This window comes from Chenopodium album, chromosome 15, assembly GCF_948465745.1.
Source record: "Chenopodium album chromosome 15, dcCheAlbu1.1, whole genome shotgun sequence".
NCBI classification, from domain to species: Eukaryota; Viridiplantae; Streptophyta; class Magnoliopsida; order Caryophyllales; family Amaranthaceae; genus Chenopodium; species Chenopodium album.
The window spans coordinates 9,199,716-9,343,894 of record NC_137848.1 but is presented as its reverse complement, the minus strand read 5'-3'; the positions used below and the strand labels follow the sequence as shown (position 1 = coordinate 9,343,894).

General features: G+C 35.3%; 5 protein-coding genes, 1 non-coding gene and 2 pseudogenes across 17 annotated transcripts; 3 read left to right on the top strand and 5 right to left on the bottom strand.

Moving 5' to 3' along the window:
• Positions 1–36,116: 36,116 nt before the first annotated feature.
• LOC145580751 (uncharacterized) lies at positions 36,117–36,620 on the bottom strand. Its single transcript, XM_081637864.1, has 2 exons — positions 36,367–36,620; positions 36,117–36,258 (listed from the first exon to the last, which is right to left on the bottom strand). The coding sequence occupies exons 1-2, from the start codon at positions 36,618–36,620 to the stop codon at positions 36,117–36,119; spliced, it is 396 nt and encodes a 131-aa protein (XP_081493990.1).
• A 12,221-nt stretch (positions 36,621–48,841) lies between these two features.
• Positions 48,842–52,589, top strand: LOC145581830 (thymidylate kinase-like). 4 transcript variants are annotated; one of them, XM_081638856.1, is made up of 5 exons: positions 48,842–49,529; positions 50,915–50,973; positions 51,146–51,247; positions 51,465–51,813; positions 52,254–52,589. In XM_081638856.1, exons 2-5 carry the CDS (start codon positions 50,961–50,963, stop codon positions 52,432–52,434), a joined length of 645 nt encoding a protein of 214 aa, XP_081494982.1. In that variant the 5' UTR covers positions 48,842–49,529; positions 50,915–50,960; the 3' UTR covers positions 52,435–52,589. The 4 variants fall into 4 exon arrangements, with proteins under 4 accessions (XP_081494982.1, XP_081494983.1, XP_081494984.1 ...); XM_081638857.1 differs by having other exon boundaries at positions 50,915–51,059; XM_081638858.1 differs by lacking the exon at positions 50,915–50,973.
• Positions 52,590–55,167: 2,578 nt separating this feature from the next.
• Positions 55,168–69,476, top strand: LOC145582898 (uncharacterized). Of its 6 annotated transcripts, none has more exons than XM_081639947.1 (12): positions 55,168–55,326; positions 55,519–55,586; positions 55,812–56,001; positions 57,952–58,074; positions 62,004–62,121; positions 62,446–62,558; positions 64,492–65,554; positions 65,637–65,824; positions 67,093–67,130; positions 67,214–67,424; positions 68,647–68,709; positions 69,184–69,476. In XM_081639947.1, exons 4-11 carry the CDS (start codon positions 58,045–58,047, stop codon positions 68,647–68,649), a joined length of 1,764 nt encoding a protein of 587 aa, XP_081496073.1. In that variant the 5' UTR covers positions 55,168–55,326; positions 55,519–55,586; positions 55,812–56,001; positions 57,952–58,044; the 3' UTR covers positions 68,650–68,709; positions 69,184–69,476. The 6 variants fall into 6 exon arrangements, with proteins under 6 accessions (XP_081496073.1, XP_081496074.1, XP_081496070.1 ...); XM_081639944.1 differs by having other exon boundaries at positions 55,169–55,326; positions 57,909–58,074; XM_081639946.1 differs by having other exon boundaries at positions 55,169–55,326; positions 55,788–56,001; positions 57,909–58,074.
• Positions 69,477–77,990: 8,514 nt separating this feature from the next.
• LOC145581829 (serine/threonine-protein kinase-like protein ACR4) lies at positions 77,991–81,850 on the top strand. The gene has a single exon (XM_081638855.1). It carries the CDS (start codon positions 78,767–78,769, stop codon positions 81,527–81,529), a length of 2,763 nt encoding a protein of 920 aa, XP_081494981.1. The 5' UTR covers positions 77,991–78,766; the 3' UTR covers positions 81,530–81,850.
• Positions 81,851–82,203: 353 nt separating this feature from the next.
• Positions 82,204–83,816, bottom strand: LOC145581828 (uncharacterized; annotated as a pseudogene). Of its 2 annotated transcripts, none has more exons than XR_014099692.1 (2): positions 83,656–83,816; positions 82,204–83,477 (listed from the first exon to the last, which is right to left on the bottom strand). The product of XR_014099692.1 is annotated as an uncharacterized LOC145581828, transcript variant X2 (transcript). The 2 variants fall into 2 exon arrangements; XR_014099691.1 differs by having other exon boundaries at positions 82,204–83,474.
• Positions 83,817–84,360: 544 nt separating this feature from the next.
• TRNAT-UGU (transfer RNA threonine (anticodon UGU)) lies at positions 84,361–84,432 on the bottom strand. Its single transcript has one exon. It is a non-coding gene; the product is annotated as a tRNA-Thr (tRNA).
• A 456-nt stretch (positions 84,433–84,888) lies between these two features.
• On the bottom strand, positions 84,889–89,485 carry LOC145581827 (FRIGIDA-like protein 5). The gene is made up of 4 exons (XM_081638854.1): positions 88,536–89,485; positions 87,370–87,957; positions 86,224–86,814; positions 84,889–85,962 (listed from the first exon to the last, which is right to left on the bottom strand). Exons 1-4 carry the CDS (start codon positions 89,410–89,412, stop codon positions 85,289–85,291), a joined length of 2,730 nt encoding a protein of 909 aa, XP_081494980.1. The 5' UTR covers positions 89,413–89,485; the 3' UTR covers positions 84,889–85,288.
• A 1,928-nt stretch (positions 89,486–91,413) lies between these two features.
• LOC145582897 (eIF-2-alpha kinase GCN2-like) lies at positions 91,414–115,497 on the bottom strand (annotated as a pseudogene). Its single transcript, XR_014099992.1, has 30 exons — positions 115,283–115,497; positions 114,925–115,057; positions 113,237–113,305; positions 113,077–113,136; positions 112,839–112,944; positions 112,074–112,178; positions 111,555–111,962; positions 104,980–105,117; positions 104,800–104,886; positions 104,614–104,700; positions 104,407–104,518; positions 103,690–103,807; positions 101,932–102,101; positions 101,259–101,443; positions 100,527–100,684; positions 100,163–100,412; positions 98,574–98,844; positions 98,395–98,488; positions 97,995–98,075; positions 97,823–97,879; positions 96,589–96,720; positions 96,416–96,499; positions 95,248–95,356; positions 95,030–95,166; positions 94,729–94,833; positions 92,953–93,038; positions 92,731–92,833; positions 92,525–92,647; positions 92,115–92,297; positions 91,414–91,844 (listed from the first exon to the last, which is right to left on the bottom strand). The product of XR_014099992.1 is annotated as an eIF-2-alpha kinase GCN2-like (transcript).
• Positions 115,498–144,179: the final 28,682 nt, after the last annotated feature.

Sequence of the window (144,179 nt, the reverse complement as noted above, 5' to 3'; positions counted from 1 at the left end):
ATTCTAGTGGATTTGTCTTTGCCTTTGACTGCGGGTTGTTATTTTCCAACACGTGAAAATCGAGTCACGTGGGTTCGTTTTAAATACGAAGGTATATTTAGATTTTGCAAAAAGTGTGGTTTTGTCGGACACGGTCATAACTCGTGTCAAAAATTTGATGCTATAATTGCGTATCATTTAGAACGCCGCTTTCGTAGGATGCACGACAACGGCGCTCGTGTGTTATATGGTCCTACCGATACTAATTTATATTCAAATGCTATTCGGGGCCTTTTTCCTTCTCCTTCGGTTTGGACTACGGAGCTGTGGTTTGGATTTCATGATGAAAATGATCCTTCTGAATTTTCAGCGAATTCACATCCTTTGGATTATGATAGTGGTGGAGGTGGTTTTCCCCGTTCTCCTTCGGATTCTCGGTCTGGTTTTTTTGCTCCTTTGCGCCGTGGTGGTGCGATCCCGGGGTTATTTCCCTCCGTCTCCTTCTTCTTACCAGAGTACCGTTAATGAAGTTTGGCAGCGTGATTTGGGTATTAATCGCGCGGTTAATGAGCAATTAGAATTACCTAATAAGTAGATAAGAAACGAGGCACGCATTGTTCATGCAGGTGCTCGTGAAAGTCAGTGGCACTACATGGGTGGATGGAGAAACTCTCCTCCATGTGGTGATAAGCATCCACGTGTCAATCATATGTTCAGAAATACCTTTTGGCAGCAATGTACGTTTGTTTGCTTCTGGTCAAGCTGGAATTCGAGATTATCCCAACTTGGGTCAAGATAATCATCTTGATCACCACTCTATTTTGGGCCCAACCCATAATCATTGGACTCTGAATTCGAGTATTGTTTCAGCCAAAATCTCTTCACCACCGCTTTTCCCCTTTAATTAATATGGCTCAATTCTGTTTCCCAATTTGGGTCGGCCCAATGATAAGTGACTTTTATGTCACTTTTAGGATGTTTATTGAGTTGTATTCCGGCTTATTTTCTAATAATTTCACCCTTTTTATCCTTTATTTTTATTATTTTATTATTCTCGTCTTTTATCTTTATTTTGTGTATTTTTGCCCTTTTTATTAGTTTTTAGTTTATTTTTGTAGTTTTAGTTAATAATTTCCCGCTTCTTATATTTTTATTTATTTTCTTTTAGTTTCTGGTTTATTTTATTTTATTTTATTTTATTTTATTATTTCTTTAGTTTTAGCATTTTATTTTATTTTACTTTATTTATCTTATTTTATTTTACTTTATTTTTCTTATTTTATTTTATTTTATTTTATCTCGTGGTTTTACCCTCGTGTTGGTTTTTGTTTGTAGGTGTGTTCGGGTTGATGCTCGATTTTCATGTTCAAAGTCATATTCGAGTTCAAGGTTCGAGGCTCAATACATGTGTCAAAAGTTTTGAGTCACAAATGGAGTCTCGAGTTCAAGCCATAGCAAGCTGCCTCAACCTACTGCTGCCAGCTTATCGTACACCGCACCCACCTTATCCTCCACCACACACACAGCCACAACACCAAACCTCACTTCCCCTGCTGCCCAGCCACGCATCTCACCCCCAAATACCACCACACAACCTGCCAAACCCCCAAACTCACCAACACACATCACAGCCACAAATTCAGCCACCCAAACCACCTGAACCACGCATCTCACCTCACCACCAGCAGCGACAACAACCATCAACAACAGCAAATTCGCAACACCAACAACACGCAGCAACACCACCTGCAACCACCACCTCTGCCACCATCTCCTCCACACAAACCAACTCCAAACCGCAACACCAATACACCAGCCACCGCCAAAACCACCATCAATCACCACCAAACCACTCACCCACACACTCTTCGCAACTCCCCTGTCTCAACCAAACAGAGCAGCCACGCATCTCACCCCACACACCACCAACACCAAAAGCAACATCAACAACAACCACGCACCCCACCATTGCTGCCCCCTTCACCACGCAAATCAGCAGCACCAGCCACCGCCGCGCACACACCCTGTTCTCACCTCGCAACAATCGCCCATCAATCGGAATTTGCAGCCTCGAAATTGGCAATTAATTACCCAAATTTATCCCCAATTCGATAGGAGCTACTCGCGGCCGCACATCACTGTCAGAAGGCGCACAAATGGAGTCCAAAATCAGAGTTGAGGCAGTAGCATTTGCGCGACCTATGCGCGATGTCTTCGCGGGCGCACATTTCTGGGTTCATATCGAACCATATCACGAGCTTCGCACATGATATTTAATGAGATCGAATGGTTGAGATTACAGATCGAAGATGATGTTCGTTGATAGCCATTGATGATGTGATGTACGGCGGTGATGCGCTTCAATGGAGAACAGAGCAGCCGAGGTTGAAGAGGAAGGAAGAATCGGGGGAGGGTCTGATAGTTTTGCATTTTTAGGATTTTTGTTTTATTTTCTTTAGCTTCCCCTTTTCTTTCATTCTTTAGTTATTTATTTATTTTCTTTTCTTATTTCTTTATTTTATTTTTATTTTCTTTCTTTATTTCCCTTTTTACTTTTTTTCCTTCTTTTTATTTTTCTATTTTTCCTAGCTTAGTATAAATACCCATTTTTTGGGGTAATGAGGGGAATTATCCATTATTCTAATTTCTTAGTTAGTTTTAGGAGAGCTTCTCTCTCTTAGGGTTAGATTAGATAATTTTTAGAGAGATAAAGTAGAATATTGCTCAATTTTCTTCCAAGTATCAATTTTGGTCAAGTTTAATTTCCAATCAAGCAATTCCTTCAAGTTTTCATCTTTCATTAATCCTCTCTCTAGTAATCTCTAATCCTTTCCTTTAGCTTTATTTATTTGCTTTATTGTTGCTTATTTTTGTTATCCTTTTAGTTTATCTATTTATTATTGTTTTCATTGTTCTTAATCATGTTTTGTTTTGTGTTTCTTGAATTTATTTTTGGTTTTGCTATTATGTTTAATCTCCCTTCTCTAGGCTAATTTCTTAGCTAGGGGAAGGGGGTGGAAAATATGTGTTGAATGTTGGATGAATGATGATGGTTGGATTGAATACATGCCTTAAATTGATGAAAGATATGATTTTTGATGGCTTGAGATTATTGTTACACTTTATTTGATTTCCCTCTAGTTTAAATGCACGAAAGTGATTTGAACTAGATTAAGATCACCTCTATTTTAATGATTGCATGAGAATGAGTTGTTAAAATTGAGTTTTATGAATTGTGTTTCTTTATTCTCTTGATTTGCTTGTGTCTAATAGGATGCATGAGAATGATCCTAATTAGCATGGACTTCTTTCATTGATTTGCCTAGACTATTGCATGAGAATGAATTGTTTAGGTAGGATCTTGTGTTCTTTGGCATGTTCTTCTTGATAACTATCATTATTTCCCTCTTTCTAGTCATGTTTGACACCCCCGTATCCCTAGCGTTATTCTTTCTTGATTTTATTCATCTTTATCTTTGCTTATTCGTAGTTTTAGTGCTTTTTATCCAATATATCAACAAAAACATTTCCCCTTTTGACTCTTGCATTAGTGATATTGATGTTGGACGAGTGAGCTTCCTTAGTGGTTCGACCCTTTACTTGCCACTAACTAGTTTAGTGTAAGTTTAGGCATTATAAATAATTAATTTGATTAGGTTTAGTAGTATCAACGACCTATCCTAGCCCGATCACCCAACGACGATGTTTCAATTTAGATGCACTATGGAAATGGGTCCTCTTTTTTGGATCAAATTGTCCTGACTTTTTCTCCATCTGTTCCAAACTTTTCTCCTCCTGACCCTTTTGGAGCAGGTCTGAGCAATTGGGCGGCCTCAACAGATAACTCAATCTCTTTTTCTCCTTCACTCTCAGGCTCTTTTCCAACTAATCGATCGGAATATTCCGGCTATGTGGCGGATTCCTTGTTGGAGGAGGATTCCTTCTCCTGTTCAGGCTCCACAAATTCCAATCTCACCTTCTCAGGACTCAACGTCTTCAGACTCCTCTACCTAATCACTTAACGAAGCGATTCCGATGGACTGCTCCCCGCTTGCTTTTCCTCCTTCTCTGAGTATCATTGTCGGCGAGCAAATGGATATTCCCGGCGAAACTCAGAAAATCAATTCGAGTAAGGATAAAGGTTCAAGATCTGTTCGTATTTTGGATAAGGGTCAACGAATGTGGAATTGGGTTGCAAATAAGTGCGCTGCTAAGAGGCCAAGCTCGGTGATAGCACCTTCGACCCCTCCTATGCCTGAAGCTCCGGTGTAGGGCACTTCTCTATCAGGTTGCCTTCCATGTCTCCTGCCATACAAGAAGCATAGGGGTAGTTTTGAGTCTGGATCGGGTTTGCAAGCAGCTTCGTCTGAAGGATTGGTGGTTTCCCCTAAAGGACCACCAAGTTCGAGATGAAGTTGGAATTGTAGGGGTTTGGGCAAGCGAACACCCCTAAAATTCCTTACATCAGATCGTTATCCCACTCTTTTGGTTTAGATGTGATGTTTCTCATGGAAACTCTTCTCCATGTAGATAGTGTGGCTAGAAAGTTAGCATCTTTTTCCTTTTTGGGTTCTTGTGGAATAGATGCAGTAGGACTTAGTGGTGGCTTGTTTATCTTTTGGTTTGCACCTTTAGACTTGGTGCCTGTTTATATTTCTCCAAATGTTATCCTTTGTAAATTGGTGATGGGTAATGAAATAAAATATATCATGTTTGCCTATGGTGCTCCCCATTTAGATGATAGGTTGGATGTTAAGAATACTATAACCAATCTAGTTGCTTCCTTTCCAAATATGATATTATTTAGAGATTTTAACCAAGTAGAATTTCTTTCGAATAAAGTAGGAGGTAAAAGTACTATTCCTGGTAGGCTTGATTTTATTCAATGGAAAATTAATTCGAGTCTGATTGATGTTCCTTTATTGGGACCTCGCTTCACTTGGACTAATAATAGACTTGATACGGACCCGATCTTTGAACGATTAGATAAAGCTTATGCAACCTCTACTTGGTTACAGGATCATCCTAATTCTTATGTTCTTCACGAACTAGTTATATTATTCTCCGATCATACAGCTATTATCGTTTCGGACTCCAAAAATCAAGGTTATATGGTTCGTCCTTATAGGATAGAAATTAAAACTAGTACTTATCGGCAGAGGAGGTGCTTTTGATTGTTCAATCGATTAGTGCCTCCTTTAAAGCTAGTTTCCCTATGTTTTCTTTGTCTCGAAAGCTTGATCTTATTCGAGACAAATTATTGGTCTGGTGTATTTCTCATAGGAAATCTTGGGGTATTAATTGGAGGGCTTTGGTTTCTTTGGTTGGTCAAGCGGCCTCCTCCCTTTAGTCCCAATTTGGCCGGTGTCTTTTCTCAACTCTTGTCGGGAACAAGTGGCTGAAGATCAAGCTTCCTTCATGTATTAGCGACAACGAGAAAAAATAAAATGGGATATTCTAGGTGATTCTCACTCAACCTGCTTTTCTCCGCGGTTTAGTCTCGTTGCCGACGCAATGTGATTTATTGTCTCAAAAAATCTGCTGGGACCTGGGTTTCATACCCATCTCATATCCGGTGAATGATCATTTCTTTTTACCAAGATTTGTATCAACCTGTGGTGTCTCCCCACCAATGGATTCCACTTGGTGGGAGGATTTGCATTTACCTTGCCTGTTAGCTACTCAGCAATAGGACATGCTTCTACCCTTTTCATCTCAGGAGATTCAGTCGGCCATGTTTAGTATTCATGACAATAAAACTCCTGGACCTGACGGTTTCTTTGCAGCCTTTTTCAAGACCCATTAGGATATCATAGGTCCTTTTGTTGTTAGTGCGGTTCATTACTTCTTCGTTCATGGCTATCTTTTAAAGGAATGGAATTAAACCTTTTTGGTGTCACTCTAAGGTGGATAGGCCTGAACTAGTTTCACATTTTTACCCGATCGATCTCTATAATGTCCTGTACAAGTGCATTTCAAAATGTCTCACCGCCAAACTTCGCTGGGTTTTGCCGACCTTGGTTTCAGATTATCAAAATTCCTTTGTTCCTGGTCGTCTTATGTTAGAAAATAGTTTGATTGTTCATGAGATTCTTTCCTGTATGACTGTCTTAGATGCCAGGAAACGATTTTTTGCGGCTTTGAAGTTGGATATGAATAATGCCTATGGCCGGGTTAATTGGGATTTCCTTTTTCAGGTGCTTCGAGTGTTTGGGTTTCCCCCGTACTGGATTCATTTGATTCATCAATGCGTTTCCACCGTTTCTTACCAAGTTCTGGTCAATAAGAATCCAACCTCAGCCTTTCGCCCCAGTTGTGGTCTTCGTAGTTTCAACCATTTCAATCAAGTTCCCGATCACTTGTTAGCTTGCTTTTGGTGGAACTCTTCCCCTTCAACCCGAGGTTCAGCTTTTCAATCAGCCCCATTGCAGTACCTCCCTAAAGGTTTGAGTGGTTTAGGTCTTCGTAGTTTCGACCATTTCAATCAAGCCTTGCTTGCTCGCCAATGTTGGAGGCTTCGTCGTAACCCTCAGTTGTTGGCGTCTAGGGTCTTGTTCACAAAATACCCCACTTTTAATTCTTTGAGTTTAGGCAGAATTTTGCGCTCTTCTTAGGGATGTCGTAGTTTATCGACAGGTTTGACTACTCTAGCTTCCGGTTTGGCCTGGAAGGTAGGGATTGGTTCTCATGTTCATCTCATTGAGGATATTTGGGCTCCCGGGGGGCCGGTGCAGTTTAAGAGTAGTTTAGTTGAGTCGGATTTACTGACTCATGTCTCTCTTATTATTAATTCGCGTACTTACGCGTGGGATCCTATGTAGGTCCACCGGTTCTTTAATAATACTACATCTCTCCGTATTCTCTCTACAGAGCGACCTTTTCGTCCGATGGATGACTTTGTCTACTGGAATTATACTTGGGATGGTATTTTTTTCCACAAAATCGGCTTATGCTATTCTCGTTCGTAATTCGGCTGTCTCTGTAGTCCGCGAACCAGTCCCGGTTATCTGGTGGAAGCGAATTTGGAGCTTGCCGATTCTCCCTAAATTGAAAATGTTTATCTGGAAGCTGCTCCACAATGCTTTACCTTTGTTTGTCATTCTTTTCCAACGTGGAATTCCTGTTAATCCTTTATGTGTGCTTTGTCATCAGCATCCGGAAAATTTGACGCATTTGTTTAGGGAGTGTTCCTTTATTAGTCGATTTTTGGAGGATGCTCCCCAGGGTTTGGGTTCACTTCACCCTTTGTTCAATCCTTTGAGCGTTGGTTTACATATTTGATTTCTGGTTTTGATAAGATAAGGAATTGGAATGTCTTGTTCTCCTTCATTTCGTTACTTTGGGCGGTTTGGCTGACTCGTAACCACTATGTCTTCCAGAACGCTATTTATTCTCCTGTCTCCACTTCTTTTCTGGCCCAGGATTGGTTCCTCCATCTTAAAAAGGCTCCTTACTTTTCTGATTGTTAATTGCCCCGTCAGCGGAGTTCCTTCGTTTGTCCTCCTATTCATTCGTCGCATTGGCTTAAGGGCCTTGGCCATGAATCTTTGGACGTCTGCCTGATATTTGACGGTGCTTGGGATAGTCAGAGCAATAATGCTGGAGCTGGTTGGATTTTTCGAGAGATGTCTTCAGACTTGGTGTTGGGTGGGATCACTCGGGCTTGTCGCACGTCGTCTGCTCTTCATGTAGAGTTATAGGCCTGTTTGTGAGCTCTTCAGTCAGCCTTAAGAAGGGGTTTTAGACAGGTCTTCCTTTACTCTAATTGTGCCACCTTGGTCTCCCTACTGAGTGGCTCTCGTTCAATGGACATTCACTGCCTGTGGTTGCTCTAAGAGAGCCGCCTACAAGATTAGTAAGGTTCCTAAATCATGGATGGCCCCTACTCAATGGCTCGCAGTGAAGGCTCGTCAACGACGTGTTCTTTTTTATTCCTTTTAGTTTTCTTTGTTCTATTTTTATTAGTTCTTTTTGTCAAAAAAAAAATGATGCATCTATATGGTTGTCCTTGTCATTATTATTATCACTAGGGAGTTTGACGTGCGCGTACTAGTTGAAACGTTTAGGGTGTAATTGTATTCTCGGGATGTCGTAATGTGGTTTTTTTTTAAGGCGGTAATGATTTTGAAAATAAATACTTGTTGGGGTTTTGGTTAAATATATGATCGAGGATATGATACCAAATTAATTGATAAATGAGCTTATTTAAAGTAACTAAAATTAATTTTTTTCTAGCTAGGAATAATATAGTTTGATCAAACAATTAAGAGTACTCCATAGCATAGAAAGGATCATAGGCCCAAGGATCTAATATCGGTGTTTAGTATAGGCCATGTTAATCAAATTATATGGGCTTCAAAATGTGGCCTCTCCATACGATTGGGCCTAAAAAGGTTTGTTTTTGTGTTATTGGTCTTTATTATTGTTACTATTAGTTGTATTATTGTTCAAATTATTATTAACACTCTGTAGTAGGATTGCTCTCCGTTTTTTAGGTTTGCTCTCTCTCTAGTATATTAATATGTCGCTTCCTAAGCTAATTGCCCTAATTTTCTTAAGTGGTCTCTCTCTCTCTCTCTCTCTCTCTCTAGTTTATTAATAGGTCGCTTCCTAAGCTAACTACCTTGATTTTCTTAAATGGTTTTTCCTTAGCGGTCTCTCTCTCTCTCCCCTGCCCCTCTTTCTCTCTCTCTCTCTCTTTTTCTTTATCGTTATCTTTCATTTAAAGCATTTTTCTAAGCTAATTATGTTTTCCTAAGCTAATTGCCCTAATTTTTTTTAAGTATTCTTTCTTAAGTGCCCCATATATCTCTCTCTTTCTTCTAAGTAATTGCCTAGATTTTTATATGTGATCTTTTTTAATTGGTCTCTCATCTCTCTAAAGCCAATCGTCATAAATAACTTTTCTAAGGTGGATGCTTTTTTTTTCCTTTCTTAAGATAATTGACTTGATTTTCTTAAGTGATCTTTTTTGTGTGGTCTCTTTTTCTCTTGCATTTTATGAAGCCTTTTTTCCTAAGCTAATTTCGTTTTCATAAGCTAATTGCCCTAACTTTCTAAGGTGATGGATCTTTCTTAATTAAGTGGTCTCTCTCACTAATAGTTTCTTTCTTTCCCTCTCCTAAGCTAATTGCCCTGATTTTCTAAAATATCTTTCTTTCTTTAGTGATCGATCTTTCTTCTTGAGTGATTTTTCTTGTTAAGTGATATTTTTTAAGTGGTCTCTCTTTCTTTTTAGCATTTTAGTAACTCTTTTTCCTAAGATAATTTTTCTTATTTTCATAACTAATCTTTCAAGTGGTTTCCCTATTTTTGTTAAGTGATCTTTCTAAAGTGGTCTCTTTCTCTCTCTCCCTCTCAAGTGGTCTCTCTCTCTCAGGTGATCTTTTGTAATTGATCTTTCTTCCTTTTTCCAGTAGGTCACTTCCTAAGCTAATTGCCCTGATTTTCTTAAGTGGTCTCTCTCGCTAGCTCTCTCCTTCTCTTTAATTTAAGTAACCCTTTTTCTAAGCTAATTGTGTTTTCATTCCTAAGATAATTGCCTCAATTTTCTTAAGTGATCTTTCTTAAGTGGTCCTTCTCTTTCTCTCTTTTTAGCTAATTGATTTGTATGTGATCTTTCTTAATTGGTCTCTCACCCCTCCAAAGCCAATAATTGACCTTATTATCATATATGATTTTTCTTAATTATCTTCTTTCACTTTTCTCTTCGTGTGGCCTCTTTTTCTCTCGCATTTTAATAAGCCTTTTTTCTAAGCTAAATGCGTTTTCATAAGCTAATCGTCCTAAATTTTTTAGGTGATGGATTTTTCTTAAGTTGTCTCTCTCACTCATTGTTTCTTTCCCTCCCTCTCCTAAGCTAATTTCCCTAATTTAAGGTTTGCTCTTAAACTAATTGTCCTTAATTAATTGCTCGAAGTTTCTCTCCTAAACTAATTGCCCTAATTTCTGAAGGTATCATTCTTTTTCTTTAGTGATCTTTCTTTTTCTTGATTGAGTGTTTCTTCTTCTTAAGTGATATTTCTTAAGTGATCTCACTTTCTTTTTAGCTTTTAAGTAACCTTTTTTTTCTAAGCTAATTTTTCTTATTTTCATAAGTGATTTTTCTTAAGCGGTCTCTCTCTTTTTGTTAAGTGATCTTACTTAATTAGTTTTACTCAAATAAGCTTTCTTAAATGTTCTCTCTCTCTCTCTCTCTCTCTCTCTCTCTCTCTCTCTCTCTCTCTCTCTCTCTTCTCTCTCTCTCTCTCCCCCTCTCTCTCTCTCAAGTGTTATTTCGTAATTGTTCTCTCTCTCTCCAGTGATCTTTTTTGAAAATTTTACTTAAGAAAATGTCATCAGCTTAAATTGGTCCAATGAGCCTTTTCCTAAGCTAATTACTCTTATTTTTATAGATCAAATGGTTTAATTTTGTTACTTCTAAACTGACGACAACAAAGATACAGTTTTCTAATTCAGATTAAGAAAGATCTAATATTATAATTAAACAAAAAAGTTTATCGGGGAAGCTTGAACAGAAGAGTACCTTAACAGCCTATTATTTTAAAAAGTACTAAATGCAGTGTAAAATATCCTAGATGCAAGATTTATAAAATAACAATTAAACTTGCTAAAGACTATACTACCCTTCTTATAACCCAATCTACTTTACTACGTAATTTTCATTATTAAAAAAATTAAAGTCCTTTCGGCTTCCCCATTGCTGAATTCTCATCAAATACTTATGAGTTTGATCATTCTGATCAGAAGATCAAAGAGGTAGAATAAAAGCAACGAGAAATAAGAAAATATATTCTTTGGGTTTTGGATTTTTGATTTTTGATGATATTTGATCGAGGTTGGAGTTTTAAAACAATGAATTGACTTTATCAATGCAATATTATAAAGCTGGATATCTGAAAAATCATCAACCATGATATGTTCTTGGCATTGTAATCTGAAAGTTTATTAGCACGCACGAAAGGGTCTTGGGAATTCATGCTGGTAGGCAATGAAGAGGCCTGGAAATCACAGCCGATAGTAAGGAGAAGGTCCTTGAGATATTTTACGATAGTTTTTGAGTATTTAATTAAAACTCATGCATGTATATGTAATAGTACATGTAAATCGATCTTAATAGTGTTATTGTATGTCCATGGCTCTCGGATTGTAAATGGTAAACAATGTGTTGCGAAGGAGCTATTGGAAGAAGTAGACGAGGTGAACAAGTTAGCAAGGTACAAAGTCATAGAAGGAGATATTCTAAATGAGTTCAAGAGCTTGACTATTGTAGTTCAGGCGTGCTAAACTGAATAAACTCAATTGCTTAATCTTCATTGATCACAGCCATGGCTAATATATAATACAAGGTTTCTCTAATCCGATAGAATTAGGAAATATCAAAAGATACTAAAAAGATAATATTCTAGGCATAAAATATAGCAACTAAATATATCATATAATTTCCTAAATATATCCTCAATACCCCATCCCCCCCCCCCCTCTCAAGTTGGAGCATGGGGATAAAAAATGCCCAACTTGGAAATAAGAGTATCAAAATGAGTTTTCCCAAGCGCCTTAGTAAAAACATCCGCCAATTGCTCCTTAGTGGAAACATAGGATATAGCAATTAAGCCTTCTGTAATGGCATCACGAACAATATGATAGTCAATCTCAATATGCTTCATCCGTTCATGAAAAACTGGATTTCTGGCTATATGTAAGGCAAATTGACTATCACAAAACAATTTGATTGCCTTAGGGTGTTGAACCCCCAAACTCAATAGTAGGGCTTTTAACCATTTCAACTCATTTGTGATTGATGTCATGGATCGATACTAGGCCTCAGTAGAAGATGTAGAAACTGTAGGTTGTTTCTTGGTTTTCCAAGAAATAGGAGAATGACCAAGAAACACAAGCCAACCTATCAACGAACGACGAGTAAGAGGACACGCCGCCCATTCTAAATCACACCAACCCTGCAAAGTCAGGTCCCTATCTGCAGTCAACAAAATACCTTATCCCAGGGTGCCCTTTAAATAACGAACTACCCTCAGAGCTGCCTCCCAATGCTCAGTGCGAGGCTCATGCATAAATTGCGAAAGTATAGGAACAGAATACGCCAAATCCGGTCTAGTAACCGAGAGATAAATTAATCGGCCTACCAATCTGCGATAAGGCTCAAGATTCACAAGTAACTCACCTCTAGCAGACTGAGCTTGTGATTTTGCTCAATTGGAAAACCACTTGGCTTTCCCCCTAATAACCCTGCTTCGGAAATAATATCCAAGGTGTATTTTCATTGACACAAAAACAAACCAGATTTACTACGAGCCACCTCTATGCCCAAAAAATACTTCAAACGAGCAAGATCCTTCATCTTGAAACAATCACAAAGATAAGCCTTAAATACAGTCAATGCAGCGGAATCATTCCCAAAAATAATAAGATCATCAACATAGACTAAGACATTAATCTGAACATCGCCTTTGGTGTATGTGAAAAAAGAATAATCAGAGTAAGATTGGAGAAATCCTTTTCAGAGCCGTAGTGAGTTTTGCAAACCAACACCTTGGAGCCTGTTTCAACCCATACAAAGACTTTCTCAAACGACACACTAAGCTCGGATCCAAGCTCTCAAAACCTGGAGGTAATTTCATGTACACCTCCTCTTCCAGATCACCATGTAGAAAAGCATTATGAACATACATTTGTTGAAGCTCCCAATTTTTAGAAATTGAATAGCAAGAAAAGCGCAAACGATAGTCATTTTTGCGACCAGATCAAAGGTCTCACCATAATAGATGCCTTCTTGTTGATGATTACCAAAGACAACCAAACGAGACTTGAGACGTTCAATATCATCATTAGAAAAAATCTGGTTTTGTACACCCATTGACTACCTAGAGCTTTCTTGCTAGGAGGAAGTCGCTCTTATGTCCAAGTCCCATTATCTTCCAATGCTCTGATTTCTTCTTTTATAGAATGTCGCCATCCTTCAGATTTCATGGCTTCTCTAAAGGATTTTGGATCCTTTCCTAGAACAATAGCTGCAAGAAATTTGTGATAATTCATAGAAAACATTCACAATTTATATAGTGTGCCAAAGGATAAGGCGTACCTGAAGGAGTTTTGGATGATGGAGAGGACGAAGACGGACTATTAGCAAAAACGGAATGCGTCACGAAGCTTGACCGACGGAAACTTTTCACAAAACCCCCTTCCTAAGGGCGCGTCAGGTGTGTGGTGCTCGTTGGTCAGCTGTGGAGGAGATTTTTTGGTGGGGCTGCACTCAGCCTCCTCGCTGCTGTGGTGCTGCGAGCAGAAGCAGGCTCGAAGACCTGCTGTTCCGGCACTGATCCCGCGCCCGAGGGATTACCTGCGGGTGAGACAGCAGCTGGGTGTGCACACTGCCCAACCGCAGGTAGGGATGGCAATGGGTCGGATTCGGATCAGATTATGCAAAATCTGACTCCGACCTTACAAGCTGTCAGATTTTTTATCTGCCTCCACCTCCGACTTCGACATCCGACTCTGAGAATCCGACTCCGATCCGACTTAAATTTCCATCTTCCGAATCCGCCCCGATCCGACTCCGACTCCGACTTTAAAAGTAATTTTGACCCAATTATCAATAGCAACCAATATATAATCAACTTTAAAGACCAATAAATTCATAAATTGAATGATAAAAAATATATAAGTACATGAAAAAGTTGGAGTCGGATCGGATAAGTCGGATTCTAAGTAGACTCCAACTCCGACCCTCCTTTGACTCCGAGTCGGATTCGGATAATTATTTCTCGGATTCGGTTCAGATTTTTTCTTCGGATCGGATCGGACTAGGGGCGGATTCGGACTAGATTGCCATCCCTAGCCGCAGGTACACTCGCGCCCACATGTGACTGCTCTCCATTACTCTTGGCAGCCTGCTCATTACCCGTGGCAGCCTACTCTTCATTAGTCAACACCATATAGGGATGGTTACGAGTCGGACTCTGAGCGGATTATGCTAAATCCGACTCTGACCCGACAGGAAGTCGGAGGCTAAATCCGAATCCGACTCCGACATCCAACTCTAAGACTCCGACTCCGACTTCGACTCCATTATCCGACCTCCGACTCCGACTCCGACTCAGATCCGACCCGACTCCGAGTTTTTTTCTTTATTCAATATACTTTGAGAAATTAGGCTATTTGGGCATTTACAACCCACACCTAATGCCACCATGACCCACACAAAAATCCACTATCTATTGGAGTCAGAGTCGGATAATCTGTCAGAGTCGGACATTTGTCGGAGTCGGATTTTTTGTAGGATCCGACTCCGACCCTCCTCCGACTCGAAGTAGGATTTTGTTAACGGAGTCGAACTCAGATTAATTTTTTCTCGGACTCGGAGCGGATTTTTTTACCTCGGATCGGGGCGGAGTATGGTCAGATCCGAATTGAATTGCCATCCCTAACACCGTATTTTCGTCTCCAATAATCACCTCATTACCATCAAAAACCTCATACTCCAAAAAATCCTCATCAACCACATCATTGTTATCATAAATCTTGGGTACTATGTTCACATCCTGCGGACTAGAATAGGGAAACACACCCTCCACAAACTTCACATCACGTGACATAAAAGAAACTTTCGACTTAAGATCATATAATCTCCATCCTTTCTTCCCAAAGGAATAGCCCACAAAAATACATTTCCTACTTCGACTTGCAAATTTGTCCCTGTTTGTTTTCTAGTTATGAGCAAAACAAAGACATCCAAAAGTACGAATTGCATCAAAAAAAGGTTTTTTATTAAATTAAATCTCGAAAAGGAGTTTTGTTTTGTAGCAAGGAAGTGGGTGTACGATTTATTATATGAGCAGCAGCAAGGACACACTCCCCCCAAAAATAAATAGGCAAATTGGCTTGAAACCTCAAAGCTCTCCCAACTTCAAGAATGTGTTTGTGTTTTCTCTCGACCCTCCCATTCTGTTGTGGGGTCCCCACAAAAGATGTTTGAAAAATAATACCAGTAGCACTAAAATAATCATGCAAGCAATTAAATTCGGTGCCATTATCACTTTGCACAATTTTAATGGTTTGAGAAAATTGCCTATCAATCATTCCAACAAATGCTAAAAATATTCGTAAAACCTCAATTTTATCAACCAACAACTAAATCCAAAGAGCTCAGGAATATTCATCAACAATGGTCAAAAAATAACGAGCTCCACACGACAAGACATGTCGATACGGACCCCACAAATCACAATGTATTTTCTCAAAAATCCTAGAAGCTCTACCATCACTCAAAGGAAATTTATCTCTAGGACGTTGAGCACGCATACATTACCTCACACCCTTTAGCAAGATTATGTTTATTGCCACTGACATAAGGAAGTAATTTAACTACTTTTTTGGAAGGATGACCCATTCGACGATGCCACAACTCTAAGGCTGAGGTTGCTTCACCCACATCAACATGATTCACTGAATCTGAATTGCTAAAATAGTATAGTCCGTCTCTCCTAGCTCCCGTTACAATCAGCTCCTTCGTTTGATCCTGTACAACACACATATAAGGGTTAAATTGGACAATACAATTAAGCTCATCAGTAATTTGTGACACAAAAAGCAAATTGCAACTCAAATTAGGAACATAAAGAACCTTGGTTAGGATTAGTTTGTCAGACACACAAAACTCTGCGTATCAAACAACCAAGATTTTTCTCCGGTTACATGATGAGTTGCCCCTGTGTCAATAATCCAAGACGTAACATCAAAATTTCCATTCGAACGAATTTCGGGAACATTGACATTACCGAACAATCCCGTAATTGCCTTCCATTGTTTACTTGAGAACTCTTAGCCATTAGAAAGAAAACCGTCAATTGGAGCACTCGAAACGATATTAGCTCGCACTATACGCTGGCCATGGCTAGCTGAATACTGCCCCCTAGCTAGCATAACCCTCACGACCACAATCGAGGCACGCACAACCCCTTCTAGCCCTGTACGGACGACAGACCCGAGAGTCTCTCCGTCCAACTTTGTGTGGTCTTATCTTTTCTTAGTCGTGGTTATGACAATGATAGGTGTTTGCGGTGGAGGTGTAATATCATCTCCGACCATTTTTATGGATTTTCTAAAAAAAAAAACGAGAAATTTAACTTGCTCTTGATACCATGCTAAACTGAATAAACTCAATTGCTTAATCTTCATTGATCACGGCCATGGCCTATATATAATACAAGGTTCCCTAATCCGATAGAATTAGGAAATATCAAAAGATACCAAAAAGATAATATTCTAGGTACAAAATATAGCAACTAAATATATCATATAATTTCCTAAATATATCCTCAATAAGGTGATTCCAGAGGATGAAAAAACTGGGGTGAAATGGACTATTGAATTTGAGAAGTTACATGATGATGAAGGGCATTACCCTACCAAGTTTGTTGATTTTTTATTGATTGGAATAACCAAAAGTATTGAGGTGCATCATCTTAAATAAAGTTTTAGTTTTAAGTTGATTGATCGATAGAGGAGAATTGATCTTCTTAATATTTGAATTATGAATGGATGTATTTGTTTAATTATGTCTGTTGATTATTTTGTGTTGTTTTGCATTGTAAAACATGGTGTGTTTAATTTTGTATTGTCTTGTTTAATTATGAATTGAGTATTACAGAGTATCTTCTTAATATTTTTTAGTTGACACGTATTCCTTTTTAGGAAAATTATTTTTAGTAGGCACGTTTCTTTTTTAGAAAATTTATTTTAAATTGACATGTTTTCTTTTGGGGTAAATTTTATACCTTGCATTTATTAGTGTACCTCACTTGCTTTATCATTCTCTCTCCTCCTCCTTAATATGTGTGCCTAAATTGAACGTGTCAACTAAATAAAAACGAAGGAAGAATTTAATTTTTTGGTGAAGGAAGAAATAAAATTTCTCAATCAAAACTACAAGATTCCACTATTTTACCCACAGATTATAACGACTGCCTACAATTCATGCATCGCATAACAGTCCTGGTATAATTTTTTAAAAAAAAAAACTGTTTTAAAAAAAAAACAATATTTCTCCGTCCGTTTTTTAAGTGTTACACTTACAAAATGTGCCCCTTTTTTGGGGAGATGTTAAATACCACCAACAATTTTTATTAAAAAACCCTCCAACATTTAAGGTGAATAGACACCAACGCCCTTACTATTCCCCCCACCCATCTTCTTCTTTCTCTTTTATTTTTTCTCTATCATTACCCATAAGGGCCACAACCACCACTTCCCAACCACCATCAACCACAACAGCGGTTGTACGTCGGAGGTGATGGGAAGCAGTGGTCGTACGTCGGATGTGGAAGGGAAGCGACGACAACGACCGGAGGTGATGAACTGGCATCACAGTGGTCGACACGCAAAACAGTTCGTCCCCGATCCTTTTTTTAATAATCTCCGACGACGCTCATGCAAAACTGATTAAACACTATAGTCGTTTTGGACGTCGGTTATCATGATCAACCGACGTGCAAAACCGGTCACCTGAGACGATATTAGATTTTGGACACTAGTTACTGTGGTCAACCACGCTGGAAATTGATTACTGTCCCGGTCAACCGATTTTGCGTGCGATTGTGCTGGTTGTCGAAATATAGAAAAACCACCACCCTCCTACCGACGAGGGAAGGTGGTGGATCGTCATTTTTTTATGATTGTTGAATGTTGTTGGTGGTTCGACGACATAAACAAAAATCTGGTGGTTGTGGGTGGTGGTGGTCATGATGGCGTGGGTGATAACGTTGTAAAATGTGCATAAGCAATCGTGAAAATCCCACCATTTTTATAATTATTAAAAATAATTTGAGGAGGTGTGAATTTGCTAGATTGCTACTTTTGTAGTAGAGAATGAAAAATAACTATATAGTCCAAGTAAGATATTTTATTCTTTTATTTTTTTATCGATCTAAGTACAATAAGAAATTATCCTGTAACTATCTTAATCCTAAATGAATATAATATGGAGTAGTAATGTGTTAGACAAAAAAAGATTTCCAATCCTACATCAATCAATAATTGTACTATATATTAAAAGACACACCAACAATCACACATGTCATCTTCTGGTGTGTCCTTAGTTTTTTTTTTTTTTTTTTTTTTTTTTTTTTTTTTTTTAGAATAATTTAATTATAGTATAAAATCTTATACAAAAATAATTTCTTATATCAGTTAACAAAGATAATTACTTTAAATAAAAAAAAAAAAAGATTTGATATATCTTTCCACACAAACATCATGAGTATAGTAGAAAACTAAAGTAAGGCCCGTGCTAAGCACGGTAAGTCTTATTTTTTTAAGAAAATTAATTATATCCAACAAATAAAATTTAATAAAACATACAAATCAAATATGTAGAAATTATAATGTCCTAATCTATATTAATAGGCAAAGAAACAAATTATCTAAAAAATGGATTTTTTAGTCTGCCTGGACTCAAGAATTTTTCAAGCAGGGTTTGATCAAATCAAGTCTAGTAGCCATATTAGCGAATACTTATTTATAAATGCATTTATAATAAACATCAAAAATCAATCGAACAACAAACTATAATCTCCACTAAAATAATTAGCAAAAGTGAAAACATACACAAAATTACAAATAATATATTACCTTTATATCTAAAAAATCATATGTTAAACACAACATTTATTTTATAGCTATATTATTCTCTATAAATCAATTTGTGATAATATGTACCTATAGTTGTAAAATTTCATAAACAAAATTGTAATTAACTTGAATATATAGTTATATTGAATTGAAATTGAAATAAAATATTAGCTAGAGGTATTTGAAAAAAAAATAAGTAAGAAGTAATTTCTTTAACACCTATTACGTGAATCAATTTATTATAACTTTTTTGGCAAAATCTAATACTACTCCATTCAAAAGATAGTTAAAAAGGAGTTGAAATAATTAATTTTATTTTTTAAAGAAGTTGAAATAATTATTTAGGTAAATGTATATACTACCTCTGTTAATTATTATCTGCGACTTTGGAATATTTTATATCTCACAAATAATACCCCAAAGTTGCAAATAATAATTAATGGAGGTAGTAGAATAATTATGAACACAAAATTAAAAGGAATATATATATGATCGCGGGATTAAGTAGTGTCGTTAGGTCTACTAACCCTAATCAAATTAGAAATTTATAATCCTAAACTACCCTAATATGAGTATAGGGGTAAGTAAAGGGTCGAACCCAAAAGGACTAAGTGTATCAATCTATGCTAATTAGACTACTAGGAAAGCTTGTGAGATAGAAAGAGGTTAAACTAAACACAACAAAGAGCGAATAACTAAAACTAGGGAAAGTGGAATCCAATTACATCAATGCATTCAACAATATCAAACAATTAGATGAAAATTACCTTGATTAGGAACAATCAACACATTTAACTCACTCTCGCGCAATTAAGCATGTTAATTATCCTACTAAACTAATTCACTCTCGTGCAACTAGCCTAGCAAAGGTATGGAGGAATTTAGGGCTCTCAAACAACTCACTTTCGCACAATTGATTGAAAACACAATTAAAAACATAGAATCAATTAGCTAGAAAGATTCTAATCCATTTAAGCATCATCCATACACAATAATCAAGAAACAATTTCATACTAATCACAATCAATCATTAAATTAATTAACATAACCTTCATCCATTTCCCTAGAACAAAACCTAAACTAACATGATGAACAAAAACAAGGAAAACAAGGTAAAATAATAATAAAGGCAAGAATCAAATAACTAAACTAATTAATCTACTCAAAACAACAAATAAATAAGCAAAAACAATAATAAATGAAAGCAATAAAGGTGAGAGAAAGTTAGGGAGACTCATTGAATTTATGAGAGGAAAAATCCACAAATTTGCTTCTTCAAAATCCCAAAAACTCCATGAAAAATCCAAACTTTCTCTCTCTAAACTAATCTAACCCTAAGAGAGAGAAAATAAAAGAGCTAAATTACTCTAATCCAATCTAGGGTGGAATTAAAAATGTTAAGTGAAAGTTGAAAGTTAAGAGAAAATAACCCCAAAGGGGGTATTTATATACAAGCTATGATAAAATAAAAGAAAAGAGAAAATAAAATAGAAAATAAAACTAAACTAAAACAATTAAAATAACTAAACTAAAAACCAAAAAAAACAAAACTAAAAATAAAATAAAATAAAAGGAAAATAAAAAGGAAAAATGCAAAACCCAAAATCCCCAAAATTATATCAGACCCCGATTCCACTTCCTCCTCCAAACTTGGCTGCTCTCGTCTCCATTGAAGCGCATCATCAACGGCTCAAATCAAAACACCATCATCACCGACATCTTCATCAACCAGCAATCAATCAAGGCCGTTCAATTTTCATTAAAACTCGCGTGAGAAGCTCGTGATTGAACCCACAATTGCGCGCCCGCACAGACATCGCACAGAAGTCGCGCAAGTGCTACTGTATCATTCTGTTTTGGACTCCAATTTGTGCGCCTTCTGACAGAGCTGCGCGGCCGCGGAAGTCAGGGTTGCTGCAATTTCAAATTCGGGGCAATTAATTGCGGTTTGGTGATGCTTTGAGTTGCGGTGGCTGGAGCAGAGGAATTGCGAAGGGCGTTGGTGGCTGCTGTAGATTGGTGCGGTGGTTGATGGAGAAGAATTGGAGGTGGTTTGGTTGGAGTTGTTGTTATTGCGGTGGTGGGTTGATGGTGTTGTTGATGTTGTGTTCGCTGCTGGTGTGTGGGATTGCGAGGCTGGTGGTGTGTGTGGTGTGTTGTTGGGGTTTGCAGGTGGTGAGGGAGTGAGTGGTGGTTGGAGATGCTGGGGGTTTCCTGTTGTTGGTGGTTGTTACGGGGGTGATTGGTGTATTGGAGGTGAGTGGTGGCTGCTGTTTTGTGTGGTGAAGGGGGCAGCGTGGGTGTTGGTGTTATTGGCGTTGGCTGATGGTGTTGTGGTTGTGTGAAGAGCTGGGAGCAGGAGAATTGGTGAACTGAGGGAGCAGGGGAATTGAGGAGAGTTGTGCTGCGTGTTGTGGTGTAGGGTAAGGTGAGGTGTGGTGATGGTTAATGCTGGCAGTAAGGGAAGAGCAGCAGCTTATGCCTCGGACCTCGGACAAGAATAACTTGACACTCGAACCTCAATCCGAACGCAAACCTACACACCCAAAGAAAACCGAGGAGAGGATCGGGACATAAAATAAAAGAAATAAAATAGAAATAAATAAAATGAAAATAAATAAAGGACGAAATAAAATAAAACCAAGACAAATAAAATAAAAGAAATAAAATAGAAAATAAGGGACAAAAAACTAAACTAAAAAAATAATTAAAACTACGCAAGCAAATAAAATAAAATAAAATACGAAAATAGACTAAAACTAATAAAATAAAGAAAATAAACTAAAACGCTCCAAAAATACTCAAAATAAATATAAAAGACGAGAATAATAAAATAATAGAAATAAAGGATAAAAAGGGTGAAATTATTGGAAAATAAGCCGGAATACGACTCAATAAACACCCTAAAAGTGATATAAAAGTCACTTATCAATATATTTGTCATAAAAATAATATAAAAGTTTTGGAATGATATTATTATAGAATCAAATATTAACAAAAAAAGGTTTAAAAGGGAAAGAGAGTTTTGGAAGGAAAAAACAACACCAGGATGTGACACGTGTCACTCCCGGTGTCTGTTTTAGTATTAAGTTATTGTTATGTTATTAACATAATTTGCGACAAATTTTAATCTACTTCAAGGAAGTATTCATATTTTTTCTTTAATAAAAATAGTTGTTCATTTATTAATTAGAATTCACATCAAAGTAGTGTGTATATTTATTAATTTTTTTTTAGTTTTTTATATTTAAAAGTTGATACGGAGTATTATTTTTTAAAAATTACTGTATGTAGCATGGAACCTAAACGAGTATGATGATAGAAAACAATTGTGGTTGTATCATAGAATTAAAAATATGTATAGGCCTTTTATATATTTTTTCAATAATTTCCCCGTCAATATATATAACAAAAATATGCCAGTTGCTAATGATATTCGCAATTGCAACCCCTGCAATACCAACTCCACGCGTCGGTTGTTAAATGCCACTTTTCGCCAGTTGTTAATAGCGCTTTTCCACAATTGTATGTTAAATAAAGACATGCTCTATACTAATTTAAGATTACTAACAAGCCACAAATGATACAACTTCAATGTCAAAGACATTTTACGGTAATAAAAATCTCAACTTTGATATCCATCTTCTTTTAAAGATCCCAGATGACCGGTTACTTGAAGAGAAGGTTACCTCTTTTTTTAAAAAAAAAAAAATTACCACTTGTCAGAATTTTAGTGGTCCAAAGAATAAAATTAGTTGTTTTTTTTTTAAATCTGATTTATTCAAAAATTAAAAAAAAAAAAAAAAAAACAACAACAACCCAGCCCCCCACCCCCATCCCGGAAAACACCCCACCCCACCACGCTGGGAAATCGCCCCTACCCCCGAAAACCCCTCCCCCGCCGCCGGTAAAAGTGCCCACCCCTCCCCTCCCCCACCCTCACCCTCGAAACCCACCCTTTTCCCTCCCCCACCCTCGCGAAACCCCCCCACCATAAACCGGAAAACACCTCCTCCCCTAACCCCCATCTTCGAAAACGCCCCCCTTCCTTCCTCCACAGTGGGTTGATTTTTTTTGGGGGGGGGGGGGGAAGATAGGGGGGCGATTTTGAGGGCGGGGGTTTTGGGAGGGGTGTTTCCCGGTTTAGGGTGGGAGGGTTTTGCGAGGGTGGGGGGAGGGGAAAGGGGTGGGTTTCGAGGGTGGGGGAGGGTTGGTCGCCGGATTCCGACGATGGGGAGGGGTTATCGAGAGGGGGGGCGATAATCCGGCGGGGGTGGGGTGGGGGTAGGGTGTTTTCAGGGATGGGGTGGGGGCTGCTGTTTTTTTTTTTGAATTTTTTTAACCAATCTCGTGTTGACACGTGGATTTTAACCTGAAGTAACAAGTTTGCTGACCTATTGGGATCTTTAAAAGAAGATAGGTATCAAAGTTAGGATTTTTGAGGGATAATGCATAGTGTGTATATATATATGTGTGTGTGTGTATTGATCCAAATGAAGATGCATTACATCCAAAGAAAGGAAAAAGAAAGCAATAAGCACTCGAACAAAAGAGAAAAAAAAAAAAAAAAAAAAAAAAAAAAAGCTACCTACGGAGGGACAAGACGTGGCAACGCCACACCTCGAATATCCTCCTCTAAAATATGACTAAGCTCCAACAGAACATTATTATTGTAGAAAACTAATTAAGAGTCCTGAACGACTCCATGGTTGGCCAACCAATTCGCCGCTCTATTGCCTTCTCTGAAAATATGTGCAACTTTTACTTGCCATTGATCATCATTGCAATCTTTTAGGCCCGTAAAAATTCCTTAAGATTTTCAGTCCAACTAGGCAATTCCACTAGCCCAGTTTCTCTCCTCACGACCTCACCCATGCTTTCTTTTCTTCCCAGTTTCTCTTTCTCCCTCTTTCCAATCTTACATAGTTTTGAAATTGCAATCAGAATTCGTTTTTGATTTAAGATCGGGTATATAATACTGTATGATTTTTTTCTTCAATAATTTTCATTTCGGTTTTCAATTAGTATCAGTTTTTACTTTGATTTAGTTTTTCCCTTGATTTATTATTAAAGTACAATTTTGTACCTTAGATTTTCATTTTTTTTTCTTTACGGATACTTGATTTTTAATAATAAGTTTAATTTCATAATTTGACCTTTTTAAGTTTTTTACCTTGATTTTCTTCAATATATATATATATATATATATATATATATATATATATATATATAAACTTCGAGTTTTAATTGTATATCAATTTACCATAAAAAATAAAAAAATAAATAAAAAATAAAAAAAAAACATTTTTTGTTTGATTTTCTAAAGGGCTCCAATGTTGAATTACTTTCCTTTCAGCATTTTTTTTATTATTTAGACGATAATTCAGATTATTATTACCATAATTTCAATCATAAATTTTTTGTCAAAAATATTCATGTGATTTTGTTAATGGATGAAAATAAAAATGTGATGTGGATGTTTGTTTAGACTAAGGCTCAATAATATTGAGAAAAAATTTCATGATTTAGTGATTATGTTAGGATAACGTAAGTCCCCCTAACAAATCTACTCAAGCATTTTTGGTGTACACCAAAATTTGATAATATTGGTGTACATCGAGCAATATTAGGGACTTAGGGTAACTATTAGCAATTTGTGGTAACTTTTACCCTTTTTAGGGCATGCTTGAGGGAAATGCATTATTAGGGTAATAAAAGTCAAAATAAGCAAAATGAAAGTAAATATAAGGATAGAGGAGATGGTAACGGTGTGATTGTAAGGAATATTTTGTAGTGATGGTGTGGTATGAGGTGAAAAAAGGAGAAGTATTAGGTTTTTTTTTATGGAAAAGTATTAGTTTATTTGGGGGAGGGTGGGTAACTATTACCCTCATTACGTGGGTAATAATTCCTTTATCTCTCTCTTTTCATCATGGCAAAACTAACTTATTTTGTAAACACTTTGCCTCCTAGAACAATAGCTCTAATTACTTATGTTTCTCAAGTTTGACTTTTATTATTCCTTATTATATTACCTCAAATCCAAGCATTGCCTTAGGGTAACTTCAAACTAGATACTATTTTAACGTAAATAGGCGAAAGCATAGATAATTTTTTATTTATATTTGAGTAATTTTGATTATTTAAGGCAACATTACAACAAATGTAAAATAAATATTGTACACCTAATTTTTTAAAAAAGTTTATGGTATTAACCTCCTGACAGCTCCCTAAGTCCAAAGAAGCCCTCAATTTCTTCCATCTTGGCAATAATCATGGTAAAACGCTAAAACTATCATACTCTTCAATTTGCCTCATTTTTAAATTAAAAATAATCAAATATAAATCAGGAATTTGCCGACTGTTTCGCCAAATTCTTAAAATACCTCGTTCCAAAGGTACCCCCGACTCCCCGAGGTTCTAACTCTTTTACCCAATAATAAGCCCAAAGTAAAAATCAGTACCTCAAGAAATTAGCCTTTTTAAAAAACTTCATTCCATTTGACTTCTTTTACTTATGCCTCAGTAAAAAAAAACGCCACCCAAGAAAATCATTTCAAAGTTTTTTGTTGTTGTTTTTTACTTTGGTGTTGGATAAGCGGTGTGGAGAAATATAATTATTTCAAATGGCGTGTCATGATTATATATATACTTTTTATATTTATTTTTCGTATTTAATATTATTATTAATCCTTTGTTAAAGTTTTCTCGAATCTTTATGTATTTTTACTCCAATGTTTTAAACCACTCATTTAAAATTTTCTTGAATTTTGTCTCATTTCTCCCTTAAAACCCCCTTAATTTATCTTGGATACTCTTTATTTTGCTCACTTTAATCACCTTTTTTTTCAAACTCTTTTAAATGATTATCTAGTTATGTCTCTTTCTTTATAGTATACAGTTCCTTATGACAATTCCTATTAGTCAACTCCAAATCATTTTAATACTAAGGCTTTGTTGTTGTTGCTTTTGTTGCTTTTACTTTAGGGAGAAAGGGTGAAAAGCAAGGGAAGCGAAACAAAGTGCTGTAAGAGTAAAATGGTAAAGGAATTATTAGCTTTTAGCTTTTCCTCGCTAATTTGGATATAAAAGGTAAATAAACTATAGGGGTACCTTTAAAAAAAAACACGAGGGTATTTTCATAATTTCGCCAAATCCGAGGGATCTTTCCAAATATTTTTTAACTACCTCTTTGGGCTCTCTTCCCAGTAAAATTCAAGGTTTCACACTCTCATTCAACTAAAAATAAACCCTCATGGATTCAAGTTTTTGAATTCAAATTGAGTTTAGCCAAAAGACGATGTATAGATTAAACCCATCATTTACAATAGACCCTCATTTAGGAGTTATGGAACTTATATGGAATGAAGACTCTTTAATACGCATTATTTACATTACACCCATTGTTTACATTACACCCTCATTTAGGAGTCGATGGAACTTGCAAAGTATATGGCATAAAGGCTCTTTAATATAAGACCTCTAACAATCCTTACCCCACCTTAACTATTCCAACCCAACACCCGCCATCACACATTCCTACCTACACCATGGTAGAGTGGTAGACCAAGCCTTTGATTACCACGATACCATGCTCAAACCCCAATCCATTATCACAATGTGGTGGATATTAGTAGTGCTTGGGAAACATTTCAGACACATCAAAGAACAAAATTTTGGAGGAAAAAAAGTGAAAGAAGTGTTCAAAATTGTTCATGATTGATTAAATGAGGTTGGAGTGACCTGAAATTCAGGTGCTATCCTAAGTGAAAGTCATTTTCAATCACCTCAACTTAAATTGCTTTATGGCCTACTCAAATCAGTTTAATCTCAACTGTCTTAGTATTACCATCATTTAAATAGTAATCATTCCACTATTTAGCCTTTAAACACTTCGCAGCCAGCTTAACAAAAATTTAAAAAAGAATAAGTCAATTGCAGCAGCCCAGCAATTAAAAGGCGGTACCTTGTCAAAAAAATTATCAGCTTTATTTCAGTGATTGCTGCTAAATAGAGGTTAAATTGATGGTTTGATACTTTGATATCACATCACAACAGAAATCAATAAATTTAACAAATTTCATATGAATGAAAAGAATAAATATCTGTTTACCTAGATAGCAATATGACCATAAATTTGGCAGCAGGATTCAAAAGCAGAGGACTTGGTAGAGACTGGAGTGAGAAGCACCTTGTTGGAATCTAGTGGCCGCTGAACTTTGAATTGGACAGAAACAACAACAGTGTGGTCTTTTTCTATTGAAGGATCAAGGTTTTGAAGATTATAGAAATAAGTAGTTAAGCAGAGCAGATCATTGCCGAGATGGTGCAAGGCATCGAAAACATACTTTGAATAGTCCTCAAAGTCAGAGGACAAGACAACATTCAACCATTGTTTGGTGTCTAAATCATAAGCATGAAGCAATAGCCTGGATTTGCGGGCATAAAAGTAGATAACCCCATCAACAAAAACAATTGGACCGACCCAATCTCCGTCGAAATTCTCAACGAGGCATTCCCGGGTAGCATCAGCTGGGTAGAAGGCGTAAATCGAAGAAACAAAGGGGAGGAACAGGTCCAAGTGAACAAGGATACGAGCGTGCAAAGGATCAGGCACCAACGTAGGAGAAACTTTAAATTTTCTACCAGAAAAGGGAATTGGGTTTGGCAAGGGATCCCATGTATTAGAATTATTATTGGGATCAAAAACCTCACCGAAGCAAGACCAATTTGAACTTCTAAAAACATAAAGCTTGCCGCAAAGAGCGACGCAATTTGGAAAATTCTTATCCTCCGTGAAAAGAGGACCTTTTTTCCAACCCATCTCAGGGTTGCACAAGTCGAAATAGGACATGCCTTCATGAACTTCAACTATGTCGTTTTCTCCTTTACAATTGGAAAAATAATAAGAGTAATCTGGGCTTAGACTTCCACTTCGGGGCTTGCCAAGGGTGTAAATTACTGAACCTACCGATACAATTGTGCCGATTCCAGCATCCCCTAAAAGGGTAAAAGGAGTTTTTGACAATTCGCCGCTATCTAGATCCAATATCTGGAATTCACTATAAGAGGAACAGCAAATTAACATAATTTCGATGGAGGAGGAGAGAAAGAGCACAAGTGTTTTGAAAACTCAGATTAGGGTTACAAACAACAATTTCCCTGGAGATTGTTATATATTCCGTACATATATATAAGTAGTATTCCGTATATCCTTAAAGAATCGGGTTTTGGGTGATAAATTTTACAGTTTTTTAAAAATAAAATAAAAATAAAATAAAAAATTACCATCTTTAAAAAAAAAACATCATCTTACAATCATCCCTTAAAGAGAGCTAAAATCTCTATACAAAATATAATTACACCTAAAATAATGGCGTCGCTTCTTAACTGCTCTCGAATAATTTTTGATGTATTTGCATCGTTTTTGAAGGAGTTCCATTAATGTATAGCTACAGAAATGATAAAACTTGATTGATCATCAAAATCTGCAAATTCGCAAAACAAATCTTCTAAATCTGCACCCCTATACCAACAAACCCGCAATCATCAATATTAATCAATCAATATATATATATATATATAACTAAAACACACACCGGGAATGACATGTCACTTCTTGGTGTTGTGTCACTTCTTGGTGTTGTTTTTTCCATCCAAAATTCCCCCCTTTCCTTTAATTTTTTTTATTTCAATTTCTTAGCCTACCCAACGTAATTACTTATTATAACTTATACACAAAATATTCACCAAATTAAAAATAAAATTATTCTCTCTCCTGAAAAAAAAACGATCTCTCTTCTCTTTAAAAACAGAGAACTACTTCAAACTTTCCCCTGCCGTCGGCGGCCAGAGCGACGTTAGCTCAATTAAGGTCGTCGACGAGCATTTCCTGACAGCCTTGAGGCTAATAAGGAGCGATGCTTTGCTTAGCTAACCCAATTGCTCGAATTTTCTTTTAGAAAAGTTAGGGTTAGGGTCTGGTTTTCAGCTTTTGAGGGTTTTTATGGTCTTATAATCGTACACCATTCCTGCATCAAAGGACTAGTGAATTGGCGATATAACTACGAACACTCCAAGTGGTATAGGTGCATTGGCGGCGGCGCATCTGTTGGGGACTTCCTTCGTTCTTGTGCCAAAGTATTCTTCGTCAGATTGGTTTCTTTTGGTATGGCTTATTTATGTTATGGAGAAGCATGTTTGCTCTCTGTGAAAAAAGTTTGGTTTTTAATTTCTAGTTGCTTTTGGTGTGTTTAGTTATTATTATTCATAAATTTTGTTGATAACTTTGAAGAACTTAGGGGGATTTTGTGTATTGCTCATGTTGAAGAGGATGATATCTCTTCTCATAATTTAGAGCTGTCAGTTGGGAAGTTGGAGAATCCTTTTGGTATTCTGAACTTTGTTAGGGGTTTGAAAGATGAAGGTAACACTTTTTACAAAGAGGGTAATATGGGATTAGCGCTTGCAAAATACTCTCTTGCACTCAAGATCTTATCTTTTGTTATGGTCTGTAATGATGAAGATAAGTCAGTTTTTTCGAGCCTTGTTGTGTCTCTTAATATGAACTTAGGAGCTTGTTATGTCAAAGAGAAAAACTTTTGACAAGGTGGGTCAGTTGTGTTATGCAGTTTTGTGTTATGATACTACTAATGTGAAAGCTTACTTTAGAAGGGCGGTGACAGCTGTAGAGCTCAATAAACCCGACTTAGCTTTCATGGACCTTGCACAAGCTATGAGGATTGATCCCGATAACAAAGAGTTTCAACATAAACTCAAGGAGGTGACGTCTTTATTGGTTGATCTCCATATTTTGTTAATGAGGCACTAGCAGTTACAAGAGAGGACGAAATGTTTAGAGATTACGCTACTTTTGGGGAAGGAAGAAGAAAAGGGAAAGTTAGGGAAAAAAAAGGGAAAAGTAGGGAAGGAGGTGGTGGTGGAGATGGTTGTGTTCATAGGTGTATTGGTGTACAAGATGTCACCAAAAAAGAGAAGGGATGTTACTGGCAAATTTTGAATTCGGAGGAAGGTAAAGTCAACCCTGCCTGTCGATCAAGATCAAAGGCCCAACATTATTGATAATAATTATGATCTGAAGTCAACTTCAGAAACAAAAAACTCAAATCTTACAAGGTTAAGTTATCGATTTTGTAACTAAAAACGTATTGATTCTTATTTGCATCTTACTCCAACAATGTATGGAGCGATTTCTAAGGGACGAAGACTACAATACTATTGCTCCTCCAAGAAGGATTTCATTAGCATCCGCGTACTGGATACACCAAAGAAGATGGACTGTGTTAAAACTTCTTGAGTTTTAACACCAATGGAGATTAGTCACCCGCCTGTGAAAGGACATGATAGGTGTGAAACAACTCCAAATTTGGCATAGGAAGAGTTGACCATAAGTATGATTGATCAAGTGTCATCATGTGAAAGTTCATTAGTGCCCCTTCCGGTTGCTCCAGTATGCACCCCATTGAAGTCTACTGCCAACCTCAATGAATCCTCTTCCAAAATTTGATGATATTGGCTTCCTCCCGTCGTTCTAGAGCTAGAAGGAAGAGTCATTCGCTAAGAAGTTTACCTTCCTTTGCTTTTACTAACTCTTTGTTTTGCAGGATGAGTGGTTCAAAAAGAAAAGCTTCCTACCTCACCGAAATCATTTGGTTTTCGAATATAATGTTGTTATATGGTTCAACCCCTAATGTTTTAATGTGTAGTTTAGTTTATGTTTAATTTATTATTTTGGTGTTGTAAAAGAAATAAAAAATCACAAATTATGATATTTTTGATTCACGTGCTTTTTTTATTTGTAAAAAAATATTTTCCAAATCTACTAGTGACTCACTTATATATATTACTCCGCCATATCTTTAAATAGAACAATACATATATTTTATTCTTTATAATTATAAATATGAATTATTATTTTAAATAAGGTAATTGTGACACAATATTAAAAAAAAAAAAAAAAAAAAAAAAACCCGACGAATTTATTATTGTTGATATTATTATTGTTATTATATTAATGTTATTGTTATTGTTGTTGTTGTTGTTGTTGTTGTTGTTGTTATTATTATTATTATATTAAAAAAAACCCGACGAATTTATTATTGTTGGTATTGTTATTGTTATTATATTACTGTTATTGTTATTGTTGTTGTTGTTGTTGTTGTTGTTGTTGTTGTTATTATTATTATTATTATTATTATTATTATTTAATAATAATAATAATAATAATAGTAATAAAGACCTACAAAGTTAACAAATTAGAAAATATTATTTTATTAGAAATCTACCTACTTAATTACTAATAACTTACGAAGTTATTTATTTGCTTGGACAAAAATATAACATTGTTATATTTATTTCATGGACAAAAATAACATTATTCTAATTTTTTAATTTCAGCTATTTATTCTATATTACTTATATATGTTTTCTACTATTACAAAGTGTATTAACTGCACAATAGTTTAAGTTCCAGTGCAATTTTTATGTTCTTAATATTTTGATCAGAATCTCTTTTTTAATATAAGATGGGAATTAAAAAAAATATTTTAATTGGTTTCTCGCCTAATAATATGTACGAATAACATAATGAGATGAAGGGAGTATAACAATATAGCTTCACATTATAATTATTATAAACTATATGTATACACTTTTTAAATTTTTTTCTTAAATACTTTCATATTATTATATTTTGTTAGGGAAAAAAAATTGACCAAATATCAGTAAAACGGTATTATTATTCCTAACCATTGGGTAATACATAATTCTAATATACTCATGGTCTAATCACTCTTTTGTTATTCCATGTTTAATTTTATATTTGCAAAATAAGAAGAAACTAAACACAACCTATGTTATAGTTGTATTATGTCGATGACAGTTTTATATAAAAATTAATAAAAAATATTACTTTTTTTTAATTACCGTGCATGACATGGGTCCTAAGCTAGTTTCACAAATTTGCAAGACGAATCTTCCAAATTTGTATCCATACACACACTAAAAACAAATAAACAAACAATACTAAACCATGCATGGAGGGACTGACTAAACCCTACACAGAGGGACTGACTATAATCACCACACTGATGGAGGGACTGACTATAATCACCATACTGATGGTGATCTTTATTGGCTAAAAACATTAAATTAAAGAAGACTTTGGGGCTTACCATAAATAAAAATCGATGGCAAACCCTAGGTTTGAATATGGTGGCTAGGTTTGAAGAAAGTAAATTGGAAAATTGTAGGGTTTTTGAAGAGATAGAATGACTATTATTATTTGAAATCACCCCTCCCTATTCCATTAAAAAAAATAAAGAAATCATCTTGGTAAAAAAAAAAAGTTAACTACCATCTTTTCTATTTTAAATTTTTTTAGGAAAGTCAAATTTTATATTTAGCCTACACAACATCATTATCATATTTTTTTAATAACATATTTTTTATTATATTTAATTAACAATTTTTAAACTCACTAATATTTTTTAATTAAAATTAAGGAGATAATATTATGGAAAAAAAGGAGCTTGATATATTACTTAAATTGCACACGGACGCATTGCATGCGTCTCTTAGCTTGTCTACAATACTATATAAAGAGAAAAGACATCTTGGTTAATAAATTTATCTTTCTCCAAAATGCCATTCTCAATTTGCAAAACAATTTTTTTTTGTAAAAAAAAAATAAATAAAAATAAAATAAAATAAAAAAATCATAACTGCTCACAAATAAACAATTTCTTCTATGGTTTACATATGATTTTTTTCCCAAAAAAAAAAAATTATGTTAATCATACTATTCAGTATTCACATTAAAGTGTCCCCTAAAGAACTTAGGCGAAGCGAACAAGGCATTTAGCGCAATCAGATGGACGGACAATCCCGTCCGACCTCTGTTATAACTTCAAATGCTCAAAAAGCCTAAGTGCTTAGACGAGTGAAAAGTCAGAGGAGGCGATTTGTAGCGTACGAGTTACCCCCTCTAAGGGGCAAATGTTTAGAGTAAAAAATACCCCAAATACGTGGTCCAATTCCATATAGACACGTGGCCCAAATTAAAAGGCAACACATGTCTCTATAGGAAGACGACACGTGTAAACCCTAACAAGAGCACCTGAAAAAGAGAGTAAAGGGTCTCCTTACATTAGGAGGCTCAAATCCCGAAAAAGTCGCAAAACGGCGCCCCCAGGACACGTGTCTCTCCCTGATCGCGCAGCCATTCATAGCACGGAATTTAAGGGCACTAACCCTATGAAGCAACTACGGACTTTGGAGGAGCACGATCGTCTTTGAAGCCCAGGACCGGTTAGAGCTGGTGATTAAGGGCTCGGTATACGTGATACCGGGACATTTGGACCAAGTATTCAAGACCCAAAGAGGAAATCCGGATTGGGCCGAAGAATCAAAGCCCAATCGAAGTCCAAGCCTTGAGGTGGAATCGGGCCCGATCGGGCAAGCATACGCTCGATCGGGCGGGAGTGCAACAAGTTGCTGCTAGCAAGGCGCGCCCGTTCGGGTGAGCATTAGCTCGATCGGGCGCAGCTGCTTAAGAGAGGACGCAAAGAAAAGGCGGGCCTGATCCCGCGGCCCTTCGCCCGATCGAGCGCGTGTTTCTGAAGCACCTAATTTGCCGAATTCTTAGTTTCTAATTAGGAATGTTTTAGAGTTTGTTTAAGTAAGAGTTAGTACTTGATTTTTGTTTACTTCTTTTTCTTATACTTTCTCTCTCTACTTAGATTATTTCTCTCTCTTGATTACTCTCAAACTTTTACTCTTGTTCTTGACTCAACTTTGTAGTTCAATTGATTTTGGTAACGATTTCTTCTCTATTAATTTCAGCAATTTTATTCCTTTATTCCCTTATGACTTGTTTAATTGCTTTATTTAATTTAGATTTAATTATGTGTGAGTAGTTTTATTTCTAGGGTTTATGGGGATCCAATAAATAATATTAAGGAGTAATTTATGATTATTGATTGTCAATGCTTATTTAATTTCCTATTGATTGATTTAATGCTATGCAATTAGATTAGGCCTGGTTTAATTGTATGAGTTTAGCAATATTGATTCAAGATTCGAGAGATGAGAATTGATGTTTAGGCTTAGTTTCAATAGGTGGACTAATTTATAAATGGTTAAGTCGAGATTCGAGAGATGAGATTTAATACCGGTAGATTAACTCTGTGATTGTAATACGTAGCGAAAGCCCTTTATGATCTGTTTAATTGATGCGTTGATGATTGATTGTTATGTTTTACCCCGGAATATTGTTTATTGGCGAACCTATGCCCTAGGCTTTTATTTCATTGATTTCCTTCCTACTTTTATTCCTTCCCACTTTTACTCTTAGTAGTTTAGTTACCTTTTATAATAACAATTTGGTTACTTGATAATTTAGATTAATTAGGAATAAATTAACTCGTTTCCCTGTGGTTCGACCCTTCTTCCCTATATACATAGTTAGTGGATTTAGGTATTATTTTTGATTGGGTGATTACGACTTTAGCCTGTCAGGTCCACACGGGGGATGAATTGGTCCACATATATCCCCTTGTATACGTTCTAGAAAAGTAATTGATTTGGAATTTATTTTAGCTGGTGATGGCCGAAGTATTAACTTGCCTATTGAGTAAGCAGTACATGAAAAATTATTATGAAGAATCTGATGGCTCTTCAATGAGTGTTCACATGAATTTTCGATTATTTTTCGCATCATTATTGAACCGGGATGGACTAACCAGTCATGCCAAACTTTAAAGTCATCAATAAACTTCTGGTTTACTATAGCATGTGATTCAATTGTATTGATTTTTGTATAGTATAGACCAGTGGAGAATGTAGGTAATTTCTCCATAGTAAGTTTATTGCCTTGAGTTACACTCGTGATTTGAAGGAATTCATTATTTCCTTCACTAATTATCTCAATATGGTATCCATTTTGTCGAATATCTTTAAAACTTGGTAAATTTCTGTAAGACTTGGGGGAGTATAATGCATCAATAATTTCCAATTTTGTTCCCCTTGGCAATAAAACATTTGCTCTTCCGGAGACTTCTATAATTTTTGTACTACCTGATATAGTACTCACATTAATATCTTTCATCATCAATTGCAAAAAATATTTCTTATTCTTAAGTATGGTGTGAGTAGTAGCACTATCAACTAGACATAAATCTTCACCATTGGTTGATGATTGAGCTCCAAAGGAATTCATATTCTAATTAGGGGTGAGCGTAGCAGGGTACCCTGTAAAAATATCAGGACCCTGAACCTGTTGCAACAGGTTCCTAAAAATAGGAACCGGAACCGGAACCTGTTGCAACATGTTCCTAAGAATTGAGAACCAAAACCGGAACCTGCAGGTTCCGGTTCCTAAATAGGGTACCCTGTCTGTCAAAGTAAGTTTAATAGTTACTTGATAAATTGTGACAAATTTATTTTTTTTTAAAATAGATGATCACAATAAAAGCTTACAACTTTAGTATAGTACTTCAAATATAACAAACCAACACTAATTGTCTAGAATTTTTAATACCATATAGGTTCCGGTTTCATGTACCCTATAGGGAACCTGTACTAACAGGGTACCCTACAGATTCTAGATCCAAAATTTTATTACCCGGAACCGGAACCTGTTGCAACAGGTTCCTAATTTTATTACCCGGAATCGGAACCTAATCAACAGGTTCCGGTTCCATATCAGGGTACCCTGAATTTTCACTCACCCCTAATTCTAATAGAATTAAAGGAACTAAAATAAGATTCAAAATATCAAATAACTTAAATTAATAAATGATAATAATAAAATATCCGAAAACATAAAAAAAAATGTCCAAAAACATAAAATTGTCCAAAAACAGATGTCCCATGAAACATAAACTCATAGTACTATGATAAAATTCTATAATAAAATAAATGCAAGTTAATTAATAGAGTTTATTCGCCAGGGGATCATAATTTATTCAATTGTTTTCTTCCGGATTATGAAAGAAATCAGCCACTTCTAGGTGAGTTGTATCACCGTAATCAAAATCACATTCGCCATCCTCATACACCAAATTTGTTTCAACTTTCTTTCCTTTCTGTTTAATTGATTGTTGATAAAAGTCTACTAAATGTTTTGATGTGCGACACACACGTGACTAATGGCATTTTCCTCCACAACGGTAGCATATATTTTCATTTTTTATCCTTCTAATTTTTATTTCCATCATTATTAACCCACTTCTGGTAAGAGTATGAATTCCTAAAATGACCACCTCGACCACGACCATATCCACGTACGCGCCCGCAGCCACGACCTCGACCACGGCCTCGACCACGGCTGCTGGCATGATCTCTAGCCTTTTGCTCTTTCCCACTATGGGATGTCGCATTCGCTTCAGGGAATGGAGTAGAGCCAGTTGGGCGTGATTCATCATTTTTCATTAATAATTCATTATTTTGCTCAGCCACAAGGAGATAAGATATCAATTCGAATATTTTGTAAAACCCTTTTCACGGTATTGTGTCTGCAGGACAACATTGTTTGCATGAAAAGTAGAGTATGTTTTTTCTAACATTTCTTCATCCATGATTTTCTCTCCACATAATTTCAATTGTGATGTAATTCTAAACATGGATGAGTTGTATTCACTTACAGACTTAAAGTCTTGTAATCTTAAATGTAACCAATTATAACGAGTTTTTGGTAATATCACAGTTTTCTAGTGGTCATACCTTTTCTTTAGATTACTCCAAAGGACTTGTGGGTCTTTAACAGTCAAGTACTCAGTCTTAAGGCCTTCATGAAGGTGATGGCAAAGGAATATAATAGCTTTAGCCTTATCTTGGGTTGTTGCAGTGTTGTTTTCTTTTATAGTGTTACCAAGTCCTTTTGCATCTAAATGTATCTCAGCATCTAACACCCAAGACAGATAGTTGTTTCCAGTAATATCACGAGCAACAAATTCGAGTTTTGCAAGGTTTGACATGATTCATTGATATATAAAACAATATTATAAATTAGGAACTAAGATTGTATAATAATATGTATATATATGTATATGCTAAGTTTCAATCAAGACTAAGTTCAAGTAATTTACTATAATAGAATTTGCGTATTGAACCTTGAGGAAGGTTACTGATAATGAGACCACAATTATGTTTACTAATCAAATTTTCATAACAAAGTATGAAACCTTAACTAACAAGTATATAAATAGCTTTATCAATATCTAGATTACTTGCCTAACTTATTATAACAAAGTACGAATCTTTTAATCTGCCACCAATACCAAACTTACTCTGACATTAATACTATGTCAAACAAAATCATGATAATTTAAGGTATAACAAGTTATTCAATCATAGGTTTAATTATCATGTGCCTAACTAGTCTATAAGTATTTGTGATCCATAGAAGAAGAAGAAGAAGAAAAAAAAAAAAAAAAAAAAAAAAAAATCTAATTTTGAGTACCATAATTAAAGTTGTATGCCTTGTTTTACTCGTAGGAATTAGTACTCCGTATAAAATGGAGAAACTGCTTAATCACATACCCTTAAAGATACAATTATGGAATATTAAACTTATAACTAAGGGCTTGTTTGGCATCATTTTTGATTTTCAGTTTCCTGTTTTTTTGAAAACCAAAAACCAAAAACAGGAAACAAGAAAAAGGTGTTTTCACTTTTCTGTTGTCAGTTTTCAAAATTATCACGATTTTAATAAGTTTATATAATTTTTGATTCATGATGGGACATATATCATATACTTTTAAAAAACAAAAAACCAAAAAACAGAAAACCACAACAATGCCAAACGAACCCTAAAAAAACCATTTAATACCAGAAGAGCTAATTAATTAGTTTGCTATATCACACTAATTAATTAGCTGTATACCTAGTTAATAAATTTTAATCGTTATAATCATTAAATTCTAGACGATCTAATTAGTTTGTTATATGATACAATTATGCATAATATATAGATATTCCCATACATAGCCGCATACATAGTAGACAAGGCATAATAAAATTTAAGCAATCATATAAGTATTTCAGATTACAATGATGGAATTAGAAACAATCGCAAATAATGGTTAATTATTCTACAGAATTAGAGGATATGAAAACATGTGACTAAGAAGAATTTGGCTATTTACAGTGAACTATATCAAAAATAATCCATTAAAACATATAATATTAAAGAAATAATATTATATAAAAGTAACAAGCAATAATAATAATCATGAAGTCAATGAGAATTAATACCTCTACAATATAAGAAATACCAATTACATTCAACATATAAGGGATTATAAAAAAAATAAGGTAGTTTATCAATTCAATAAATTTAATAAAGTGTGCATTGATCAATCATTAATGGGTAAATACAAGTTAATCTCTGGGATAAACAAAATTTGTTTATCACATGGCAATTTTGTAAATAAATCAACAACTTTTTCCATAAAAGTGGGTCCTACAGTGATGATGACTGGATAAAGTTGTTGATTTATTTACCAAAATGTCATGTGATAAACAAATTTTGTTTATCCCAGAGATTAATTGGGGCTTCCTCTTAATGGTAGCGACAAATAGCACATCAACAAGCAAACCCATATATTTACTTTGCATTAATAGGATAACACACATATTTAAAAGCAAAATTTAACGGGAATAATCCAACCTTTTGTCCGTTCTCCCATATTAATCCCACCTTTTGTTTATTCCTAATTATTCCAACCTTTTACCCCCTTTTTCTCACATCAACCCTTGCAGGTCATATACCTGTTACAACATGTTAGAATGCTGACGTGGCACTTCTAGCTTTACAAAAAAGAAAAAAATCCCCTTTATTTAACCACCCCTGCTCCCTTCTTCTTCCCTGTTTCGTATTTTCCCCTAAATTCTTCCCAACCATTACTGAGTTTTTGTTCATAATTCTTCCCAACCATTCTGATTTTTCGTTCATAATTCTTTAAAGTTGCAAATAAATCAAGGAATAATTTCTACATATTATTCTTGTCAATATGGATAGAGCAAAGCATTAACCATACATACTTGACAATAATTTGGCCAAAAATGAACCTAAAACAAAGGAAATTCCTTAATCAAAATTTACTAATATTACATAGGTTAAAGTAACCAAATTGTTCACAAAAACTAACAAGTTTTATGCACATCAGAAATTGTTCACAAAATATTCCCTAACTGAAAATATAGGCTAAGATTACATGCCACCATGTTAGTTTTCTTCAAAATACTTGTTGTTGATGTGTTGAATACATCATCACACCTTGTCAAACTTGGCTGCCTTGAGTTCCAGGGACATTTTGCCTAACTTGAGAAGGTCTCTGTGTACAAATGAAAGTTATTAAGTGAACAAAAAAGAACATAAAAATATGAAACAAAATAGAGTGAAATGAGCTAACTCACTAGTTGGATAGCACTGCCATCAGCTGAAATGATAATCCCAACACCAACAGAGCCTGTGTTGCTACCAGCTACAGATGAAGTTGAAGAGGATCTTCCACCTCTTGATCCCCTCCCACCAGTTGAACCCCTACCACATCTTGAACCAGTTCCCCCTCTAATCATCCTCCTTCCTCTCCCGAGCTGGGTAGGTTGTGCAGTAGCAAGATGATGCTGTTGTTGAGTGGGACCAGCAGATTGCATCATAGTAGAGGCTTGTGTTTGATGTACAGTCGAATTTGGTCTAGGTTCTGATTGATCATTCCTTGGTCTGCCCCTTTTTCTTTTTGTTGGTGGTTCACTCACAGTAGTTATGTCCTTGTTTGGACACCTTCTTTTGTTATGACCCTTCTCTTTACACACACTACAGGTAATTTCCATTCCAACCCGAGTTAATGTCCCTGGTTTTTTAGGATTCTTGGAAGGATCTTTGATCCTATTTTTCCTAGGCCTGCCTGGTCCTATTTTAATGGGAGGGGGTTCTAGGCTAGAATTCACTCTTAGCCAATGTCTTTCCCCCTCACATGGTGGAATCGACCCTGAAATTGAGAGTATAAGCATATATTATCAACAACCAACAAACAACACAAGTCAATGGTTAACAACATAGCCTTACTTAAAAAAAAAAAAAAAAAAAAAAAAAAAAAAAAAAAAAAAACCTGCATATGCTTTCAAGTACACATCCTTTCTGTATCATTTATCAACATAGTCTTCAGCATTTTGATGCAAAAAAAAGATGCATGCAACAGCATGGCAGCATGGAATTCCAACCATGTCCTACTTCCTGCAAGTACAAGTTCTTGCCTCCAAATTCACAATTACTTGATCAAGATGGTAGCTTACATTAAACAAGGATTCAGATGAAGGCATGACATCACAATGTGTAGCTCTGTCTTTCTCTTTCTCAAGCTTCATGTGAATCTAAGGGCAAAGAACTGAAGTACAAGCATCTTTCTGGTTGGACTCATCTTTTAACATTAAATGTTTGGGTGGGGCCCTCCTTATTGGCAGCTTGTGCTGTGAATCTTGCTTTAGTAAAGGTTGAAAATTTGTTACAACAGGTGGGGGCTCACTGGGGTTTAACTGTGGGGAAACAATTCCATCAAACAAATGAATTTCAATACATCTGCTTTTCTCAATTATACTCCTCAACTCCATCACTTCATGGTCTGAGTACACCTTCCTCAAACCATTAGCTAAGGCCATACCAGGAACTAAATAAAACAGGTTGTCTATTTTTTCATAATCCCCACAATTTTTGGCAAAATCTTCCAGCCACCACCAACACAACTTGTCAATATCAATGGTAAAAGTCTTCCCTTTTCCACCTTTATATACTAACTCTCCATTTGAAATAGTTTTAAAAACACCACCATACCAATACTTTATGTGACAGCAGAGAAGGGATCATCCATCTACCAAAAAACCACAACATACACAACAATATCCAGCATTTAAAACCAATTCTAAGTTCAAAACCGCAAATTAAGAATTAATATAGCAAAACAGAGCATATAATTCGCAATTCAACAATCAATTATCAACAACAGGCACTTTTAATACACTACCCTAAACAACCAAACAATTGTCACAGGAACAAAGCGTCACCAACCAAAAAATTCGAAATTTCCACAACACACATACAATTACTCAAAAAAGGAAAGGAATTTAGGGTTCGTTGATCACATACCTCCATTTGACGCGCTTCGATTCGAGAACCCACAACAATCTTCTGTGCGAAAGTCTTCGATGATTTCACCAGGTAAATCGGGAGTGAAAGATAATAGTGACTGGAGTACGGATAGAGAGGAGTAAATGGAGGTGGTGCTCGATTTTTGATGGTGATGGTGATAGTGACAGTCGTGGTTGGAGTAGTAATGGAGTTTCATTCATTTGGGAAGAAAACCAAAAGTCAATAAGTCAATAATAATAACCCTCACTTGTGTAGCCGGTTGCCAGTTAGCAAGGGTTGATGTGAGAAAAAAGGGGTAAAAGGTTGGACTAATTAGGAATAAACAAAAGGTGGGATTAATATGGGAGAACGGACAAAAGGTTGGATTATTCCCGTTAAATTTTCCTATCTAAAATATAGTTCAATCATAGTATTATGCAGTACCAACAAAACTCAACATCATACAAATTATAATTAGCAGTAATGATTTATTGGTGAAATTCATGCTATATAATTCAGTAAATAAATAACACTAACCTTGATGACTGATTTCCTTTTTATATTAATTTTTTTCGTCTGCTCAATTGATTAAAGATGGTGCTAATAACGTGTTAAATATGGAAAAAAAATATAGAGAGATGAGAGAAAATTGTTACGTTGTATCTCTTATTCCATCTAGTATGGGATATATGTACATGTACATTACCTAGGGTTCCATCAATGGATAAGACCAAATACCCAACTCTAGAGTATTCTAGATAGTACATGGGATAATAGTCGACCATATTTAGATATCTTATAACACTAATGTATATTTTTAAAAGCATAGTAATGAAAAGGAAAAGTTGCTAATTTTTTTTTAAAAAAAATATAACTTTTTTTTATTTAAAAAAAAAATGTTTGGCCAAATTTTTTTAACATTTTTTATTTAAAAAATTAAAAAAAAACTAAAAATTTTAAAAATAAATATAAACTCCCCTACCCAGCTCCTATTTCACCGGGAACCACCCCCCCACCGACCCACCCCACCTGAAACCACCCCATCTTAGCTCCCATCATCGTTTTCGACCCCCTTTTCTTTTCCGCCAACATTGCCGGGAATAGCACGATCTTTGAGCGGTCTTCCAAAAATAGCACCACTTTTCGATTATTTCAAAATAAAACGATTTTTCACAGACGTCCGCTATATATGGTACGTGACCAATTTGTAACCTGTTTTATAGTTATCTATGACATGTGTCCTAATATCTTTGGCCAATTTTTTTAAACATTTTTTCTTTAAATTTTTTTTAAAAAAGTAAATATTTTTAAAATAAAAATAAACCCCTTACCCAACTCCCATTTCACCGGGAATCACCCAACAAACCACCACCAACTGAGGGCAAGGTCATCGGACACAAAAAAACGATTACAAATGATAAAAATTGAACCAAAGATATTGTGACATAAATGGGTTGGAAAGTAGACTTTCAAAGCTTTCCAACGATGTATTATGTGTCTTAATCCGAGTTTGGGATCAAAAGTTATGATAAAATAAAAAAACGCAAAAAAAACTGGAAAATTCTACGGGGTAAAACGCTTTTCGAATCTCCCATGGACTTTTGATTATTTTAGGTGTTTCTCCCTTAGAGTTTTGGAAAAATTGATGTTTTCTCCCTCCAAAAAACGATTTTAATTCCGACGATGTGTTCGATGACCTTGCTCTCGGTCGGTGGTGGTTTGTTGGGAAGAGAGGATGTTAGATTAACTTAGAACATGGAATACACCTGAGGGTATGTTTGTCTATTCATATTTAAATGTGGGCTTTACTTGGTAAAATAAGGGTGTTGTTTAGCTTCTCACTTTATTATTTAGGTTTTTTTAAATCAAATTTGTAAAATACTAATTGAACCAAAGATATTGTGACATGTGTCATGGGGTAACCTGTAAAACAAGTTACAAGTTTTTTGTACCATTTATAGCGAAAGTATGTGAAAGGTATTTTATTTTGAAATAATCGAAAGGTGGTGCTATTTTTGGAAGGCCACTTCAATGTCGTGTTATTCCCGGTAAATTTTCCTTTAAAAATGTACACTAGAGTGCCATATTTGGTTGGATGAATGTCCCCTATGTTTTGTGTCTTTGCTAGACAAAGCTCAATTATAATGATATGGGTTGTGTAAAAAAAAAAAGGGTTATATAATATTGAACAATGTTACTGATAGAGAAGGAGAGTGGTCTATTAAAGGAGCGAAGAAGTACATTTTAAGAAAAATAGAGGTCACTTACATCCAGAGTATCCGACGAGATATGTAATTTCAAAATATATATACTTTTTATATGTAATTACATCCATGGAAAACAATATATAATCTTAATATATATGTAATTTTAGAATATATATAAAGTTCACCATGGAAAACAATTTCAACCAGAGGGGAATTTTATTTTTTTTTGTTTTTTTTATTTGAAAACAAGCCCCTAAGTTGGGCATCTTATTCATTCGTAGTGGAATCAGCAAGAAGCATTGGTACAATAGGTAATGGGAAGTCAAACTCCCATACACGACACCCTACAGACCATGGAGGCAAATGAGCTAATTTATGAGCCACTTTATTACATTCCCTACGAGTAAACTTCCACGAAATAAACAAAAAAAAACTAGCAACGTGATAGATGTCATCCAAGATAATATGAAGAGAGCTATTCCCTCTCTCTCGTGCACGAATTGCGTTCACAATGCTCAAGCTATCACTCTCAACCTCGACCTCCTTAAAACCATGATCCAACGCCAACCGCATTCCCAGTAGTATAGTTTTAGCTTCGACAATGTTGGGCTGCCAACGATCCTCCACGCACCACGCTGCTGCAAGACAAGCATCTCCTTTCTCATTTCTCACAACCGCACCCGCTGAGGATCCCACTCCCTCGACTAAACCTGCATCAACATTCAATTTCACCCTTCCCCTAGCTGGTAGATTCCACCTCTGCCTCGCAGCGCTTCCCCCACCAACCACAACTGCATCATCTTTCTGTAACTCACTCGTGAGCACAATCGATTTCTTGGGGTTGCAAGCTTCCCCTTCAAACACCCATTTATTTCTTGCAGTTCATACTACCCAACAAATAGTCATAAATAATCCATGTTCCTTGCTAGGTAAACGCTCCAACCAAGCCAAAGCAACCTCCCCAAAGTGCTGCGCTGCTACCCCAACTCACACCACTCTCATCCCAAATAAGCCTCGCTATGACACACTCCTTTAGACAATGAAGCTCAGATTCCTCCTCTGCCCCACAGACAGAACACATTGGAGAAATACTCAACACCCTCCTATATATGTAAACCACGGGCTGTTGGAAGAGCCCCAACACAAGACCTCCAGAAAAACAATTTAACTCTAGGAAGCTAAGGGTGTTAGCGTGCCATAACTTTTTCCAGACAAGCCCTCCAGAAAAACAATTTAACACAAGACGAGACCACTGTCTCCACATTCATTTCCCCAAAAATAGCCCGATACGCCGACCTTAGAGATTAAACACCATCCCTCTCTAAGTCCCAACAGATAGTGTCACGAGGTAGACAAAATCTAATCGGTATACTCAATATCCTATCTCTTTCAAATGGAAAAAATAACTCATTCACCAAGGAGACATTCCATCAAGCTTCAACTAGATGCAGCAAATCACACACACGCAAATCATCCGGAGCCTCGCCTTTTGGAGAAATGACTTTCGGAGAAGAAGTACCTGGGATCCACGGGTCCTTCCATACCATAATATCCAAACCATCCCCAACTCTCTACCTCACACCTCGATTCACCAACCACTTTGTTCCCCAAATACCCCTCCAAGTATAACTTGGAGAAGCTCCAATATCTGAGCTCAAAAAATCACCATCGGCATAATAGCGTGCCTTGAGAACTTTCGCCACCAAACTCTCCGGATATTGAATAAGACGCCAAGCTTGCTTCCCCAAAAGAGTCGCATTAAAAGACTTAAAGTCACGAAAACCCAAACTGCCCGCTGCCTTTGGTTCACAAAGCTTTTTCCAAGCAATCTAGTGAATCTTACGCTCCCCCTTCTTTTGCCCCCACAAAAAATTAGCAACCATCGAACGCAACTCATCACAAAAAGAGGATGGGAATTTGAACACACTCATCGTGTAGGTCGGGATAGATTGGGCCACTGCCTTAATCAAGAATTTTCGACCCGCTTTTGATAACATTCCCCTCTTCCACCCTTGTAACCTCTTTCACAACTTCTCTCTAATACCTTTTGTAAGAACTCTCTTCGACCTTCCCACCATTGTAGTCAAGCCAAGGTACTTATCATGAATATCAACAATATTAACCCCAAGTAACTCAGCTAGCTCCTCCCTTCTAGTAAGTGGAGCACCCTTGCTAAAAGACACCGTTTTTTTCTCTAAATTCACCATTTGTCCCAACGCCTCCTCATAGACACTTAAGATATCGTTAACTGTCTGAACCTCCTCTGCACTAGCCTTGCAAAAAATAATACTATCATCTGCAAACAACAAATGGGAAATGGAAGGAGCCGTAGATGCCACCCGAATACCATGTAAACCACCACGTTCCACTACTCTAGTCAACAGTCCAGACAGAGCCTCTGCACACAAAATGAACAAATATGGGGATAGAGGATCACCTTGTCGTAAGCCCCTCGACGGAACAAACTCCCTAGAAGATGCCCCATTTATAAGAACCGGGAAAGAGACCGAAGAAACACAATACATAACTCTGTTCATCCAATTTTCTGCAAAAACAAGTCTCATCATCACAGCTCTCAAAAAAACCCCACTCAACCGTATCATAAGCTTTTGCCATATCAAGCTTCAGAGCCAAATACCCATTCTCACTCCCCGAGGTCTTCATATGATGAAATATCTCAAATGCCACCAAAATATTATCCGTAATCAATCTACCCGGGGTAAAAGCACTCTGATTAATCGAAGTAATATCCGACAAAAAAATTTTCAACCTATTCGCAAGCACCTTGGTGATCAACTTATACACAACATTACACAAGCTTATCGGTCAAAAATCACCCATTTTATCCGGCTCTTTCATTTTCGGAATTAAAGCAATAAAAGTATCATTAATAGACTCCGTAATAGCATCACCATTCAAAACTCCAATCACCAAATTCGCAACCGTAGGACCAACAATATGCCAATAAGTTTGAAAAAAATAAGGGACACATACCATCCGGCCCCGGAGCTTTCAAAGGGTGCATCTGTTTGAGTGCCGCAAAAACCTCCTCCGCCGTATAATTTGCATTGAGAACCGCATTCATATTATCAGAGACTCTCCGGTCGACCCCTGCCAACGTCTCCTCATAAGAGCTCGGATTCGAATATGTAAAAAGCTTCTTAAAGTACCCAACTGCCACATTATTCAAACCTTCCACATCTTCATATTTTACCCCGTCATCATCCACTAATGAAGCAATGAAATTTTTAGCCCTTTACTGCGAAGCTTTGCGATAAAAAAAAACTAGAATTTCGGTCCTCTGCTGTCAACCAAAAAGCTCTAGACCTTTGACGCCAATACATTTCTTCATAATGCAGCAGATTAGAAATTTCCTTCACAACTCGACGTCGCTCATTCACCTTCCCAGCAGCTCGACTTCCCCTATTTAAGATGCTCAAACGTTTTCTCTTCTTACGAATCTCACGAAAAATCTGACCATACTCCTTATTACTCCAGGATTTTAAAAGTTCAGCACATAATCCGAGCTTAGTCACGACAGAAGGTCCTCCCAAATGCCACCCTTCTTCTACTACCCCTTCACAATTATCACTTTCGGTCCAAATGTTCTCAAACCGAAAGACACTTTTATCTTTTTTACTCGTGTTACCCTCATCCCCAAGTAATAATTTGATCGGGGCATGATCCGACCACTCCTTCTCCAAATTAACCACTTTCGCTTTTGGGAAAATATCCCTCCACCCTTGTAACGCCAATGCCCTATCCAACCTGCATTGGACATTGTTCTCACCTATTTAACCATTATCCCAAGTGAATTCATAGCCAGTAAACGGGATATCTTGCAAATTGCACACATTAATTACCTCACGAAAATCCTCCATTTGCCACAAAGCCTTATCACACCCTCCTTTCTTCTCATTATCCGACAAAATCTCATTAAAATCCCCAATGCAAACCCACTCTCCACTTCCCTGTACAAATAAGTCACTCAAAAGCTTCCAAGATAAGTGACGATTATGCATCTCAGGCCACCCATAAAAACCAGTAAGACGCCACTCCCTCGGACCAAGGCCTTTTTTAATTAACACATCGATATGGTGTAAAGACATCGAGCACAAATCAACCTCGATACCTGTTATCCAAAAAAGAGCCACACCCCCAGACCGACCTCTACTATCCACTGCCAAACCATCATATCCTACCAATTTGTCACGCACTTACATCATCTCACCACTACTCAACTTCGTCTCCATCATGAAGATAAGAGACGGGGCCTCTCTTCGGACCAAATTTCGAAGATTATTAACAACAGAGGTGTTACCCAGCCCTCTATAGTTAACACTTAAAATACTCATTGGGCTTGGCGGGGCTGCTGAACAACAGCCTCCGCCTCACGCCATCCAGATAAAGAGTCATTTAGTAGCACCTTCTTACTTCCTTCCCTGCCCAAATCATTCTCCTCCCTACCTCTCTTTCCACTCACTTGTTCCCCCATCAACATCCATATTACAGACCTTTTTTCCTCCCCTCCTCTATTATGCCTCCTCCATGTTTTTCCACTTCCACTAGTCATCTTGTTGCTGACCAAATTCGAGCTCAGGGAAGAGGATAGTAGCCCCTCCTCCTCCCCCCTCTTATCAGTGTCTCCCAACCCAACCATTCCACCACTCAAATTGTTCTTTTCCACCACTCTATTATTTCCTTCCTTGCTCACAATAAAAGTTGACTCCCCCTCCTTTCTTCCCACTCTTCTTCACGTGCATACTTCCCCTCCCCCTACTTGCATCTGACACTCCAACAACAAAACTCAAAGGGGGCATTACGCCCTCTTCATTTCCCCCATGCTCCACCGTACTCCCTATTACAACCGTTGACTCATTCAACTACAGTTCACGAGTAACATGACTTTCTTTGATATTTTCGATCATCGCAGGCTTCTTCACAGCGTTCACATCAAACACACTAGCAAAATCAGCTGACTCTTCTTCGCTCGCATCATCAAGTTGACCCCCTAGCCCCTCTTCATTGTCTCTCGTAATAAATAATTGCTTCCTCGAAGCCACAATCGCTTCGAGTTCCTCTACCTCCTTCATTCTACCCTTTCTAGGTGAGGCTCTCAACCATCTTCCCCACCCTAATTTATTTTTCTTGCTTTCCTTCAAAATCATAACACAATCCCTCTCCGCATGACCAATTCTACCACACGCAAAACAAAAGAATGTCAATCTCTCATAGGCAAATTCCACAACAATATAATTTCCTTTCCAGCCTTGTCTCGAATTTTCTGGCACCTACGCAACGGCTTGTTCACATTACTCATCACCTTAACCCTTCGAAATCTATCTTGCCGCAACTTGTCTTCTTCAATCTCCAACACCTCCCCAAGGTTCCACGCAATCTCCTTCACATCCGTATTTGATCTGCAATTGAACGGGAGATATTTAATCCTGACCCAAAAAGCACTAGTAGAAAAATGTACATTTGCGTCGCCATATTTGCGTCACTCATTCTAAGGAGCGAAGCAAATGTTTTATTTTACCTTCCTTTTAAATTATTTGCGTCGCATATTATTTAAGAAGCGACGCAAAACTCAAGTGCATTTCAGCTTTCTATCATTTGCGTCGCTCCTATTTATTAAAGCGACGCAATTAATAAACTTATTTGCGTCACTCATTAGTTAGCAAGCGACGCAAATAAGTGATTAAGTAAATTGCGTCACTCTTTTACTAATGAGCGACGCATATGTACATTGTACAACATTATAAACAAGGTTATTTGCGTCGCTTTTTTATAATAAAGTGACGCAAATAACTCTTTTGGCTTTAGGTTTTTCATCAGGTACCTACATTCACTATACAAAAAGAAAAAAAAAACAAGAGTTCTTAAATTCCAGCGAATTTCTACAGCAAAACACCCACAAATTTGTCTCTGAAATCCAACAAATTCGGCCAAAAACTTGCGTTTCCCCAGCAAATTTAACATCTGAAATCGCATTGAAGTCGAAGACCCATAATCGGCTGCAAATTCGAGCAATTTCGAGCAAAAATTTAGACCAAAAACCCTAAGAAATTCGAAGCCTTAAACCCAGAAAAATTGATTGTTTCCGACCAAAAATCCCCCATTTCGAGCAAAAAATCAACTCAAAAGCATACAAATTCGAACCCTAAAAGCCCCAAAAAATTCAAGTTCGATTGGGGGATTTCGTGGGGGGATTTCTAGGGTTTTTGGCAGCGACGCAATATACCCTAAGAAATTCGTCCCATTTCAGTCATAAATAATTTTTGTTCGAATTTCAGTCAAGAAATTACAGCAACAATAGGTTAAGTCAAGAAATTATAGCAACAATAATTGTTTGAATTACGTCTTTTTCTGGGTTCAAGTCAAGAAATTACAGCAACAAAAATTCGAGCAATAACTGAAATTTTCGAGTGGAAAAATCGCTTAATTTCGCCCCAAAAAACCCGAGGAAGTTCAAGCAAATTACAGCAACAACAATTGAAGTTCGATTTCGGCTCGACATTGTTGAATTTTTGAAGTCAATTCCACCTATGGTAAGATTGCTTCTATTTATGTTCAATCTTTTCTTGGTTTAAGGCTTCGAATTCGGGGAAGATTAATGAGTGTGCTGAGTAAGCTTAATTTGCAAACTTTGGCTATTCTTACATGATTCATAATTATTGTGTCTCTGCTTGGTAATTTTGCAAACTTTGATTTAAGTTATTACTGCCTTAATCTATTCTAGTCTAGTACAAATGTACATTACTTGATGATTTAAGTTATTACTGCCTTAATTGCAATTAAAAAGTCCATTATGATCTCGGGTTTAGTCATTGAAGCATGCTGAACGAGCACTTCAGTCGAGTGATACATTGTTATGTCTATCTTAGTTGTAATTAGCCTAACAGATGATTAAGGTTTACGTGCTCGCATTTGTAAGCATCGAAAAGTCGATATCCATCATACATACTGTCATGCAGCTTGATTATTGCTGGCATGCTGTTCAACATACCTTAAGAGCATGGTTCAACCCCTGGCCTAAGATCTGCCTTTTGGTCCAAACTTAACTTTTCCGGCAGTTGGAAATTGAACCTTTTCTGAACTTGGACCACAACAAGCAATTCAAGAATTAACATGAAAATATAAATATAAATATAAATATAAATAGAAGTATAAAATGTCAGTGTAATCATTGAAGTGTAGCAAACTTAAAATTTACTGTAATGAAGCTTTAGGTGTCGGCTCCTGTAATGGTCTTCACATAGGCAATGTCAGTATTTCTTACTCAACTAATGTTATGACTATTTGTCTAATAATGAAAAATAGTGTAAATGTACTTTTTTAACTAGTGGTTTTTAGTGATGATGGTTTTTAACTTGTTTTTAAACCTAGTATCAAGTTTTCTTATCTGTTAAGCTACTTTTGAAGGCCTAAATCTGGAGGAAAAAACCCAGAATTATTATTATTATTATTTTCAATTTTTTTTTTTTGTAAGTCTCAAGCATGAACAACTGTCATCTCCGATTCATTAAAATGGAGAATCCGTATGTTCCCTTGTAAATGGTTGAATAAAAGGAAGTTATTGTGAATCAAATGATCATTGATAAAACAATTAATACATATGAAATTATATAAGGGAATGGTGTTGTATGCATTGCTTTTTATCTTAGTCTAGGGCTACCGGGGTAGATTCTAAAACATTGCTAATTGCAGATCATTTGATCCTTACGCTTAAGTAAAAATTGATATGTACTGTAATACACTTTGGTTATGCATGACATATTCATCCTTTGTTACATTAATTCACTTATGATTCTAGTCTATTAGCCGCTTCATCTATATATACTGCTTGGTTAGTTCTCATCTGGAAATATTTTTTTCTTATTGATTTCTAAATTTTGGTTGGTTTAAATCTTGGCATTACTTGGATGAAAACAAGTCTTTGATTCTGAAGATTGTGGAAAGCCAGAATTCGGGGAAGATTAATGAGTGTGCTGAGTAAGCTTTATTTGCAAACTTTGGCTATTCTTACATGATTCATAATTGTGTCTCTGCTTGGTAATTTTGCAAACTAGTGCGAAATGGTTAGTACTCTAGTTTTTAAGGCAATTGGGTCAGATTAATTATCAATTTTATCATACTGATCCGTTCTTTCATTGTATGGTTAAAGGTGGTATGCAAAACGATTTCTACATCCTGACATTGTGGCACCATATGATTACATATTTATCTGGGACGAAGATTTGGGAGTGGATAATTTTGATTCTGAAAAGTTAGCACTCTTTCTGCATCATATCCTCTAATGTCTTGAGCTATTCAGTACAGAACTTTTGTCATTTTTTTTTATTGAATTTTCAAATACGTTGATTTGGTTAAGAAACATGGTTTGGATAATTTATGCCCAGTTATCTTCCTTTGCAACAGAAGCAGGATTTCGATATTAATTACCAAAATATTGATCTGAGTTGTTTCTTGGGTGCACTTTGCAGGAGCACAGAGGAGAAACCAGGATGTTAAATTTCAGTTAAATTGTTCAATTTTTGCTACAAAAATGGAGAATGAATCTTCCAAGAAAATTGAAGTTTCTGCCCTAAACCCCAATTTACAATCAAGAGGTGCTTTGGTTGTATTAGAAGGGTTAGATCGAAGTGGAAAGAGCTCTCAGTGTATTCAGCTTCTCTCTCACTTGCAAAGTATTGGGTGTTCTGCTGAGTTATGGCGGTTTCCGGATCGAAATACTGCTGTTGGGCAGATGATCTCTGCTTATCTTTCCAATCAATCTAATTTGGATGATCATACTATTCATCTTTTGTTCAGTGCTAATCGTTGGGAGAAAAGGTTGTTTCTTTTTTCTTTTTATGATTAATTTTTTATACATAATTTGTGAGTTGCATACCATGTGTTTGATGTTATGTTTAGCTGAATCTAATTCCTTTCTATGTTGTTATTTATTGGTTAATTTGGGTAATTCGTTCTCGGTTATATTACATTCTGGAGATTGTAGTTGGAATTATGATAGATTACTTTTAAAAAACTGTCTTTATTCCCCTGAGATTTTGAAATATATACAAGTATATTGGGACAGGAGTTCAGAATGTGATTTAAAGTTGTAAACTTTACTTCTTCATGAATCTGTTTTTTTGGTGATATGCTTCTTGCAATGTTCTTTTTATTTTTGTAAATTATGTTTTTTAACTAGATTCTGTGAGATAGTTGCTATTTCATCAAATTCCATAATAATGCCATCTAGATTTTCATACGATGCTGAATGATAACAGATGGTTGATGCCTGCTTGCCAATGGAAGAAGTCCAGAAGAAGCTCAGAGAATATGTGCTTGAGTGTGTTGCGGCCTGCAAAAATGGAAGGGCTCTGTCTCACTTCTGGTCACAATAGGCAAGCTGCCATATGCCTCTTGCTCGCTTGGGCGAAATCGTATACTATAGTCAGTAATCAGTAGTTACCACGTTTTGAACTCTAGGTTGAGCTGTTGAGGTACTTCTACCTTTAAGTTTAAGTCTAGAAGTTGGAGTTGTATTATACGTTGATTTGGTTAAGAAACATGGTTTGGAAATTTTATGGGTAGGCCAAATTACAAAGGAGACTCTGCCGAAATTTACATTTGCATTATTCAATAATATTGCATTTTAATTTCAATTATATTAGCATTAGCATATTACTTTATACCTAGGAAAACAGGTACTACAAACATATACAAGGCAATTATTATATTATAATTAAAAAAAAAAATTCACCTCATTTGCGTCACTCATTAAACAAACAAGTGACGCAAATACAGCAGTTTTGTATTGTCTACTCAGTCATTTGCGTCACTTTTATATAAACAAGTGACGCAAATAACAAAAAATAAGTTTATTGGAAGAGTCATTTGCGTCGCTTGTTTATAAAGGAGCGACGCAAATAACAAAAAAAGTTTATCTGAAGAGTCATTTGCGTCGCTTGTTTATAAAGGGGCGACGCAAATGACTAAAAATAAGTTTATCAGAAAAGTCATTTGCGTCGCTCTTTTATAAAGGAGTGACGCAAATAACAAAAAATAAGTTTGTCAGAAGAGTCATTTGCGTCGCTTATTTATAAAGGAGCGACGCAAATGACAAAAAATAAGTTTATCAAAAAAGTCATTTGCGTCGCTCCTTTATAAAGGAGCGACGCAAATGACTATTATTTGCGTCGCGCCTAGGAGCGACGCAAATGACTTAAAAGTCATTTGCGTCGCGAGCAGTTGCGTCGCTCATAGAAGCGACGCAAATACACTATAAATGAGCGACGCAAATGAGCCTTTTTCTACTAGTGAAGGTGAGTGGCATAGGGCTATACGCTCAGGTTGTTCGTCCCCCTCCACCTCTTTGATCACAATCAGCATATTATCAAAGCACCACGGCCTACCCGACAACACTTTCTCCTTATCACGGCAATGAAATAATTGGAATGCATATAAATTAGGGCCAAGAACCCTAATTACAATCTCATTAGTCAACACCCATACTTTCGTCATCGTAGCCTTGAAAGCATCAACGTTATATGGTCTATCAATCATAACCTTCCCAATTAGCAGAAGATTAAATTTATCGTTCATAGGCGGAGCATCAGTTGCTCCTAAGTCCACAACTCCATTTTCCTCATCTTCCAAATTAAGATTTGCATATCTCGAAACCAGATCATCCGCCATATCCCCTAATCGGAGAGAACGAATGCAAAATTTCAGTCGTCGAACACAGCAGAAAATCCCTTGCCCTAGCAGAGAGAAAGACCCTTTCTTTCGAGGGAGAATTATATAATTAGAATATAAAAAATGGAATTTGTTATTTCTGGAAGACAAGAGAATAGTATTTTTTTTAAAAAAAAAAAAATTAAATTCAGAAATTAAGTATGAGTATTGAAAATGACAAATAATTTGAATTTTAATATTATCATGGTAACAAAAATTTCATTTTAAATTCAATTGAAATTTCAATTTGAGTGGAATTTGGAGCCTATTTCAACAACTTATAAATTAAAAAAAAAAAAACCTTGTCAAATTGTATGTAGGCCTCACATAGAAGGATCGTATGTGTAGCCTATCCCTACAACATTCCCCTACTTTGTTTAATTTATTTTGCTTATCTATAACTATAAAGTCTATTACTGAATGCTTGATTTATTACTAACTAAACAAGTTTAGTGCAACTTTAATAATTGTAGATATGAACTTGCTTGCAATATTAAATAATCATTTGCTACTAGCTTGACCATTGGAGCTAGAAAATGCAATTAGCTTGGACAATCAAATATGCTTAGAAAAAAACTTGCCAAAAACAAAAAAATAAAAATAAAATGAAATACAAGTATGAAAAATGTTAATTAAGGAGGTGTGGTTTAATTAAATATTAAGCTAATAGTAAGTCATTAGAGCTCAAAGTAGTCAAAAAGACAATTAATTTATTGACTTACAAAGTACTTCGTATATGACACGGTAAAATAATTTGACAATTAGTTTGCTATTGAAAATGCTTACAAATCTAAAATCTAAAATTGAAATTAAAAAGTATAAAATCTTCTTCCCACTATACAATCATCATTTCCCTTTAATAAATTAACATTATAATCCTTAAATTAAAAAAAAGAAAAATTTGCAAATTGCAGCCATTTATAATTTTTTTTGCAAATTGCAGCCCAAAAGTTCGTATAAATTGTAAATTGCAGCCCGATGCAATTTTTTCATCAGTTTACATGTTGAAAAATCTTCGGTTAAGGTTTTAGGGGTCATTTTCTTCCTTAGGATTCCGAATTGAGCTCGAAATTAGCAAAAAAATAACGCAAGTATCTCGTTTTGCGTAACAAAAATGTATCGATTTGTGGGAAACTGTAAATGTGAGACACTTACGTTATTTTTTTGCTAATTCCAAGCTCAATTCGGGCCCCTAAGGACTAAAATGACCCCTAAAACCTTAACCGAAGATTTTTCAACATGTAAACCGATGAAAAAATTGAATTGGGCTGCAATTTACAAAAAAAAAATTAAGTGGCTGCAATTGGTAAAATACGAACTTTAAATGGCTGCAATTTGCAAATTTTCCTTAAAAAAAAATCAACAATATAATTTGTTCTTACACATTCTATAAATAAAAATAACAGTTGTTTAAATCGGTTAAAAATAATTTACTCTTTTTTTTTTTTTTTTTTTTTTTTTTTTTTTAAAAAAAAAAAGCCTCCTCAAACTTGAGCTGATACATCACCTGAGCTAGTCAAGCTCTCCTTTGAATTCCTTTTGACACTCACTTTCTCTCTCCTCTCAGTTCTTGTACTTTTATTCCAATTTCTCGACCAATTTCTCGCAATTTTATTCAATCAGGTACCTCTAATTTCTTTATATTTTTCATTTTTTTTTCTTCTTTTTGTTGAATTTCACCTTAGGTTGTGATGAATTTTTCCAGAAATATGAAATATGTTGTTTTGAATTTAATGTTAGTTTCAATTTGGGAAGTGATTGATTTTGGCGGGTTAGTACTTATTTTGTATTTGGGTGTTTGATTTTGTTGTTCAGTTTCAAGCTAAAGTTGCTAAAAAAGGGGATTTATAGCATCAATCAACGAATTTGACAGGGGAATTCAGGTATTTGTTGCCTTTTGATTAAAATCCCTAATTTTATTTATACTTTAATCATATTTTATTTATTAGGGTTTGTTATTTGTATGTTTGTTTGTCTGTTAGCGAGTTAAAGCTTGATGTGATTATGCTTAATTTTTGGTATTTATTCTTGAAGAATTGTTTTTTGTTTGTACTTTCTGTTTTTGTGTTGTATTTGTAGCTCAGTGGGGATTATGATAATGCTTATAGATGTGTTGCATCGTTTCGAGTTCGATGTTTCGGTTCTTAGTTTTCTTCATCTCGAACAAATGATAAAGGGAGGTATACAAAAGATTCAGTTTACATTCAATTGCGCGCACCTCTCAAAGATGTAAAGAGGCATATTAGGAATCACTTAATGACAATGCTTCACGAGTAAGCAAATAAGAAGAATGGCGAGGTTAGTTGGTTTGTGAAGGACATTTTTTGATATTATCTAAAGATTGCTTGCTCTAGTAGATCACAATATTCGTTATATGCTGGGTTGAAAGATAGAAAATGCAAATGATTTGTATTTTAATCCCGACAAAGGGTATAACATTCGTCTCCACCTTTGGTATTGCTAAGATTTAAAATGATTTTTGTGTTGTGAATTTGGATTATGTCAAAGAAATGAGAATGGTAAAGTACCCTACATGTAGTTCATCAAACAAGGGTAGGACCTTATGAGGAGATGCAATACCAAGTGTTGAATATTTAGGTTCCAATAGACGTCTACATTTCTGCTTTGATTCTTCACATAATTGTGTTTGTGTATGTGTGCAAACTCTACACCTCTTGTTTGCTTCATTGGAGGCCACTAGTTTCCATGGTCACTTATGTCCCGCTAGACATTGCACTTCATGGTACCATTATCAATTTATCAATAAGATCAATCAATCAATCAAAGCCTTAATCCCAAAAGTGGGGTCGGCTAACATGAACCAAATTTGATTATTCCGTGTAGTCATCAACATAAATCTTTCTCCTCCATCCCTTACGATCCAAAACTTCATCCTCACGTAAATCCATGCACTTCATATCCTTCCTCACTCCTTCCAACCAAGTCATCTTTGGTCTCCCTCTTCCTCGTTTAATCCCTCCATGGTCCCACTCTTCCACTCTTCGCACCGGTGCACCCTCGGGTCTCCGTCTTACATGTCCAAACCAACGCAGACGATTTTCCCTTAATTTATCTACAATGCCCGCCACACCTACTTTCTTGCGAATAACCTCATTTCTGATTCTATCTCTTAAAGTGTTTCCACACATCCACCTTAACATGCGCATTTCCGTAACCTCCATCTTTTTAATATGCTCTTTCTTAGAAGCCCAACATTGATGTATTATGTAAATATCAGCTAGATTCCTTTTGGTCAATCTATTTCTTATCTATATTTGGTTGTATATTGAAGTTTGTAATATGATTTTCTAGGCGATCAGCCAATTATTTGGCTTTGCTTATTCAAATGTTTGTCCTAACTAAGCTATCCTCTCACTGATGCTGAATGATTATTATGATTGTGAAAAGTGCTCTCAAAAATTTGCTAAATCTAATAGTGTACTTTTACCACTAATGCTGTTTTCGTGTTTTTTTCATGCTGTTAAATAAAAAGTTACATTGTGCAGCCTTTGAAGGATACGTAAATGATAAATGTAATTTGAGGTTTGTGACTGGAAAGATGTAAATTAACTCAATTGTCCCTTTGTTAACTTACTACATGTTTGGTTGGCAGTAATAAAGTTATGTGATGATAATAAGTTCATATTTAACTTCGTTAGGAGGGTCTTATGACTCTTGACTCCATGTTAATTTTTCTTCACCTCTAATAATGTGTTGATCTTCTAAAATTTCCATTGCCATTCAATACCACCACCATGATTTTGAGTGGTGATGGAAATTTATGAAGACTCCACACAATTGGGAATGGAGTTGCATAATTTTGGACGCTGACATGGGACTTTCCTTGCAAAATTGCATTCATGGTTACTATTATTACTGCCATCAATCATCATCTAGTGCTGACCAACCGGGCCGTTACTTCTTATATATGCCACATCATTTTCTGACATGTATGAATGAGAGTAGCATAGACTTTTATGTTTTATGATTATGCTCTTTTTATTTCTTAGCGTCATAACTCATAAATCAAATGTCCTTGAAATCGAAAGAAAAGTTAGATTTTTATATTGGCTGGCCTTCCTTTAACACAGCTAGAAGTTTGGTTGTTTGAGATTCCTTTCTATGATTATTGATTAAAGCTAATTACCATTTGGTAAGTGGCCATCATTGTTTTACTTGAACATTACTGCTAATTTTGGCCTCAGGCTTACAATTTGATGCCTTCGTTTGAAACATATGGGAGACCAGAAAGAGGAGGATTTGTATCGTAACTTCTCAAGAAAGGATCTCCAAGGCTTGTGCAAGAAATATGGTCTACCTGCTAATAAGTCAAACTCTGAAATGGCAACATCCTTGATTCTTTACTTGGAGGTATTTTACTGATGTCGCTATCTGTCAGATGAATGAGGAAAAAGCTAGTATCCATTTTTTTATGGAGATGTCTTATAGTCAACTTTATATTCGGTTCTACACTTTACATTTTTTCAATTTTCATGTTTTTTTTTTTTTTTTTAATTTATTTGCCTTTACGGTGCCTGCTCAATTCCAATTGGCTCTGTGAATTATCTGCCATTATATTTTTCAGTTGATTGGACTTCTGTTAGATTGCAGCGCTACTTTTTATGACTTTCTTGTCTTTGGTGCTCATATAATTGCAATGGTTTTATTGTGTTAATAGTAATTGCATGAGAGAATTGAGTGTTTTTTTGGTGTTAAATGTGCACTTTTATTAGTATGAGCGAAGCAAGTCATATTTAATTTTAGTGACTTCCTCTAAATGCATTTTCCTGGTGTGATAATTTGAGGCTGATGTGGTAACTTTAAGAGAAGTCATGGAGCTAGTTGTATTTTACTATTGTCGGGAAACTTATTTTCAAAACCCTACTTGTGTTACATTGATTATTGAGGAGTTAGTAGTCATGGACATAGTAGAAATCAGGGTAAATAAAGGAGATATTACATAACATACTTCACTGTATTTAAATTCTCAAACAGCATTGTATTTTTGAGACCCAAGTGGGTTTTTAAATAATCTGAATCGGGCTATAGAAAACTCTCTAGTACTATGACAATGACTGGATCAACTTTCTTAATAACATCGTAAGGGAAACATAGCCTGAAATTGTCCATTCTTTGACCAGCTTTCCAGTAATGATCCTGAGTTTTAATATTTGTCAGAAATATCATCCTCGTAAGATATTAATGATTTATTTACAAATGTAAATAGTATTTTGGTTGTAACTGAGACAACTGTGGAAAGTTAAGAAGCAGGTCCTGTTAGAAAGGGGAAGGAATTTTGTTGTTTTCAGTTAACTTATCTAGTTTTCAAAATGGAACATTAATGTTTTAAAATTTCCATTAGGAGATTTGATACCCTCATGCCATCATGGTTCAGGCAATACTCAAAGACCATTCCCAAACTCTGGATTATATGAACTAAAGCATCATAGGGGTTTTGTCAGCCAATTTTTTTTGGAGGATGGATTCTTTAATTTTCCTACTTTTTTTTTTTTTTTTCCTTTTAAAATCTATTCTGTATTTCTGATCCTATTGTGTGAGCAATCTTACATTTGTGATGTACTAAGAAAATAATAATAAAAAAATATTGAACTACTTGCTAAAGTTCATGTTTCTCAGTCAAGTAGTGACACAGTTATTGAGATTAAACCTAATGTAGTATATGCATATATGGCCAAGAATATAGAAATTAGGTTAGTGATCCAAGTGCATGAAAATGTTTGAACGTATTTATTCTATGGAACATATTCCTCACAGTTACATGTTTTGAATTGAAATTGAGCTGCCTTGTTTCTTTAGGAAAGGACACTAGGTTTACTGGTAAAAAGTAACAACTCCTACTGTTGTGTAAAGATGCATGAATGGAAAAAATAACGAAACGGAAAGCTTTAATTGATCTCATGAAATGATGGCTAGTGAGTGATGGAAATTGGTGTGGCGGGATTTCTCGTGGAACTCATTTTTAAAGTCTTTCCAAAAGGTATCCTTTATTCATGTGAGAGCCTTAGCCTTACATTCAAGGGGTGCTTCATTCAGAAACTAATTTTTTTTTGCTGATAAACTTCAATTTGTAGAACTGTTGCATATGAACTTTTGTTTTATGAAGTGTGAAACCTTTCTTTTTTCTACCACCTTTTCTCTCATCTATAACTAAAGTAGTATTGGTAGTGAATATTGCATTAATTTGAAGGAAAATAATATCACATTTAGTCGTGTAATGGTACGAATTGTAATCTATAATGTAAATCCAAGTTGATAAGTATATCTAATTGAGATATGGAAGGTTTTTTTGGGCATAAGGTTTTATGCTACTAGGAAGGATACATTGTCTCTTAAAGATGAAGAAATGTGAAAGTTAGGTTTTCCAACATATAGTTAATGTTGTCTTGTATTTATGCATAAATGATAAATTTATGTGAATATTGAACACAGTTCTATAACCAAAATTAATGTAATTAATGATATTCCAAATTCCAATCACAAAAACTTGCCAACTTTTTGGATGGAAGTTGTGTTAAGAAGAAATTGGTTGATAAGGTGGAAGTAAGTGTTATCTCCATGAAGGTGAGATGCAAGAGGGCAAGGTCTAGATGGTTTAGTCACTTGATGATAAGTCAGTTAGAAAACCAATACTTAGGATTTCAAGAGAGAGGGGCAAAGCATAAGACTAATGAGAGGTTTGGGGGGGGGAGGGGGGAGGGAGGGGGTGGCCATACAGGGCTTTAGTTCTGGTATTCAATAAGGAAATGTGGAGCTCTAGGGTTGTTATAGTAGACGTTAATTCGTCAGCCTAACTAGATTTTGTGCTTTCTCATTGCTTGAGACCTTGCCAATAGGATGTTTGTGTGCTTGCATGTGGCTTTCGTTTAGCTACAAATACTTAATATATCATTTTGCTACAATTACTTTTTACTTTGTCCTAAACGTGACAAAAATTTCTTATATTTTACTTTCTTAAAACATAATAAATTCATTAATTTATTTATGTTTACTGGTTGAGATTGTACAGGAATGATTCTTTGATTTTCCATTCTACTTGCATGTTTTCCATTGTCCCATAGTAGCTTGCAAACTGTGAAAAAGGTAACACATTAAGGCCTGCTGATGTTGGGGTCTATGCTGGCTTTTGTCTGTAGATTTGTCTCAAGGAGTAGCACCAAGTAAGGTGTCTATATACGGTAGCACCAATTGTAATGTTTGGAGAACTCAATGATTCAGTGATACACCACATACTGTCCTAGAATTCTTCCGTATTCCAGTGAAACTTTCTAAATTAGTGGAATTGGGTGGGAGGGTTGGGGATGAAGAAAGGGAGTGAAGGATTCTGAAGGTGACTTGAAGGGATGGATCTGGGTTAATCGATTTTGATGTGACATTAGGCATTCATACTATTATAGTTGGTGTGTTCATGTACAGCCAATTTAGTTGTTGGAGCCTAGCATCAAAGCTGTTACGGTTATATAAACCAATTTTCCCAATATTTAAACAATATTTTTGACGATGATGTGGAAAGAGTTTTATTTCAAAGAATTCAAACGTACACAATATCTATAAATTTCCCAATACTACCCAGGTAAATAAAGGACTGGGTATCAATGTTTTGACCAAGTTGAGAAGGGTTTGGTTGTACCACATACTCCCTCTGTTTTTTTTAAAGTGACATTTTCCTTAAACCTACGGGTTTTTTCAAGTGACACTTTTCTTGACCATTCATTTTTATAAGCGACATAATTTCCTGTATTGGATATATTCCACTTTTTTAATTATATTTGTCTTTCTTTTAGTCCCCACTACTGCATTTTAAATTATTTCTAGCTCTTCATGGTACCCACTCCTACAATTTTATTATTTTTCTCATCTCACATCCTTATACTTCCTCCGTTTTTTTAGTTGCATCATTTTTCAAATTGCGGACCCATGTGATAGGAGAGAGATAGAGAGAGTTTATTTACTAAAAGAAAGGATGCAACTAATTTGAAACTTTTTTTTTAAGAAAGTGATGCAACTAAAAAGAAACAGAGGAAGTATTTGATTTCCTAACAAACCACCTTACCTATACACCCTATATATCTTTCTACTAAACTCCATGCGGAAGCTAGTGTCACTATATATAAAATAAAAAAATAAAAAAAACAAAAAAAAACTGAGGGACTAGAATTTACGACGGTCGTATCAGAACGTTTTGATATCTTGATTCACATGCCTCTGAAGGTTATATTTTGATTTATTGTGATTTGTTTCCTAATATTCACAATAATTGACAATTATCACTTTAAATGCAGAAGAAGAACCTAAGCACGAGAGCCATATGGGAGGGTACTAGAAGTGATCTCTTTGCTTCAGGAACAACAGAGTTGCAAACTGTTGCAAGGATGAATTCAACAGATAAACAGAGAAAAGGTATCTAATTATCTCTTCATCCCCCCCTCCCCCTCTCCCAAAAAAAAAAAAATGATTAACTCGTTTTCTTACAGTTTGTTTGTGGTAATCATGAAATTTTTTAGGAACGGATACCGCTGTATTGTGTATCTTTTGTTATTTGAGTATGGTGCTTTATAAAGATGATATGAATTACAAGAAAATAGGCTAGATCATTGACATTGAATGTATATCTAAATCGTTATTCTTGAATCCTCATTCCCCTGTTTAATTTCTTATCAGATCTGGTATTATTTAGTTTCGTAATTCCCTAAATTTTGTTCTTTTTTAATCTCTGATATCCAGATCGTGGACGCATCGCATCCGATAATAGCTTTCGCAACAACCAGTACCTTAATCAGCGAGATGCAGATCCAGATAATTTGCAGAATTCCAAAGAGTCTGCTACTTCTGATAAGGTGCAGATCTCATTGTTAGGTTATCTTTGCCTGTTTGGCTATAACTTGAGATGATTTGTGTGTTCACACAATTTTGTAAAGTAATCGTCATGCCTAGACTTTTAACCTGTTATAATCAAGCTGAGTCCATTTAGTTTTGTCATTGATTGTGAAATAGCCTCTAAAGACGTCCAATGTTTTGAATTCATCTGTTAAGTCTTTTCCCTTCATCTCCAAATATTAATTCCATGGCATTGAAAAGAGATAGAAGCAATGAGGGATCCAGGTCACTTTTGGTGTCCTGAAACTCAATTCTAAAAAATATGCAAAATTTGATCAGTTTTTGGAATATAGTGTACCTTTAGTGCTTTGCATTCTTTTGTTTCTGACATTCTCAAGGTAATCCTATGTATGTGGCAATTATTTCACCATATCCTTGGTTATTGCTGGAAAAGTATATTTGATCTCATAAGCATGTTAAGCCCTCCAATCGGGTACCTTTCATAAGAAATATTGTACAATGTATGGAAGATGTGGCCTTGATTTTGTCAAGGAATATATTTCATTGTAATGCAGAAACAGAGAATGCACTATTAGTAGATTCATCATATATTTCATCATGGTAAACATTGTTAAATGTTCAAAGCATTTTTCTGGTAAAAAACTTTTGGTCAAATTTTGTTCTTAGAGATTATAAAACAGTTAATTTGTAAGCTTAATATGGGACTAAGGAAGTCTGCATCTTTCTTACTATAGTTACTAAGTAAGAGGCTAATTTGAAATCCAGAAAATGCAGTTGGGTAATTACATATACCAGAGTATAATTTTTCTTAAACAAACTTCCTAGTTTGATTATATGTTCAGAAATAAACTCCTTGTGCTATTTCATTTGTCTTATAGACAGATTTTTGTGATATTATTTTGTCTCAGTAAGATATCAAGAAGACAAGGATAGAGGGAGTATATAATAACTAAGTGGACCTAATCACACTCCTAACATGGGTGGAGGGGTTTGACTGGGCAGAATTTCCAATTTCCCACGCTTCCTTTACCTTTTTCACCATTGACCACATTTACTATTTAACTGTTCAATGACTTGACCTCTTACTTCTTCCTCCCCTTAAAATGTACTTCTCCTGTATCTGTTGGGGTTTATGGGGTTGGTAGGTTAAGCCAGAGGCTGTATGTGTGAGGCTTGAACGGTTAAGGAACTGGAGTTTGGCAGTGGGTGGGGGAAAGTAGGAATTTGGCTTTTCTGGTGGGTTACGTATCCCTGGTTGCAAGGAAGAAGTGAGTTGGGTAGGACTATAGGAGAGGGGAAGGGGTGGGGGGGGGGGGGAGAGGAGACAGTAGAATGAGGGAAGCAGTGGGGGCCACCGGAAGCTAGGGTTCAGAGAATAGGTTTGGGAAAGGGGAGGGGGGGGGGGTGGGAGGAGGAGGAGGGGCGGGAGAATTGTGAAAGAAACCTATCAAAAGAGAAGTATGTGAGACTATGCATGTATTTAAATTATTGGGTTTGTGATTGAATGAGGCTAAATATGAAGTTAATGATGTACTCCCTTCGTTCTCTCATGAACACATATGCCAATGCAAAATTTTGACCAATAACATCTTTAATTATCAATAAGTAAAAATTTATAACAATTAAATATTAATAAACTATTCATTCAAACGATTCCAACAAGTACGCACAAGATTGTATTTATCCTTATGTATCAATCACTAACGTTGGTAAGAGTGGATTAGGTGAATAGTGCAAAAAGGTAAAACGTGTCGCTTAAAAAAAATGGAGGGAGTGCTTTTGTAGGAAAAGTGACCTGGTAAGTACAGTCTTACATTTGACAGTATTCTGACAGGGCTATCATATGAAAATCTTCAAAATCTAACAGGGCTATCATATGACTCTGCTTGTCTTTTAAGATGCACGGCTCATTTTGCCTCTTGTGCTTTGCAGGCATCTGTTGATGTGGGTAATTTAACGCAACTCCATAGAGAAAGTAACAATGGGGCAGGTGTTGCAGAGAATACCTTCTCCTCTGTTGTTAGTTCCTCTGCAGTAGCACCTTCCCCTGAATTTACATTTGAAGTCCGTTGTGAGGATGGGATTCAACTTTATGTTGATCTGAATTCAAGCCCATCAGACTGGATTGAGAGTCTAACATCTGGAGTTCATATAAATCCTGATGTGTACAAGCCCAAGTCCCAAAGTTTTCATGAAGATATAGGAATGTTACATTGTCCTAAGCAAAAAAATGGATCTGATGCTATAGATCCATGTAAGGAGACTGATAATAGCCAACTACAAGATCGGTCTTATCCAACCACAATATTGACTGATAATCTGACACAAACTGTTGAGCCTGATGATGGAGAAGGGTCTATGTCTTCACCTGGATTGAAATGCTTAAGCAATGCTGCTCATAACTTGGGGAATTTACAAGAAGAACAAGCACATTTATCATCCAGACTTGAACCTGGTACTGAGTGGCAACTTCCTGGTGCAAAATATTGCAGAAGAGAGGAAATATTGACTAATAAGTCAGACATTAATGCAGCTGTCCGAACTAGAACGCGCTTTAATTTTACTGGAAATTCTGTGCCATCTGATCCTAAGTTTTCAGAGATGCCACACCAGGTTGCAGATACTGGTAATGGTGCTCATAAAAAGCAATCCTTGCAGCAAATTAATAATTGTTCTCTGGACCCTGTTCAGAAATCTACTCGTTCTACTATGTGTCAAGATATTGAATATTCTCCTTCTGAAATTGGTAGACATGTAAACACAGTTGACCAGATAAAGAATACTGAACAGACTGAATTAGTTAAAACTATTCAGACTCCCAGCAGGGATGGGCTGCAGACGTGTCCTGCTCAAGAAGTTGGTCAAAGAACAAATGTGTCTCCTATGTTTAAGTTTCCATTTAATCTTGCTGATAGGAGTAAAGCGGAGCAAATCAACAGAACCTTATTTGAGAAACTTGATAGGCAAATAAGAGAAGCTCAATTACATTTAGCAGGTAGTCACTCAGTAAGCAGATATTTTTCTCCTTGTAAAAGGGCTCGAATATGTTATTAATCTCTGTAATGGTATTGAAACAGGAAATGCTGGATCTCTTAGGACAGCGGAGGCTAGTAATGAAGCTAATAAGCTTCAGAAAAAAGATGATGGGTCCTTTGAGGTGGCTGTTCCAAATAAAAAGGAGTTAGATCTTCGCATATCAACTAAATCTAATGAGCTTCAAGAGGACATTTGCAGAAGCCCATCAACAGCCAATGTGGGAAATCTGGTATTTAAATTTGCTTTAAACCTTTGCCTCCCCCCCCCCCCCCCCCCTCTCCCCTTCTCTCTTTTTCTTGTTATAAAAGGTAGGTGAAGCCTTAATAATATGTTTCCACCTGATTCTTACAGATATTTAAGGCAAGTTGATGATTAATTGTAGTATAATAAGTCATGCCCAAAGTAGACCCTAAAATGATTAAAATCAGCCTCCTTGCCCTGAAATTGCAGTAATGACAGTCCTCAATGCTGTTGTTAATCTGCGAGGGAATTATCCAAATCCTTTTGAGATGCTCTCTATGTTCCTTAAGATCTTCCTTGTTACTGTAGCATCAGAAACCAAGGGAAGTAGAAAAGTGGGTTTTTCCCCCCTATTGTGATGGGAAAAGAACATAGTTTAGACTCTTTAAAGATAAGAGGGTCCAACAAAGTGGGGTGAGGGAAGATGAAGGGTAACAAATTTAACCAAAATAGGGATAAAGAAAAAGTAGGAAGAACTTCATAAAACTCAGGAAATATAACAATCACCCTGCATTATTTTCTAACAAACATAGTCATTTCTCAACTATCTAAAGTCTCTGTAATTACAAGTTTCTGAAATCTGGATTGCTGACTTTGCATTAGCCATCATGATTTCCTTTATCATCCTATAATACAAACCCAGTTTCTGCTTTGTCTTTTAACCACCTTGTTCTCTCGTCTTCTCTAAACTCTAAGAGGTTGATTCTCTGTTGCATTTAAATATATATATATATATATATATATATATATATTTTCGAGCTGGAAGGATTGAATTTTCTAATAATACTGAAAAATATATATAAAAACCTGCGCCTTTCTTACAATACTCCCTTATCGTTCTGGATTTTAGCTAATTGAATGACCAAGGAACAACTCTTGAATAATATCTTTTGTTAGCTGGCTGCTGGGAATCCTCTAGTTCCACAGCAGCATATTTGAATTTTGGTTAAATTTTTGGCTTTCCTTATTTCTCTCTCTTCTCCATGCCCTCAACTTTAATAAGAATAGTGCACAAAGTCCTGAGGGCTGATTCTGTCAGCTTGAATTTCTCTTCTTGTAGAGAAGATAGGGGTTCCTATGGATCATCATGATACTCATATGAATAACTTTTTTCCAGTAACATATATGAATAACATTTTTTTAAAATAAAGATCATCATGATACTCACATTGGTCAGAAGTGCATTTTCTTTTTCATCCTGGCTTCCATCATTCACAAAATCACTGTATTAGGTTCTAAGTAATACTTACATTGCAGGGTAAGAGCAACGCTGGAAATGGAAGGGAGGGATCAAAGTAAGCTCACTACCTCAAAAAAGAAGATTTTTATTCAGGATTTACCTTGTTTTACCTAATAACTTAATTTGCTTATTATTCAGATGCTTGAATTCTAATAACCTAATGGAGAAGCCCCGGAAAAAGTCTTCGGATTCAGAATCTACTGGGGAGCACAAGAAGAGAAGACATTTAAACAGCGTTGAGCATCCGAGTAAACTTGCGAATGCTGAGGCAAAGAATTTGAGGTCTTCAAAGCAGCTTGATGGAAATGTTAATTCAAAGCATAGAAGATCATCACGGCTTTTTGCTAAGGTTTACTTTCATTCCATGTCATTCTTTTCCTACCTCCACTCCATTTAGTTTCTCTCTTTCTTTCACCCACCCATCCACCATTGCACACACCCTGTACTCTCACCAAAAAGTTGATTGGTACTTGCAGTATTATATTTGTTTTACAAATCAGTTGAATTCCATTTTGCTTGTTTAGCAGGAGTTGCTACGCTTACTGTAATGTGATTGGATCCTCTTTCTGATGATTGATTATGTAGTTTGGTTAATTCAGTTTTGTCCGAGCTTTGCATCCATAATTTTTCTGTATGCTTTGAAAACCATTTACTTTTGAACACACAATATTGATTTTATCTGGTGATGTAGAAAGCATATGCTGTCTAAGCATCCTAGGTAATACTGTAATTAGATTGTTCTATACATAATAATCCTTGACAATTCCACTTGATGCATATGGCTGGATCCACTCTGAACGTTGCTGCTGTATACTCGTATTAGCCTTAGCAACTCTTGATTGACTTTTTTTTTAAAAAATGCGAGGCATGGTTTAATCCATAAAAGGTATAACTTTGCTGTGAAAGAAGAGGTTTGAACTTGATTAATGTGTAGTTATTAGATCGAACCTATAATGCTCAAGTATGAATTAGTTGTGTTTTGACATGTAAAAGTAGATTTTTTATATATTGTTGACCCCCCCCCCCCCACCTGCGGGGATCTTCTATGAATTTGTTCATTTTTTTTGTTTAATAATTATGTTCTGAAATTTAAAGTTTTAAGTGTAATACCAAATTAGGCATTCCGTGATTGAGAATAATGCAATGGTATGCAGGGGAGAAAATGATGAGTCATGTAAATGGTCTATGTTTAATATAGCCTTTATGGGTACGGTGAGATTAGGAACCAATTTGGGAGTTACCTGTGTTTTTGAGTAACTAAATCTGTATATTTCAGTTTTTGGAATTAGGTAGCTGGAGCTGTGTTCAGATTTATTTGCCAAACAATCAAACAAGATTGTTTTGATAGATTGTCAAATGTTTTTGAGTACAGATTTCTCGACTCTAAACTTGTTTACCAGATTATGTAATATAATTGTGGATGATGCCTTGGAGTCTTTATGAGACAAGTGCCAGATTATAGCTCAATGAACATTCACATTGATGCTCGGTGTATAGGCTTACGCTCGTGCTGATATATTCAGTTGTATTTGTGTTCCTGAAATGACAGTTTTTTTTCCCTGCTGTGACAGTGAGCTGCTGAGACACAATTGAAGTTGTCATGGTACTTGTTGAAAGCTGAGAAGGAATTTATGGTTAGTACCTATTGTCTATGGCCTCTGCCTATACAAATTCTGAAATTCGTTAACATATTTACTTTCTGGAACTCCCCAAGATTTGTAAATTTTCATGTGAATTTTGTTCATTTCATCAATTTCATTGGCTTTGATATTATAGTATAAGCTTATGGTTCTGAGATGTCAGAGGTGAAGGAGTTAAATTTATATATTTTAATTTTTTCTTCTTTGTATTACACTTGTACCTGTTCAGCTGTCCCTCTATAATCAACTGTGCCTATTGCTGCTTTCGCTTGTCTTTTACACTCCTGACCAATAATTTAAATGCACTATGGTCCTGACTTCCTGGTTATAAAATTGTAGGTCTTTAATATAAACACTAAACAAAATGATAGATATTGTGCTAGATACTCGTTCAAATGCGACACTTTTGCTGAGTTTTGAATATTAGTGATGTCTGTTATTGATTATATTTATTGTGGTATTATGCAGGTTTGCTTATATGTTGGAGATGTTGGAGAACATACAGATACAAAGAAAGAATAATGGTGCTATACCCTATACAATTTTTAATTATTTCTATGACATTTGTTATAATTAATCTTGCCTTTGGTGTCTACATGACATGAGGCCATTGTTCTTTTACTTTTTTTTTTTTTTAAAATACATTTATAATTTTGGTCTCTGTTTTGAGGCTTGTATATTAGGCTATATTATTACTCAGGACACATCTATGTTATACTTTACTTGTTATATTTGTTTATCTACTAGTTATCTTTGTTCAATCTTTTATTTTATGACAGATCCATCTAAAAGTAGCTCCAATTCAACTGATCTTGAGCTGAACTGTTCAAGCCCGAGTTGAACTCGAGTTGAGTTGATCTAAGCTAAACTCGTGATCAGTTCACTCGATTAGGGGGCATAAAGACTGATGAATACGGTCATACAGAAGATATTCTTAGTTCATGATTCAAAAACTGTAAACAGACCTCTGTCTCGAAGATGGGTGTAACATAACCCGTGTTCGAGGACGACCTCGGAAATGGGGTAGCATAATACATATACTTGTGCAATGGTGTTATTCACCATTTTGGTAGGCTGATGGCTCATCTTTTTTTGTGGCAACCTCAGTAACAGAGCTTCTAAGATTGTTCGTCAACGCGTTGAAGAAAGAATAGCGTCGTAATTCAACTGACCCAAGTAGCCGACCAAGGTCTATAAACACACAACCAAGCTTTTTGGTCTTTACAATTAACTAGTCTCAAACAACTAGATTATTATAAACCCAAAAAATATGAAAAAGAAAAATAAAAAATTGATTATCAACTTCTACATAATCGAGGAGATCTTATTAAATAAAAAACTGACATACATTATAATAAGTTTATTAATATTTGTGCTTAGTTGCAAATTCTAGAAACTAGGATGTTTAGTTAGGCTCTTTGTTTAGTTGAGCTCTATATTTCTAATCAGTCACTTATGTACTCCTTTGTTTTAGCATGTTTGCAGTCAAATGCCAATTTTGTTTCCTTTTGTTTAATTCAAAAGGTTATAAGATAATATCATTTTTTTTACAATACTCTAATTCTTAAAGAATGATCGTTAATTGGTTAAACACTCTAAAAATTTACTTCGGTTGAGGTTCTTAGAGATATTCTCTTCTTTACAATGGCTATGCAAGAGTTCTGTAAAAATTAGACTATTGTAAAAAATGATATTAGAAAACCTAATTCTAACACTAATTTGTCAATATAATAGTCTAATTCTTTAAGGCTATTGTTTAATACTTTGATGTCAGAATTAGTCTAATTTAAAAGGTTATAAGAATTTTGTTTAATATGACTATTAGAGTATTAGAAAAACCTCACTACTTTAAGCTCAAAAGATTCAAGTGAAATAATCATATTTCACAAATTGAAAATATATGCAAGACAATATTCATAGTAATAATTCGACCTCTGACCTCACTCCTGAAAGTCGGAGAACTAGCCAACTAATCTAGCATTCTATCTCATATTCATAGTACAATTAGCTGTATCATGTATTCATATACATGGAACCACGATATAATCAATATTTTATTTTCTTATTGTTATACTAATTGGTCATAGAATAGTTTATTCTATAAACTCATTTGGTAAATTGATGCAAGTAGTATAACGGAAATTTGTAGTCTTTGAAATTTGGAATGAAGTTTGGCTTAAATATACGTGTATTTGCCGCGGAATGGGCTCCGATGTTTGGGCTTCAATGTCTAGTTGGGGCATATCCATTACACTCTCATACCTACCTCATTGGCTGATTCCTAAAAAGTACCAACACAATTTTACACTTTCTTAACGACTAAAGTAAAAAGATTTGGGACTCAAGGAAACAAGAGCTAAAGCCTAAAGGATTGAAATTTTTCATCAACAAGATGGTTGTCCTTCTATGATCTGATAGTGATTTATATTTTGAAGGATGGTGTGACTTTGATTAGGCTAGTTGTTCACTTAGTATATACAAGGAGATTGTTGATTGGTTTGTTTGTATACCGTATTTGCTTGGTTTTTCCTCCCGTGTCTTAGAAATCAAGAAATAACTCGTGATATTTAGATCACCGGTTGAAGCGAAGTACATCGTTTAATGGTCTATAAGATGTGAGTTTCAAATTAAAAAGTTGTCAAAGCATCTACTTGGAATTAAAGGGTGAGTTAGCGTTATATTGCTCAAAATTCAATATTTCGCGAGAGAACGAAATATATTGAATCAAATTGTCATTTTGTGAGGGACACAATTAAAGATGAAACAAATAATTTATTATTTGTACACAATGACGAAGAAGCAATGCTCAATTTGAGTTTATCCTCTCTCTCTCTCTATATATATATATATATATATATATATATATATATATATATATAAGATTTCGACACTAATTTGTCAACACCGTGACAATAAATAACTTTCTTGTTCTAATTGCAATGATGATCTACTACAAACAAGCATTTGTATCTTACCAGATATAATCAAGCCCATTTTTTGCCGAGATGCATGTGTTATGAGCTTTTATTATTAGTCATATCAAAGTATTAATCACATTTTTTTTAAAGTCTCGATCTATTTCCCTCCATCCCTTACATTAGAAATGCTAAACTAAAAAAAAGAAATGCTTTATTGCTATAATTTAATTTGTTCATATACATAGATTTATGCAAATAATGTAGCTCACACAATAAATTAAATAGGACATAATGAATGTTCAAAAGCGAGGGTGAGGGCTGGAGTCCAAATACTACCTCCGATTTTTTTAAATTACAACTTTGGGATATCATTTTTGAGATATAAAATATTACAAAGTTGCAACTAAAAAAAATAGGAGGTATCACTTCAGCATCGTAAAACATATGTGGTTCAATAAATAAACACATGCACAATATTCCTATATATTATTGCACTCCAAATTTTACAATACCCAAAGCCCTGATATGTTAGATTTGTCACTTTGATAATTGTTGCGCTAGTATATGGTGGAGAGAAGTATAAAATTACTTTTTGTATTTAGCTTTCAGTTTATGGTGGAGAGAAGCATTATTTTTTGTTTTCAGCTTTCAGTTTTTTTTTTTAAAACAAAAAATTAAAAATAGAAAACAAGAAAAAAAGTGTTTCCACTTTTCTGTTGTCAGTTTTCAAAATTATCATGATTTTAATAAGTTTGACTAACTTTTGATTCATTATATGACATATATCATATGATTTTAAAAAAACAAAAAACCACAGTGATGCCAAACGAACCCTTGGTGAATCGTGTAGAAAATAGAAATTATTAGTTTATACAGAACATGTCAAAAAATTACTCCGTATTCGAAATTGTAGTTCCATAATCCACACAAAATATTTCATTATTATGTTGTTATCTAAAAAACCACCTCTTTAAATTCTTGATTGGAAAAGATAATCAAGTTGATGAACATTTAACATGGAAATAAATGTAATTGGCCTTTTAAAGTCATTAGCTCAACTCCAATGATATAAATCATTAACCTACCTTGGTCATAATCATTATTAAGCACTATTGCGGTGATTTTGACCTGGCTTGATTGATTAACATGCAAATACATGCACTTTACAAATTACAAATCTTTGTTGATTTTGCGGAAGTAATTAATTAGTAGAATTGCACTCATTACCTAAATCATGTCATTTGCTAGCATTGGATGCAGATAGTAGATCGGATTTTATTTCCGTTCTACCCAATTTAATTTTTACCGTCTATTTTCTTCTATTTTTGGCTTTGAAAAACTTTTAGGAAATTTTGTGAAAAATTACCTATTATAGTCCAGAATTTGCGAGAAACTACCTATTAAAAAAAATGTTGTAATTGACTACCTAATTTTCGAAAAATGTTGTAATTTACTACCTTACGCCGGATTATGAAAGAGTTTGACCAAAGTTCTCCGGTGTTGACTTGGTCACATGACCATCACGTGACACTTAATGACCCTTTTCTTTCACCAAGTGTCACGTGACCAAGTCAATGCCGGAGAATTTTGGTCAAACTCCTTCATAATCCGGCGTAAAGGTAGTAAATTACAACATTTTTAAAAAATTAGATAGTCAATTATAACATTTTTTTAATAGGTAGTTTCTCGCAAATTCTGGATTATAATAGGTAGTTTTTCACAAAATTTCCAAACTTTTATCTTAGCCATGCTCTCCAACATGGGGTTCCCTTAAGTTTCATTTGGGGGGTTTTTAGTTTGGTATAGTAATGGTTTTATTCTTATAGAAGAGGCCAAAGGTATCCAAAGTTAAGGTTACCGAGTCACCTTCAAAAGTGACTTTGAGTGTGTTGCCAACGTCTGTTGTTCCTACCCCTGTTGCCTATGCTAAGGACTAGTGGTGTCTTTTTGAGCTCGTGTTATTGTTAACAACCAACAGTTGTGTGTTCTTTGCTCTTCTTGTTCTATGCTTTTCCTTCCATTCTCCAAGATCAAAGGTATATGAGATGTAAAGATAACAATGGTAACATTGGGTATCTCCTGAAGCATGTTCGAAGGCAAATTCTTGTTTCAAGCCGACTGTTTCTTACAAGCTAAGGATGATGTTATGTAGTTTTATACGAAGTATGTAATAGTTGTACCATTGGAGCTACTAAAGCTCTTTTTTTTTTTTTTTGAAAAAGTACTAAAGCTCTTTTACGATTTCATCCTAAAATATATTACATTTTTCACATTTACTTTCTTACTAAATTTTTATTTTATTTTATTTTATTTTTTACACAAAGTCATCTAATTATTACATACAATTTCTCTTACTTTATTATTGGTAGTACCAGCATCATCATATTTGTGCGTTGCATGTTGATAATTTATCAATTTTCAACGTACACCCATCATCATTATTCCCATAGTTTTCACGATTATCTCGATTTAAGTTGGGGCCAAATGTACATATATAGCTATCTTTAATTTAAATTCCATGCAAAATTGTTTTAGACTTTTAGTTGACCCTTAGTTTGATTCACATTATTAACTAAAAAGTGTAATTAGTACTCTAATATATTGGGATAGTCTTATACTTTTTTTTTTTTTTTTGACAGAAGGATAGTCTTATACTCTTATGTCGTTATATTGAAGTGTATCCTATATTAATTTATGTTAGGCGTAGTGCTCAGCCTATATCAACTCTAGTGAGTAGTGATTGAACATTATTATTGTATTGTATTACCTATTAAATTAATAAATTATTGATTTAAAGCTAAAAGAAAAAACGATATATATATATATATATATATATATATATATATATATATATAATATTAGGAAAAATAAAAGGATGAGATAGAAAACAAAAACTGAGAAAATTTAAAGTCAACTTTGACAACTATTTTGACTACCTAATATCTTTCGTATTCGTAATTGATGGGGTAATTGGTTAAACACCTAGTGATTTAATTTTGTAATTTGTTAAGTCCATAAAATTTACTATTCTACATTCCTTATATATGTATTGAATGGTTTGAAATAAAAATACACTTTATTAATATTCAATATGTCGATCTCTAAATAAAACCTCATTTTTCTCAAAATTTATTGTCCATGTCATAACGAAAAGCCTTATTTCTTACGAGTATATGTATATAAAATCAACTAATTTTTTGTTTCACTTTTAATCAACAAGACTCATCTACCTCCATTAATTTATTTTTCTTACATCACCGATAAGCAATAGGCTATTATCACTATTATTTATCCACAATACCGTATTCTAATTCATTTTCTACTATATATGTGGTACGAAATAAATCTTTTAAAAAAAAGAAAATAAAACGTTTATTTAGGAACAAAGAGAGTAATGAGTTTTACTCCATACCCTTATAACTAAAGAATTGTTAGGGCATGTTCTGATTTATTGAAGTGAACTGAATTATTTATGAGAGAAGGAAATTAAGAGCTTGTTTGGTTGCCTTTAATTTCCATGGGCACTCAAAATTCCCATGAATTTTCTTTGGGTATGTTGTTTGGTTGACATTAAAAAGTAAAAATGGGGGAAGTCATAATTCATGGGAATTTTCACTTCCTACAAAACATGGGAAGTTACTTACCCACCCCTCCCTTGGTCATTCACAATTCCCATGATTTATAAATTCCCACATGACAACCAAACATATTTATGTAATTCCTAGGAATTTTAATAAAGGAAGTAATTTCCCATGAATTAGAATTTCCCATGGGAATTTACTTCCTACATCAACCAAACAAGCCCTAAAAGTTGAAATGAATTGTTTATGAGAAAAGAAAATTAGGAATTGAGCTGAACTGAACTGAAGTGAAGTGAAGTGAAATGAACTGAACTAATTGGAACTGAACTGGACTAAACTAAAAATTAAGCTGAAGTGAACAAACCTTTAACAACTTGTAACAATGAAAATTAAGATTTTTGTGGTACACTCATATTCTCATATACACTAGAATTATTGTATGAAAAAATGTTTTCCCTCCCTTTTATACATTATTCGAATTTTATGATAATTCATTGCTCCTCATGTAGATATTAAATGAATGTCGTAAATACTACTCAGTAATAGATCTCGGGGAGTCCTTATTGTTGTTGTATCCAAATCTAATTCATAATATTTGATGTGGCCAAAAAACAAGGGTACACAGAATCTAGCTACCAAAAAATGTAATCCCATTGTCGTGGATGCCCTAACGTTATTTTCAAAGTATTTATTAGTATTGCATTTATGTGTAAAATAAATGATTTACGCATTATACATCTCTTTTGGTTTCTTAAAGTTAATATAAATTGAAAATATTAAGTCTAATCAAACAACACCAATTAATGTAGTATTAATTTAGAAAATGCATTAAAACATTTACGTGCAACACTAAAGGTTGTATATTTGTTTACTCTATTTTTTTTTTCTTTTAAATGTAACACAATACCACCTAATCTGATCTATACCATTTTGATTAGGTTAATGTGTGCACATTAATTAAAAAGTATAATCCTTCTGCTTTATATTGATCTTCTTGCTTAGAGTATTATTATTTTGTGACAAAATTCATTAATAAATTTATATTATTCAAATTATTCTATAAAACTCACCTTTTACTCTATAATATAATTAAGTACTTATGTTATTTTAACTAAGAATTTGAGACTAGCAACATATATGCATAGTATCAATTCGATTATTATATTACTCCCTCCATTCATAAATGTATATATTCAGATATCTAATTTTATGATTTTATTAGACATGTCATTTCTTCAAATATATATACTCCATGGATAATAATAAATTTTCCTTTCACCGCATTATACTTTACTCATTTTGATTTACATTTTATATATGTTTCAGTTATAATTCTCTTGCTGTAATATTTTGCACAACGAATAAGAGTTCAATTTTTAGGGTTAGTTTCTCTATCTATTTATTACTCCGTAACAATATATTCTAATAAATCCAATTATTTTTCAATCCACTATATGTTATTCCCTCCGTTCCTAAATTACATTCTTCTTTCTAGCATTTATTCCTCACATAATAGAGAGAAAGAGAAATGTAATTTAGGGACGGAGGGAGCACATGTTTTTCATAATTTTATTGGATGGGATGCTAGATAATTAATGTCATATGACTCATATCACACCATTACGGGGACACAAACAATAATAAAGAGAACAAATCAAAGGCTTACAATTACGGATTTAGAAATACAATAAACTTCTTTCCATTTCGTAAATTGGGTAAAGGCTACACATACAATTTGTAGAAAACTTTAGTAATCCGTATTAAACAATCTTATAATAACTCAATTAATTATTTATTAGGAGTAACAATTTGTAATGATATGTATTTTTCATTTGAATAGATATTTTCTTAATTCTAAGAGGACGTTTTGACATTTGTCATTCCATCATAATGTGAAACAACTATAGCTTGGTCTTAATTAAGACTTGTTCATTGCAAATACCTATAGTATTTAATAGAGTACGAAATATGAGAATAGTTAGCATTCCATCTCTCCTAATACTGTAGAAGAAATTGCTAGCTAACTTTTTTTTATGGAAATTTGCTAGCTAACTTAGCAATTAAGTTTTTGAGAGTTATATCATACCTACATTTTCTGATACACATCAATACTCCCTCCATCCTTTGGTGTATGTTACGTTTAATTTCAAAATTCAAAGTTAAGTTTAAGATATATAATCACATATTAACAATTAATCTACAATAAGGAAAAAAAAATAGTTAGTAAATCTTTTTAGATTCACTGTGTTTTTATAATATCTGATCCACTAGTATTTTTTTTTTCTTTTCAAAATTTTACAAATTTACAAACACATAATTAAAGAGATTACCGATCAAACTTGTGGTAAATATTAAGGAATAAAGAGAGTATACATAACACTCTCCTTAATAAAACATTGCATAATCCTCACCAAAAGAAATAAAAAAAAAATAAAAAAAAATAAAAAGCCCATGTGTGCAGGAATCTAGGCAAAAATCAATCAAAAAATTCCCAAAAAAAAAGAGATTAAATTAATTAAAAAATACAAAAAAATAAATAAATTTCTTACTCATTGCATTAAAAAATAAAAAGAAAATCCTAAATTACAAATTCTAATTTTATACAATACTATTAGTAGAGTGGATACTCTTGATTAATATATAGCTCTATCTCTTTCTCTCAAAAAATTAGTAGAGTGGATACTTTGGTGCTTACTCATTGCACTATCACAGCAGAAAAACACAGAATTTATGAAAGATTGAGAAGGTTTTTCTTTCTCCAAAATTTCAAACTAAATAAATTTTTTTAAAAATTCAAATTAAAAAATTCAAAGAGCCCATGTGTGCAGGAATCTAGGCAAAAATCAATCAAAAAATTCCCAAAAAAAAAAGATTAAATTAATTAAAAAATTAAATAAAAATAAATTTCCTTTTGCATTAACTTCCTCATTTAATGTCTTCACCTACACCCCCTGCCCGTTTTGAGAACCTGCATTGCTCTCTTCTCATTTATTACTCAACTTTCTCTCTCTACTTTCTCTCTCTTCCTTCTTCTCTCTCACTTCTTCTGTGGCAGCAAATTCATTCCTCTCTTTCATTCTTGTGAATTCTTTCCCAGCAACCCCTGTTAGTAGTACACAAGTTAGGTGCAAAATTTACCCCTTTCTTGGTAAATTTATGGTGCATTGATCATCATGAATTGCTCAACTTATCAAGACTCCATTAAAGTTCTGGTTTTTACACTTTTTGATCCAAAAAGGTGAAAACTTTCTTCAATCCACTTTGCAAAATCCAATCTTTCTGAGTTGCACTGTCATATTTTACCCATTTGTGTGTTAAATAGGGTAGAAATGAGGTTTTGAATCTGGGTTTTGCCAACTTTTTACCATTTGAGCTTCAGAAATGTGGAAGAAAGGAAGAATTTTTACTGGGGTTTTTCTGCACCTGAGGTAAAAATACTTCTCTGCTGCTAAATTTAGGAAATGGGTTTGTTGTTTATGTTGCTTAGGAGACAAGAATGATAATGGGGTTTTTGGCTTCCGAATGCATAATTTTGTGACCTAGTTTTGTTGTATGATGGAACCCACCAGGTGTTTGATAATAAGTTTGAGTTCATGGGTATTGAAATTTGTAGCAAAGTTTTTGGTGTTTGCTATAGTTTATTCAGATTTCTGGTGTTTGGTTTCTGGTTTAGGTTCAATGTCTTCTATAGCTGTTTCATATGGTGAGAATGGTCCTGTTTTTTGTGGGTTGAAATCAGATGGGTCCAATTCTGCAACCTGTTATGGTGCAAATAATGCTATAATTTATGGAACTCCAACACATCTCAGTTTCCTTGGTTTAACTGGGGGTGATGGGTTTGTTTGTGGACTTCTGATGGACTCATATCAGCCTTATTGTTGGGGGAACAGTGGGTTTGTTAGAATTGGTGTTCCTCAACCCATGAAACCGGGTGCTCGATATGTCGAAATTAGTGCAGGTGATAACCATTTGTGTGGTTTAAGGACACCCTTGACAGGAGATCTTAGGAACACTTCTTTGGTTGATTGTTGGGGTTATAACATGACTAAGAATTATGTTTTTGGTGGGCAAATTAAGTCCATTTCTTCTGGTTCTGAATTCAATTGTGGTTTGTTTGCTGAAAATAGAACTGTATTCTGTTGGGGTGATGAGACTAGCAGTCGAGTGATTAGCCTGCTTCCTAAGAATTTGAGGTTTCAGATGATTGCAGCTGGTGGATATCATGTTTGTGGCATTCTGGAAGGAGTGGATTCTAGGGCTTCTTGTTGGGGAAGTAGTGGTAGCATTGAAGAAGAGATCGCGGCTGGTTATACAGGAAATGGCAATGTGAATATTCCTCCAAAAGATTCAATGCTTTCCATTATTGGGGGAAAATTCCAAGCCTGTGGAATTAGGGGGTTTGATCGTGGGGTGGTTTGTTGGGGTTTTATGATGCAGCAAGCTACTAAACCTCCCAAGAAGGCCAAGGTTTACACCATTGCTGCTGGAGACTATTTTGCTTGCGGAATACTAATTGAAAAGTCTTTATCGCCTATGTGTTGGGGATTCGGGTTTCCTGCCACTGTTCCATTCGCGGCCACTCCTGGAAGATGCCAGTCTGAGCCATGCAATGATGGTTATTATGAATTTAAACAAGGCCAAGCAACCTGCAGAAACCCGAATACTCATATATGTCTGCCTTGTTTGAATAATTGTCCCAAGGATATGTATCTCAAAGGTGGATGTTCTCAACAATTTGACATGAAGTCATGTGCATATAACTGTTCAAGTTGTGTGTCGTCTGATTGCATTTCAAATTGTTCCGCCAGTGCTAGTTCAGGTAGTTTTGGTGGGAAGAAAAATGTGAAGTTTTGGGCAATTCAGATTCCAATCATAGTTGCAGAGGTGGTTTTTGCTCTCTTCTTGGCTATAGTAGTGTCTTTATTGGCAATTCTATATGTTCGATACAAGCTTCGAAACTGTCAATGCTCAGCAAGCAGGGTTTGGAATTCGAAGAAAAATGGAGGAAACAATGGATCTTCTAGAGATAACCCGAAGATAAGGCCTGACGTGGAGGAGCTAAAGATCAGAAGAGCTAAAGTTTTCTCCTATGAAGAGCTTGAAAAGGCCACCAGTGGATTCAAAGAGGAGTCGATAGTGGGTAGAGGAAGTTTCTCATGCGTGTTCAAAGGAGTCTTGAAGGATGGAACAGTAGTAGCTGTTAAGAGGGCTATAATGACTTCTGACCAAAAGAAGAACTCAAAAGAGTTTCACACGGAACTTGATTTGTTGTCTAGATTAAACCATGCTCATCTTCTCAATCTGCTAGGATACTGCGAAGAAGGAGGAGAAAGGCTCTTGGTTTATGAGTACATGGCTCATGGGTCATTACACCAACACCTCCATGGGAAAGACAAGTCACTGAAGGAGCAATTAGATTGGGTTCGCAGAGTCACCATAGCTGTTCAAGCATCACGAGGAATCGAATACTTGCATGGTTATGCTTGTCCTCCTGTGATACACCGGGACATAAAATCTTCAAACATTCTCATCGATGAAGAGCACAATGCACGAGTGGCTGATTTTGGACTCTCTCTCCTCGGCCCTGTAGACAGCAGTTCCCCCTTAGCTGAGCTACCAGCTGGAACTCTGGGGTACCTTGACCCCGAGTACTACAGACTTCACTACCTAACAACTAAATCTGATGTGTATAGCTTTGGTGTTCTGCTCTTGGAAATACTCAGTGGTAGAAAGGCCATAGATATGCAGTTTGAAGAAGGAAATATAGTTGAATGGGCAGTTCCTTTGATTAAAGCAGGAGATATATCAGCTCTTTTAGATCCCATTTTGAAACCTCCCTCAGAAATTGAAGCACTCAGAAGAATAGCGAATGTAGCTTGTAAATGTGTGAGAATGAGAGGGAAAGATAGACCGTCAATGGACAAAGTCACGACAGCTTTAGAACGAGCCCTTGCTCTTCTTATGGGCACCCCTTGTAGCGAGCAGCCTATTCTACCAACAGAGGTAGTTTTAGGAAGCAGCAGAATGCATAAGAAAACATCTCAAAGATCTTCAAACCCTTCAGAAACCGATATAGGGTCAGCTGAGGATCAAAGGTTTGAGTTTAGAGCTCCTTCATGGATTACATTTCCCAGTGTCACTTCCTCTCAGAGAAGAAAATCTTCTGTTTCTGAAGCTGATGTTGAAAATGCAAAGAATCCCGAGGCCAAAACAATAGGCAGCGGAAGAAATGGTGCTGAGGGATTAAATAGTTTGGAAGAAGAAATTGGTCCTGCTTCTCCACAAGAAAGTTTGTTCCTGAAACATAATTTCTAGGATTGATGATTATATATGCAAAACACCAGATTTAGGGGAGAGTTTGGTTAATTGTTTTCGCATAACTATCATGATTTAATCCAATTTTTTAAAAAAATGTAAAGAAGAGTGGGGAAGCCTAATGTAATTTTTTTAGAGAAAAAAAAAATGTTACCTTTAGATTTCATAAATGCATGCCCTACTAGCAGATTCAACTGTAGTATTGAGCATTTGAGCCCACCAGCTATCACCTGCATTATTCACTTCCCAAACTGATAGGAAGCTTAGTTTAAATTACTCCTATCTCACCTTAATTTTTTTTTCCCTTTATAGGATATATCTACTGACATTAATTTATGGATTTAATGTAGGGCACTATGATGTTTTTGATTAGTTAAGCAGCTCAATACACCGATATGAGCTGCATTTTATGCATCTGTTGCAAGTTAATCTGATTCAGGTTTGTGTACAGAAATAATAATAAAAATTCTTAATGATCAAATAGCAACTTTATATATTTATAATCTTTAATGCAATTACTTCTCTATTATCTGCCAGATAAAAGTTCATACTTAGTATTAAACTTGCTAGTGAAAAAGAGTAAGATGTTCAGAGAAAATTAGTAAATTAAACTAGCCCTTAAGATATACGAGTATTTGATTTAGAGGGGAGATCAAAGAAAATGCAAGTAAAAATAGCATGAAAATTCTACTGGCCTATGTTTCATAAACAGCCTTTATGATGCAACAACTTTGCAAAGAAAGCAACCAATAAAGAATTCTGGATTCCCCAGCATTCCCAATCTCTCATACAAGCAAAACTCTCTTCTGACTTGTACAAACTCGCAAAGTAGTTCAGAGTGTACATTACAAGCATGTTAATTAGCAGCTGCCTATGATGCTGCAAGTCCATAGTTATGCCGGATTGCTGGTTGATGTTGTAATTTTCTGCAACTCAACTCACCCATACAACTTTTTCCCTCCGCAACAAACATGGTCTTTGCAGTGATTATTGCTTATCACTGAACCAACCCAAACAGTTTGTCATTGAACTCAGTCGAAAGTTTCAGTCTTCCTTGATCTTTTCTCAGATATAAGAAATCTGTGCCAATGACATTATCAATTGAGGCAAACAGTCATGATATCATCCATATGGTAGTTGTAGGTTCTGCTACCCAGCCATTGATTACTTAGAATTAGCATTCCCATGCCCTGAGAACGACAAGCGTGACAATCTGGAAAAAATTGATGTTGGACTTCCTCTGTTAGCCATTGTCTTCTTAATCTGAACTTCACTATCAGGATCACGCCAGAACTTAATAACATGAAGACTCTCTTCCTCTGTCGACCTTTGAACTATAATCTTCGACGCATACCCTTTCTTCCTCATCAGCCCACACAACTCCGAAGGCTTATTAGCAGCAAGAGTAAGCATATACAACCAACCCTTCTCAGACAAAAGTTTATCAGCAACAGGCAATATCCTATCAATCACACTCCTCCCATCCTCTCCCCCCGCCCACGCAGCAACAATCCCACCAGCCCCGACTTCATCCTCAGGGGTTGGAACATAAGGGGGGTTCACAACCACCACATCCACCAACCCCGAAAGGCGATCCTCCAATGCTGAGGCAATATCCATGTTCATAACCTCGGCGTGAACCCCATGAGCCTTTAATGTCGCCGAGGTTACCTCAACCGCATCCGGGTTAATATCAGTTGCAAAACAATGTACACTACTATTAGTATCTTGCTCCAACATTAAGGCTAAAGATGTGATCACATAACCACTACCACATCCTATTTCTAAACACAATGTTGGTTCAAGTTGTAGCAAATTCATTCGATCAGCTAAAAGTGCATCTACAAGAGCAAATGAATCATCACATGGTTCATAAACTTCTGGGTGAGAAGCAACAAGGCGAATATCGGCGATTTTCGGGGTCATGATCAAAAATTAATTTCACCTGCTAATGAACAAAATACAGAATTTTTCGGATCATAATCACAAATTAACAGAGGTTCATAGCTTCATTCTAAATTAAATCAACAACAAAACGATTCAACAAAAAATCGGCAATGTTTAATAACTTCCGAAATCAGCATATAAATCAAAAATTAAAATGCAATTCAAGAGCAATTAATTACCTTCAGAAGTGAATTGGATGATGAAAATGTTGCAGATGGTAGTTGAATTCAGCGAAAATCAAAAGGCCCAAATTAAATTAGGGTTGCAAGTTGAGAAAAATTATAGGAAATTGAAAGTTATTTAAACCCTAATTTTTTTTCCAGTTACATATGCTGTATTGTCGAGCCAGGATAGACTGATTGCAAAAAGAGGGTGTGATGGTTACTGGCTAGGTCTAAAAGTCTTTTAACCACTTAGGTTGTGAAGTCAGCAAAAAAAAAAAATAATGCCACGGATCGAACTTTTTAGTCAAACTTTTACTAGTCGAACTTTTATGAGTAGATCTTATTTTCGAGAATATGATACACGACAACAAGTTTAATTAACTACGTTCTTTTTATTTTTCGTACGTGATCTTAGTTCCAAACTTTGGCCAATCGAAAATAATACTTACTCAACAATTATAAAATGAATATATTATACGGAGTACACGACAACACGATTTAATCAAATACGTGCTATCTATATTACTTGCACGTGCTCTTATTCATGTTTTTACTCGGGGGTGATCTTATTCCCGAACTTTGGCCAATCGGAAATAATCTTTACTCAACAATTATTTTCAATTTAAAATTCAATGATTTCTAGATAGGGAGTACTAATCATCATCAAAATTTTAAGATTAAGAAGGAAAAAAAAAGGGCCAAAAAACAAAAATGTAAATTTGCCCTCACGCAGGATCGAACTACGGACCTTCAGTTTACAAGACTGACGCTCTACCACTGAGCTATAAGGGCTTTAATGTTAAAGTAGAGGTTTTGGATGAATTATACATAAACCAAAATCTGTTCAATGCATTTCTTTGGTTTTTTCTCTTTCTATGTTTCTATACAGCAGTATTAGGTCTTCTTTGATATGCATTATTGATTTATTGGTCTAGAAACTATGATAATAATCATAAGAATATATTCAAAAAATGCCCCTAGTTTATGCAACCAATGTATTCAAATTAGCGCGACTTAATAAGAATTAGTAAAATGGAACTATATTACGAATATACCATTGAAGGAACTATTTTTAATAAGAGATGGAGAAAATTCTTGATACAAATAACTATGCTTACTGTTGCTGAAAGTAAGGAGTAGGAATCAGACTAGCGAAAATAATGAAACCATGCAGATAGTAACTGTTGGTTTAAGGCATGTCAGACATTATCTCTTTCAGAATCAAAAGTGATTTGGCAAGAACTTGATGAGAAATATATTTCTATCTGGGATTATAAACAGCCCTGTACCAAAATGAACACCAAGGTGGGTGTTACCCTTTACAAATGTACAGCTTGAGCAAAAACTATCTAATTACTTCAAAAAGATACCAACTTCAGCAAAATATCCTAAAATACCCAAAAGGATAATATTTACAAATTGGAGGACTTGAGATAATTTAAGCAAAAAGCTTCAACTATCCTACAATAAACAGAAAATATCCTAAAATACCCAAAAGGATAATATTTACAAATTGGAGGACTTGAGATAATTTAAGCAAAAAGCTTCAACTATCCTACAATAAACAGAATCAGGGAATGGTTTTAGGATGGAGGGTGAATAATACTTTTGTACTGTACTCGGCAGAAGATGGAGTACCAAAATGTGGCTAATCAGAGACATGACCTGAGAAATTAGTGTCCAAACCAGTACGATTTACAGTAGGCCTAATACTGCTGTAGGGCATTTTTGAAGTATTAGTGTCATGCAAGCCAAATTGTGAGAATTTTGGCGAAGGTGGATGCAATGTGTTCATGCTGGAAGCCATAGGAATAGATACATTCGAAAAGATGGAATTCTGAAGAATGTCTGTACGAAGACGCTTTTCTAGGCTGCATCTTTGTAGCAACTGAGTTTGGGCAGTTGTGGGGCAAGCTGCCCGTTTCTTCATGCTGTTGGAATCTACATGAGGAGTTGTTGCAGTAAACTTTTTTTTCTCAACCTTATCTTTTTCCAGGTTTAAGGATTTTCTGTCTTCCTTCTGTAGCTCAAGTTGCCGAATGCGCTGTTGAAGGTCAATGGGTGAGTACTCAGAATCCAACTTGAAATCGAAAATGCATCTGATTACACTTTGTAGTGCACGTATTTGTTTGTTTGCACACTTGTTCTGTGCCTTAACCGAATTATTGGAGTTCTGGCAGGTCTTCAATGCAGCTTCATATGTGTAATCCAAGTATGCTTTCAGTAGAGGGTCTGGAGGGAATTTATCAGCCAGATTAAATGCACATATAAAGCGAACAGCCTCAAGCCACTTATTCTCCTTAATAAGAGATCTGATAAAATCTGTACAACAACAATTACAACCCACAAAATTGATTAAACAGGTTGCTGAAAAATATCATCATGCAGATAGAATTTTGACAGTTATATGGAATGCTAGCTAGGTACAGGTACAGGAAAAAAATCAATTCTCATTATAACATGCAAGTCCCAGCACTGGTTGGCAATAAAAAAGAAGATAACTATAGCTATGGCAATTGTAAACATCAAAGTATAAAGGAGTTAGTATTGTTTAAGATCAATAAAGAGTGAGGGTCAAATTACCTGGAATCTTTGCTTCCAAACTCAAAGCACGACATAAACTAGGAATTTGTTCAAATTCATAAATATCATCTTTATCATAGAATGTAGTAAATAGTGCAAGGATTTCATCTGCTTGAAAGGAACTCGACAATTTGTAGGCAGCTAAGAACTTTAAAAAGCCAAAAACAAAGAAGGGCTTGGTACTCTCCTTTGCTAATCTAGCCTTCCAACGAGCTGCAAAGTTAATAATATCTTCTTTAAGCACAAAATTAATACGTGGTGAGAGTTGCATCAGCTGCTCTAACAAAACATTGCAACATGAAATGTTGGTGTTGCCCTGAAATTCATTCATTTCTAGATAGAAATCTTGCACTACATTAAAAACAAGCTTTGCAGGATCTGAAGCCCATCGAAGACAATCCATAACCTTCTCGGGGAATAACTTTAGATCCTTTACATGCTTGACTAAATATGACTTCAACCCATTTGCATCCATCCCCTTGCACAAAGTGCAAAGCTCAATGGAAGGGTCCGTGGATGGTGAAACAAACGCATTCTTCATAGGGGGAGTATATAGCTCATTTTTCTGAGCTTGTGATGCTACATTGCTCACTGGCAAGTGAAACATAAGTATTAGATAAACAATGATGCTCTAAAAAAGTAATAATATGTAAGAAAATCTAGCAATTATATCTCTAGCCAATTGATGAGATAGAACAAACAATGAAGAGATGAGTTAAGTAAACGGCACTTTCAGTTTTCAATATTGAATAACCAATAAGTATATTAGTCTAAGCTGATAAATAGGAGCACAACACCCAAAGAGATGATAACCTTATCTAATTTAAGCTGAAAATTTTGGGTATAGTTAATATGAAAAGAAAAATTATATTCTTCCATACTTAAGTTGAGAGAATAAAGATTGGAAAGGAAGCTGCAGTTCTCAAATACTTAACAAAAAACCCTAATAATCAAATTCAATGTATATAGTCTATAAATCCAACAAATTCCAAATTCTAACCATGTCAATATAAGATAATGAGCAAAATACACCAAGAAATTCATGCAATGCACCTAAATTATACTAGTAGTACAAAAAATATAATGTAATAAACACATACAAGTAGGAGTTCAAAGAGGAAAAAAATTCAATGGTTGGGAATTCACCTTCATACTTTTGCTGAAAACCAAGTTTAGAATGCAGTTTATTCACTACTCTGTGCTGGCCAACAACCTCACAAAGATTCCTGAGATCCTCCTTGTCGAAGTCCCACCACAGCCAATATGCAGCTACCAAAAGCAAGAATCCCATTACCACCATGCAATTCCCACTCTCTGCTCTCAATTTCTCCCTCCATACACAGGCCAACACCCTTGCCTCCTCTCTCACCGCCGTCTTGATTTCAGGCATCAGTTCCATTAACTGTTCCAACAAGAGTACACAACTACTCCTAACAACAATATCTTCATACTCCATACCATCCTTCTTCAAATGTGGCCGGAAAAACCCTTCCATGGCATCTAGTACCAATTTTGCAGGATCACTTGATAACTGAAGCGCACTCTGAACCTCTGCACTCATACAATTTTGCTCATTAATCCTATCGTTCAAGAACATTTGTAGAATTTTTCCATCCATCTCCTTGCACAAAGCGGAAAGATCAACAGAAGAGTCCATGGAAGGTGAAACAAATGCATTCTTTACAGGTGGAGTACACGTCTCTTTTTTCTGAGCTTGTGATGCCCTGTTGCTCACTAGCAAGTGAAACATAAGAATTAGAAAGGCACTAATGCTCTAAATTGATTTTGTACTATCAATTTAGAAAATCTAGCATCTATATCACCAGCCAAACGATGAGAAGGAAACAATACAGAGGCTAGTTTACTTAAAGGCAATGTCAGTATTTATTTGCTAAATCGGCTATCCAACATATATTTCTTACTTTCTTAGTCTAAGCTAAAACATGGGAGTACATCATCCAAGTAGATGATAAGCTCGATTTACATGAATTGAGACGATATTTTGCAAATACTTAATTATCTTGAATATATTAACTTTAAGCTAGAAAACAGGTGTGACAGACAAAAAGTTAATCTGTCCCAATATCTAAAGAATCGCATATACTTTTCAATATCCTGATCCCTAACTTCAATGCCACTAGACTAACTACATTCAAATTATCTATAATGTCAGCAAACTTCCAACCATACTAAAATATGATTAGAGCAAAACACACCAAGAAAACCATGCATTTCACCAATTTGCACAAACTATTATGCAATAAATCAACAAGAGTTACAAAAACGATAGCTTTCAATGATCAAGAGCTCACCATGACACTTTTGAAGGATACAAAGTCTCGAATCTAATTCATCCACAACCCTGTGCGGCCGAACAACCTCACACAGACTCCCGAGATCATCCTTGTCGAAATCCCACCACAACCAATAAACCTCAACCAAAAGCAAAAACCCCAAAACCACCTTAAAATTCCCACTCTCCGCCCTCATTTTCTCCCTCCACACGCGTGCCAACGCCCTCGCCTCCTCTCTCACCGCCTTTTTAATTTCAGGCTTCAATTCCATCAACTGCTCCAACAATAGTACACAACTACTCCTAACAACAATCCCGTCATACTCCAACTTACCCTTCTTCAAATGGGGTGGGAAAAACCCTTCCATTGCATCTAACACAAGTTTTGCAGGATCACTAGATAATTTAATTGCACTCTTAACCTCATCACCCATAAATTCATGTTCATCAACCCTATCATTTAAAAACATTTGTAGGGTTTTTCCATCCATTGTAACAAAAAGCTTAATACTAGCATCTTCAGTACTAAATTCACCCCTAAATCCAGTTGAAGGTTCAATTTTAACAACTACATTACCCGTTTCGCTTACCTTCACTCCTAGGGTTTTGCATCGATCGCAGACGAAGTTTCCAGCGAAATTGAACTGCTTTTCTTTCAATTCGACTTCTTTTTGTCGATTTTCAATGGATTTCTGGATTGAATTGAGGTGTTCTTCTTTTGATTCGAGTTCTTTGTAACGATTTTTGAGTAAAGATTGGATTTTTCCCAAGGAATTTTGCAGGGTTCTCCATTGTTGTGAAAATTGAGATTGAAGAGCAAGAAAACTACTGTTAATTTGATGAATTTGGGATTCTGCAAGTTTAATTTCGGAAAACACTTGTTCAGAGGAAGCCATGGTAAACTGATTGATAAAAAAGGAACTAAACCCAAGAACTTTTAGCCCTAATTTTTCCCTCCATTTTGCTCATTCTAATACTCCCTCCATTTTACTAGAATGGTCCCACCCACTAAACCATGTCCAATATTTATGGGGTAACACTTATTTTTTTAAGACTTTACAAACATGCCCCTTTATAAAATACTTTGGTTTTTAAAGTGTCCAATAATGACATAACATGTATGTCAATGTAAAACTTAAATCAATAATATCTTTAATTAATATAAATTATAACAATTGAATATTTATAATCTATTCACCGAGACAATTCTAACAAGTACCAAAAAGGCAAAAAGACTAAATTTTATCTTATGTATAAATTACAAACGTTGATCAAAGTAAAATGAATAATATCAAAATTGTCAATGGGAAACTTAAAAAAACGAAGGGAGTATTATACACCCATTTCACCTTTTACTTTATTTACCTCACCACCCACCGGTTTACCACCCACCACCTTACTACTAAAGATCGTATTATCGGAAAACGCCTGTATTTTTGTAAGATGTGTAAGGTGATGGGTAATAAATTGGTGGGTGGTGGGTGGTGGGGTAAGTAAAGTAAAGAGTGAATATTGGAAGAGAAATCAAAATGGGGTATATTTTATAAAAGGGCATGTTTATAATGTCTTACAAAAATATGAGCATTACATGTCAAATATCTAGCGTGATTTAGTGATTCACTTTTAAAGTTACGTTTGAAACTTTAAGGCCATTAAATCATTGATATGGTTTAACAAATCCGCTACAAATAAATTATTTAATAATTAATTAGTATGTGGCCCAAGTGTTGCACAGGTTATTACTTTAATTAAACCTTATGATTATATGTATTTAATTTTTTTGGTGTTTTTTTTATTAGTCCTTTTAATTATATACATTTATTTTCATATTTATAATATGGTTTAAGTGAAAGGGTATACGTGACACATATACTTTTTTTTAGAAATGCCTTTTAATATATTAGGATAGTTAGTATAATAGGGACGTCAATCTAATAATAAAACAACCTTTTGATTTTATGATCCAATCAATTTTAATAATGTCCATTTAGAAAGTCATCTATCAACTTAAATCTAATTTGATAGCTCACTAATAAAAATTGATGTAGGTATAATGTCCATTCAAGGTATTGGCAATAGTCGGAGGCGTTATTTGGCAATGAACTTTATTAGCAATCAAATAATGTCCATTCAAGGTATTGGCAATCGTCGGAGGCGTTATTTAGAGAATTAAGGGCCTATTCTCATACGTTTATTTTCAGTTCAGTTCAGTTCAGCTCAATTCCTAATTTCCTTCTCTTATAATATATTCATTTCATTTTAATTTAGCTCCAGTTCAGTTGATTTCAATACATTGGAACATGCCCTAAGTTTGGAAAATGTCATTTAAAATGTTTGGTAATACCTAAGGCCTTAGCTTAGCTTGAACCGCGGGATTAATGGACCACTATCATATTTAAGAACTATATCTTGCTTTTTTGCCCCAAACCAACGGATATAGTTGATGATTTTACATCGATAAGTATGAGTGGTATGACAATTGTGAATTTCATGAATACATGTGTTGTTAATTTGTTATAGGCAAGTGTGGAGGAGAGTGAGGGGTAGCTCAAGTGGTTAGAGTTTTCTTTCTGGTTCCAAGAGATTTTGGGATCAATTCTCACCCCCGCCCTTGTGGCTCTCTAAACACCAAAAAAATAGGCAAGTGTAGAGGTGTCAAAACCACACTTGAGCCGACCCAATTCAAAACCGATCTGAAAAATATTCGATTTAGATTTTTACTTGCATGGACACAATAATTTACCATATTCAACTTTAAAAATTGACCCAACCTCATCGAACCTGATCCGAACACCCGAATAGACACCTCCGCAAGCAAAGCAATGTAACAAGTACTATTAACAATAAATTCAAGGTCATGGTAGATGTAAATTGTAAAACAAGCATAATGTTGTGGGTCAAAATCCTTGGTTCTTTTGGATTGGATAAATTTATCTGGACTAAACAAAACTGCAACAAAAAGAATGCAACCATTTGGTTCTTGGCCTAATAGCCATGATTGATTTGGTTGTGTTTGAGCTACACAATCAATCAAACTTACTTCAGATGATCAAAACCTATTTTTAAACATCATATTGACTAAGATCCTTAAGAATCTGTAAGGTGTACGGTAAATATTTACATTGCCTGACGAACGCATATTTACAAGTAAAAAAGAATTGAAAAAAAATGTAATGTAACCGGTATAGATAAACGAATTGAGCTCATTGCCAAAATTTGTAGCAGCAACGCAACATAGTGTGACTCTAGCTAAACTTTGCCACTGTAACTAAGACAAAATTGTTCACTGGAGTACTGTCTTTTAACAGCATGGAGAGGCCAGCATAACCTGCAAAATAGATGATCATTTGAGTTTCACCAACAATGTAATCTACTATTTAGCCCTTGGAAATAAATCCATACGTCCTTGAATAAGATTACGGGAAAAAACAACTACCAATCATACACGAATTGCTACTACTTGGTTGAAATCATTTTAGTTTCTATTGGGGGGAAAAAAAAAACCATTTTTTACATTCTAATTTAGTCACCTCTGTATATAATTATTTACATCTCGAAAATCAATATCATATCATGGCAAGGGAATAATTTCTGTTACCTGTAGCTCATTCTGAACAGATTCTGAAGCTCTCATGTTGATAATTAGCTGAATGGACAGGTATCAGCATGCTTAACTCCAACGAGAAAGACTCCTAAATTGAGATGACATTGCCTCCAAAAGAAACCTGACAAGATTTTCTCTTTCAACTTCTTTTTCCCCCTTGAGTTCGAGATGACGGACCTGACAACATACACGAAATCTTAATTGCTATCAGACTATATTTGATTTTGCTAAGAGCTGATTATCGTTGTAGATGTGGGAAACCCCAAGTTGCCTATGATAGTCAAAAATTAGATTTCCCAAGTGGTTAAGTGCAGACTAGAATAGCATTCACACTACGGAAGAAGGGAAAAAATTCAAATACATCCTCGAGGAATTACAAGTTTAATACTTGATATCAGCCTAACCTTTACAGTATCCTTTTGAGAAACTCCAGAATCAGTAATAACGACAAGCCACTTGATATCATGCTCATTTGCATATTCATACTGTTCTGTAAGGCTCGGATCAGATGACGGCACATATTCAGCCTAAAAACCAAATAGAAAAATCATAAAATTCGGAGCACAACTTAGTAATATGGTAGAGTTCTTCAATAATTCAGCTTTCTTACCTTAATATTGGCTTCCCATAGTTCTACCACAATCTCCATGCGCTCTTCTAATAAACCACCTCCTCCCTTTGAGCATACCAGAACACCAGCACAAGCCTCGCTTCTGCAAAAATGTAAATTCATCATAGCACCTATATCAGCCAAGCAAGCAATAACCAATTTGATGGCATGAGAAAATGGCGTGCACACACTAAATACATAGATAAAATAGAGAGAGTAAACCTGATAGGTTTGATATGCACACAAGAATGTTGAATAATTGTTTCAAGTGCAAGACTGATCCCAACAGCACCAGGTGGAGATGACCTCTGAAAACACTCAGGTCAGTGCATGATAAAACAATTACGAATAAAATAGTACAATAATATCCAATAAGACCAAAGAAACAAAAAGGTTTGAACAGTTAGTCTGCATTAAAAGCAATTTGTGCAACTAATAGTTAAAAAGAGATGGGATTAACAATCCAGTCCACCAAAGAGATGCCTGGCAATCTAGATTCTAGACAATGTTTTCAGATCACATACACATGAAAACCACAGCTACTTCCCACGTCAATAGATCATTGTCACATTCTCCCAACAACTCGCTGTAAGAGGATTTGACATGATTTTTTTTTTTTAAAAGAAAAGACCCTTTATAAATCCCACATTTCCCCCTATCCCCCATCAACGACATAATGCTTTCTATAGAATTTCCTATTACTTGAACAGCTTCAAGAATTCAAAAGCTACTACTTTACTAGATATGAATGATTTTACATCATTAACATCGTCCACCATCCATATCTGCCATTTAAACATTCATCTTCATAAACGTCAACCGATCACCATCCATTCATATCAAAACAATTTTTTATGCAATCACTGACCACAGTTGCAAATATCCTTAAACTCCACAAATCGCCTGATTGCATGAATATAGTCCACAAATTAAGTAGGGATCATTGGTGATTAAGTGCAAGGTTTCCTATTCAATGAATATACCCCTTCTATGTTATTAGGTGAATGTATTTTCTCCAGTGAAGCATTTGCTATGTCACAAACTTCTTATCATAATATAAGTTCCATGTACAACTATTTTTGTACACTGCTTTATTAATAAACCTGTTTCAGAAAATGAAAGTTTAAATTGCATCTTGATAATATATCTTAATGTCTAGTTAACATATAAGAATAAGCCCCAATAGCAGAGCTTCAATTATAAAACTCTGGTACATGTAATTATGGGTATCTGCAGTTTGATTAGAACAACCCTCTCTAGTTGTAATTGTCTCAGTTTCCACTTTGGTTTGTCATAGGATGATCGTTTTAGTTAATTCAACGTTGGTCACAGATAGTTGAACATATATACCTCATAGAAAGGCTGCAACAAGAATGTAACAATTAATAACAATTTTACTTTGCAGATAAAATTTCCTTTCCCATCAAGTGGACAAGGGAGGGCTGACCCCAACGGCCCAACTTCATAACCCAATCATTTTCCAAGTTGACCCCTTATAGAAAAAGGTTAAAAGACTTGACATATACGAAGTATATCAACACTACTGTAATAGTTGTTCAGTGACAAAAAGACTATACAACAGATGGACAGATTTTGCACCAAGTGCCCATTTTAACGTCTTTCAGACACAACCTTTTTTCAACCCTTTTCTCATTTTTCATGTCCAATTTTTAATTAGAAACCCTCTTAACAATTCAGCAATGCAACATACTCCTACATATATTTTAAACAAAATTAGCTATTTTCTGCATTTTAAAATAATAAAAATTGGTTACAATAAAATATATTGCTTCTTTATTGCTAGAGGATAAAAATGTTTTTTTCCCCCTCTTTTCCAAATCACTCATTACTTTTCATGACGTATCACTCATGAACTATGATCGTATAAACAAAAGTGTAACCAACAAAATAGAACAAAGAAAGTTAAAAATGTAATTATAACAAACTTACATGTTTAAATATGAAGAGTAAATATGATAGTGTGTAAAACAAACTTACATGTTCACGCTCCCAAATCTGATGCAGCAAATAGTCATACCGACCACCTAAAGCTAGCAATGTACCCTCAATCGGTGACCCAGATGATTCCTTTCTCAAGTATATCTACCATCAATAGAGTATGTTATTCAAACAAAGCTTGAATAAGAAAGCTTAAAAGAAATATATTAGAAATTTGCTGTAGATTAGCTTTACCTACGATCACACAAGGAGTACAAAATTTCTTTTATAAAAGTTCTCACAGTTTAAAGAGATGATAAATTATCCTAGTTGCATGCCCAAACAATTTTATGTCATATACCTGAAAATACAAATCTCTGTGGTAGTATTCATTTGGTGGCATAAGCGAATCAATGTAAATATGCTTTTCAATTTTCCATACTCTGAGATAGCTTAAAAGACTAGATATCTCATCAAGTGCCTTGCGCGTAGATGTATCTACACATGCAACACAGTGACAAGAGGAAAAAATCAATAAATTGTCTGTTAATTTAGTTAAACTATATACTTCACATCTACCTGCTGGAAGTGCCCCTCTTAATCTTGGTAGAGTCTGTTGTGAATCTCCGCAAAATCGTTGGCCCACTGCTTGCAATCTATTAACAACTGCTTCTGGCAGACGAACTTCCTGATTACATAACAACTTCACATTTTTGAATGTATCCAGAAAATATTTGAATTCATCTATTGAAAAGATAAGTTATAAAAATAACTGAACAAATTAGTTACAATAGAAAGTGCACACATAGACGTATTTATTCCCTAACCCCTGCCCTTTAAATTCACACACTTTGCTTTTCACGGAAACCAAGAAATTGGTTACATTTTAGGAGAGAGAAAAAGTAACATGTGAAAGTGACATACTTCGTATAAAAGTATATCTGTGAGAGAAAGAGTGGTAGGTCTCATTTCTGAAAATAGTAAGTTATAAATGAGTAAATTAAAAAGAAACATTAAAAAAAGGAAAGTGAGTAAATAAAAAAAATATATAAAAAAAAAAAGTAAATAAAGTACATTATTTTGTGTTCTAAATAAAGTAAATTTCATTTTTAAGAAACTTGCTCATTACAATTTGAAAAGTGAGATTAACTCACACAAGCTAACGAGACTAAAAGACAGAAAAATACCTATGGAGAACTCAATCATGTATTCAAAAGACACTAATTGACCCTCTCCCACAAATAATATTGCAGGGTACCTTATTTTGAAAAAAATAAATAAAAATAAAATATCATATTGCTTTAACTACCACAAACCCCACATCAAAGTTGATTGGCACACAACATGTTAGTAGTCTCTTTCCTTTCAGAAACCATGTAAAACAAATTTACAATACTCTAAACTTGATGCACAATACAACTACAGCTCACATCAACGTTGACTGCCACAAACATATTAGTCCTTACTTCTCCAAAATTATGTAAGAAATATTTACATACACTCTAGATTTGATGCACAATACAACCAAAGAATCCCTACCATCCTAACAGGTTGCTTTTTTAAATTAGAAATGCCTACAATATCAGTGTTACTGTTACTGACTTACTGTTACTCCAGTGTAGCTGTAACTCACTTCAGGATTTCAACCTTCCAAATTAGATATATGATAATTTGCAAACAAAATAGTATTCCCAACAGACAATTTTGCAACCAGAAATTTTGCAGCTACAACTATATATGATCGTACCTGAAGAAGCTGACGCCTGATTAATACCCATTTGGATTTCCGTTCAGAGGATTGGGGAGGCAGACAGCCTAGCATAGATAAAATCTGAAACAGAACATTCATGAAGCTTGTTGTCAAAATTTAAAAAATCAGTAAAGGTATAAATATTATTTTATGAATCCATGAGGATATACCTCAGCTACTTTCTGCCGGTGCTCAGCCTTGATTCCTGCCCAAGACCACATAGCATTCAATAGATTTCCATGACTCAGATGAATATACAATGAGTCTGGGTTGAAAAACTGCATTAAGATATCAATCGTTGCCTATCCAACAAAACCAAAGAATTTCAAACAAAGGTTCAGCAAGAGAAGAAATAATTCAAATAAATATAATTTTTACAAACACGATGCATGTGAACAACAGAAACAACTGTGATGACGACAACATCATTACCCAATGGAGTTCCTGCTTAAGCATAACACATTAATACACACAAATTAAAATAAACACCAAAAAAGCAGAAGATATATGCTTGTTCAGTTGTTAATGTTTTAGACAAGAATCTGCTACAGAAAATAGAGAATGTTTTACAATAAACACAAAGGAAGATATATGCTTGTTCAGTTGTTATTGATTTAGACAAGAATCTGCTACAGAAAACAGAAAATGTTAATGCCTTTTAATATCTTGTCTGGCAAAGCCAGCCACCACAAAACTACAAGTTTAATATTTTCAAACATTTTCTCCTTCGTGGGGCTTTATAAGACGGGATAAATACCCCACTACTATTGTGGTACCAATAATATTTGATGACAAGCTAGGTGACACAATCGCATCACTCGCTAGGTAAAATGTAAAATATAAGTCCAATTAGGATGGATCTCCATCCAGCCAAGTCAGCAGCAACAAATCCTTAGTGTATCACTTTGGCATTCTTCATCCGGGAAATAGGTTACACAATAAGGTTCTAACAATCAATGTACTAACAAATTACGTTTCACATATAAAACAACTCTTTTCTTGTCCTTTTTCTCAGGAATTTATTTTTAATACATTTTATAAGAGTTTTCCTTGTAATACACATTTACTATCTTTAGACTCTTTTCAATATAAGTTGCATTCACTCTCAAGGAACCAGAAAATGAGGAGACACAAGTGGGAATTTTACTGCATGCTTTAAATTACCTAAGCTAATACATGCCTCATGTAGACATCTCATGATCTCATGTCAAAAATCTAGTGGTAATCATGACATGACAACGTAGTTAATTTCTCATGGCTTTAAAAAAAAAAAATTATCAACAAAACATTATTGAAAACAATGCTGCAACAATTTAAAAGTTGCCTACGGAAAAATCACATTAGTGGTATTTCCATGTGTCTGTACATCTCATACCAAATCTGAGTATTAGAACAAAAATGTACCTTTATAATTTCAGCTTCTGTCAGGGGTGAAGCACCTCCTATAATATCAAAATCACCCTGTAGAATAGCAATACAAATATTTTAGAACCCTAACTTAATATATTAGTCACAACAAACGATGTCACATAAAATGGAATTATTAATCACATCAAGCAACATATGAAAAGATTACCTGAAGGTAGACATTTGGAGGTGCATGACCAATTGCTCTCCTATATACAGACGATATCTCGTATCGTTTGAATGATGATTTCTACACGCAACAAGTAATCTTATGCTTATAACAGCACATAAAGTAGAAAAGGGAAACAATTAAAATAATAGTAATAACAGATCTGTGCTACAGTAATACAGGATAATCTAAAGCTTGAGCTAATATTATGAGAAGTACTGCTAAATACAATAAACCTCCCAGACATATATTATAGAAATCATGAAAAGTAAAGCATGGTAGTTTTGGCTTGACAGAAAGTTTCCATAGCCTTCAGAAAAATTACCCCATAAATCCAGTCTTTGAGGTAATGTCACATATGATTTTAAGAAATACTCTAAAAAATTTCCATATCAATTACCTGGTTTGCAGTTGCCCATTTAACAAAGGGCAAGCGTAACTCATGAGAAAGCTCAACCATGTCTCCACCTTGAGATAAAAGCTTTATGCTTCCCCTTTCCAAAACAAAAATTTAGTTTTGTAAGTAACTGGAAAGGCACTCTAATAAGACAAGAGACTAAAATGACTTTAGAAACAGACCTTCCTGAAACCGGAAAATCATCCATCAAACATAACGTTTTGAGTTTCAAATGTTTTGCGCAATGTCGTTTAAACACTTCCTTACTTGCATCTATAACATAATCATGAAGTTCAGTTTCTACTTCTGAATATTGGGCAACAGAAGTCACGTCTCCAATTGAGTGATGAAGGCGACTGCTTCTGGAAGCTAACAATTCTTCGTTAAAGAGAGCACCCACAACTTTGTCATAAACACTTGTATCCTCAGAAGTTTGCATTGTACGTAGAAAGTCTGCATACATATTGAAATTTCACTTCAAAATTAAGAAAACCCAGAATTGAGAAATCAAAAGCCCATATATTTACTTGCATCTATTGAAGGTTGGGCAGAGGACGAAGATATGTTTTCCGATGCCCATATATTTACAACTCATCGCTCGATGACTACAACACCACTATGTTTAAGTAAATACTATTCTTACTGTATTGTACTTATACACAGAACTACTCTTATAGCTACACAATCAACCCTTTTTCAAACTTAAAGCAACTTATTTTCTTTTGTTTTTTCAGTGTTTGGAAGAGGATGATTGAGACTTGAGAGTGACATGAGTGCTTTGGGGATTGAGGAAAATATGGTCTTGGATAGAGCAGTGTGGAGGGAGAAAATTCACGTCAACGACGTGTCGTGATTATATATACTTTCTAAATTTATTTTCGTATTTAAATTTATTTTTAGCCTACCAATGTTTTATGAACTGTATTGTTTTCCTTTGTTAAATTCTTCTCAAACCTTTATGTTTATACTTCAACATTTTAATTACTCTTTTACAACTTTCTTGAATTTTATTCTTGGTTCTCTTTTAAAACTCCCTTAATTTTTTTTAAATGCACTTTCGTTTACTCACTTTACTCACCTTTTATCAAACTCTTTTAATGATTACTTTGTTATGTCATTTTCTTTATATTGTACGATTCCTTAAGACGATTCATGTTAGCCAACCCCAAATCATTTTGGTTCTAAGGCTTTGTTGTTGTTTTCAATTTTTCCTTCCTCATCTCAACCTTATCAGTCCTCTCACTTTTGTAAAACAGCACATCATTTGTATCATAATTGTAAAATTTAAATTACTAGGGGAATTATTTTAACCTAGTATACTGTTTAGGATACAAAGATACGACAAACACTACTTCAGTGAGCTTAATTAGTCAATCTGCCTACACATCTTACTGCTACATCAGAAGATGCTCCAAATAATGCTTAGTGCTAGACAGTGCATACGGTGTGTATACATGGATATCTTATGCGCTTAATAGATAATTTGAAAACCCAATCTCATCCTGTGTAAGATTAACATGTCAACTAATTGTAATAGCATTCATGTTTTCTGTGAATTCAGATGCATAAGAAACAAAACTTGAAGGGTGTTTCCTGCAGACTGCAGTTGCTATTCATGCAAAGACAGAGCTACAGTCCACAATCTGCTGCAAACATGCAATAGAGAAAAGTAGCTATGATCATGCATATATATAGCAATGGCATTCAGTGCCATTCACATGACAGCAAGAGATAGAATAAACTCAAGCCACTTGTTTATCAGCATACTTACTATCTAATAGTTCATACTCCATGCGCGGTGGAAAGGCATCTTGAAGTAGTTCAACAGCAGATGGACGGTCAGCAGGGATAGGAGACATTAGTCGTCGTAGCAAGGAGGCTTGCTCAGGGAACACATCAACCCAGGCTGCAGGAAGCTCTCCCTTCTGCTTTAGATCTGAAAGAACAATGTGCCTCTCCATTGCTGTTCCAAAAGGATGCCATAACTCAAAAAATACAACTCCTAAACTGTACATATCCGCCTGCAACCATGCCATACAAATAATTCACATCCACATGCAAAAGGTACTGCAAGAATAACAGTTATAAATGAACCACAACAGCAACCTAAATAAAGATCACGCAGAGTTCACCACCTTCTCATCAATCTTCGGCCATCCTTGCTCAATTTCTGGTGCAGTGTAGAAATATGTACCTATTTGACCGGTACCATCAATTGAAACACCTGGTGCATGTCGTGCATCTGAAGGAAATGTTGTTTCCTGATCCAGTTGTTCAAGCTTTAAGAACTTGGCTGCAATAAATAAATTTATGGTCCATGAACGAAGAGTTTATACCATCTACCTATCCGTAATTAGCAATAAAGTAGGAAAAGAAAATTACTGCATGGGTTTTGATCTACATTATCACTCTGGCATTGTGAAAGCATGCAAAATAGTAGTAGCTATTGCATCTTAGAGGCTTTGGATATGAGACATTAAACATCATAATGAACTACTGCAGAATTTTAATTTTCTTGACGGCCTACACATATTTAGTTTACCTCAAGTACCCATCTACATCTTTTTGTTTTTTCAATACATACTTCTTGCGTATATTGTTTTGTATAAATGAACCCTAAACAATTTGGTAGGTCCTATATCGGCTATATGTTTACAATTTCATCATCAACAACCCAAAATGAAACAATAAATTCTAATGAGCCTCAGAGCTATATTAGGACATGTAAAAGATGTATAATCCCAATATCCCCATGACTTTCATAATGAAGCTTGGGATAGCTTCCAAAAGTGAAAGAAGATCACCAATTAAAAAATTTTCCAATAACGATTTCTGAACCAAAATATATCTTAGTTGAAAAAACATACCAAGGCCAAAATCACCAATCTTAATATCATTGCGAGCATCAAAGAATATGTTATTTGGCGTCAAGTCACGATGAATGATTCCTTGTGCATGTATGTGTCCCAAACCTTCGACAATTTGGCGAAACAAATGCCAAGCTAATTCCTTGTCAAAATGACGATATGAATCAAACAATTGACGGAGAGTCCTGTAGACATATTTTTATTAAAAAAAATATTTTAAAAAATAACATGACACAAATGAGAGCTAATAATAATATTCAAATGTGAACAGGATATAGCAAAGATAGACTTGTTAACCACCATAACATAATAGCTGCAAGATATAAAAGTACCACAAAAATATTAAATTCAATTCTAAGGGAATCCCACAAATAGAACCCTACAAGACATTGCATTCTCCATACACTAGATTGAAAACAGGATGGTTAATGTTGTATATAAGCACAAATTAAACCTAATTAAGTAAAGAAGCTGATAGTCATTGGCCACAAAACAGAAAGGAACCGAAAAATCAAAATTACTTAGCAAGGTATGCTGGTTTAGATTAAAACACAAACACATAGGTTTTGAAAAACAGTGCTTCTTATGCTGTTAGAGAGCTGGCTTAGATTGGAAGAAAAAAAAATGGCAAATCTAATTCATGCAATGGATTTGTCTGGATTTAAGAGATAACCTAGGGCAATATTCCATTTGGATGTAAAGATAAGGTGACTCTATCATATCTTCCTGTCCAATGGTATCAGACAAACTGCCACCCATGCAACTGAAGCTGGAGCTTCTTCCAGTCTTTGAACCCCACATGCTGTCTTCTAGATTTCCTGCAACTCTTGTTTCAATCCACGCCTGGAAATTTGTAGGGTAAAATAGAGAGTGTGATGAGATCAAAATCTAAAAAGTTAACCTTTCATACTACTAAACAATTAAAAAAGAACCACCAATAATAACTAAGAAGACACACACTTTGAAATATGCACTATTCACACACTACACATTGTTTATTCTTGGTGATTTTTTCGAAAGGAAAATCTACTGATGTGGCCATGTGGGATCTTGCTAAATTCAACTCAAATATCAAATTTTTACGTATTGATTGTCAAAGTCTCAAAGATATTGACTGTTGAAGGTGTGCATTGGCAAGCATTAAAAATAAAATGTTTCACCAAAAAAACACAGTACAATTTGCAAAAATAGGAGCACCAAATAGAGTGACTAAAATCCAGCCAACCTAAATCACTGATAATATAGAGGATATTACCAACAAAGAGCACAAAGGAACTGAATAATAGGATCCATACTATTTCATATCAAGGAAATATAATTTAAAATGATCAGGCATGGCTGCTGAAGTAACAATAGTTCTGAAAAAAATTACTTATCAGAAAGTCTCCACTACAACACACTTTGGAATGAGTACAGCAACATATAGAATTTACTTCGAAAGATTCCACTACAATTAATGTGTATCTACTGCAAATGTTTCTCCATTATAAGCTGATCTGCAGCCAAACGTGATGAACCACTTGTGGGTGTTGTGGTGGAAAGATCTCTTAAATACAAAACGGACCAAAAAAAAATTTTGTGTTTAGCACCAGGTATTATGTTACCCCTATTCTTACAGAACCTATGTAGCAAGACAATATAAATTCTTTTCATAATATTCATTTTTTTCCCATGAAAAGTAAAACAAAAATAAATAAATAAATAAAAATAAAAACATTTGTTTGCATCCATTGATTATTAATTGATCTCTTGTTTCCTGCTACAAATAATATTCTACAGTTAAGGCTTCAGATATCAGATATACAGTATGAACATATCACATTAGATAACAGTAAGATTTATACATGGGTTTTATTCAGAACTCCTTGTGCCTTAGTGTTGAGTTTTTTTATTTCTCACCAACATAAAATTAACAAACGAAAAACATATAATGCATGCAACAACAATAATGACGAGACACAAAAGCACTTCTTGTCAGTGGAGACTTCAAAACTTCAATTTATTATTGGTGAAATATTTGGTCAAAATAAGTATATAAATAATGCAAAAGGTCAAAACGGGTAAGGTAATATGGCATTATATAAAATAGATACCAACCAATCCAAAACTTAATTAAAAAAGCCTTTTACAGTTTTACTTGGCAAGCTTACTTTAAGGAAATATATATTCCCCCCCCCCCCCTTTTTTTTTTACTTTGCAAAGATTTAACTTTTACACTAATTCAAATGCTTACTTTAACTATCATTAATTATTAACTTAAGAAAAAAAACTAGTCACATTGGATCTTTTAGATTTGTCCCAATGTATATTTTCAAAATATCAACTTTTTATAATTTAAGCATATTGATAATTATATTATGCATTGCCGAGAGTGAAAGCTACGTTACAAGTGAAGATAACGGAGGAAGAATCTTGGTAGAAGATACATTACCTTAATATACGATCATTAACAGGCGGACTTTTGTCCTTGAGACGTATCATTTTAAGAGCATATTGTCTCCCGTCAAGCTTATTTTTGCATAACACAACATGACCAAAACCGCCATGACCTATCTCAAAAAGAAAAATTATGTAAGACATTGACCAAACTTGATACATATAAAGATTTTCTATGCCCTTTTGAAAACCTAGTCTCACATTTTGTAGCCAATAGAAATTTTCATCAAACATAGTTAACAAGTCTTAAACAAGGAGTATCCTAAAGAAGATCAATTAAAGAAAATGGCATTATATGTGTTTCATTATAGAATTTATAGACTAGAAAATGTTTGTTAGGATGGGAAAGGTATTAAAGTAATAGGGAGTCTTTAATTAATTTGAAAAGTTGGTACCAAGTGTTTTAGTCTAAAGCCATGTTCATTATCAATCAATATTTTTACATTCAAAGGAAATTAGACAAAATAACAAGCAATAACTCTTAAAACATGTCAAGCCAAGGAAATTTAATGGAGAAGTTCACTATAATGCACTTGACAGGGTTATAAGATTCTCATACTCTAAAAAAGAGAGCAATACTTAATGCTACTCTGATAGTGTCAATGAAAAAAATGGTTTTGAATTTGTTTCAATTGTTAGTACTTAAGTTATAGTCTTAACTTTGTAAGCAATCTACTGAAAAGAGGCTACTCTAATCAACAGTTTTGCTCACCGAGTGACTGTAGCTCTTCAAAGTCATTAAGATATCGAGAATTTGGGAGAGATGAATCCTGCCCCCCAATATCTGACACTGGCTCCCAAAACTCAGATATTTCTGAAGAGGCCTGCAACAAAATTAAGCATAAAGATAGAAACAACCGCTACAAGTACATTGGAAAATGACCAAAGAAAATATAATGGAGAGAGGAAAACAAAAAACCATGTGCTGATGAAAAACATGATCAAAAGTCTTGCTGTACAGAGTAGGTGAGTTGGTGGTTACGTCCCTTGTCCACTCTGATATGATCTGAAATAAATGGCATGAAAATTGCCTCTAAGTACTGTGAATACATACATAAATTATTAAAACAGCCATATTCTGTACAAAAATAAAAATAAAAAATACCCCCAAACTATACAATTCAGATGTTAATTTTGGCAAGGCCTTTGCAAGCGGGCCATTAGAGCCACAAGCTAGGCGCAGAAGATGAGCCTGTTCAAGATGAGGAACAATTATAAATAACATACAATCATAGTCCAAAATGAAGAGACATAAGCCAATTATAACAGGATTTATGAACAGTACCATGATCAGATCACTTTTGATACTTTGAGATGTCTGATCATTCCTTAGAGGCACAGAGGAAGACTTTGAAGACCCAGTTTCTTGATCATCAGTGTCATTGAAAGACGATAAGGATCCTTCAGAGTTGTCCCCAGTATCCTGAAAATGCATCAGCTAAAACACATAGAAGAAACAGAACACAGATAGAAAGAACTTGATTTAACAAGTCTTGTTTACCAAGGTTTTTCAGGTTTTCAGTCACTTGTTTTATTCTGTCTCAAAAATCCTTGTGTGTCATCACACTCATCAGCACCCATGACAACATTAATTCAGAGGGTGTCCTAATGAGAGGTGTAACAGTCACATCCTACAAAAACAGATGTATCCTATAACGCACTGACTCCCACGGTCTCACCATAAAAGGGTACAACCACAGTGGTACTCTCATTAGTCTCATTTGAAAATAACAATCACGCCCACATTGAATGATAGGACTCTCACGACCATTTTTTACCTACATGGCCAAGCAAGATGGGAAACATGATTGAATGCCCCAAGTGAACACTAAGAAGCCCTTGGCTGGATCCAAGACCTAAGCCAGATGTCAGCACACAGGCAATCAGCCAATCACTCTCTAATCTGCTAAGTTGGGAATACTCATTGCCCACCAATCATTTACCTAAGATTCTGGGAACCCTCAATGCTGCAATTTCCTACAAATACACATTAATTACGGCACAACTCCCATCATACCAGAATAGGTAGGCAGGGACAGGATGTCAGCTCTGAGGCAATTAGCCAATAACTCAATAATCTGCTAAGTGGCAAACACTCAGTGGGCTAAGATTTTGGGAACCCTCATTCCAACAATTGCCAATAAATACGCATTAATTATGACACAAACACTTATGCCGACATCTTCTAGACAAAGATCAGGTTTGATCATTTTCTCAATATTCACTATGCTCTCTCGGTCTCTCCATTACCAACACTTGGATTTTCTCTCAAAATTAGCTAACACTAAATTGAGCATTGGAGGGGGGATCATAACCCTGTTGTAAGTTGATCTTCATCAACAACTATCGCCATCTGATTGTTAGTGGTATGTTGGCATCAAGTCTTTTCCTTTTTGCACATTTTTTGCATTGTTTATGTCCACGTAGGATTATAGGACAAACCCACTGACCCATGTCAAATTCATGTCAGCTACGACATATCTTTCAACAATCAAGATAATTAATTTTCTTCATACAGAGTATTAGAGCCTCTATCCAATTTGGGGCTTCTACAAATATCACCAAAATCTCATGAACAAGGAAATTTGTAAGTCTCACATGATCACAGTCACCACTGTCCTTCCTGATTTATGTTTGATCCCCGAGACAAGAAAGTACATTGACAGGAAAGGAAAGGAAAAAAAAAACTAACAGGATCACAGCCACCGCAGTCCTTCCTGATTTATGTTTGATCCTCAAGCCTCAAGACAAGAAAGTACATTGACAGGAAAGGAAAGGAAAGGAAAATATACAGCCTAAAGGACCAGAATTTAAAGATGCCATGGGCCATCAATTCCTCTGTTCAGAAGATGAAGATCAATCAATCAATCAATCAATCAATCAAAGCCTTAATCCCAAAAGTGGGGTCGGCTAACATGAACCAAATTTGATTATTCCGTGTAGTCATCAACATAAATCTTTCTCCTCCATCCCTTACGATCCAAAACTTCATCCTCACGTAAATCCATGCACTTCATATCCTTCCTCACTCCTTCCAACCAAGTCATCTTTGGTCTCCCTCTTCCTCGTTTAATCCCTCCATGGTCCCACTCTTCCACTCTTCGCACCGGTGCACCCTCGGGTCTCCGTCTTACATGTCCAAACCAACGCAGACGATTTTCCCTTAATTTATCTACAATGCCCGCCACACCTACTTTCTTGCGAATAACCTCATTTCTGATTCTATCTCTTAAAGTGTTTCCACACATCCACCTTAACATGCGCATTTCCGTAACCTCCATCTTTTTAATATGCTCTTTCTTAGAAGCCCAACATTCTGTACCATAGAGCAACACTGGTCTTATGGCAGTCCTGTAGAATTTTCCCTTCAACTTTAAGGGAATGCTGCGGTCGCATAACACTCCCGTGGCCGCTCTCCATTTAAGCCACCCTGACTTAATCCTGTGGGTCACGTCTTGATCAATGTCACCATTCTTCTGGATGATCGACCCTAGGTACTTAAAACATTCACTCATGGTCAAATCCTTTCCATCCAAACTCACCACTTCATTGCTTGTCCCCCTCTGAGTGCCAAAACGACATACCAAATATTCAGTCTTACTCCGACTTAGCTTAAACCCTCTAGATTCCAACCTTTGCCTCCATTGCTCCAACTTGACATTAACCCCATCCTTAGTCTCATCCACCAAAACGATATCATCTGCGAACAACATACACCATGGAACCTCATCTTGGATTGGTCTAGTTACTTCATCTAGAACCGTTGCAAAAAGAAAAGGGCTTAATGCAGACCCTTGATGCAATCCGATTGTAATAGGGAAATCTTTTGTCAACCCTCCGCATGTCCTCACATTTGTTGACACATCCCGATACATATCCTTAACTAGGTCTACATACCTTCGTGGGATACCTTTCTTCAACATTGCCCACCAAAGTATCTCTCTTGGCACCTTGTCATATGCCTTCTCTAAATCAATAAAGACCATATGAAGATCTTTCTTCTTTACCCTATAAAACTCCATCATTTGTCTTATCAAATGGATTGCCTCCATAGTAGATCTCCCAGGCATAAAACCAAATTGGTTATCTGAAATGCTTGTGCATGCCCTCAACCTTTGTTCAATCACCCTTTCCCACAACTTCATAGTATGGCTCATAAGCTTAATTCCTCGATAGTTAGAACAATCTTGAGCGTCTCCTATCAGTTTGCTTAAACTATCACAGAGGATTAACAATCTTGTTCAGAAGATGAAGATGAGGGATGTTAATTTGCTTAAACTATCAGTTGGGCTTCTTCGTTGGGTATATGTCACAAATCTCAAGCGAATGATTGTTAATCCTCTGTGATTCTTACTTCAGCTTAATATCCCATACATTCTATATAAAAGTTGTAAAAAAAATCTTGGGTTTGATGTAGAATTGGTTAGAGTTCTAAGTACAATATCTAGAATAATTTCCTTTCATGGGTGCCTCTCATTACGATAAATACTAAAGCTCCAACAATCACCAGGCTATTCTTAACTCTTTCGTTTCATGTCTATTCAAGTTTACCCATTTCTTGCCCCTCTTAGAATTACCAGCAAAGATTCACATCACTTTACAAGTTCTTTCCATTTTCTTTTTTTCCACCATAACCACAAGTAGACAACCTTTTCGGTATTAGCGTCAACTAAGAACTGGCCCCAAGCTCTACCACCAAGTTACTCACAGTGTACAGCTTACTACGGTTTAAGTTTAATTTCACCCCACAGATAAAAGAACATTTCATGTTCCTACCAAGATGTGAATTAGCAACTACTTGAGTATCAAAAAGTTCAAAAAATAGCCCAGCAAATTGCAATGAACCCACTCCCACCACCACCCGTGACACCCACCTACAGCAAGCAGCAGGGGCAGACCAACAACAACAACAGAGACAAGCAACAACAGCAAGCAGGGAGAGACAGAGGGCAGAGGAGCAGCAGGGCAGACAGGCCTCCTTAGGCCATTTGTTTGTAGTGTGCAAAAGTAGGAAGAAGACAAGAGTAGTACTAGTAATAATTAAGGCATTGTTGCCATCTTATGCTTTGCAGTAGTAGTATAAATAGTAGTAGTTTAGGATAGAGAAGGCAGGCAGAAAGTATTAAGTTTAGAGAGTCTTGGAGAGTAATGGCCTAAAGCCATTAACGATTGTACGAAAGCTTCGAGCTTTATTTATCCAAATCAACCTTCCGTCCATTTTATTTATCAACACCACGCTAGTTCGTTGCAGTTGGTATCAGAGCAACCATGGCTCCGACAGCCCCGACAGTCTCCGTTGAACGAGTAGCCGCGTTAGAGGAACGAGTGGAAGAAATTTTCGAGAAGCTAGGAGAGGGAGAAAACTCACTCCAGCAAACTCTGTTAAAGAAGCAGGAAGAGACCATTGATAAAGTCAGACAAGGTTTAGAAGGAAGACTGGATCGTTTTCGAAACGAGGTAACCCAACAAATTTCCATGACAACAAGCAGACAGGACAGAATGATGGAAGACATTCGAAGGGCCATCGAGGCTCTTAGTAAGCAACCAGGGCCACCAGCGACAGGGGAGGAAGAGGTTGAGCAGCCGCGGAACACGGCGATCTTCAGTGAGCAGCCGCAGCCGCCGCCGTTCAGTGCTGGTGGCTTTAATGCACCGCCGCTGGGTGCAGGTAGCTTCAACGAACCGCCGGTTGGAGCAGGAGACTTCAACGGGCTCCGTTTCGGGAATTGGGAACCCGGAGCAGGTTTCCAGCCGCATCACAACCCACACCACAATGGGTACACCGACTACCAACCCCACAACAACCACCAAGACAACCGCTGGAAATTTAGAAAACTCGACTTACCCACGTTTGACGGATCCGACCCGGATGGGTGGATCTTACGAGGAGAGCAATATTTCCAATTTTATAGGCTTTCGGAGGAGGAGAAGCTACAAGCGGCAGTGGTGGCGATGGAGGGTGACGCACTGAGGTGGCACCAGTGGGAATTCCGCCGCCGGCCGGTGGTTAATTGGGAGGATATGAAGCTGCGTATTCTCACTCAATTCAGACCCGTCGATGCTGGAACCCTCCACGAGCAGTGGCTTTCGGTGAAGCAAACCACCACCGTGGTGGAGTACCGGAAGGCGTTCATAGAGAAAGCATCGCCGCTTACCGACGTTCCAGAGAGCGTGATGAAAGGTCAGTTCATCAAGGGGTTGAAGGAGGAGATTATGACGGAGATCCGAGTTCTAAATCCATTTACCTTGGAAGATGCCATGAACTTAGCGGTTCGGGTCGAAGAACGCAACCGGGTCGTAGGGGGAAGAAAGACGGGTGGGGTAACTTCTAGACCTGAGCCCTACTCCTATTTTAATAGAAATCCCTCTACTACTATCCTAGAAACTGGGCCGGCCCAATCAAATACCCAAAATAGCCAACCTTATAACCCCATAAATAGCCAACCTTATAACCCCTACAGCTCTACTCCCTCAATTAATTATCAAACCCAATCTCACAACCCACACCGAACCTATCCAAATCCCTATCAAACACCCCAGTCACCCATCGCCTCCGCAAACAACCCACCCTACTCTGCCCAAACACGGACCAACTCCGGCCACTCCCGATTCAATGGCGAGGTACGACGGCTAACGGAGAAGGAATTGCAAGACAAGAAAGATAAGGGATTATGCTTCAAATGCGACGGTCGTTGGACCGGACCTACCCACGTTTGCACCGCGAAAGGGCTGAGCGTTTTATTGGTAGAAGAGGATTACGAGGATGGCGAAGGAGAGTTTACAGCAATGGAGATTCCAGCGGGTATGGCAGAGTACGTTCCGGTCATTGGTTCCTTCAATTCGATGGTAGGGTTGAACCACCCGAATGTAATGAAAGTTACAGGAGAGGTTCAAGGGAAGTCAGTGGTGATAATGTTTGATTCCGGCGCCACTAACAACTTGATTTCGCTTCAATTGGTGGAAAGGCTTGGGATAGCAATTACTGGTGATGATAATTTTGGAGTTTTACTTGGGAACGGTGAAATCATAGAGGGGAGAGGACAATGTTGTGGAGTACGAGTGAAGCTCAATGACGAGTTGGTGATAGAAGAGGATTTTTTGCCTCTTCCCTTGGGGAGTTCCGACATCATTCTAGGTGTACAGTGGCTGGAAAAATTAGGCCCGGTGACGACCAACTGGAAGCTACAAGAAATGCGTTTTACTTTGGAAGGGAAGTTGATTGAGATTAAGGGTGACCATACACTTGCTCGTTCAAACACATTCCAAGCGCAAAATTCAGCTTTCCACCTTGAGGACAAGGTGGCTGTTTTGGGGGGGAGTATTGCAATGAACCCACTCCCACCACCACCCGTGACACCCACCTACAGCAAGCAGCAGGGGCAGACCAACAACAACAACAGAGACAAGCAACAACAGCAAGCAGGGAGAGACAGAGGGCAGAGGAGCAGCAGGGCAGACAGGCCTCCTTAGGCCATTTGTTTGTAGTGTGCAAAAGTAGGAAGAAGACAAGAGTAGTACTAGTAATAATTAAGGCATTGTTGCCATCTTATGCTTTGCAGTAGTAGTATAAATAGTAGTAGTTTAGGATAGAGAAGGCAGGCAGAAAGTATTAAGTTTAGAGAGTCTTGGAGAGTAATGGCCTAAAGCCATTAACGATTGTACGAAAGCTTCGAGCTTTATTTATCCAAATCAACCTTCCGTCCATTTTATTTATCAACACCACGCTAGTTCGTTGCACAAATAGCCCCAAAAAAAGCAGTTAGACAATGATCATAAAGCAGGTAGCATTGATTGAATTTGGAAACTAACTTACAGCCTATAAAAGTTTCAACTAGAATACCAGACAAAATGCAACAATACCTTATTGGCTATCTCTTCATCAGAACTGGATCCAGCCAAGTCATCTGACAGGTATCTATTTGACGAAGTTGTCGATAGAACCTTAGCATCATCTTCACTCACTTCTTTAACATACTCCAATTTTGTAGAAGTTGAAACTACTTCAGCATGTCGGTTATCCTCCCCCTTGCTCTTTTCTTTTGGTTTAAAGTTCTTTTCTACACCTTCAAAAACCTGTTTAGATCTGGATAAAGCACGGGAAACCACTGAAGAGCTTATCTCACCACCTTTCCATGACTCTTCATAACCACTGAAAAGATCCATAAATCCATAAACAAATGAATCCTTGAAAGAAGTGACTGATTCAGAGGATTTTGCCACATCTGTAGAAGGTAATTGGCCAATGCTGTCTCCATCTATAGATACAACCTTCTCAATCAAGAAAATACAGAAATGAATTTCTACGAATATAAGTAAAAGAGGCACCACAATGTGAAGAAAAAATTAGTTAACATGAAATCAACAAGAAATTAAATTTACCCGGCTTTGCAAAGGGGCTGTAGGAATCACTGCAGAGAGAAATTCCTGAGCAGCTTCCACCAAATTGAAGATCATCACACGTCCTTCTCGAGCATTAGAATTTGCCTAGAGCAGTTGTTAAATAGAAAGTTTAAGATCTGCATAATATATAACACAGAATACATATTTTGACCAAACAAAATTTTCGTAGAATAATGTATCAATTTTACATAAAATTGATTAAGTAATCCTAATATATTAGGGAAAGAAAAATGTGCCAATGATGCTGAATAACTAATTTAGACAATAAAAAATTCCTACTGGATCATTAGACAAACGGGAGGCCAACAAGTTTACCTTATCCAACAACAAACCCAATGAAAAATCATGCTTCTTAAGATCCTCTCTTCGCTCCAACCATAATACTCATAAGATAAGCAAATAACCATAATTCCAGAGAGCTTGACATTCCATTTAGACTTCTAAAGCCAACAACCGAATCCTACAATTGTACTGAAATGTGGTACGGACATAACTATTTCACCCACAATACCTCAAAAATCTTGTGCAACAAAGTCAAATGCTCATATCCAATCTATTCTATTGTATTTAAAAGCATTCCTAATCCGAAATAAGTGCCACGTGAAACTCCCCTCATGCACTAGAAATATGCTACATGTAATACATGTCAATGGATTGCCAGCAACTACGAAACTGACAGAAAATTTCCATGCTTGAAGTATGTCTTGATGATATTGATTAAAAGTGAAAACTGAAGACCAATACCTGCTCATGAAGGAGCATCAGAAGCCTATCAGCATCACTTTCAGACAGGCCTTTTTCTGAAGTTAATTGCACTTTGGGGCACTTGTAAGGATATCCTGGTAAGCAACTAAAACAAAGCAAAAATAAAGGGAGGAGCAAGGGAGTCAGGAAATTGAATTGATGAGAGTCCCAAGAGCCAATATGAGAAAGAAGTATCAAATGCACCCAAGTACGCAAAAGAGCATTAAGAAACACTAACCGCACAAGTAAATGGACGGAAATATCCATATTCTCATATCCTGAGTCCTTTGAGTAAGGCCTGTCATTTATACATAAATAAAAGTCAAATTATTAGAAGAATCAATTGATGAAAAGTTAAATTATACATTTGTACCCGTAAGCAAGAGTAGAAACAAGACCTGATATTAATACTAACTTGCGGATGAGAATCTGAAACTATTTGACAGTCTTCTTGAAATATTGCAGACCTGAGGGCAAAAAAACTAAGATTTCAATGACCCTATATTTGGTACAATAATATCATCAAGTATTTAAATAAGTCCAAATCAACATCTCAGGTATAATAGCAAGGTTGCCTATTAATTTAGTTTGATGGTTCCAGGGGCAACACAATTAATCCAGTAAATACAAAGTCAAAAATAGTTCCCATATTGCCTATTTTGGTATTGACAGCAGTCAGAATCCGTTCAGAATGAGACCATGGACTTTTGAACACATAAGATGGTAAACTTGATGTGTAAGATGTTAAATATTTATAGGTTAAGTATGCGACTTTTCTAGGAGATTGTTGAGTTAACATGATTTACAGGACACGATAATCAGACACTCTGAAAACAATAGTTGCTGCTTTGGCCCTCATTTGCACATATGAGCTCGAAATCACAAATTCAGAAGTGCAAAAGGTTAAAACAGCCAAGAAAAGTTGTCACACAAATAAGCTTAACTCAGATACATGTCAATGCCATAGAGTAACCAAGAAATATACTTGAACAAATAAAAATCAGTAGATAGTTCTACGATAGACCAAAAACGGTTGTACAGAAGCATACAAAACAAGCTACTAACAACCTGAGAGGTACACAAAGGCTGAGAAATAAATAGTATGTTTATGAATTCTTCTACGGAATCAACAATTGGACCTTGAGGACAATGGTAATAAATTCTACAATCAGCTTTTACTTACACCAGTAATTTTGGAACATTAATTTCACTACTTCAACTATTCTTCTCCAAAAGGAATGAAGCCAATCCATCCAAAGGTTGCTGCTCGTTTCTCTCCATCCTAATGATACAATCAAAACCTCAAAAACCCCCCAATCCCAGAGGCACTAATACTACCACCAACAAACCATCTTTTGCTACAATACAACTCTCCTTGAAATTGAAAATTCCTTCATAAACCCACCAGCAAGCAACTATCAAGCTTCAACATACAAAATCGACTCTAAAGAGTTATTGAGGTACTTCCAAAACAGAAACAGAATAAGCTTGTAAAATTAGCCTGAACAGAAAATTGTGGCCTAATATAATGTGTATGTCCCATCAAAGGCAAAACCCTTGTGGCGGCTCACTTGAACTCTTGAAGTGACAATTGACAAACTAATTCAAGCCATCCCACGTATGTTCATATCACCAAGAGTTAAATGTTCTTTTTTAAAAAAAAGGGTAAGATACGGGAGGTGCCCTTCCTATCACGGGAGGCGTGAGGTGAGGATTGAACCCAGGTCAAACCTGGGGAAGATGGAGGGACAAACCATGATCCTCGAATTATATGTTCACAATTTGTAACTCTATGACTCCATGTCTCCATGTTCATAAATTTTAAACAATATGAGCTATGTGTTGATAATCCTTATAAATTATAAATTCATTTAGAACCACGATAGGCAACATGGTCCCGCTATAGTAATTAACACGATGCACAATTGCACATATCAATCCATCAATCAATTTCTGTGGGGTTCTTATTTGACAGCAACAGAGTTACAGATTTGTGGGTATTTATATATATACATCAATATTGAATAATCAAGCTGAAAACATAAGAAAATTGAATATAAATATAAAAAGAAATGTGGGTTCTTACAAAGCAGTAAGCTCCTCAGAAATAAGCTCACTGTAATCAGCAGAAAGCAACGCATGATCCTTAGTAGTAGCTCTTCCTTTATTCCGACGCTTTTTCTTCTTCGAACTTTGTCCCATTATTTCAATATAATGTGCTGCAAATTCAAATCCAAATCAAAAATTACATCAATCTCTTGATTCTAAAATTCTAACCCAGCATTTAAAAATCTGCAAACAAGAAAAACGCAATAAATTCTCAAGAAATGTTAGACTATTTTGAAATGGGTAATAAAATTGAAAATAAAAATATTAAATAAAAATTTCTGCTACAATTAGATTGTAACTAGAAATTAATTGAAATTATGCAATTAGAATCGAACCTGAGTGTTTGGATAGCGAGGATTATCGACGTCAATTAGAAAAAGAATCCAAAAGAGAAGGAAAAGATGGAGTATCGCAGAGAAAAGTGACAGGGCTGACTGTTATGGTGGGCGCTGAAACTCCGTTACTCCCTATTTTTGTGTAAAATTCCCAATTTTGAGTTGTTTGGTTAATTGTTTTTTTTTTTTTTTTTTTTTTTTTTGCATACCCTTTGATTTGGTTTGGTTAGATTGGGTAGACTTTAGCCTTGAGTTTGTGCCCATGAAAGTAGAAATATGGATCGAGTCGTTTTTTGTTTGGTTTAATCTAGTTATGTTAGGTTGGGTCGGGTATTGAATAACACCTCTAGTATGAGCTTAATAACTTTGATTGGTTACCATTATTGCGAGTATGTTACAATAGATATTCTTGAGGTCAAGTTAATATGTTGTCAAGCGGGTTCCTTTACTGAGTTATTAAAGTGTGCAAAAATATAATTTTATTCCAAGAAGTTGAACACTTGAACCCACTTGCTTTTATGTGACTTGACCACTTAGTTCTATATAATTTTGGTTAACATAAATGCAAAAAATGCAAAATGGAAGTGTTGGGTTAGTGTGGCCCAATTTCATAGCCAACTCATTACATCTAAAGTTTTCTAGAAAACTCTACTATATTGAGAAATTAATGGAAAAATGTAGAAGAATCTAAAATTAGTGAACGATCATGAAGATTCTGGATTTATGTGACAATTTAAAGAGCATGTGGTAAAATTTTCCGCACACTTCTTCCACCTCCATACAACACCAATAAATATGAGGTGTTGGACATCATGTATCCACCTACATCATCCTCTAATGCTTCGATCCCTCATACACTCTACGAGTGTCGTCTATTCCTACATTATTTATGCTTAGAGAGAATTTACATACAAATGTCCACTCGCGCTATCCTAGATGCTAGTCGTTTGTGGATTTTTTTATTATTATTATAATTTTTTCCATGTTAAATCTTGTGCGTCCATTTCTATATTACTTGTCTTGCCTATATTTTTTTCCTAATTATTTTAATCAATCTCTACGTCTTTAATTTTTCTTCCGCTATGCACTTTTATGTTAACCAAACAAATTTAGCAAAAATCGAAGAATTATATGTGAAATAAAATTCCAATGCAACTAAACAAGCACCTGGGTTATTAACAAATTATTAAGATTAAAACATTATATCCAAACTAAATAGAATACAAATATTTCTCTAATTCTATAATACGAGTGTGTAAGAAATTTATAATTAAGAGTTACCTATATGCTTTATCTCTTTTGTTGTTAAACACCACCCTCAAATCTCAAGGTAACGCTCGCAAAATAAAATTTATTTACAAATCTACCCTCATATATATATTAATAGAAATTCATCATCACAAACATAATTTCTAACCCACCTTTTTCTCTTTCTAAGCCACCGCCATCCTCGAAAACTTGAAAATACAGTGTTTGTCATAAAATATCCGCGATAGTTTATACCTTCACCCTCTTCGAACACTACATCGTATATGTATATAAAATCAACTTAATAATAAATAACTTTGTAGTTTTTATTATTATTATTATTATTATTATTATTATTATTATTATTATTATTATTATTATATCTCAAAAACAAAAGTCATACAACCTACAATAAATTAGTGGGAAGCCGAGATACAATCTGGGCCCCCACTCCTCTAGCTATTGCAAATCCTACCCTAGTGAAGATATGAGCTGCAGCATGAGCTCCAATGTCTTGCGTCGTTGAGAACCTCTTAATCCGCTTCAGAAACGCAACAGCCTCTTTCTCTAATTCCCCAAGCGAAGAAAAGGAGAAGGGAATGAAACCATATCCAATCGCCTGACATCGAGCCTCATACTTAACCCGCTTCCGATGAGCTGCATCAGCCACAACCCGCCCAGGAATGAAGTCAGATAGCCCTATTATTATTATTATTATTATTATTATTATTATTATTATTATTATTATTATTATTATTTGTTATGATAATATCTAAATATGGATGACTATTATCCCATGTACAATCTAGAATATTCTAGAGTTGGGTATCTGATCTTATCCATTGATGGAACCCTATGTAATGTACATTATATATATCCCGTATTAGATGGAATATGATATACAACGTAACAATCTTCCCTCATCTCTCTTTATTTTCTATTCTATATTTAACACGTTATCAGCACCATTGCTAGTCAACTGACTAGGATTACCAAACATTTATCTAGAATCCCATATTATTATTATCATGTAAGTATGATCGCAGCCCATAACAATTATAATTTAACATTTATCTACTTTTGCATGCTTATTTATTGGAATATCAACATATATAACGAATACAGAGCATGATATATAATTTAAGGTTCCATTCTTATTTTTCTCCATGCTAACATTCTCATCTTCTATTTCGTTCTTATTTATGCATGATTTGTATCAGGTTTATTTATGCATGATTTTAACGTTTAATACATATTTTTGAATACTATTTATATATACTTATCCTTTAATATTATTTTGTATAGTGAAAAATGTCGAACCTTGCCAAGCTCGAATTTGTGGCCCTTGATATTACCGGAAAGAATTATTTATCATGGGTGTTAGATGCTGAAATACACCTAGATGCTAAAGGGCTTGGTGAAACAATAAAAGAGGCTAATAAGGAAACACCTCAAGATAAGGCTAAAGCCATGATTTTTCTTCGCCATCACCTCCATGAAGGGCTCAAAAATGAATATTTAACTGTGAAAGACCCACAAATCCTTTGGAGTAATCTAAAGGAAAGGTATGACCACCAAAAAACAGTGATACTCCCTAGAGCTCGTTATAAATGGTTAAATTTGAGATTGCAAGATTTTAAATTTGTTAGTGAATATAACTCAGCTATGTTTAAAATAACTTCTCAATTGAAATTATGTGGAGAAAATATTACTGATGCAGAAATGCTTGAAAAGACATACTCCACTTTCCATGCTAATAATATTGTCCTGCAGACACAATATAGAGAAAAAGGTTTTAAAAAATATTCTGAATTAATATCCTGTCTTCTTGTGGCTGAGCAAAATAACGAGTTGTTAATGAAAAATCATGAATCACGTCCTACTGGCTCTACTCCATTCCCTGAAGCGAATGTGACAACCCATAACGGGAAAGAAACTAAAAACAGGGACCATTCCAGCAGTAGTGGTCGAGGTAGAGGTCGTGGTCGTGGCCAATGGCGCGGCTGGGGTCGTGGACGTGGATATGGTAGAGGTCGTGGAGGTCATTTCACAAACTCACATTCCCACCAGAAGTGGGAACGTAGGGATGAAAAAGAGAAAAGTGATAACAATATATGTTACCGTTGTGGAGGAAAAGGTCATTGGTCTCGGGTTTGTAGAACTCCAAAGCATCTTATTGAACTTTACCAAGAATCATTGAAGAAAGGAAAGAAAGTTGAGGCAAACCTTGTTCTTGAAGATGGTGAAGGTGATTTTGATTTTGGTAATGCCAATCAATTTGACGTTGGTGATTTTCTTACTTCCCCGGAAGGGAATAATTTTGATTTTGACAGTACAACTCATTTAGAAGTTGCCGATTTCTTCACTGCCCCAAAAGGGAATAATTAAAATTATATTGTTTTATGTCCGTTTTAAGTATTAGACTTATGTTTGCTTATTCTAGTAATTTATTTAAGTTTATTTCTTTCGTTGTAATAAGGATTTTTGCTTTATAAATTTATGAACTATTTGAGTGTTTTTATTGATTTATTTGTTTTATCGTCTTTATTTTTATGCTTAATATTTTGACATGTATTTTATTTCATGAAGAACCTGGATATTACTCAAGTTCAATTTGCTATGAATGATGAAGAATTATGTCTTGCTGACAGTGCAACTACACATACAATACTTAAAAATAAAAAAAATATTTCTCTCATTTGATGATGAAAAGGATTAATGTAAGTACCATATCGGGTAGTACAAATATCATTGAGGGCTCCGGAAGAGCCACTATAAAGTTGCCTTGGGGAACTGAAATTAAAATAATTGATGCTTTATACTCCCCATTGTCTCAAAGAAATTTATTAAGTTTTTAAGGATATTCGCAACAATGGTTATCATATTGAGACAATCAATGACGAAAATAACGAATTCCTTCAAATCACAAATATAACTCAAGGCTCAAAACATGTTTTGGAGAAACTACCTACATTCTCTAGTGGTTTGTACTACACAAAAATCAATGTTATTGAAGCTCATGCTATAGTAAACCAGAAGTTTACTGATGATTTTGTTGTTTGGCATGACCGGTTAGGCCATCCCGGTTCAATAATGATGCGAAAAATAATTACGAATTCATGTGGACATTCTTTGAAGAACCATCAGATTCTTCATAATAATTTTTCATGTGCTGCTTGCTCGGAAGGCAAGTTGATTATTCGCCCATCACCATCTAAAATTAATTTTGAATCAATTAGTTTTCTGGAACGTATACAAGGAGATATTTGTGGGTCCATACATCCCCCATGTGGACCATTTAGATATTTTATGGTTTTAATTGATGCATCAACTAGATGGTCACATGTGTCTTTGTTATCAACTCGTAACCTGGCGTTTGCGAGATTACTTGCCCAATTGATTAAGTTACGGGCACATTTTCCAGATACTCCCATTAAGACTATTCGGCTTGACAATGCTATTTACATCTCAAGCTTTTAATGATTATTGCATGTCCATTGGGATAAATGTTGAACATCCTGTAGCACATGTTCATACACAAAACGGTCTAGCAGAGTCATTAATAAAACGTATTCAGTTAATTGCTAGACCATTGCTTATGAAATCCAATCTCCCAATTTCTGCTTGGGGACATGCTATATTACATGCAACAGCACTAATTCGCATTAAGCCAACAAGTTATCACAAGTTCTCCCCATTACAATTGGTTTATGGTCAGGAACCAAATATTTCCCATCTAAGAATTTTTGGATGTGCGGTTTATGTTCCAATAGCTCCATCACAACGCACTAAGATGGGTCCTCAAAGGAGGATGGGGATATATGTTGGGTTTGAATCCCCGTCAATAACTAAATATCTTGAGCCTACAACAGGGGATTTTTTTACGGCTCGTTTTGCAGATTGTCATTTTAATGAGACACTTTTCCCAACATTAGGGGGAGAAAAGAGAGAGCTGGAAAATGAAATTAAATGGAATGAATTATCATTATCCTATCTTGATCCTCGAACTAAACAATGTGAACTGGAAGTTCAAAAGATAATTCATTTACAAAGTTTAGCGAATCAATTGTCAGGCTCGTTTGCTGACCCAAAAAGAGTGACCAAGTCACATATTCCAGCTGTTAATGCTCCATTTAAAATAGATGTCCCGAAAGGACAAAATAAAATTGCTAATGAGTCTAAACCACGCCAAAAACGTGGAAGACTAATAGGTTCCAAAGATAAGAATCCTCGGAAAAGAAAAGGAGCATTGATTGATGATGGTCAAATTGAAGAAACAATTTCCGAAGGATCTCCAGAAGAGACTTTAGACATGATACAAGAAGAAATTCAGGTACCTGATAATGAAGAAATTTCAATAAATTATATCATGTCTGGAATTACATGGAACCGAAATCAAATCGACGTCGATGATGTTTTTGCATGCAATGTAGCATTAGATGTTATGGATAATAATGAGGATCATGAACCAAAATCTATTGAAGAATGTAGACAAAGAAATGATTGGCCAAAATGGAAAGAAGCAATTGAAGCAAAATTAAAATCTCTTGGAAAAAGATAAGTATTCGGACCAGTAGTCTGTACACCTGAAGATGTAAAGCCAGTGGGATATAAATGGGTCTTTGTGCGAAAGAGAAATGAAAAGGGTGAATTTGTAAGATATAAGGCACGCTTAGTTGCACAAGGATTCTCACAAAGACCTGGTATTGATTATGAGGAGACATATTCTCCTGTGGTGGATGCAACTAATTTTAGATTTTTGATTAGTCTGGCAATAAGAGAAGGACTTGACTTACGTTTGATGGATGTAGTCACAGCTTATTTATATGGCCCACTGGATAATGACATTTACATGAAGCTCCCAGAAGGATTCAAGCTGCCGGAAGCAGCAAAATCTAGTTCTCGAGAACATTTCTGTATTAAATTGAACAAATCTCTTTATGGATTGAAACAATCTAGGCGTATGTGGTATAGCCGTCTAAGTGAGTATTTGTTGAAAGAAGGTTATAAGAATGATCCTATCAGCCCATGTATTTTTATAAAGAAATTTGGATCAGGATTTGTTATAATTGCAGTGTATGTTGATGATTTGAATATCATTGGAACTCCTGAAGAGATTTCAGTGACTGTCAATTATTTAAAGAAAGAGTTCGAAATGAAAGATCTAGGAAAGACAAAATTCTGCTTGGGGTTACAAATAGAGCACCTAGAGAATGGAATCCTTGTGCATCAATCAACATACATAGAAAAGGTTCTTAAAAGATTTTCTTTGGATACAGCACATCCATTGAGCATCCCTATGGTTGTAAGATCACTTGAAGTAGAGAAAGATCCATTCTGACCTCGGGAAAATGATGAAGAAATTCTTGGTCCTGAAGTACCGTATCTTAGTGAAATTGGAGCACTAATGTACCTTGCAAGTCATACACGACCTGATATATCATTTTCAGTTAATTTATTAGCAAGGTTTAGTTCATGTCCAACCCGAAGGCATTGGAATGGGATTAAACATTTACTTTGTTACCTTCAAGGTACGAAGGATATGGGTTTATTTTTCCCAAAGTTGTCCAAAGAAAATTTGATTGGTTTTGCAGATGCAGGTTATTTATCTGATCCTCATAATGGTCGGTCACAAACTGGATATGTGTTCACATATGGTGGTATTGCCATTTCTTGGCGTTCCATGAAACAAACCATTGCAGATACTTCTTCCAATCATTCTGAGATTTTAGCAATTCACAAGGCTACTCGTGAATGTGTATGGTTAAGGTCGGTAGTTCAACATATAAAAGAAGTTTGTGGTTTATCATCTGCGAAAGAGGCACCAACAACTTTATATGAGGATAACGCTGCTTGTATTGCTCAACTTAAGGAAGGATACATCAAAGGCGACAGAACAAAGCACATCTTACCCAAATTTTTCTTCTCTCATGATCTTCAAAAGAATGGAGATATAAATGTATTGCAGATTCGTTCAAGTGAGAATTTAGCAGACTTATTTACTAAGGCTCTTCTGACAGCAACATTCAAAAAGTTAGCTTACGACATTGGATTGCGTCGTCTTAAAGATCTCAAGTGATGTAGTCATGAGGGGGAGTTAATGCGCGCTGCACTCTTTTTTCCTTAACCATGGTTTTTCCCACTGGGTTTTCCTGGTAAGGTTTTTAACGAGGCAGCATATTATGCGCATTATAGTGTATTATTTTGTACGAGTTTTGTAGTAAATGTTAGTTATTGTTTTATTCAATATATAGTCATCCAAGGGGGAGTGTTATGATAATATCTAAATATGGATGACTATTATCCCATGTACAATCTAGAATATTCTAGAGTTGGGTATTTGATCTTATCCATTGATGGAACCCTATGTAATGTACATTATATATATCCCGTACTAGATGGAATATGATATATAACGTAACAATCTTTCCTCATCTCTCTTTATTTTCTATTCTATATTTAACATTATTATTATTGTTATTATATCTCAAAAACAGACAAAAACATACAAGCAACCTAAAAAAAAAAAGTAGTGGGAAGCCGAGATACAATCTGGGCCCCCACTAGCAGATCCTATCCTAGTGAAGATATGATCAGCGGCACGTGCCCCAATGTCTTGAGTCTTCGAGAACTTTTGAGATATAATAGTAATAATAATAGTAATAGTAATAGTAATAGTAATAGTAATAGTAATAGTAATAGTAATAGTAATAGTAATAATAATAATAATAATAATAATAATAATAATAATAAAATATTAATAATAATAATAATAATAATAATAATAATTATTATTATTATTATTATTATTACCGTTGTGTTCTTTGCTACCGATTGAGTGTTCCATTGTTCTCCATTTCGTCACCGTGTTCTGCTTGCTCAAGGATTTTTGATAGGGATATTTATGGGGATCATGCAGTGTCTTATATGCTGGGATTGTGGATATTAAACATCGGTACAACATTGTTCGTATACCCTTATTGATATTTCTTTTTAATCTGGATTTTCTACGAGAAAGGAGGTTAACGTTGGGTTGACTGGAGGGAACAGCGGGGCTTTTCGACCAATAGATATGTTACTTTATTTCTGGGACAGAGGTCTTGATGTATGTGTTGATTTGATGGGGTCTTCTCCTTTAACACAATCTGAGTTGTCTGACTTCATTCCTAGTCGAGTTGTGTCGGTTACAGCTCAACGGAAGCGGGACAAGTATGGGCGCGTTGCATGGCTATTGGCCATGGTTATCTACCTTTCTCCTTTTCTTCATTGGCGAAATTAGAGAAGGATGGTATAGCATTGCTGAAGCAGGTTCAAGCGTTCGCTAAGACTCAGGATATTGGTGCTCGTGCAGCTACTCACATCTTCAACATGACCGAGTTCGTTATATCTAGAGGGGTGGGGGTCCAGATTGTATCTCGGCTCCTCACCCACCAATTTCTTGTAAATTGATGGACTTTGTAGGTTTTTGTTATTTTTATAATAATAATTATAATAGTAATAATAATAATAGCACGTTAATTCCAAAAAAAAAAAAAAAAACTAACTGCCTAAAAATTTCAACCATCCCAACCGCCTAGAATTTTCAAAACAACATGGGTTGTCTGAACCGAATCACCTAGTTTTTTCAAGCAATCTAGGTTGTTTTGAAAATTCTAGGTAGTTCAGCCTAGGGAGGTTGAAATTTTAGGCACGCATTTGCTTGGAAATTCGTAAAAAATAATAATAATAAATAAATAAAACGCACCGAGTTCGTACGCTATGGTGAGCCACGCGGCGAGCATAATGTGGCATCCCCAATCCCTCGTCGTTGCCCATTAGATCCAACGAACTTGATTTTGCAAAATTGAAATTGTTTGGTTGATTATGAACGTTTTGGTACGGTCCTTGGTGGGTTGAGCGGTGGTTGTTGGTGGTCGGACCACTAAACAGTGCAACCTAAATAATTGTGGAGATTGAAAGTGGTAACTGGTAGGTTGAGGTAAATTTAGTGAGTTTTAAAGTGAGGATATGAACGTCTTTATAGGTTATTTTGTGAGCGTTACCTAGAGATTTGAGAGCGACATTTAGCGTTTCACTTTTTTTAATTTTTAATTTTTTTATAAATTTTATATATAGCCGCGCGACTCATTAAGCTCTCACATAAAGGATTTATTTTAGAATTGTAAAACCTTATGTTAAAACTAGTGTATATACTTCTATCAATCACTATCGATCCGGCATATGTTCAGCAGTTGAGATTTATTATCTTTCAATTACACCAATTAAAGCTAATAACTTATTGATTGTCTTAATTACTCCCTCCGTGTTTTTTTAAGTGTTACACTTTCCATTTTCGGCCGACACTTCCTTTTTTGGCAAAAAGTTACATTAAAATATTATATCTCTTTCTCCTCTCATGGTCCCCACCCAAACCCACTACTACTTTTTTATTACTACCCCCGTTACATATTATTTGCAACGATTTGACATAAAGTAGAAAAGGAAAATGTCTAATCGTTGCAAATAATATGTAACAGAGGTAGTATATATTTCCTCTCACATTCATTACTTTTCAATAAACTATTAACCCCACTATCTTTCTCTTACAATTTTTTAATACTCTAACTACCCCATTTACCTCTTATTTTATTTAATTCAATTAAGTTGACTAAAAATATGTGCCGATCAAAGTGTAACACTTAAAAAAACACGGAGGGAGCAATATGTTTAGGTAACTCTAGATCTAATATCTCGAGAGTTGGTGATATGGTCGATTAAGATGACCTTAATTGTTTATTTAATCTTACTTGAACTTATTTAGTATTTTTTCTGAATTGATCTGATTTGAATCAATATAATATTATGTATTTTATTAATTTGTAATTTTTATAATTTTTTCATCACGAAATAAATGATGTTTAACGATAAAAACCGTACATGAAAAAATAACCTAACGTATGAAGTTTCCTATGATAGAACTTGTTTTTCCTAATATAATCTAAACTTATTTTTCCTAATATGATATGAAATAAGTAAAAATAAGGTGGACGTACGGGACACCACTTGGTAAGAATCTAAGACCCGATGACAAATGTAGCACCATTCATTATTCCCTAATTTTTTTTGCTTGCAAAGATATCGATCAAACTTTATTATTATTTACCGGAACAAACTCTTAATAGATAAGATTATCGCCGTTTGAGGTCTTATTAAATTCATCCATTGTACTACCTCCGTTAACTATTATTTGTAACAAAGGGGTATTATTTGTGAGATATAAAATATTCCTTTGTTGCAAATAATAGTTAACGGAGGTAGTATATTTTATTAATACAAAATATTTATATTTTTATAATTTTTAATCCTACAAAGTATAAAATTAGGGTATGTTCTCTTCACCTTGATTTCAGTTCAATTCAATTCCTAATTTCTTCTCTCATAAACAATTCAGTTCAGCTCAATTCAATTCAGTTCAGTAAATCATACCATACCCTTAATGATAAACCATTTCAAAAGACATCTTGAAGACAGTAAAAAGTTACTCCCTCCGTTTCACATTAGTTGCAACACTTTTTATTTTCGGCCGTTTTATATTAGTTGCAACACTACTGTAGGGAATATTTCAAGCATTACCCCTAGCTTGAACCCCATGATCATACACTAAAGTACGGTGGCGTCCAAAGGGAAAGAAGATAGAGCAAAAGAATCGCCAACAAGTTTTAGGAACTTGTAAACCGTTCACGAGGTGAAGGTTACACCCCTTAACGATCCAGGAGATCGTCAACTCCAATAGGTCTGGAACCATGACTAGTAGTTCGGGGATGAAGGTACAAATCCAACCTAAAAGAGATTGAACCTGCCCTAATAATAGGCCTCTACTTTATTCTGATCGTATTCATGTGCGCTTTCTAACTAACATGCAATCAATAGGTTTACCCTAAACCTGTTTATCTATGTTGGTTGAATTTAATGCACAAATAAAACTATTATTGGCGATCACTTGAATTATAATCATATTAACCCTAAACAAGATTATTAATTATCTTATTAAGCGTGATTACAAGTACCAAATTCCCTTTAAACATGCATAAAAGGTGTGATCAAGCAATAAAAATAAATATAATCAAGCAACATAATAAAATAATCAAAACAATAATTATAATAATCATAATCATAATAATCACATTAAAGCTAAAGCATAGCAAGATCCTAGGCATGATACTAGGAATTTATTGTTGTTAGGAAAATTTCACATTTACTACCAGGGCAAGGACCCTAATTTACATTTGCTACCCCTATAATTTTTTAATTTTATTTTACTACCACCTAAATTAGAGTTTTTTAAAAATCACTACCACTTAACGGAATCCGTTACGATTACCGTTAAGTTTATTAAAAAAAATAAAAAATAAATTAAATAATTAAAAAATAATTAAAATAAACCACCCTCCCCTTCCCCTGCCACCCCTCCCCCTCCCCTGCCACCCCCTGCCGGCGGCCGGCGCCCAGAACTTCAGCCGACGCCGGCGCGTGCCCACCCCCTCCCTTTCCCCTACCCCTACGCAGCCAACGCGAACCCCCCCTCCCCTTTTCCCGTTCTCGCTGCCCCGACCAACCACCCCGAACCGAAACCAAAACCACCCCCGAAATCCGCCCCAACCCCATTCCCTCCACCGAATCGACCCCCCTCCCCTTCCTTTACCGCGTTTTCGGCCTCCCCTAACCCTAAACCACCACCCCAAAACCATGAAAAACGAATTAAAGGGGGCTGTTTGGTTTTCTCGTGAGGGTTGGTGGTTGATCGGGTGGCTAGGGTTTGCGATTTAATTTGTGGCTGGCTGGAGAACCTCCGCGCTGATGGGTGAATAGGGTTCAAGTTGGGAATGGGGCCGTTTTTGATTCGTGGTTGTGTGAAGGTGTTCGCTGGAACCGGGCTGGGAAAGGGGTTCGTTCTTGGTGGTTGTGTGAAGGTCAGGAGGTGGGCTGCTGGTGGAGTTTCGCGGCTGCCGTGGGATTCTTTGGGCGCCGGCGTTGATGGGAAATGGAGGTTGGATGGTGGCAATGACGGTGGTTGAAGATGGAGCGGTGGCGGTGAGGTGGTTGGGCTTCACTAACGGAAATAGTAACAACATCCGTCAAATGGTAGTGATATCTAAAATTTTGGGATTTGGGTGGTAGTAAAATAAAATCAAAAATTAAAGGGGTAGCAAATGTGAATTAGGGTCCTTTCCCTGGTAGAAAATGTGAAAATTTCCTTGTTGTTATTCAAAACATCAAGCATCCTAACATGATACTAGGAATCATAATAACAACCTAGACATAATTTCTATATCATAATAACAATGCAAACAATTAAAGCACTTGGATGCCTCGTATCTCTTTCTAATAACAAAATACACGCGTTAGTAACTTCAAGGAAAATAATAAAACAAAACAATTAAATTAGGGTTCGTTTGGCATCGCTGTGGTTTTCTGTTTTTTGGTTTTTTATTTTTTAAAAGTATATTATATATGTCACATAATGAATCAAAAATTATTTAGACTTGTTAAAATCATGATAATTTTGAAAACTGAAAACAGAAAAGTGGAAACACCTTTTTCTTGTTTCCTGTTTTTGGTTTTTAGTTTTCAAAAAAACAGGAAATTGAAAACCAAAAATGATGCCAAACAAGCCCTTAAATAATTGAAATAGAGATGTTGGACCAAATCCTCAGAAATATCAAACCTTTCACATTTAGGGCGAAAGCAACTTCGAATTATGATAGATGTATCTAGGTCTTGTGAATGCGGAATTTTGTGTGAAGGTTGGTTTAGAAAAGAGAGAAAGAATAAGCCTTAGAGAAGAGAATTAGAGAGTTAGGGAGTCGGTGATTGTAGATTGTAGATTAGAGATGAGAATTGATAATTGAAAACAAAGTTTTTAGGAGGCTATTTATAGAGAAAATCAGGCAAAAGGATAGAAAATCGAACCAGAGTTCTGACGTGAAAAAACGAAGTTAGCGCCAGACGCTAACGCTAGCGCCAGGCGCTAATTCTGGCGTTAGGCGCTAATCAGCTTTTTTACGCGTTTCCTAAATTCAGATAAAATTTAACCGTACAGGAGGATAAAATCGTATTTTCCTCAAAAACACTCTTTTATTCTAATTAAAATTCCAGAAAGTCAACAATAGTCAATTTATCAATGCTAATTGAATTAGGAATGAAAAGAACCTTTCAGAAGAATTTAGAAGACTAAAACCATTCCTAATTGCATTAGGAATGATAAATCCATATTAATTAGGCCCTCCCTTAGATCATTGGGCCGCATATAAGGCTCAAACCGGACTCAGTTTAGTAATTTAGCCATAACTTCCTCATTATTCATCGGAATTGGGCTTATAATATAAAAATTCTAGTATGGTCACTCTCAAAATGACCATCACTATACTTAAATGTGATTGGTTGATTTTAGATTTATTTTTTTAGCTTGGTCAAACCTTATTTAAGGGTAATTAAGGTATTTTGCTTATTTAATTCATTTTCTTATTTTCTCAAATTTCAATTAATGAATTTCTAAAATCCTTAATTTAATTTCGAAATTATTTTATCTAAATCTAATTTTAATAAAATCTAAAATTAAGATTAAAACAAAAAAAAAATTGAAAATTTGTTCTTCGTCATTCATCGTGTTCATCAATGTTCTTCCTAGTTCATCCAAATATTTCATCAATTAATGAAATCAACCACGATTTAATGTTCCATTTACCTTAATTTCAATCGCGCATCAATTGAGATCGAAAAATAGGCTTGATTTATACAGCCATCGCGCAATTTTATGGTACACATAATCGGTTTCTATCATCCTGTGTGTGGATTATTACTCTTTGAATCATAGATTTTAATTGTACAAAATCAAGCGTCGGATTCGAAAATAGCGATTTAAGGTATAAGAAATCAAAAATTTTAAGTTTTTGGGTAATATATGTTCGTCATGAAAATCTGAGAAGAAACCGTATCACATTTTTTTTCACAACTTTTTTTAATCCAAAAAATCGAAGATCGAAATATAATCGCTGTTTGTGATAAAGGTATTGACCCAAATACAAATATGACATAACCTTAACTGAATTTTATAAATTATAAAAAGAGAATGACCAAACGTAACATTGGACATTGGCGGTTATTATAATAGAATTTACTTCGATGGCAATTTATAATACGATGAACCTGGACAATGATTCGAACTAATCAATAAACAAAAATTATGGAATCGATATATTTCAAGTATAGAAATTGCATTTTAATATTGGAAATCACTTATTCAAATTATGATCGTTTCCTAAATTTCTATCTTTTTAAATTTTGAATGGATTATATTTTCGAAATCAGTTATTCTAAAAAGCAAAGTTAGAAAAGAAAGATGAAAGTATGCTAAAGAATTAATGTTATTGAAAATTGATGAAAAGAGATGAATTGTTTGTAGATGAAGAGAATTAATGAATGGTAATTGATGATAATTGATGATAATTGATGCTAATTGAAAACGGAGTTTTTGATACGATATTTATAGAGAAAATCATCCAAAAAAGATAATTTATCAAAACAGAGTCTGAAGACCACAAAAACACATTGGCGCCAGCCCTGGCTCATTGGCGCTAGGACCAGTGGCTAGCGCCAGGCGCCAATGGTGGCGTCTGGCGCCAATCTCGGTTCCAGGCGCCAAGGCCTGGGGTTGGACGTCAATTCGGAATTCAACGCGTTTTCGAAAATCTGATAAATTTCCCATACTGGAAGATAAAATAATATAATTTCAGTCGAAAATGCTATTTGATCTAATTAAAACTCTGAAGAGTCCTAATTGAATTAAGAATGATAAGTACCTTCTAGAATGTTCTAGAAGCCTAAACCATTCCTAATTGCATTAGGAATGATAAATCATATTAGGCCCTCCCCTAGATCATTGGGCCGTACATAAAGCTCAAACCAGGCCCAGTTTAGTAAATTGGCCATAACTTCCTCAATATTCATCGGAATTGGGCTTATAATATATCTTAGAAAGGTCTTTGCAAGCCCCATCCAACTACACCACTATTGGACCCATATCATGGACCAACCAAACTGGATTGACTGTTTTATCAAAATAAAGTTTTCAAAAACAGAGAGAAGAGAAAAGAAATAAAACTTTCCGCAACACTAGACCTTTCCACACTTTCGTTTCATTCGATTATGATTCGACGTGAAAGGCACTCATCACCGGGTTTGGTTTTGGGGAGACACAAATGGGTGTCTACAGAAGCCCCCACTTTGACTGAGTTTGGAGAAACGCAAGTTTCGAAAACGAAAGCCAAAGTATTGATAGGGACGGAGAATGATTCAGAACGTTCTGCGATCCTAAATCACTCTTATAACGCCGATACCTGCAAAACTAGCATTAGTTAAACAGATAAAAGAGTTAAGAAACGCATATCTTGCACCGTCGAGCACACGTCTCTGAAAGTAACCGATTTGCTGCCGTATGTTGTTTTGATGATCTCCTGCAAGCTAGAGAACGACATCCCGCTTGAAAACTGCTACGCCTGTAACTGCTTCCAAATTAGAAGACTGCTTCGCCTGAAACTATCCTCCTCCGCTTTGATAATATTCCACGTCCAAGGGAATACCATCGAAGATTGCTTCTCTTGAAACAATCCTCAGTTGTTTGTGACAACTCTCCACAATCTAGAGAACGCCACCTTGCTGTTTCGATTTCACTTGTCTCTGAACAAAGAGCTTCTTTTTCCCGCTGTGATAGTCTTCGAAAAGATCACTGCTTTTTAATATTTGCTATGCCAGTACGTCGGCGCTTTGCTGCTTGTGAACCAGTATGTCGGTGCTTTTGCTGTGATGACAATCCTCTTTTCTTTGGGAATAGTTGCCAACACAACTCTTGTATGATGTATGACAATCCGATTTAGGGAAAGTTGTCAATACCACGTAACAATCCATCCTTGGAAATGTTGTCACGATGAAGCGACAATCCGTACCTCGGAAAATTTGCCAAAATCCAATCTTTGGAAAAGTTGCCAATGCTTCGTAATAATCTTTCATAAGATCTTTGCTACGATCGACAATCCACATCTTGGAATATAACTCTTAAAAGCAATCCACCTTGGAAATTTTCCAACGCTATGCGACAATCCTTTTGGGAAAATATTGCCACTATTGACAATCCGCGTCTTAGAACATTTGCAAAAAAGAGTCGACCGACAATCCACTTCGGGAAAATTTGCCACTTACTGAAATGAATGACAATCCACGTTGAGGAACCTTTGCCGAAATTTATGATGAGTAAAGACCTACGACAATCCTTTGGGAAATTTTGCCATAGGGAACTGGGTGTATGACAATCCAATCTCGGAAAACTTGCCAGCGATCTATGAATGTATGACAATCCGAACTTGGAAAAACTTGCCAAACAAAGAAGGAGCACGACAATCCACGCTTGGAAATTTTGCCAAAGATGACAATCCAATCTTGGAAAAATTGTCGTCGAAGAAGATGCACGACAATCCATTTTTTGGAAATATTGTCAGTTGGGGATGACAATCCAATTTTTGGAAAATTTTGTCGTTTAATAAGAATGCGCGACAATCCATATTTGGAAATATTGTCGTTTAAGTGCTTGCTTTTGAACCGATTGTAATGAGCCAGTGTTTTAGGCGCTTAAGCTAAGTGAGACGATTTTTTGTCAGGTCAATCACTTACTACGATTGTAATCGAGCCGACTACTAATCATGTCAAATTGCTTATAGGGGCTAACTGGCGTACCAAGGAACCCAAAATTGCTACATGAGGTCGAAATCACCTTTCTGAGAGGCTTCGAGCTCTGTCGTTGCTGAGATATCTTTGGCGCTAGGAATTGGAGTAGGGTCCTCCCTATTCTGCTGCACCTGTATTTATTTTTGACTATAGAACTTTGCCAATTTCTTTAATTATCTTAGGGTTGACCTAAGGCTTAAAATTATCTTAGGGTTGACCTAAGGTTTAATGTTGCTTGACTCATCGACTTGGCACGACTCAAGGTATGAACTTGACTCGATATGACTGACTCGAGGTTGACTCGACTCAAAGTGAAATGACACATGTGTTAGACTCATGACCCGTGTGTGTATAGTGTTGATTATGCAACTCGAAAATGCAAAAAAGCAAAAATTTTCCGTCATTTTTGTGGAGGGTACCGACTTTCTCCCGAAAAAGAAAGACGCGAAAAGAAATCGAAGGTTTTCGAATGCATGTTGAATGAGCTTAGTCAAATGTCATTTGATACTATCTCTCAAGGTGCAAGGATTAATCCATCCTAGGCCTATCTCAAATGAAAGTATTAGGGTAACTTAGGCACGGAGGCTAAGCACTTCATATATAATTCGTGATGTAATGACAATTGTGATTGATGAGTGATGTTGACATGACAAGGCATGCTTCAGCGTTGTGATTTCATGACAAAGGGTTCCTAATGGAAGATATATTTGGTCATGTATCTGTGCAGTGTGTGATACTGACACTAAAGCTAGGCCGCAAGAGCTAAGTGTGTGGAAAAAAAATATATATTATTGAAAAGAGTCAAATGGTGGTGACTCTTAGGCTAGGTAAGCTAATGATGTAGGGATCAAGCCCCCAAGTCTAGATCTAAATGAATAGGGATGAGCATTGGAGATCCCTTGATATGATCATGGTGTAAGTGTGTGAATGTGAATATGAATGCATGTTTATTACGGCCGCACCTCGATGTGAGGTTGCCTACGTATCCGTTAGGAATCAGGCCGAACGTAGCTCTAGCCAAACCTCGCACAAGTGTGTGTATACCTCAAAAAGGTCTTTTAAGGGTTGTAACGTGGTTAGGCTAAAGGCTGAAGAAGAAGGGGATAAAGTCTCAAGACCCTAGATAAGCTCCCAAGGTGTGTAACCTTGCTTTTGAATATTTGTATTTTTATGCTTGAGGTTTTCTACTTTTTTTTAGCTCTTTCTTTTGCTTTAGCATTTATTTTATTTTAATAAGTGTGGGCAATACCGATCATGCGGTCTATCACTAACTTGGCATTCATATTTCTCAGGCGCGGTACCGAGCACTCGATAAGAGACGCAATCTGAGACGTGTTCATATCGAAGATATTTTCATATCAAAGACATTGGAACACTTGCCCTTTTGTACACTTTTATTTATTTTTTGCTTTTGCTATCTTTTGAATTTGCTCAAGCTTTCTTTAGAATTGCATAAGCTGCACACCATCCTATCCCAAGGTTAGGTAGATGTAGGTTGAAAAAAGAAGGGTCTATCGTTAGACGAGGCTCAAAGTGGTTTATGAAGAAAGGATTTGTAAATTAGAAAGGCGAAAGGAGATATGACGTGGCTACAAGGGGTGCCTCAAATCATTAGTATACCTTGTGCTTAATTTGACATGGTTTTTTTTTGATGCAATGTAAAGTGATGATCATATGCAAGGAAATAAATGCTCATTTTTATTAAAAGAAAATAAATAAAGAATCTACAAAAATTAATCTAAGGGAAAAGGTGCCTATGCTAGACTTATTGGGGAAAGAAAAGATGAAAAAAAGAAATAGAAAAATAGGCCATGAAATCTTGTCGTTGCAGCTCGCCTCTTGTCTTGTGTCATTCGCTTCATCATCACCCAGTCTTCTCGCTAACTAGAGGCAATGGGACCTTGTTTGCTTCTATGAGATCTTGAATGAGATTTTGAAACCTGTAGCATTGATCGGTGGTATGACAGTTTCCTCGATGGTACTTGCAATAGGAATTTGGATTCCATCTCGAAGATTGATTTTCTGGTGTTGGATCCTCGGTAGGGCCAATAGGTTTGATTAATCCTCGATCATAGAGATGATTGAAAGCAGCATCGTAGGTCATTCCAATGGATGTGAACTCTCGCCTGGGTTTCCTTTTAGATCCTTGATTGTCCACGGCTAAGACATCATTATGGTCAAAGGTACTAACATTATTACTAGAGTGGGCGCTTTCGGAAGAAGAAGGATTGTCGCTCTTCTTTCCTTTCCAGCCACCGTGGTTGCTATTGTTAATAGCTTTTTGCTTTGCGAGGTCATCTTCGATCTCGATACCTATGTCATAGACGGCCTTGAAAGTATTCAAGTTGTGTTGATATTTTAAGTGCTTTGAATACTTTTCTTGGAGATTCTTGATAAACATCCTCACGGATTCTTTTTCGGTGGGGACCTCAATCATCTTGGCGGAAGTTTCTCTCCATTTATTAAAGAAAGAAGTAAAGCCTTCATTCTCTTTTTGTCTTAGCATCTCAAGTTGTCTATGATCAGTTTCAACTTGAATATTGCACTTGTACCTATCAACGAAAGCGTTTGCTATCGATTCCCAGGTAGAGGTTTTCTCCTTGTCAAGGGAGAAGAACCATTATTGGCAAACGGTTTCAAGAGATAGTGGGAATAGAGAGGGGAAAACCTTCTTATCGATACCCTTAATGTTCATTATAGTTTCAAAAGCTCTTAGATGGAAGTAAGGGTTGTCTGTTGCCTTGAATTTAGGGATCTCAGTGGCGTTGAACTTATGCGGAAGAAGTTCTTTGTCCAGCGAGACCCCTTGCGAACTCATGCCCTGAAATTTATAGTCACTAGATAGCTTGCTTAGACTCTCTTGCATGAGATCCATCTGTTGTTGCTTCACGGGATCATCAACCTTGAGGGTGAGTAGCTTCAGTGTTTCAGTCATGGTAACCAATTGGTTCCTAAGCTCATTGACTTCTTCTTGAGTTGCCATTATCTTCTTAGCCTTCCTCTTCTGACGAATCGGTTTATCAAAAAGCGAGACTTGAATAAAGAGGTTGTCCTTGATTAATCGTCCTTCTCTCCTCGACCAAGTACTGTGGGAAAGGAATTTGGGGATACTTATCATTAATTATTTAACTCAAACTTTATTCAGCATGCAATGGATGGAGGAATGAAGGAAAATTGGAATAAAATGTGAAAGAAGATTTAGATGGAGGGATATGAAGAATTAGGAATAGATTGTACCCCCCAACTCAAATGACGGAAAGATCGACTCATGCATGGACCTACGACATGGTCATGGTGACGTGTACTCAAAGTGTGTGCTAAGATTAGTGAGTGTAGATGACATGTTAAGGCTCGTGTCATGACCATGTGGCTAGACTATGTGACTAGACTCAAGCAAAGACTAAGTTAAGACTTCACGTATATGCATTAAACTGGACAGACTGTGGTATTTTAGTCATAACTTTTGATCTGCGACTCTGATTGGGATGAGACCAACGCCAAATTAAAGATAAAACTCGGGGATACAGATCCATAGGTTTTACGACTCGTAGTTCTTTCTAGAACTCCATCTATGACCAAAACAAGTTGACGTTTGTGCAGTATACGGGAATAAAAATCCGGGTTGACTTAAAGGAACTTTGACTCGATTTTATGTTTATTTATTAACTCAAATTAATTAATTAATTAATTAAACAAAGTCCTTTTGTCATTAATCAGTTTATTTAGTCTTAAAACAAGTCAAACAAACGGTTAGGAAAAATCACATAGAGTATGCACAACAAATAATGCACAATTAGTCAAGTAGGCACAATATGATGCAATGAGTTTGCAACCTAACCATGGCTCTAGTTCTCTAAAGTTCGGGATATGGTTTAGTCAAATAGGGTCCATGGTTAATTGTCCAGATGCACCGCGTAGAAGCCTAACCGTGAAGGGTTAACGCGTGTGGATAGAACACCGCGAGTTTTTAGAAAAAAACTCGCTTCCATGGTTTGGTGAATTCAACCTCTCAGATGTACCCTTTGTTTCCAGGAGCGTTCAATCAGGTAGATAGAGCATGAATTCCCAGAGGGTTATGTCCATATGTAGAAACATATGGGTTTCAGAAAAGTGAGAAAAAATTCAATCAGTAAGTAGGATCGAGCAAACAATACGAAAAACCGGTCGAAATTAGAACGCATATTTCTGGCTCGGTATTGGGGGAAATTGGCGCCAGCAAACAGAGACCGGCGCCAACTTTTAACTGTAGCGCCTGGCGCCAATACTGGCGTCTGGCGCTACGGCTAAAAGTTTGGCGCCAAGCTCTGGCCCCTGACGCTACTTCCCACATGCCTCAGCAGCTTTCTGTGCTCAATAAAATCATCCAGTTTCGCGCAGTGTTATTTTAGTCCTAGTTGTGAAAGACATTTCTCAAATTTCCTACGTGTAAAATCCTATGTTTTTGACTCATTACGGATGGTCTTTCCAATGAGAACCTTTTTATGCATATGCCACAATGTTAATCAAAATTACGCACATGAAATACTTAGAACTTTTCGAGTCTCATCCACTCATTCTAAATCATTGCCGAAACAAATTCAGGAATTAAAATAGAAATCCTCCCCAGCGGAGTCGCCAAAAACTGTAGGGAATAATTGCAAGCCTTTAAAATCCCACTAGCTTGAACCCCACTGTGATCATACACTAAAGTACGGTGGCGTCCAAAAGGGAAGAAGATAGAGCAAAAGAGTCGCCAACAAGTTTTTTTAGGAACTTGTAAACCATTCACGAGGTGAAGGTTACACCCCTTAACGATCCAAGAGATCGTCAACTCCATAAGGTCATGAACCAAATAAGGGTTCGGGGATGATGGTACAAATCCAACCTAAAAGAGATTAAACTTGCCCTAATAATAGGCCTCTACTTTATTCTGCTCGTATTCATGTGCGCTTTCTGACTAACATACAATCAATAGATTAACCCTAAACCTGTTTAATCTATGTTGGTTGAATATAATGCACATATAAACTATTATTGGCGACCACTTGAATTATAATCAAATTAACCCTAACAAGATTATTAATTATCTTATTAAGCGTGATTACAAGTACCAATTCCCTTTAAACATGCATAAAAAGGCGTGATCAAGCAATAAAGAATAAGCATCAAGCAACATAATAATGAATATCATCATCATAAAAATAAATTATAATTGAAATAATCATGATAATAATCATAAAAGAAAATAATCATCATATTAATAATAATTGAAATAATTATCATAAATAAAATAATCATCAAAATAATAATATTCATAATCATTATAACAATTATAATCATAATCATATTCATGTTAATATTAAAGCATAATAAAAATAGCAAGATCCTAGGCATGATACTAACAAGATTAATAACAAACCCTAGCATGTCACTAAGCAATAAAAATCAAGTCTTTAACCCTAACATGATACTAACATGAATTAATATTAGGAAGAACATAGGAAGCATCGTAACAATCATATTTAATATATTTGTTACCCTAGACATGATACTAGGAATATCATAATAACAATATCAACATGATCATAATATCAATTAATCAATTAAAGTACTTACTTTGATGCCTCGTACCTCTTTCTAATAACAAAATACACACGTTAGTAACTTCAAGGAAAAATAATAATCAAAGCAATTAAATTAAATAATTGAAAGAGAGACTTGGGACCAAACCCTCAGAAATTAAACCTTTCACGTCTAGGGCGAAGGCAACTTCGAATATGGCTAGGTGTTTCTAGATCTAATGAATGCGGAATTTTGTATTAAAAAAGCAAAGTTAGAAAAAAAAGATGAAAGTATGCTAAAGAATTAATGTTATTGAAAATTGATGAAAAGAGATGAATTGTTTGTAGATGAAGAGAATTAATGAATGGTAATTGATGATAATTGATGATAATTGATGCTAATTGAAAACGGAGTTTTTGATACGATATTTATAGAGAAAATCATCCAAAAAAGATAATTTATCAAAACAGAGTCTGAAGACCACAAAAACACATTGACGCCAGCCCTGGCTCATTGGCGCTAGGACCAGTGGCTAGCGCCAGGCGCCAATGGTGGCGTCTGGCGCCAATACCGGTTCCAGGCGCCAAGGCCTGGGGTTGGACGCCAATTCGGAATTCAACGCGTTTTCGAAAATCTGATAAATTTCCCATACTGGAAGATAAAATAATATAATTTCAGTCGAAAATGCTATTTGATCTAATTAAAACTCCGAAGAGTCCTAATTGAATTAAGAATGATAAGAACCTTCTAGAATGTTCTAGAAGACTAAAACCATTCCTAATTGCATTAGGAATGATAAATCATATTAGGCCCTCCCCTAGATCATTGGGCCGTACATAAAGCTCAAACCAGGCCCAGTTTAGTAAATTGGCCATAACTTCCTCAATATTCATCGGAATTGGGCTTATAATATATCGTTAGAAAGGTCTTTGCAAGCCCCATCCAACTACACCACTATTGGACCCATATCATGGACCAACCATGCAAACTGGATTGACTGTTTTCTCAAAATAAAGTTTTCAAAAATAGAGAGAAGAGAAAAGAAATAAAACTTTCCGCAACACTAGACCTTTCCACACTTTCGTTTCATTCGATTATGATTCGACGTGAAAGGCACTCATCACCGGGTTTGGTTTTGGGGAGACACAAATGGGTGTCTACAAACACAGATGGTCATTAAATATAAAATACAAAGCATTGCATATTCTTTCAAAGGCAAAAAGACGCACACCAAAATAATAAATTATCATTACCAAAGGAAAACATGACAAGGCATTTACTGTCAAAGGATACCAGGTAGTTTAAAAGGAAAAATGGTCATTACCTAAAACAGAACAAGGCATTTACTTCCAAAGGACAACAGGCATAGATTAAAATAACAAAGATTCATTACTTAAGAAAACAGAACAAGGCATTCAGATGACCACAGGTAAAGACCAAACTATTAAATGGTCATAACCTAAAAGAGAAGCAATAAGCATCCACTATTTAAGGCAAACATGTGCCGACCAAAAAAGTGACAGATGATTGCCAATAAAAAAGGTTTTAGTTAATGTTTTTAAAAGGAAAAATGGTCATTACCTAAAACAGAACAAGGCATTTACTTCCAAAGGACAACAGGCAGAGATTAAAATAACAAAGATTCATTACTTAAGAAAACAGAACAAGGCATTCAGATGAACACAGGTAAAGACCAAACTATTAAATGGTCATAATTAACCTAAAAGAGAAGCAATAAGCATCCACTATTTAAGGCAAACATGTGCCGACCAAAAAAGTGACAGATGATTGCCAATAAAAAAGGTTTTAGTTAATGTTTTTAAAAGGAAAAATGGTAATCAAAGAAAAAAAATAAAAAAAAAGGAAAAAACCATAATAGAATAGAAACAAAACAGAACTATGTATACAATACAGTCAATTTGCATAGAAACCAACATTTGTTTGTAATAATTTAGATTAAGTAAAAACAAAATTCACATTATATTAAGTAAATTCATTAGATAAAGGAACATTATATCATTTGGTCAATTTGCAAAACATAGGGTCACCAACAAACCAAACTCAAAAATAACATGCATTGTTCTTAATCGAGAAACTCATTTAAGTTAAACAATAAAGTTGTTCATCAAAATGTCACTTTATAATCGATAAACTATCAAATGTTGAAAAACTTATGGAATTTAGGACTGATTTACAATTAGGACTAAAACTTGTGGAAAAAGCACAATCATGAGAAAACATTCCAAAAAATGAAGAAAAATCGGAACAATTTGAAAAAAATAAAAAGGCAATTAGCACAACATTACATTCGTAAGTTTATAATAATTAAACCAAAAAATTGAAAAGAAAACCTATTAATTATAAAGTACATACCTTGTTTTCGAGTTTGAAGTCGATGGAGGTTTTTTTCAAGAGAGAATGATCCAATTTTTGAGAGGTTTTTTTTTTAAAAAATGGGGGAGAGTTGTGAAAGGGAAAGGCGGTTTTTATTGGGGTTTTTTATATTGACGGTTTTTTCAATAGTTTTCTTTATTATTTTTTTTTCTCAAAAAAACAATTTTGACGGTTTATGGAATTTTTTTTTTTTTAAACAGTATACTTGGTATTGTTTTTGTTTGTTGAATAGTTAATGTAAATTTTGTTAAAATAATTTGATTTCATAAAGGGGTTTATTTACCAAGGTGAATAAGTGGATGGGAGAGATGGAGTGTAGAGTTTGATTTGATATGTTATAATGATGACATTTATTTATCATTCATTTATTAAAATTTTAAAATATTAGTATTTAAAATAAGTAGTTGAGCAATATCCAATATGTGTTTCAAGATTATGTAACAAGATGTTGTTAACAAAATAACTAGTGGCAAACCAAATAAATTTTCATTTAATAAATTTTTTCATACATTTGTAATCACCAACATCTATTTGGATCATAAACTCGTCTTATGAGAGTCCATTCAAACTAAAGAAGCCCCTTTATTTTAATTTTTTTGGTTATTAATGATTATTTTATAGATTAATCGAGACTGATTATTTTATAGTTCATAGTACAATTATCACTTAATATATTGACACATTTAGCTAAGTTTTATAATTCACTCTACAATTAACATTAATATCACTTGCTTAAGAGATAAAACCTTTTTCAAGTATGTGTGTGTTTTTGAAAAATCGTTATATTCAAAAAGGTCTTAGTGTGTCAAAAAGATTAAATTACATACATGTGATATCAAATATATTATTTTGTTAAATCTAGATAAGTATATAGGTTAATACCTATTTTGTTGTTACAAAAAGATAACTTTTTTTTAAATTTTTTTAGAAACCAATGTTATCAGTTAGGAAAAAATATCCAAAACAATATGGGAATCTTCCAAAAAAAAAAAACAATGCAGATGAACCTTAAAATTGGTAAATATATACGGAGGTTTTTTGTGTGGTTATTTTAGTCAACCAATTTATACACACTACCGTTTTGATACACTTTTCATATCTTAAATGATACGTGTAAACTAGTAATATATTATCCCCTATTATTTAAGTCAAGAATTGACTAACTCAAAAGGAAGTGCTTATTTATGGGCTAAAATAATGGAAACAAACAACGATAATTATGTAGCTGAGTTCAAATTATATATCCTAATAATGTAAGGTTTAGATAAATACATAAAAATCAAAATCAAAATATCACATATCGCTAAAAATTAAATGATACAGTGGCCTGGAATACCTTATTTACAATAAAATCAATAAATATCATTAGTGTATAAATCTTTACGAAAACTTATTTTACTAAAATTCGTTATTGCCTTTGTTAATTTTTATTTTTATTTTTTAGCTAATATTTTAAACACTCAAATTACATTTATTTTCGAACTGTATGATGAATTTGAAAAAGTAATAACATATACTGATATAGGTCACCCCCAATAACTCAAGAAAACATTTTATTATTCTCTTCTAATACTACATTAAATTTAATAAATTCTAAATACATGAAAATCATAAAATTTTGAAAGTTAACTAATTGCATACATATATTCTAATCCTCCAATGTAAGATCAACAAAATCCAAAAATTTAGTAATTTTTGGCACTTTTTCAGGTCGCTTGGTGAAGGATGTTGGCGTCCATGTTTCTTCACTAGTAATTATATCATCTGGCATTTCCGCAACCTCAAGAACACGCTTTCCATTTTCATTCAATGACATCATTTCCAACATATAATTCTCTCGGTAGTAAGAGTTAAGCTCAAGACGGAAAATTTGTTTAAGAAACTCTGGTTGACCTACTATCAAAGTTTCTGCTTGTGTTATACCACAGTCGATTATTAGTCTTTTCATAAATATCCTAAATTGGATGAAATCTCTTGCTTGAGAGACATCATCACCAAGTATTTCGGGAGGAGGCCCACCATCCATGTTGTCATCGTAGGGCAACCCATTATCCATACGATACACCGTAACTTCATCATCAAAGATCATTTTAACCGTAGGTAATTGCCCACAAGAAAGCAAGATGTCAATAACCTTTTTTTCCCCAATAGTGTAAAGCAAATGTGACATAAATAAACTAAAATGAATAATGTCAAACAAATGATCAAAGACAGCATCCTGATTAGGTGCCATTTCTGAATAAAATGAAATGATAGATAGAAAAATAAATCGTGGCAGTTTTAAAAGAGAAAGATATTGCAATGAATAACTGAAGTGCTTTGAATTGGTAAAATAGCTATGTATATATAGCATAAATGTGGCGCCAAAATGCCAGTAATTTCCCCCCAAAATATGGCGCCAAATTGTGTAACTTAATTTTAATTTTACTTTTTAAATTAAAAAATATGTAACGTTTTTGGTTCAATATTATACTTGTTAATAATGGAATAAATCATACATTCCAAAATATATAAAATGAAAAAATATTTGGTAAACTAAATATGTAAAAATATAATAGTATGAAATTATAAATATAAGGCAGATCACCCAAGAAGCATTTAAAACATATGACAGATCACCGAAGAAAGAAACTATTAAGGATATTTTATAGGTAAAACCCTCTCAGTAATTGGTCATTACATATAAGGTTAAAAAAAATTATAATTACATTTATTTAATATATGAAGGTAATTGCATACATATAGGTAAAATAATCGGTCAATCACTTTATACACCCTACTAATTTCTGTTAACGAATTATATCTTTTATATATATTTATCAATAGAATCAATTCCACCATTTACTATGTTTCTAATTTTCGAATTTGATGCGGTTTTAATATACTTTTACGATGATATATATTATCTTATATTAATCAAATTTACCTTATCTATTTTTATTGAGTAAAACAAAATAAAAAATAATTTGATTGAAAAAAGGATAATATACGTAATTCGTTAAACAAAGCATTGCAACATGTTCACACGATCTAAATAAAGAATTTTCACATTATTTTATTAAGTTTTTAAAAACAGTTAGATAAATTATGCAGTTACCAAAGATAAATATCAAAAGTCAAAAAATAAAATCTTCACCCATGTTCATTATATTTCAAAACTGTTACCCTATACATGTAAACGTGATATTATTGGATTAAGTTTAACCATAATTATAACCCCTTATTTAGGAGAAGTAACCATAATTATAACCCCTTATTTAGGAGAAGTAACCATAATTAATACATGTACAGATAAATTATATAAATTGGTGCCAATAACAATAAAATAAAAATATAATATTTATTTTAATTTAAAAAAGTAATAACAGTACAGGTGCAATAAAAATAAACAATTTATATATCAATATAAGTAATAGCCAAACATTAAATTAATCATTACATATTAATTATGTAGCACAAGTACAACTAATAATTTTTGTTTGCAACATAAACAGTAGTAAAACTTTTTTTTTTTTGAAACCAAATACTATAAATACTTAATAATTACATAATAGATTATTTATTTTTACATAGACGGCGCAGAGCCATGTATTTAAAGTAATCCGGCTTTGGCCTCTTAATTCTGTGTTCTTCAGGGTTGTCATTAAACCAAGTCCACCTCCGACGAACTCTAGAATCATTCACAAAGAACGGTATAGCCCTACCCCACTCACGACAGACAAGCATTGCTTGTGCAACCCTTTTTTCGCTCATTTTTGACCAAATTAACTCCATCACCGTCTTGACTTCGCCTACACAAGGACTTTTAGGATCAACAGGAATCACATCATGAAATGTGCACAATTGAAAGTATAATGCTTTTGGCAATGGTGGTACAGACCACTTAGGGTCCCTCATTTTATCTTCCGCAATATTCTGTAAACAGTTGCAAACCCTATTGTCTGATGGTCCGTTTTGC

Excerpts from the sequence above, each read along its gene's own strand:
- LOC145580751 (XM_081637864.1), bottom strand. The coding sequence starts at position 36,620 with ATGTCAAACCTTGCAAAACTCGAATTTGTTGCTCGTGATATTACTGGA. Across the intron at positions 36,259-36,366 it reads TGGAGTAATCTAAAGAAAAG|AATTACATCACAATTGAAAT; the intron begins GTATGACCACTA and ends ATCCATGTTTAG.
- LOC145581830 (XM_081638856.1), top strand. Across the intron at positions 51,248-51,464 it reads GATAATTTTGATTCTGAAAA|GAGCACAGAGGAGAAACCAG; the intron begins GTTAGCACTCTT and ends TGCACTTTGCAG. Across the intron at positions 51,814-52,253 it reads GCTAATCGTTGGGAGAAAAG|ATGGTTGATGCCTGCTTGCC; the intron begins GTTGTTTCTTTT and ends GAATGATAACAG.
- LOC145582898 (XM_081639943.1), top strand. The coding sequence starts at position 57,940 with ATGGGAGACCAGAAAGAGGAGGATTTGTATCGTAACTTCTCAAGAAAG. Across the intron at positions 62,122-62,445 it reads AACAGATAAACAGAGAAAAG|ATCGTGGACGCATCGCATCC; the intron begins GTATCTAATTAT and ends TCTGATATCCAG. Across the intron at positions 67,131-67,213 it reads AATGGAAGGGAGGGATCAAA|ATGCTTGAATTCTAATAACC; the intron begins GTAAGCTCACTA and ends CTTATTATTCAG.
- LOC145581829 (XM_081638855.1), top strand. The coding sequence starts at position 78,767 with ATGATGGAACCCACCAGGTGTTTGATAATAAGTTTGAGTTCATGGGTA.
- LOC145581827 (XM_081638854.1), bottom strand. The coding sequence starts at position 89,412 with ATGGCTTCCTCTGAACAAGTGTTTTCCGAAATTAAACTTGCAGAATCC. Across the intron at positions 87,958-88,535 it reads TATCCTTCAAAAGTGTCATG|TGAGCAACAGGGCATCACAA; the intron begins GTGAGCTCTTGA and ends TTCACTTGCTAG. Across the intron at positions 85,963-86,223 it reads TTTGGAAGCAAAGATTCCAG|ATTTTATCAGATCTCTTATT; the intron begins GTAATTTGACCC and ends GTTGTTGTACAG.